Source organism: Chiloscyllium plagiosum, unplaced genomic scaffold (assembly GCF_037043375.1).
Source record: "Chiloscyllium plagiosum isolate Xiang-an unplaced genomic scaffold, Cpla_swu_hap1 HiC_scaffold_2, whole genome shotgun sequence".
In the NCBI taxonomy this organism is placed as follows: domain Eukaryota; kingdom Metazoa; phylum Chordata; class Chondrichthyes; order Orectolobiformes; family Hemiscylliidae; genus Chiloscyllium; species Chiloscyllium plagiosum.
The window spans coordinates 17,054,543-17,198,721 of record NW_028270140.1 but is presented as its reverse complement, the minus strand read 5'-3'; the positions used below and the strand labels follow the sequence as shown (position 1 = coordinate 17,198,721).

The 144,179-nt window shown below is 45.6% G+C and overlaps 1 protein-coding gene and 1 long non-coding RNA gene across 4 annotated transcripts; one reads left to right on the top strand and one right to left on the bottom strand.

The window, feature by feature from the left end:
* Window positions 1-49,206: 49,206 nt before the first annotated feature.
* On the bottom strand, window positions 49,207-60,195 carry LOC148151829 (uncharacterized). The gene is made up of 3 exons (XR_015759614.1): window positions 60,024-60,195; window positions 56,543-56,631; window positions 49,207-51,979 (listed from the first exon to the last, which is right to left on the bottom strand). It is a non-coding gene; the product is annotated as an uncharacterized LOC148151829 (long non-coding RNA).
* On the top strand, window positions 59,643-121,037 carry LOC122564897 (CXXC-type zinc finger protein 4-like). Of its 3 annotated transcripts, none has more exons than XM_087994979.1 (2): window positions 59,643-60,682; window positions 63,708-63,746. In XM_087994979.1, exons 1-2 carry the CDS (start codon window positions 60,068-60,070, stop codon window positions 63,729-63,731), a joined length of 639 nt encoding a protein of 212 aa, XP_087851105.1. In that variant the 5' UTR covers window positions 59,643-60,067; the 3' UTR covers window positions 63,732-63,746. The 3 variants fall into 3 exon arrangements, 2 of the variants coding, with proteins under 2 accessions (XP_087851105.1, XP_043576267.1); XM_043720332.2 differs by lacking the exon at window positions 63,708-63,746 and adding an exon at window positions 118,476-121,037 and having other exon boundaries at window positions 59,658-60,682; XR_015759613.1 differs by lacking the exons at window positions 59,643-60,682; window positions 63,708-63,746 and adding exons at window positions 88,806-88,878; window positions 118,476-121,037.
* Window positions 121,038-144,179: the final 23,142 nt, after the last annotated feature.

The window sequence follows — 144,179 nt, the reverse complement described above, 5'->3', positions numbered from 1 at the left end:
ACGTTCTCCCCGTGTCTGCGTGGGTTTCCTCCGGGGGCTCCGGTTTCCTCCCACAGTCCAAAGATGTGCAAGTCAGGTGAATTGGCCGTGCTAAATTGCCCGTAGTGTTAGGTAAAGGGATAAATGTAGCGGTATGGGTGGGTTACGCTTTGGCGGGTCGGTGTGGACTTGTTGGGCCGAAGGGCCTGTTTCCACACTGTAAGTAATCTAATCTAATCTAATCTACTATCCCATGAGAAACTGCTGACATGAATCATGATGATGCCTGATAATTCTCCTTTATGATACCAGTAGAACATTGCAGAATCTGCTTTCAGTCAAACACAATCTATTGTTAGCTGAATACATCTTACTGAAAGATATTACACTGAGTATCATTCATCTGGTTTGCTATCTGCTTCTGCACTGACTGCCTCTGACTGGTTTCAGATACACTGCTCTCTGAAAAGTACTACACTACAGAAATGCGGCTTTAATGTTGATGACCCATACTTCCATAAGTCTGCTGAAAAACATAAAAAGATTTTCAAGACTACTTTTCCAGCTGTGTGAAAGTTCACCCTAACATCTGTATCAGCCAGTCATTCTACAAAACTACTAGCAGCTTGTCTTGACTTATTCTTGTAAAGTCCCATCAGCAAAGACCTTTTCATTTTAAGAACAAATCCACCCATGAGGCAAATTTGACTGTCACTTATCTGGCCGTTTGGATAAAGCTCTAAGATTGGATAAACAAGTGAGACTGAAAAATGAACAAATGCAAGAGTGGTGATTGGATAATTGAGTGAATTGCGAGTGAGAGAAAGAGAGAGAACAGAACAACAGTGGTACAGAAGTCATGAGTAGACAAACATATTAGACTGAGAAGGAGAGTATGAGAGCAGTGAGCGGGTAAACAAATGAGATTGAGAGTGTGCAATGCAAGAGAGGTAAGTTCATAAACGAGTGTCCAACTGGCCCAAGCTTGCCAAAACTCAAACATTAGGTGTGATTCTGCAATTGGGCAACATTTTCTGAATAACTCTGAGTGTGTGGAGAATCACACTGATGGCCAATCAGGATAGTCTGCCAAGCTCTGCCTGTGAATCATACGTATATCAATACATACAAACATATTAACACACATTGTCGACAGAAAGGACATGGGTATATACTGTACATGTTTCAACTCAATTAACTGGATGAAAGCCATTGTCTGGTTCAGTTCTCAGGGCGATACCTTGACCAATCAAAATCAACTAGCCTCATTTAAATTAAAACAAAACGTGGCAATTTAAGTTCGGTCACAGCCGAAGCAATGCTTCGACCAATCAGCAATCTCGTCTCAAACAACAAAAATGTTGTCTAACCCTTTACATTCATTTTAATTGTTCCAATGAGTGCAGGATGAAAAGTTTCAACAAAACAAGTTCTTTTTCAGCAAGACTTTAACTTCTGTTCTACTGCACAGTTTAATGTATCAATGAGGAGCGGGTCTAGGCATATTCATTAAAATTCATCATTTAAAGAAAGTACTAGCTGGGAACAGAGAGGTTTGTCCCAAAAGCAGTGTAGAGCAACTGTGACCCATTATTCTCCATCCTTGAGCCATCAAGATACTTTGGTTGATTACATGTAGACGAAGTGTCTCCAGCTGCTTCAGTTGAAGTTCTTGACTTTGAAGTTCTGGGCAGTTGGACTCACTGTGGAGCATCGGGCAGGATGAGAGTTTCCTGGATCATCTGTTCCGGGAGGAAGCATCGCCTCTCCCAAGGCAGTGGGATGTAGGTGACCACCCACAGGATTAGGAGAGATAGATAGTGCAGGACTCCACAGGGTATGTGTCACACTCAAAGATATACAGGGTGGTCAGGACTGGCAGTTAAACCTCCATGGTTTTTCAACTTATCGAAAAGACAGAGAGGTGGGCAGAGGGGGTGGGGTTGCCTTGTTAGTTAAGAACAAAATTAAATCTATGGTATTGAATGACATAGCGTCGGATGATGTGGAGTCTGTGTGGGTGGAATTGAGGAACCACAAAGGCAAAAAAAAACATAATTGGAGTTGTGTATAGACCTCCTAACAGTGGTCAGGACCAGGGACGCAGCATGTACCGGGAAATAGAGAAGGCATGTCAGAAAGGCAAGGTTACATTGATCATGGGAGACTTCAATATGCAGGTGGACTGGGTAAATAATGTTGCTAGTGGATCTAAAGAAAGGGAATTCATGGAATGCTTACAGGATGGCTTTTTGGAACAGCTTGTCATGGAGCCCACAAGAGAGCAGGCTATTCTGGACCTAGTGCTTTGCAATGAACCAGACTCTATAAAAGATCTTAAAGTAAGGGAACCCTTAGGAAGTAGCGACCATAATATGGTAGAGTTCAGTCTGGAGTTTGAAAGGGAGAAGGCAAAATCGGATGTAATGGTGTTACAGTTGAATAAAGGTAATTATGAGGCATGAGAGAGGAACGGACTAAAATAGACTGGAAGCAGAGGCTAACCGGGAAGACAGTAGAGCAAAAATGGCAGGAGTTTGTAGGTATAATTGAGGACACTGTACAGTGGTTCATTCCCAAGAAAAGAAAGATTAACCGGGGAGGGATTAGACAACCTTGGCTGACAAAGGAAGTCAGGAAATGTATTAAAGAAAAAGAGAGATCCTATAAAGTGGCTAAGAACAGTGGGAAATCAGAAGATTGGGAAGGATACAAAAGCAAACAGAGGATAACAAAGAGTGTAATAAGAAATGAGAGGATCAAATATGAAGGTAGGCTAGCCAGTAATATTAGAAATAATAGTAAAAGTTTCTTTCAGTACATAAGAAACAAACGACAGGCAAAAGTAGACATTGGGCCACTTCAAACTGATGCAGGAAGCCTAGTGATGGGAGATAAGGAAATAGCAGGAGAACTTAACAAGTACTTTGCGTCAGTTTTCACAGTGGAAGACATGAGCAATATCCCAAAAGTTAAAGGGTGTCACGGGGCTGAGTTGAGTATGGTTGCCATTACAAAAGAGATAGTGCTAGAAAAGTTAAAAAGTCTTAAAATTGATAAATCTCCTGGCCCCGATGGGATACACCCTAGAGTTCTGAGAGAGGTGGCTGAGGAAATAGCAGAGGCATTGGTTGAGATCTTTCAAGAGTCACTGGAGTCAGGAAAGGTCCCGGATGATTGGAAGATGGCTGTTGTAACCCCCTTGTTCAAGAAAGGATCAAGGCAAAAGATGGAAAATTATAGGCCAATCAGCTTAACCTTGGATTCTAGAATTTTACCAACAACCATCATTAAGGATGAGATTTCTAAATTCTTGGAAGAGCAGAGTCTGATTAGAACAAGTCAACATGGATTTAGTAAAGGGAGGTCATGCCTGTTGGAATTTTTTGAAGAGGTAACAAGTAGGTTAGACCAGGGAAACCCAGTGGATGTGGTCTATCTAGACTTTCAAAAGGCCTTTGATAAGGTGCCACACAGGAGGCTGCTGAGCAAGGTGAGGGCCCATGGTGTTCGAGGTGAGCTGCTGGGATGGATTGAGGATTGGCTGTCTAACAGAAGGCAGAGAGTTGGGATAAAAGGTTCTTTTTCAGAATGGCAGCCGGTGACGAGCGGTGTCCCGCAGGGTTCGGTGCTGGGGCCACAGCTGTTCGCATTATATATTAATGATTTGGATGAGGGAACCGGGGGCATTCTAGCGAAGTTTGCCGATGATACAAAGTTAGGTGGACAGGCAGGTAGTACTGAGGAAGTGGGGAGGCTACAGAAGGATCTAGACAGGTTGGGAGAGTGGTCCAGGAAATGGCTGATGGAATTTAACGTGAGCAAGTGCGAGGTCTTGCACTTTGGCAAAAAGAATAAAAGCATAGACTACTTTCTAAATGGTGAGAAAATTAATAAAGCCAAAGCACAAAGGGATCTGGGAGTGCTAGTCGAGGATTCTCTAAAGGTAAACATGCAGGTTGAGTCCGTGATTAAGAAAGCGAATGCAATGTTGTCTCTTATCTCAAGAGGATTGGAATATAAAAGCAGAGATGTACTACTAAGACTTTATAAAGCTCTGGTTAGGCCCCATTTGGAGTACTGTGTCCAGTTTTGGTCCCCACACCTCAGGAAGGACATACTGGCACTGGAACGTGTCCAGCGGAGATTCACACGGATGATCCCTGGAATGACAGGTCTAACATATGAGGAACGGCTGAGGATACTGGGATTGTATTCGTTGGAGTTTAGAAGATTAAGGGGAGACTTAATAGAGACGTACAAAATAATACATGGCTTGGAAAAGGTGGATGCTAGGAAATTGTTTCCGTTAAACGAGGAGACTAGGACCCGTGGACACAGCCTTAGAATTAGAGGGGGTCATTTCAGAACAGAAATGCGGAGACATTTCTTCAGCCAGAGAGTGGTGGGCCTGTGGAATTCATTGCCACGGAGTGCAGTGGAAGCCGGGACGCTAAATGTCTTCAAGGCCGAGATTGATAGATTCTTGTTGTCTAGAGGAATTAAGGGCTACGGGGAGAACGCTGGTAAGTGGAGCTGAAATGCGCATCAGCCATGACTGAATGGCGGAGTGGACTCGATGGGCCGAATGGCCTTACTTCCACTCCTATGTCTTATGGTCTCATGGTCTTATATGCTCAGTATTAGAGACTTGGTATTAGATGCTCACTGTGTGGTGAACTGATGTGAGCTACAGGCATGAATGGGAAGATGGCGTACTTGCTATTACTGAGACATGGCTGAAAAGTGGAAGCTCAACAAAGAAGGATATCATTCTCACCCAAAATGTGACCTATGAGTCAAGAAAGCATTGGATAGGGAAGAAACCTTGTAGAACTGGTGATAACCTGTGTCTGTGAATCCGTTGCCTGATTAGGGAAACATTCAGAAAAGTGTGAGTAGATTCCTGTCCAAAGGAAAGAGGGATATTGTTACATCTTATATCATACACGGTGACATGTAATACAATCAAGCAGGGGCTACATGGCTTCATGAAGGAGAAACCATCCTTCCAAATTTATTAAAGTTCTCTGACGAGATACCAAAGCAAAATAGATAAAGGGAAAGCAGTGGATATAGATATTTGGATTTTCAGAAAGTGTTGATCAGGCGCCATATGCTAGGCTACTCAGTAAAATAACTCCACATGATGTTGGAGGTAGGATGTCAGCATGGATGGAGGATTGGCTAACTAATAGCAAGTTGTGATAAGGGAGGCATTTTCAGGATGGTAACCTATAACTTGTGGATTGCCATCACGATCAGTGCTGGGGGCATAATTATTTAGACCGTAAGACATGGGAGCAGAATGAGGCCAATTGGCCCATCAAGTATGCTCTGCCATTAGATTGTGGCCAATATGCTTCTCAACAGCAGTCTCCTGCCTTCTCTCCTTAACTCTTGATCCCTTTACCAATCAAGAACATATCTATCTCTCAATAATGGCCTCCACAGCCAACCGTGGCAATGAGTTCCACAGATTTATCACCTTCTTGCCAAAGAAATTCCTCCCTATCACTGTTCTAAAGGATTGTCCCTTCACTCTGAGGCTGAGGCTATGCCTTTGGGTCCTTATCTCTTCTACTAGTCATAGAGTCATAGAGCATGGAAACAGGCCCTTCAGCCCAAACTGGTTCATGCTGACCATGGTGCCGACTCAGCTAGTTCCAATTACCCATGTTTGGTCCATATCCCTCTAAGCCCTTCTCATCCATATACCTATCCAAATGTGTTTTAAATGTTGCTATTGTACCTGCCTCAACCACTATCTGGCAGCCCATTTCACATACGCACCACTCTGGGCGAAGAAGTTGCCCTCAGGTTCTTCTTAAATCTTTACCCTCTCACCTTAAACCTAAGCTCTCTAATTTTCAATTCCCCATCCCTGGGAAAAAGAAATTATATGTGTTCATCCTATCTATGTCCCTCATGATTTTGTCCACCTCATTAAGGTCACCCCTCATTTTCCTACATTTCAAGGAATAAAGCCCGAAAGGCTGACCTCTCCCTATAACTCAGGCCTACTAGTCCTGGCAACATCCTCGTAAATCTTCTATGCACTCTGTCCAGTTTAACTACGTCTTTCCTACAACAGGGTGGTCAAAACTGTGCTCAATACTCCAAGTGCGGCCTCACCAAGACTTGTACAGAACGTCCCAACTCCTATACTCAATGTCTCAACCAATGAAGGCCAGCATGCTAAATGCTTTCTTCACCACCCTGTCTACCTGTGCAGCCGCTTTCAAAGAACTATGTACTTGTACTCCTCCGAGACCTCTCAGTATTCTGTAAGTTTCAATCAGATTCCCCCTCATCCTTCTAAACCCCATCAAGTACAAACCCAGAATCCTCAACCATTCCTCATACAACAATCCCTTCATTCCCAAGATCATTCTTGTAAACTTCCTCTGGACCCCCTCCAATGCGAGCACGCCCTTACTTAGATACAGGGTGCGAAACTGCTCACAGTATTCCAAATCCATTCTGACCAGAGATTTATACAGCCATCCAACTCAACAGTACATCTCCGCTCTTGTACGCTGGACCTCTCAACATTGCATTTGCCTTCCTAACTGCCAACTGAACCTACATGTTAACCTTAACAGAAACCTGAACAAGGATTCCTAAGCCCCTTTGTGCTTTCAGCTTTCTGAAGCCTCTCCCTGTTTAGAAAATAGCCTACGCCTCTATACTTCCTGCCAAAGTGTATAACCTCACATTTTCCCACATTGCATTCTATCTGCCACTTCTTTGCCCACTCTCCTATCCTGCCCAAATCCTTCTGCAGCCTCCCCACTTCCTTAAGTCACTCCAGGGTATCTTTGTGTCATCTACAAACTTAGCAACATAGCCCCCAGTTACTTTGTCAACACTGACACTGCGGAATCCACTAGTCACCAGCTGTTATCCTGAAAAAGACCCCTTTATCCGTGCTCTGCCTTCTGCCAGTCAGCCAATCCTTTATCCATGTCAGTCCCTTTCCCCTAACACCACGGGCTCTTATTTAGCAGCCTCCAGTGCAACATCTTGTTAAAGACTTTCTGGAAATCTGCTGTATGTATTAATGGATGAAGAAAGTGAATGTACAATGTTATCAACAAGTTTACAGAAAACACAAGAACACGTGGGAAGGCAGGTTCTGAGGATGACACAAAGAGACTGCGGGGGGGGAATACAGACGTGTTGAGTGAGTAGATGAAGACTGGTCAAATGGAATGTAATACAGGAACATGTGAGACTATGTACTTTGGCAGGAAGAACGTAGGAGGTGAGAGTTATCTAAGTGGAGAAGGACTGAAGAAAGCTACAACACAGAGGAATTTGGGAGTCCTCTTGCATAAATTGCAAAAACATATCTAGCAGCCAAGTTCAGAAGGTAATCAGGAAGGTACGTAGGATGTGGGTCTTTATTTCAAAGAGAACCCAGTATAAAAGTAGGTACATTTTACTTACACTATATAAATTACTAGCCTGCCCAGAGCTGGAAATATAATAAACAGTTTGGGGTTCTTTATCTGGGGAAGGATATACTGATACTGGAGGTAGTTTGGAGAAGGTCCACTGAACTGAAACTGGAGATGGAGGTACGGCCTTATGAGGGCAGGTTGAGTAGATTGGGCCTGTACTCATTTGAATTTAGATGTACGAGCGGCAACCTTTTCATATGGCACTTGACAGAGTAGATGTGGAGAGATTGTTTGCCTTCTGGGAGAATCTAGGACCGGAAGGAATCATCTCAGAATAAAGGGTTACACACTTAAGGCACAGATGAGGAGGAATTTCTTCCAAGGACGGGTATTGAATCTATGGAATTCTTTACTGCAGAGGGATATTGAGGTTGGGTTGTTTAGTACATTCAGGGCTGAGTTACGTTTTTGATCAGTCAGGGAATCAAGCGTTAAGGGGGAAAAGCAGGCAAACCTGACACCATCCAGGACAAAGCAGCCCCTGCTTGATAGGCACCACATCCACAGGCAGCCACTCCCTCCACCACCCACGCTCAGTAGCAGCAGTGTGTACTACCTACAAGATGCACTGCAGACATTCACCAAAGATCCCCAGACAGCACCTTCCAAACCCACAACTACTGCCATTTAGAAGGGCAAGAGCAGCAGATACATGGAATACCTTCAAGTTACCCTCCAAGCCACTCACCACCCTGAGTTGGAAATATATCGCTATTCCTTCACTGTCGCTGGGTCAAAATCCTGGAATTCCCTCCCTAAGGGCACTGTGGGTCAATCCACAGCATGGACTGTAACAACTCAAGAAAGCAGCCCACCACCACCTTCTCGAGGGCAACTAGGGATGGGCAAACTAGTATATCCTTGACAGAGTAGATGTGGAGAGATTGTATATCCTTCCCCAGAGCTGCTTGGGATGAACGCTGCCAAACACCACTGCATCTCTCTGCAAACTTCCTTTGCACAGGCCCATTCCAGAAGGGGATGTGTGACAGTCTTAACCACTACCCCCATGCCTCTACCCCCCACCCGCTTCGAGGGCAGCGTGCACTGGTGCAGACCGACTGGGTGTACATGAAGGATCTCACAGGCAATGCCCTTCTCACCACCAGCCTAGCGATGTCCTGGTGATGAGGTGTTCTGCCAACTGACTTTGACAGACTGCTCAGGGATCCATCCTCTCCTTTTCCCACAGGGTCTCGAGGACACTACGTGCTGACCACTTCCTGATGGGCCTGTGATCAAAGGTGTTTTCCTTTGCCAACTTCTCCATGAAGGACAGGTGATACGGAACAGTCCAACTGCTTGGAGCGTTCTGCAGTAGTGAGGCCAGTCCCATTCTTCACAACACCAATGTCAATGGGCACCAAGGGCCTCTGCAACCTAGAGCTGAAGGAGGAAGTCTCCATGTTACACTATAGAGCAGAAATCCAAGAGTAACTCTCCCAAGCCTGTGAACTGCTCTGAGAAATCTTGAAAAAACTCCCAAACAGTGATGGAAAATCCAGCAGACAAACATGTTGAAGCTTTCAGCCAAGAGACTGTGTTAATGCTCTTACCAATATCAGGTGAACTTTAAAGGTCCAGTTCAGAGGTCCACATAGAGTGGCCAAGATGGCGAGAGACTGGTCACTACAATGATATATTCCTCCATATAATGGCCATCCATTTTCCAAATTCTATCAAACTTTGACTCATTGACATTTAATTTGGACCCAACCAGGACACATTCAGACCAACACAATTTGGACCCAACCAGGACAACCAGTACTTGCAACAAATCCGAAGCCTCCAGCAACAGACCTCCCTCCGGATCCTCCGCTCCACGCTCGCAGCCATGCGCCGCTACCGACACTCCCCTGCAGTCAGCCCTGCCCCAGCTCAGGACAACACTCTCCCAGACCTGTAAAGGATCTTTGCTGTTCTTCATCCTCAGAAGAATTCATACACTGAACAAATGTTTTTTCCTAGCCATATCGAACATCAAAGAAAGTAAGTATAAAAAACTTTCATGTACTCAGCCCCACACTCCGGATTTCTTGATCGTTTTTGAACCTTTTCGTGACCTCCGGAACTGCTCGGGCGCCATTGCCCACGCGGCCGCTGCAGCCACCACCGCCGCGGCAAACGGTGACGTCATTTCCGCCCCCACCGCCACACGGACAACAGCCATCACCGACCATGCAGCCTCCGCGATCGCCGCCCAGACAACCGCCTCCACGATCGCCAGGAAGACCGTCACCAACAGATACGCGGCCGCCGCGGGATCCATGGCCATCGAGACCAGCGCCATTTCTGCCCGGCGCGCCACTTCCGCCCCCGGAGCTGCCGTCGCCGCAGCAACCTCCGCTCCCAGTGACATCACTCACCTGCTCAAGGACCACGCCGCACGCTACGCCGCCCCCACGACCAACTCCGCCCCCACGACCATCTCCGCCCCCACGACCATCTCCGCCCCCACGACCAGCTCCAGCCCCACACCAGGTCCTAGCTCCCAGCCCTACCGTATTTTCACCATCCCTCCAGATCTCCCCCTCTCTGAGGATGAAAGATCAGTCCTCAGCAGAGGCCTCACCTTCATTCCCCTACGCTCCCGGATTAACGAGTTCAACACGCGGCGAGACATCGAACAATTCTTCTGCTGCCTTCGCCTCCGCGCCTCCTTCTTCAACCAGGATTCTCGCCCACCCTCTGACGACCCCTTCTCCTGCCTCCAACACACCCCATCCACCTGGACACCCCGTGCTGGCCTCTTACCCGCCCTCAATCTCTTCATAACCAATTGCCACCGCGACATTAACCGCCTCAACCTGTCCACCCCTCTCACCCACTCCAACCTCTCACCCTCACAACGCGCAGCCCTCCACTCCCTCCGCTCCAACCCCAACCTCACCATCAAACCAGCAGACAAGAGAGGTGCAGTGGTAGTTTTGCGCACCGATCTTTACACCACTGAAGTTAGACGCCAACTTGCAGACACCTCCTCCTACTGCCCCCTTGACCATGACCCCACCCCCCACCACCAAACCATCATCTCCCAGACCATCCATAACCTCATCACCTCAGGGGATCTCCCATCCACCGCCTCCAACCTCATAGTCCCACAACCCCGCACCGCCCGTTTCTACCTCCTGCCCAAAATCCACAAACCTGACTGCCCCGGCCGACTCATTGTCTCAGCCTGTTCCTGCCCCACCAAACTCATCTCTGCATACCTCGACACTGTCCTGTCCCCCTTAGTCCAAGAACTCCCCACCTACATTTGGGATACTACCCACGCCCTCCACCTCCTCCATGATTTTCACTTCTCCGGCCCCCAACGCCTTATCTTCACCATGGACATCCAGTCCCTGTACACCTCCATCTCCCATCACGAAGGCCTCAAAGCCCTCCGCTTCTTCCTTTCCCGCCGACCCAACCAGTACCCTTCCACTGACACCCTCCTTCGACTGACTGAACTGGTCCTCAATCTGAACAATTTCTCTTTCCAATCCTCCCACTTCCTCCAAACCAAAGGAGTAGCCATGGGCACACGCATGGGCCCCAGCTATGCCTGCCTCTTCGTAGGATATGTGGAACAGTCCATCTTCCGCAGCTACACTGGCACCACTCCCCACCTTTTCCTCCGCTACATCGATGATTGTATTGGTGCTACCTCGTGCTCCCACGAGGAGGTTAAACTGTTCATCCACTTTACTAACACCTTCCACCCTGACCTCAAATTTACCTGGACCGTCTCAGACTCCTCCCTCCCCTTCCTAGACCTCAGCATTTCTATCTCGGGCGACCGACTCAACACAGACATTTACTACAAACCGACTGACTCCCACAGCTACCTGGATTACACCTCCTCCCACCCTGTCCCCTGTAAAAATGCCATCCCATATTCCCAATTCCTTCGCTTCCGCTGCATCTGCTCCCAGGAGGACCAATTCCAATACCGTACAACCCAGATGGCCTCCTTCTTCAAAGACCGCAATTTCCCCTCCGACGTTGTCGCGATGCTCTCCACTGCATCTCCTCCACTTCCCGCACCTCTGCCCTTGAACCCCGCCCCTCCAATCGTCACCAGGACAGAACCCCACTGGTCCTCACCTTCCACCCCACCAACCTCCATATACATCGTATCATCCTCCGTCATTTCTGCCACCTCTAAACAGACCCCACCACCAGGGATATATTTCCCTCTCCACCCCTATCAGCATTCAGGAGAGACCACTCTCTTCCTGACTCCCTCATCAGGTCCACACCCCCCACCAACCCAACCTCCACTCCCGGCACCTTCCCCTGCAACTGCAAGAAGTGCAAAACTTGCGCCCACACCTCCTCCCTCACCTCCCTCCAATGCCCCAAGGGATCCTTCCATATCCGTCGCAAATTCACCTGCACCTCCACAGACATCATTTACTATATCCGCTGCACCTGATGTGGTCTCCTCTACATTGGGGAGACAGACCGTTGTGGAACGTTTCAGGGAACACCTCTGGGACACGCGCACCAACCAACCCAACTGCCCTGTGGCTGAACACTTTAACTCCCCTCCCACTCCACCAAGGACATGCAGGTCCTTGGCCTCCTCCATCGCCAGACCCTGGCCACACAACACTTGGAGGAAGAGCGCCTCATCTTCTGCCCAGGAACCCTCCAACCACACGGGATGAACGTAGATTTCTCCAGCTTCCTCATTTCCCCTCCCCCCACCTTATCTCAGGCCCAACCCCGGATTAAGCACCGCCCTCTTGACCTGCAATCTTCTTCCCGACCTCTCCGTCCCTACCCTCTCTTCGGCCTATCACCCTCCCCCTATCCACCTATCGTATTCCCAGCATCCCTCCCCCAAATTCCACCCCCCCTACCTTTTTATCTCAGCCCGCTTGGCACACCAGCCTCATTCCTGAAGGAGGGCTTATGCCCGAAACGTCGATTCTCCTGATCCTCGAATGCTGCCTGGCCTGCTGCGCTTTTCCAGCACCACACTTTTCAACTCTGGTCTCCAACATCTGCAGTCCTCACTTTCCCCCCATTGACATTTAACCCAATCATCCCTTTTTTGTAGATTTAATCCAAGAATTCTAACAGCAAGTCTGAACCTTCATCAGTATCCAACAGGCTCACACAATACTTCTAATTTAATTCTGGTGAGAAACACCAATATCAAGGTCATAACCCAATTCCCCTTTGGCATCACTGTTACCCATGTCCACTTATTCAAATAATTCAACAGGGAGAGTTCAACTTAGGTGCTCCAGCACAGTGCTGACACAGATAGTTGAGCTTAATGCCCTAATATCTCTGTAAAATTGTGGAGTTGTATGGGATCTACAGGAAACCATCCTAACAACTTCCCATTCCAGGCTGCCCATCCTCTTTCTCCCCAACACTCCAGATTTATAGAATCCCTAGAGTGTGGAAATAGGCCCTTCAGCCCAGCAAGTCCACACCGACCCTCCGAAGAGTATCCCACCCAGACCCCTATTACTCTACACTTACCCCTGACAAATGCATCTAACCTACACATCCCTGGACATTATGGGTAATTTAGCATGGCCAATCCAGCCAACCTACACATCTTTGGACCGTGGGAAGAAACTGGAGCACCCGTAGGAAACCCACGCAGACACGGGGAGAATGTGCAAACTCCACACAGACAGTTGCCTGAAGCTGGAATGGAACCCAGGTCCGTGGCAGCAGCGCTAAACACTGAGCCACCCCCACCACTCCCAGTGCTGCAAGAGCAGATCTCAACTACACTCCTCCCAAATTTGGATGAGGTCCTCATTACTATCATAAGCTGATTTTATAAATAAATGCTCTCAGCCTCCTAAATACCACACTATTCTCCGCATTTCTGTGCACCGTAGTGAGCAACATCTTTACTCAACTGAAGGATTCCTAAGGCAAAGATCGGGAACACAGGAATTTTCAAATGCAAGAGAACAGAGTATCAACGAATATTATTCCTGGTGAAGTGCACCACCTGGTGGCCGGTCAAAGAGTTGACAAAAAAAGTAAACTCAAATCACAACTGCTTCAGGAACTGAAGAAAATATTGGACCAGAATTTACTGTAGCTAGTGGGAAAAACATTGTTTATTTGTTATTATCTGTGAAGTTTCCATGGCTTACTGCACTTACAATTGTTCTTGCTAGGAGATAGAAATAGTGCGGTGACCTCTACTAAGCATCTGGGACCTGTGCCTGAGAAGAAAGCAACTATTTCCTTAAGTAGTCAGGTTAAAGATTTGCTCATGAGCAGAATGTCAATCAGACTATAGTGTTTAATGTCAGATTGGGTATGGTCAGTAAAATAGAGGGCGAAAAAATTAAATTGATAGAAAAAAATAAAAGCAATGGAAAGAAAAAGTTAAAGCCTGTTTGTTTTTTTTTTGTAACATGTCCAACAATTAAATTGGAAGAAATTAGACTCCACATTTGCTTAAGTTAATTCTCAGAAACTGCTTGACAGTAATTAGTAGCTACTACAGTTCGAAAGGGTAACGTGAAATGGACAAGTCCTAATGTTCTCCAGTGAGTTTAGTTCTTATCTACATTGCAAAGCATTAGAACAGTTCAACGCAGTTGACTGGGGAGTTAGACAGTAAGATGCCATTTTCAAACTGTTTATGGTAGAAGGCACAGCTTGCACAACATATCATATATTTTCACATTTGTGCTCATCTGAAGTTGTTGTCTGGTACCAGCATAAATGATGGTGAGTTTTGATAGCTCAGTTGTTCATTAAACTCTGGCCTGACAAATATTTGCTGCACTTGTCATTAGCAGCAGCATCAATGCTGGGGAGTAAAACGCTTTCTCAATTTCAGAAGTTGCTGTCAATGTCACAGGGAGGTTCAGTAACGTTCTTGGTGAGGTTTGAAATTAAATTGTCGGGGGATATGTGCAAACATATGGAAATAGGCGAGAGGAAAGTGGTATATGAAGTAATATTGTTGAACTATCGTATTGAATTGTTTTACAGGAGGGGGTAGCTCCATATTAGTTAGGAGTGGACCAGGAAAGACCATGAGGGATACAAATCCAGGATTACAATGTATGTACGTAAATGCACAAAGTGTGTTGAATGATGTTGGTGACCTACAAGCACAAATAGCCATTTGGGAATATGGTATACTTGCAATAACAGAAACAAGTCTTAAAAATGGTGTAAACTAATCATTAACATATAAGGATAGGGAGCATGCTTTGACTGGGACAACACACACATCTTAGGACAGGCAAAACAAAGACACGCAAGAGAATTCTTAGAGGCATGGCACTCTAACCAGAACTCCATCAATAAACACATCGACTTAGATCCCATCTACCTTCCCTTAAAAAAAACTGGAAATTACATCACCCACCTTAAGAAACCAAGACCTATAAATAGAGAGGTGGGACATACCACCAGCACTTCACCAGAGACTCTCACTGATGATGTTATCTAGTCATGGTGACGAAACATCTGAAAATCAACCTTCCAGCTCAGCGAGCTAACTTACATACTTAGGAGCATGCTTAACCAGTATGTGGCCTGTAAAAGCTGTGTACCAAGAATGCACTTCATAGTGTCATCAAGGTTTACAGCATGGAAACAGGCCCTTCAGCCCAACTTGTCCATGCCGCCCTGTTTTCACAATTTAAGCTAGTCCCATTTTCCTGCGTTTACTCCATATCCCTACATAGATATCCCATCCATGTACCTGTCTAAATGTTTCTTACATGATGAAACTGTACTCACTTTCACCACTACCTCTGGCAGCCTGGTCCAGACACTCACCACCTTCTGCGTGAAAAAAAATGCCTCTCTGGACTTTTTTGTCTCTTTCCCCTCTCACCTTAAACCTACATCCTCTAGTTTCAGACTCCCCTGCCATGGGGAAAAGCCACAAGCCATCTACCTTACCTCTGCCTCCCATGATTTTATAGACCTCTATAAGGTCACCCCTCAGTCTCTTACACTCCAGGGAAAGAAGTCCTAATCTCCCCTTATAACTCAAACCCTCCGATCCAGGTAGCATCCGAGTAAATCTTTTCAGAACTTTTTCTGGTTTAATAATATATTTTCTATAGTTGGGCAACGAAAACTTCATCTGGGAGAAAAGGATCCATAAGGAAAGGAATCCTGAATCTATTGCAATCAACTGAGAGTATAAGTGAGTAGAGGAGAGAAGTCAGTTTACTCCTCTAACCCACGCGCTTACAAATTTGGGATATCCCATTTAAAGCCGTAATAAATGGGTATCTTGGCTTTCTTGAGATTATACAGCCGCAGTATAAAAATGTCTACATTCAATGCCAGCATATTCCTAATGGAGTTATGGGACGTTGCTTTTGAGGATTTAAAAGTTCTGTCGCTTGAACAAATAAAAGATTTAGCTTGGTACTTCAGACTGGAATTTCACCCAAACACTGGGAAGCCTGAAGTTGTCCGAATGGTGGCCAATGGTTTCGGGGTGGAAGTTGGGAATGCTGAAACATCCAGTAGATTATCACTGGAGGGATTACAACCGGATCAGCAGAAGTGAGAATTTCAAAACAAAAAGAGAAAGAAAAGCAACAAGAGAGAGGAACGAGAGAGAGAGAGAGAGAGGAAATAGAGAGGGATGTGGGAAAGAGCAAGGAGAGAGTGTTTCAGGAAAAATAGCCAATAAGGGAATTTGAACTTCGGCAGTCCACGCTGAGGAATGAGGATCCCATTGTGGCCCTGAGGATTTGAAAGTAGAGGCAACTCAGTGTTCTCATTTACTTCCACAGATGTTTTGAAACTTGAAAGGGTTCAGAAAAGATTTACAAAGGTTAGAGGGTTTGAGCTACAGGGAGAGGCTGAACAGGCTGGGGCTGTTTTCCCTGGAGTGTCAGAAGCTGAGGAGTGACCTTATAGAGGTTTATAGAATCATGAGGGGCATGGATAGGGTAAATAGACAAAGTCTTTTCCCTGGGGTGGGGGAGTCCAGAACAGGAGGGCATAGGTTTAGGGTGAGAGGGAAAAGATATAAAAGAGACCTAAGGGGCAATTTTTTCACGCAGCGTGTGTGTGGAATGGGCTGCCAGAGGAAGTGGTGGAGGCTGGTACAATTGCAACATTTAAAAGGCATTTGGATGGGTATATGAATAGGAAGCATTTGGAGGGATATGGGCCGGGTGCTGGCAGGTGGGACTAGATTAGGTTGTGATTAGTTCCATTTTGTGTAGAATATGTAATGTGTGAATGAATACCACTGGATTTGAATTTTCATCTCCTGGTAATTTACAGTTTCTATTGTCTAAAAGATGGTGAATCAATAGTCATTGGTAGATGAAACAAAAAGGTATGTTTGAGGCGTGATGAGGAGGTGTAGTTGAGATTAACATATTGATTATGATAAAATTAATCATTGAGAGCCCGGTAAGAAAGCTGCCTTTTACTTTGTCATCTCCCTACCTTTTCTTCCTCACCCTCAATGTCTTTGCCTTTCTAGCAGTTGGGTCTTGCTCAGTATGCCCTCTCTTCTTCTATCCAGTTACGTTTACTTCCTAAAAGAAGCATTGCCAGCCTGCTCTTGATTAAAAATCAGGTCAACAGAATATTTACTACCAAGACTACCAGACCACTTCCTGCAGAGTCTTTAAAACCAAGTATATAAATAAACTCCAAAATACATACAATTGCACCAGTAACTCAAAACAAAATCAGCAACTGAACTATATTTAGGTTATATGTGACCTATATGTGGTTTACTGAAAGGATAGTAGTAAGTGGAGACTTCACTGAATGTTAAGTTCAGGTTAGGTTTAAGATGGGGCATTGGCTGGAAAGCAGAGTTGGAAATAGGCTGCACTCACATCAAATCAGCGTTGCACTCTCATTCATGTCAATATTTCGCTACTCTCCATGTTGTTTGTTGTCGTTTGGTATGCAAGGAGGGAATATCCTTCAGCTATTCATCACTAGGCTATTAATCCAGAGACCCATGTTACATTCTAGAGACCTGGGTTTGAATCTCACCATGACAGATGATAGAATGTGAGGGGAATAAAAATCTGAAATTTGGAAAACCCATCTGTCCTTGTGGGGAGGAAATCTGCCATCCTTACCTGGTCTGGCCTGCAAGTGACTCCAGATTCACAGTGATGTGATTGCCTCTTAATTGCCCTCTGGGTAATTAGGAATGGCCAATAAATGTTGGACTACCCAGCATTGCCCTTGTTGAGAAGGGTATTGCCTGTCACTGGCCATTCGAGTGTTTCCTTTCTTCCTGGTGGTGGAACATAAATAAAGATTTACACACTTTTTGTCCTTCACTGTGTCCTACACCTGCACACACACACAATATGGGTGCTGAGGAATAAATAAGCACTACTGCTGTTAGGTTGTAGTACTGGGGGTTTTTAGAAAAAAAATGCTGGGCTGCCAGCAAATGCCACATCCTATGAATGGATTTAAGAAATCCATTTTCCAAGATGGCACCCTATACCTTTCTTGTTATAAATGCGCACTTCATCATGCACCTCCTTTTCAAGTGTTAAGAGGCTGCATGGTGCCTTAATGTAGGTGCGCATCACTTCATTTAGCTCCAAGTAAATACAAAACACTTACATTTATACCGTGCCTTTCATAACATTGTAAAGCATTTTACAACCAATGCAGCCATTTAATACTGCCGTATATTGGGCATGGTGTAATCTGACCAGCAGCAATGAGATAACTGCAGGACCATCTGTTTTAAGTGGTGTTGCCTCAGGGATAAATATTGGCCATGACACTCAAGAAAACTTCCCTCTCCCCATTCCCTTTTTGGTGACATCCTGTAGGATCCGTTCCATCTCGCCATAAAGTCTTACTCCAACAAAGTATCCCGGCCACCTCCCTAAAACTGAAATGTCTGCTGGAATTTGATTTGAACTTTCGGGTTGAAAGTCAAGATTGTTGCTATTCAAGGGTGACATTAATATTTGCTGCTAAAACAGTTTGACAGGATTTTGTGACAATGGACTCACAACTCTGCGAACTATCGCTGCTATAGTGGTTTAGTTACGTTCAAGGTAAAAATATTTCTCAATAATTTTCTCAAAAATTTCCTGGGCTTTTATTTTTCTGAATTGCTGTGGTTTTGATACCAAAAATAAAAAAAAAGTTGTTACAAAAAGGCATAACACTCTTTAATGGTCCAATTAGAATACAACATTAACATACCAATTTTATCCATCGACTTTTGCACCATCCATAATAGTGGGAACTTCTTCCATTTTCAAATTTTAGCATCTCCTTGCTGTGATTGTCAAATTTTGTGCCAAATTTAGGAAAGGTTTATGACAGGATGTTGTGCCCATTTAATCTAGCTGAAACTTTATTAACGTTTAGTATCTTGGGACATAATTTAAACTGATTAGCTGAATTTGAATTTGTTTTTGTATCAGAGCAAAACAGGTCTTAGCTAGTTGTGTGACCAAATGTTGAATTGTTACCTTGTTGCGAACACTGTGCAGGCCAAAACTTTCAGCTCCCTTAAAAGGTACAGTACACCCACAATTTCACAACACAAACTGAAAGGCTTGCTAGACTATTTACTAAATATGTTTAATGATTTGAACTATTGAGCACAAAGCACCAGTCTGGGCCAATGGGTTACTGATCCAGTGACATTACAAATAACCTACCATCTCCCCCTCAGACTAAATAGGTTAGACAAATGACCTATTCAGTCTGAAGAGGATGAGGAAGGGAGTGTCAGTATTAACTGGGAGGGAATGAGGAAGGGAGTGTCAGTATTAACCGAGAGGGAATGAGGAAGGGAGTGTCAGTATTAACCGAGAGGGAATGAGGAAGGGGGTGTCAGTATTAACCGAGAGGGAATGAGGAAGGGGGTGTCAGTATTAACCGAGAGGGAATGAGGAAGGGAAAGTCAGTATTAACCGAGAGGGAATGAGGAAGGGAGTGTCAGTATTAACCGGGAGGGAATGAGGAAGGGAGTGTCAGTATTAACCGAGAGGGAATGAGGAAGGAGCTGTCAGGATTAACCGGGAGGGAATGAGGGAAGGGGGTGTCAGGACACTGACACACCCTTCCTCATTCCCTCCCGGTTAATGCTGACACCCCCTTCCTCATTCCCTCCCGGTTAATACTGACATTCCCTTCCTCGTTCCCTCCCGGTTAATCCTGACACTCCCTTCCTTGTTCACTCCCAGTAAATACTGACACTCCCTTCCTCATTCCCTCTCGGTTAATCCTGACACTCCATTCCTCATTCCCTTTCAGTTAATCCTGACATTCCCTTCCTCGTTCCCTCTCGTTTAATCCTGACACTCCCTTCCACATTCCCAACGATTTAATACTGACACTCCCTTCCTCGTTCTCTCCCGGTTAACACTGACACTCCCTTCCTCATTCCCAACCATTTAATACTGACACTCCCTTCCTCATTCCCTCCCGATTAGTACTGACACGCCCTTCCTCTAACCCTCCCGTTAAATACTGACACTCCCTTCCTCATTCCCTCCTGGCTAATACTGATACACCCTTCCTCATTCCTTCTCGGTTAATCCTGACACTCCCTTCCTCATTCCCATTCAGTTAATACTGACACTCCCTTCCTCATTCCCATTCAGTTAATCCTGACACTCCCTTCCTCATTCCGTCCCGGTTAATCCTGACACTCCCTTCCTCATTCCCTCACGGTTAATACTGACATTCCCTTCCTCATTCCCTCATGGTTAATCCCTCTCAGTTAATACTGACGCTCCCGTCCTCATTGCCTCCTGGTTAATACTGACATTCCCTTCCTCATTCCGTCCCGGTTAATCCTGACACTCCCTTCCTCATTCCCATTCAGTTAATACTGACACTCCCTTCCTCATTGCTTCCTGGTTAATACTGACACTCCCTTCCTCAATCCCTCCCGGTAATACTGACACTCCATTCCTCATTCCCTCCCAGTTAATATTGACACTCCCTTCCTCATTCCTTCCCGATTAGGACTCACATGCCCTTCCTCTAACCCTCCCGTTAAATACTGACACTCCCTTCCTCATTTCCTCCTGGCTAATACTGACACACACGTCCTCATTCCTTCTCGGTTAATACTGACATTTCCTTCCTCATTCCCACTCAGTTAATACTGACATTTCGTTCTTCATTCCGTCCCCTTTAATCCTGACACTCCTTTCCTCATTCCATCTCGGTTAATACTGACATTCCCTTCCTCATTCCCTCCCGGTTAATCCTGACACTCGCTTCCTCATTCCCTCTCAGTTAATAATGACACTCCCTTCATCATTCCCTCTCGTTTAATCCTGATACGCTCTTCCTCATTCCCTCCCAGTTAATCCTGACACGCCCTTCGTCATTCCCACTCGGTTAATCGTGACGCTCACTTCCTCATTCCATCCTGGTTATTCCGGACACTCACTTCCTCATTCCCTCCCACTAAATATTGACACTCCCTTCCACATTTCATCCCGATTAATCCTGACACTAACTTCCCCATTCCCTCCCAGTAAATACTGACACTCCCTTCCTCATTCCCTCTCGGTTAATCCTGACACTCCCTTCCTCATTCCCGCCCAGTTAATACTGAAACACCTTACTTTATGGAGAAAGTGAGGTCTGCAGCTGCTGGAGATCAGAGCTGAAAATGTGTTGCTGGAAAAGTGCAGCAGGTAAGGCAGCATCCAGGGAACAGGAGAATCGACGTTTCGGGCATAAGCCCTTCTTCAGGAATGGGGAGATGACCTGGGGGGTGCAGTGAGAGAGGAACTCACTGAAATCTTTGTAAAGGGAGGAAGAGAGCTTCTTCAAGGAAGGCATCCTTGTAAGAGGATTCGCAGTAGGTTGAAATCTTTGAGGAGAAAGTGAGGTCTGCAGATGCTGGAGATCAGAGCTGGAAATGTGTTGCTGGAAAAGCGCAGCAGGTCAGGCAGCATCCAGGGAACAGGAGAATCGACGTTTCGGGCATTAGCCCTTCTTCAGGAACCTGTTCCCTGGATGCTGCCTGACCTGCTGCGCTTTTCCAGCAACACATTTTCAGCACACCTTACCTTATTCCCTCTCGGTTAATCCTGACACTCCCTTCCTCATTCCCACTCAGTAAATACTGACATTCCCTTCCTCATTCCATCCCGGTTAATCCTGACACTCCCTTCCTCATTCCCTCTCGGTTAATACGGACATTCCCTTCCTCATTCCGTCCCGGTTAATACTGACACTCCCTTCCTCATTCCGTCCTCTTTAATCCTGACACTCCCTTTCTCATTCCCTCCTGGTTAATGCTGAATCTCCATTCCTCATTCCCTCCCGGTTACTACTGACGCTCCCTTCCTCATTCCAACTCAGTTAATACTAACACTCCCTTCCTCATTCCCTCCCGGTTACTACTGATGCTCCATATCTCATTCCCTCCTGGCTAATCCAGACACTCCCTTCCTCATTCCCTCCCGGTAATACTGACACTCCCTTCCTCATTGCCTCCCGGTTAACACTGACACTTCCTTCCTCATTCCCTGCTGGCTAATACCGACACACCCTTCCTCATTCCCTCTCGGTTAATCCAGACACTCCCTTCCTCATTCCGACCCGGTTAATCATGACACTCACTTCCTCATTCCCGCCCAGTTAATACGGACAAACCTTACCTCATTCCCTCCCGGTTAGTACAGACTCTCTCTTCCTCATTCCCTCCTAGCTAATACCGACACACTCTTCCTCATTCCCTCTCGGTTAATACTGACATTCCCTTCCTCATTTCCTCCCGGTTACTACTGATGTTCCATACCTCATTCCCTCCTGGTTAATACTGACACTCCATACCTCATTCCCTCCCAGTTAATACTGACACGCCCTTCCTCATTTCATCCCGATTAGCACTGACACGCCCTTCCTCTAACCCTCCTGTTAAATACTGTCACTTCCTTCCTCATTCCTTCCTGGCTAATACTGACACACTCTTCCTCATTCCCTCCCGGTTAACCCCTCTCAGTTAATACTGACACTCCCTACCTCATTCCCTTCCAGTTAATACTGACACTCCCTTCCCCATTCCCTCCCGGTTAATCCTGACATTCCATTCCTCATTCCCTTTCAGTTAATCTTGACACTCCCATCCTCGTTCCCTCCCGTTTAATCCTGACATTCCCTTCCTCGTTCCCTCTCGTTTAATCCTGACACTCTCTTCCTCATTCCCAACCATTTAATACTGACACTCCCTTCCTCATTCCCTCTCGGTTAACACTGACACTCCCTTCCTCATTTCCTCTCAATACTGACGATCCCTTACTCATTCCCTCCCGGTTAATACTGACACTCCCTTCCTCGTACCCTCCCGGTTAATACGGACATTCCCTTCCTCATTCCCTCCCGGTTAATACTGACACTCCTTTCCCCATTCTCTCCTGGTTAATATTGACACCCCGTTCCTAATTCGGTCTCGTGTAATACTGACACACCCTTCCTCATTCCCTCCCGGTTAATACCAACGCACCATTCCACTCAGTTAATACTGACATTCCCTTCCTCATTTCCTCCTGGTTAATACTGACACGCTCTTCCTCACTCCCTCCCAGTTAATCCTGACACGCCCTTCGTCATTCCCACTCGGTTAATCGTGACGCTCACTTCCTCATTCCATCCTGGTTATTCCTGACACTCACTTACTCATTCCCTCCCACTAAATATTGACACTCCCTTCCACATTCCATCCCGATTATTCCTGACACTCCCTTCCTCGTTCCCAACCATTTAATACTGACATTCCCTTCCTCATTCCCTCCGGTTAATACTGACACTCCCTTCCTCGTTCCCTCCCGGTTAATACTGACACTCCCTTCCTCATTCCCACTCAGTTAATCCTGTCACTCCCTTCCTCATTCCCTTCCGGTTAATGCTGACACACCTTACCTCATTCCCTCTCGGTTAATACTGACATTCCCTTCCTCACTCCCTCCCAGTTAATCCTGACACGCCCTTCGTCATTCCCACTCGGCTAATCGTGACGCTCACTTCCTCATTCCCTCCCGGTTAATCCTGACATTCCATTCCTCATTCCATTTCAGTTAATCTTGACACTCCCTTCCTCGTTCCCTCCCGGTTAATCCTGACACTCACTTCCTCGTTCACTCCCAGTAAATGCTGACACTGCCTTCCTCATTCCCAGTTAAGCCTGACACTCCCTTCCTTATTCCCTCCCAGTTAATCCTGACACTCCCTTCCTCATTCCCTCCCGGTTAATACTGACATTCTCTTCCTCATTCCCTCTCGGTTAACACTGACACTCCCTTCCTCATTTCCTCTCAATTAATACTGACATTCCCTTCCTCATTCCCTCCCGGTTAATACTGACATTCTCTTCCTCATTCCCTCTCGGTTAATACTGACATTCCCTTCCTCATTCCCACTCAGTTAATACTGACATTCTCTTCCTCATTCCGTCCCCTTTAATCCTGTCACTCCCTTCCTCATTCCCTCCCGGTTAATGCTGACACACCTTACCTCATTCCCTTTCGGTTAATACTGACATTCCCTTCCTCATTCCCTCTCGTTTAATCCTGACACTCCCTTCCTCATTCCCAACCATTTAATACTGATACTCCCTTCCTCATTCCCTCTCGGTTAACACTGACACTCCCTTCCTCATTTCCTCTCAATTAATACTGACAATCCCTTACTCATTCCCTCCCGGTTAATACTGACACTCCGTTCCTCGTTCCCTCTCGGTTAATACTGACACTCCCTTCCTCGTTCCCTCCCGGTTCATACTGACACTCCCTTCCCCATTCCCTCCTGGTTAATATTGACACCCCGTTCCTAATTCGGTCTCGTGTAATACTGACACTCCCATCCTCATTCCCTCCCAGTTAATACCAACGCACCATTCCACATCCCCTTCCAGTTAATACTGACACTCCCTTCCTCATTACCTCCTGATTAATGCTAACACTCCCTTCCTCATCCCCGCCCAGTTAAAACTGAAGCTCCCTTCCTCATTCCGTCCCAGTTAATACTGACGCACCCTTCCTCATTCCCGCCCAGTTTATATTGACACACCTTTCCTCATTCCCTCTCGGTTAATACTGACATTCCCTTCCTCATTCCGTCCCGGTTAATGCTGACACAGCTTACCTGATTCCCTCTCGGTTACTACTGACATTCCCTTCCTCATTCCATCCCGGTTAATACTGACACTCCTTTCCTCATTCCCGCCCAGTTAATACTGACACTCCCTTCCTCATTGCCTCCTGGTTAATACTGACACTCCATTCCTCATTTCCTCCCGGTTACTACTGGCACTCCCTTCCTCAATCCCTCCCGGTTAATACTGACGCTCCCTTCCTCATTCCCACTCAGTTAATACTGAAGCTCCCTTCCTCATTCCCTACCGGTTAATACTGACACTCCGTTCCTCATTCCTTCCCGGTTAATCCAGACACTCCCTTCCTCATTCCCGCCCTGTTAATACTGAAACACCTTACTTTATGGAGAAAGTGAGGTCTGCAGATGCTGGAGATCAGAGCTGAAAATGTGTTGCTGGAAAAGCGCAGCAGGTCAGGCAGCATCCAGGGAACAGGAGAATCGACGTTTCGGGCATAAGCCCTTCTTCAGGTTCCTGAAGAAGGGCATATGCCCGAAACGTCCATTCTCCTGTTCCCTGGATGCTGCCTGACCTGCTGCGCTTTTCCAGCAACACATTTTCAGCACACCTTACCTTATTCCCTCTCGGTTAATCCTGACACTCCCTTCCTCATTCCCACTCAGTAAATACTGACATTCCCTTCCTCATTCTGTCCCCTTTAATCCTGACACTCCCTTCCTCATTTCCTCCCGGTTAATACTGACATTCCCTTCCTCATTCCGTCCCGGTTAATCCTGACACTCCCTTCCTCATTCCCACTCAGTTAATCCTGACACTCCCTTCCTCATTCCCTCTCGGTTAATCCTGACACTCCCTTCCTCATTCCCTCCCGGTTAATGCTGACACACACTTCCTCATTCCCTCCCAGTTAATGCTGACACACACTTCCTCATTCCCTCTCGGTTAATGCTGACAATCCCTTCCTCATTCCGTCCCCTTTAATCCTGACACTCCCTTCCTCATTCCCTCCCAGTTAATGCTGACACACACTTCCTCATTCCCTCTCGGTTAATACTGACACTCCCTTCCTCATTCCCTCCCAGTTAATACTGACACTCGCTTCCTCATTCCCTCTCAGTTAATAATGACACTCCCTTCATCATTCCCTCTCGTTTAATCCTGACACGCTCTTCCTCATTCCCTCCCAGTTAATCCTGACACGTCCTTCGTCATTCCCACTCGGTTAATCGTGACGCTCACTTCCTCATTCCATCCTGGTTATTCCTGATACTCACTTACTCATTCCCTCCCACTAAATATTGACACTCCCTTCCTCATTCCGTCCCGGTTCATCCTGACACACCCTTCCTCATTCCCTCTCGGTTAATACGGACATTCCCTTCCTCGTTCCCTCCCGGTTAATCCTGACAATCCCTTCCTCGTAGACTCCCAGTAAATGCTGACACTGCCCTCCTCATTCCATCTCGTTTAAGCCTGACACTCCCTTCCTCATTCCCAACCATTTAATCCTGACACTCCCTTCCTCGTTCCCTCCCGGTTAACACTGACACTCCCTTACCCATTCCCTCCCGGTTAAACCAACGCACCATTCCTCATCCCCGCCCAGTTAATACTGACACTCCCTTCCTGATTCCCTCCTGGTTAATACTGACATTCCCTTCCTCATTCCGTCCCGGTTAATTCTGACACTCCCTTCCTCATTCCCACTCAGTTTATACTGACACTCCCTTCCTCATTCCCTCCTGGCTAATACTGACATTCCCTTCCTCATTTCCTCCTGGTTAATACTGACACTCCCTTCCTCATTCCCTCCCGGTTAATACTGACACTCCCTTCCTCATTCCCTCCCCTTGAAACCTGACTCTCCCTTCCTCATTCCCTCCCGGTTAATCCAGACTCTCCATTCCTCATTCCCTCCTGATTAATCCTGACTCTCCATTCCTCATTCCCTCCCAGTTAATACTGACACTCCCTTCCTCATTCCTTCCCGATTAGTACTGACACGGCCTTCCTCTAACCCTCCCGTTAAATACTGACACTTCCTTCCTCATTCCCTCCTGGCTAATACTGACACACCCTTCCTCATTCCTTCTCGGTGAATACTGACATTCCCTTCCTCATTCCGTCCCCTTTAATCCTGACACTCCCTCCCTAATTCCCTCCCGGTTAATCCTGACACTCCCTTCCGCAATCCCTCCCGGTTAATACTGACACTCGCTTCCTCATTCCCTTTCGTTTAATTCTGACTCGCTCTTCCTCATTCTCTCCCAGTTAATCCTGACAGGCCCTTCCTCATTCCCTCCCGGTTAATGCTGACACACCTTAACTCATTCCCTCTCAGTTAATACTGACATTCCCTTCCTCACTCCCTCCCAGTTAATCCTGACACGCCCTTCGTCATTCCCACTCGGTTAATCGTGACGCTCACTTCCCCATTCCATCTCAGTTAATCCTGACATTCCCTTCCGCGTTCCCTCTCGTTTAATCCTGACACTCCCTTCCTCATTCCCAACCATTTAATACTGACACTCCCTTCCTCATTCCCTCTCGGTTAACACTGACACTCCCTTCCTCATTTCCTCTCAATTAATACTGACGATCCCTTCCTCGTTCCCTCTCGGTTAATACTGACACTCCCTTCCCCATTCCCTCCCGGTTAATATTGACACCCCGTTCCTAATTCGGTCTCGTGTAATACTGACACACCCTTCCTCGTTCCCTACTAGTTAATACTGACATTCCCTTCCTCATCCCTGCCCAGTTAATACTGACATTCCCTTCCTCGTTCCCTACCGGTTAATACTGATACTCCCTTCCTCAATCCCTCCCAGTTAATACTGACACTCCCTTCCTCATTCCCTCCTGATTAATGCTGACACTCCCTTCCTCATTCCCTCCCAGTTAAAACTGAAGCTCCCTTCCTCGTTCCCTACCGGTTAATACTGACATTCCCTTCGTCATTCCTTCCCAGTTATTCCAGACACTCCCTTCCAGTTAATACTGACGCTCTCTTCCTCATTCCCGCCCAGTTAATACTGACACACCTTACCTCATTCCCTCTCGGTTAATGCTGACATTCCCTTCCTCATTCCGTCTCGGTTAATCCTGATACTCCCTTCCTCATTCCCTTCCGGTTAATACTGACATTCCATTCCTCTTTTCCTCCCGGTTAATACTGACACTCCCTTCCTCATGCCTTCCCGGTTAATCCAGACACTCCCTTCCTCATTCCCGCCCAGTTAATACTGACACACCTTACCTCATTCCCTCTCGGTTAATCCTGACACTCCCTTCCTCATTCCCTCTCAGTTACTACTGACATTCCTTTCCTCATTCCATCCCGGTTAATACTGATGCTCCCTTCCTCATTTCCTCCTGGTTAATCCAGACACTCCCTTCCTCATTCCCTCCCAGTTAATACTGATACTCCCTTCCTCATTCCACCTCAGTTAATCCAGACACTCCCTTCCTCATTCCCTCCTGGCTAATACTGATACTCCCTTCCTCATTCCTTCCCGATTAGGACTGACATGCCCTTCCTCTAACCCTCCCGTTAAATACTGACACTTCCTTCCTCATTCCCTCCCGGTTAATATTGACACTCCCTTCCTCATTCCCACTCGGTTAATACTGACATTTCCTTCCTCATTCTGGCCCCTTGAATCCGGACATTCCCTTCCTCTTTCCATCCCGGTTAATCATGACACTCCCTTCCTCATTCCCACTCAGTTAATACTGACATTCCCTTCCTCATTTCCTCCCGGTTAATACTGACACTCGCATCCTCATTCGCTCTCGTTTAATCCTGACACGCTCTTCCTCACTCCCTCCCAGTTAATCCTGACACGCCCTTCGTCATTCCCACTCGGTTAATCGTGTCGCTCACTTCCTCATTCCATCCTGGTTATTCCTGACACTCACTTACTCATTCCCTCCCACTAAATATTGACACTCCCTTCCACATTCCATCCCGATTATTCCTGACACTCCCTTCCTCGTTTCCTCCTGGTTAATCCTGACACTCCCTTCCTCGTTCCCAACCATTTAATACTGACACACCCTTCCTCATTCCCTCCCGGTTAATCCTGACACTCCCTTCCTCATTCCCCCTCGGTTAATACTGACATTCCCTTCCTCATTCCCACTCAGTTAATACTGACATTCCCTTCCTCATTCCGTCCCCTTTAATCCTGTCACTCCCTTCGTCATTCCCTCCCGGTTAATGCTGACACACCTTACCTCATTCCCTCTCGGTTAATCCTGACACTCCCATCCTCGTTCCCTCCCGGTTAATCCTGACACTCCCTTCCTCATTCCCACTCAGTTAATACTGACACTCCCATCGTTAGTCCCTCCTGGTTAATACAGACTCTCCCTTCCTCATTTCCTCCCGGTTCCTACTGACGCTCCATCCCTCATTCCTTCCCGATTAGTACTGACACGCCCTTCCTCTAATCCTCCCGTTAAATACTGACATTCCCTTCCTCATTCCGTCCCGGTTAATCCTGACACACCCTTCCTCATTCCACTCAGTTAATACTGACATTCCCTTCCTCATTCCCTCCCGGTTAATCCTGACACTCCCTTTCTCATTCCACTCAGTTAATACTGACATTCCCTTCCTCATTCCCTCCTGGTTAATCCTGACACTCCCTTCCTCATTCCCACTCAGTTAATACTGACATTCCCTTCCTCATTCCATCCCCTTTAATCCTGACACTCCCTTCCTTATTCTCACCCGGTTAACACTGACACACCCTTCCTCATTCTTTCTCGGTTAATGCTGACATTCACTTCCTCATTCCGTCCCGGTTAATCCTGACACTCCCTTCCTCATTCCCACTCAGTTAATCCTGACATTCCCTTCCTCATTCCCACCCGTTTAATCCTGACACTCCCTTCCTCGTTCACTCCCAGTTAATCCTGACACTCCCTTCCTCATTCACTCCCAGTAAATGCTGACACTCCCTTCCTCATTCCCTCTCGGTTAATCCTGACACTCCCTTCCTCATTCCCACTCAGTTAATCCTGACATTCCCTTCCTCGTTCCCAACCATTTAATACTGACACTCCCTTCCTCATTCCATCTCGGTTAACACTGACACTCCTTTCCTCATTTCCTCTCAATTAATACTGACGATCCCTTCCTCATTCCCTCCCCGTTAATACTGACACTCCCCGACTGCCTGCCCCTCTTCCGCGGTTACGTCAGAGCCCGGGTGTCCTTGGAGAAGGAGCACGCGGTGTCCACCAACACCCTGGAGTTGTTCAGGGAGAGGTGGGCGCCGCAGGGAGTGGAGTGCATCATTTCTCCCTCCAACTCTATTTTGATTTAGTCCCTACCCTCCCCTTCACTGTTTTTGATCACACAGCACTGCCCTTTGATGAGAAGGGCAGTGCTTGTCACTGGCCACCCGGGTGTTTTCCTATCTTCCTGGTGGTGGAAATTGAATAAAGATTCGTGCACCTTGTGTCTTTCACTGTGTCTCCCACCTGCACACACACACCATGGGTGCTGGGGAAAAAATAAGCACTACCGCACTTAGGTGGAAAAAAACAAAAAAAAAAAAAAAAAAAATACTGACACTCCCTCCCTCGTTCACTCCCGGTTCATACTGACATTCCCTTCTTCATTGCCTCTCGGTTAATACTGACACTCCCTTCCCCATTCCCTCCCGGTTAATATTGACACCCCGTTCCTAATTCCGTCTCGGGTAATACTGACACTCCCCTCCTCATTCCCTCCCGGTTAATACCAACGCACCATTCCTCATCCCCGCCCAGTTAATACTGACATTCCCTTCCTCATTGCCTCCTGGTTCATACTGACACTCCCTTCCTCATTCCTTCCTGATTAATGCTGACGCTCCTTTCCTCATTCCCTCCCAGTTAAAACTGAAGCTCCCTTCCTCGTTCCCTACCGGTTAATACTGACATTCCCTTCCTCATTCCTTCCCGGTGAATCCAGACACTCCCTTCCTCATTCTGTCCCAGTTAATCATGACACTCCCTTCCTCATTCCCGCCCAGTTAATACTGACATACCTTACCTCAATCCCTCTCGGTTAATCCTGACATTCCCTTCCTCATTCCGTTCCGGTTAATCCTGACACTCCCTTCCTCATTCCCACTCAGTTAGTACTGACACTCGCTTCCTCAATCCCTTCCTGTTAATCCTGACACTCCCTTCCTCATTCCCACTCAGTTAATACTGACATTCCCTTCCTCATTCCCTCCTGGTTAATACGGACACTCCCTTCCCCATTTCCGCCCGGTTACTACTGATGCTCCATACCTCATTTCCTCCCGGTTAATACAAACACTCCCTTCCTCAATCCCACCCGGTTAATACTGGCGCTCCCTTCCTCATTGCCAAATCAGTTAATCCAGACTCTCTATTCCTCATTCCCTCCCGGTTACTACTGGCGCTCCCTTCCTCATTCCCTCCTAGTTAAAACTGAAGCTCCCTTCCTCGTTCCCTACCGGTCAATACTGACACTCCCTTCCTCATTCCCTCCCGGTAATTCCTGACACTCCCTTCCTCATTCCCTCCCAGTTAATACTGATGCTCCCTTCCTCTTTCCTTCCCGGTTAATCCTGACACTCCTTATTCTCACCTGGTTAATACTGACATTCCCTCCCGGTTAATACTGACACTCCCTTCCTCATTCCCACTCAGTTAATACTGACATTCCCTTCCTCATTTCATTCCCTTTAATCCTGACACTCCCTTCCTCATTCCCTGCCGGTTAATGCTGACACTCCCTTCCTCATTCCCTCTCGGTTAATACTGACATTCCCTTCCTCATTCCCACCCGATTAATACTGACACTCCCTTCCTCATTCCCTCCCAGTTAATCCTGACACTCCCTTCCTCATTCCCTCCCGGTTAATACTGACACTCCCTTCCTCATTCCCACCCGGTTAATACTGACACTCCCTTCCTCATTCCCACCCGGTTAATACTGACACTCCCTTCCTCATTCCCTCCCGGTTAGTACAGACTCTCCCTTCCTCATTCCCTCCCGGTTAATACTGACACTCCCTTCCTCATTCCCTCCCGGTTAATCCTGACACTCCTCCTGGCTGATCCGGGGCTCCTTAGGAGAGGAATCCCGCACGAATACGGGTTTAGTTACATTTGGTCTTAACACATTCCGAGCATGTATCTCACTATCCAATTTCTGTGTTATCCATTGTTTTTTGTTTTTTTTTCTCTTTCTCATATTTGAATAATGTAAGAGACTTAAATATACACTCTGGTTAGTTGTAGGTTAGATTAGTAGTTAGTTGTGTTTTGGTTTTTTTTTCTTTTTCTTTTGTTAAATTTTGGCTGTTATATATTTAAGATTTAATTGTATATCAATGTTTGTACTTGAGAGTTTTATTTATTTTTGTAAACTTGTAAAAATGTTAAATTTCTAATAAAAATATCTATATAAAAAAAAATCCTGACACTCCTTTCCTTATTCCCTCCCGGTTAATACTGACACTCCCTTCCTCAGACCCTCCCGGTTAATCCTCACACACCCTTCCTCAATCCCTCCCGGTTAATACTGACACTCCCTTCCTCATTCCCTCCCGGTTAATCCTCACACACCCTTCCTCATTCCCTCCCGGTTAATCCTCACACACCCTTCCTCAATCCCTCCCGGTTAATACTGACACTCCCTTCCTCATTCCCTCCCGGTTAATCCTCACACACCCTTCCTCATTCCCTCCCAGTTAATCCTCACACACCCTTCCTCATTCCCTCCCGGTTAATACTGACACACCCTTCATCATTCCCTCTCGTTTAATACTGACACACCAGTCCTCAATTGCTCTTGGTTAATACTGACATTCCCTTCCTCATTCCGTCCCGGTTAATCCTGACACTCCCTTCCTCATTCCATCCCAGTTAATACTGACACTCCCTTCCTCATTCCATCCCGGTTAATACTGACACTCCCTTCCCTGTTCCCTCTTGGTTTATCCTGACATTCCCTTCCTCATTCCCTATCGGTTAAAACTGACACCCCCTTCCTCATTCCCTCCCAGTAATACTGACACTCCCTTCCTCATTCCCTCCCGGTTAATCCTCACACACCCTTCCTCAATCCCTCCCGGTTAATACTGACACTCCCTTCCTCATTCCCTCCCGGTTAATCCTCACACACCCTTCCTCATTCCCTCCCGGTTAATCCTCACACACCCTTCCTCAATCCCTCCCGGTTAATACTGACACTCCCTTCCTCATTCCCTCCCGGTTAATCCTCACACTCCCTTCCTCATTCCCTCCCGGTTAATCCTCACACACCCTTCCTCATTCCCTCCCGGTTAATCCTCACACACCCTTCCTCAATCCCTCCCGGTTAATACTGACATTCCCTTCCTCATTCCGTCCCGGTTAATCCTGACACTCCCTTCCTCATTCCATCCCAGTTAATACTGACACTCCCTTCCTCATTCCATCCCGGTTAATACTGACACTCCCTTCCCTGTTCCCTCTTGGTTTATCCTGACATTCCCTTCCTCATTCCCTATCGGTTAAAACTGACACCCCCTTCCTCATTCCCTCCCAGTAATACTGACACTCCCTTCCTCATTCCCTCCAGTAAATACTGACACCCCCTTCCTCATTCCCTCCCGGTTAACACTGACACCCCCTTCCTCATTCCCTCCCGGTTAACACTGACACCCCCTTCCTCATTCCCTCCCGGTTAACACTGACACCCCCTTCCTCATTCCCTCCCGGTAAACACTGACACTCCCTTCCTCATTCCCTCCCGGTTAATACTGACACTCCCTTCCTCATTCCCTCCCAGTTGATACTGACACTCCCTTCCTCATTCCCTCCCAGTTGATACTGACACTCCCTTCCCTGTTCCCTCTTGGTTTATCCTGACATTCCCTTCCTCATTCCCTATCGGTTAAAACTGACACCACCTTCCTCATTCCCTCCCAGTAATACTGACACTCCCTTCCTCATTCCCTCCATTAAATACTGACACCCCCTTCCTCATTCCCTCCCGGTTAACACTGACATTCCCTTCCTCATTCCCTCACGGTTAATACTGCCACCCCCTTCCTCATTCCCTCCCAGTTAACACTGACACTCCCTTCCTCATTCCCTCCTGGTTAACACTGACACTCCCTTCCTCATTCCCTCCTGGTTAACACTGACACCCCCTTCCTCATTCCCTCCCAGTTAACACTGACACTCCCTTCCTCATTCCCTCCTGGTTAACACTGACACCCCCTTCCTCATTCCCTCCCGGTTAACACTGACACCCCCTTCCTCATTCCCTCCTGGTTAATACTGACACTCCCTTCCTCATTCCCTCCCGGTTAACACTGACACTCCCTTCCTCATTCCCTCCCGGTTAACACTGACACTCCCTTCCTCATTTGGAAGCTGCTGTGAAAGGGCACTTACTAAATACAACCTGCAGATGGTTTGTGCTGCTGCCACAGTAAGAGAGTGATTGCTGAATGTGTTGGTTTGGGTTATCAAGCATACTGTTTCATCCTGGACGGTGTCAAATTTCTTACCCGCTATTGGAGCAACACTCACGTCGACAAATGGAGGGTCATCCCTTGCCCCCCTGGTGTATAGATGGCAGACAGGCTATGGGGAGTCAGGAGATGAGTTACTGGCCACACAATTCCCAGGCTCCAACCTGTTCCAGTATTTGTCTGGCTCATCCAGTTCAGCTTCTTATGATGATAAACCCCATGATGTACAATAGTGGGAGTGTTATAATTGTAAGGAGGAGTAGGCATAAAATAGGAAAAGGTAGGGAGAAACTCAACTGGACTCGTCGCTTAAGCACAGTGGCTACAAGAGCAAGGCAGAAACTTGGAATACTGCAGGGAGTAACTCACCTCCTGACTTCCCAAAGCCTCCCCACCAATTACAAGGCACAACTCAGGAGTGTGATAGAATACTCCCCACTTGCCTGGATGGGGGCAGCTCCAACAACATTCAAGAAGCTTGAAGAACATTCAAGAAGGACAAAGCAGCCCGCTTGACTGCCACCACATCCACTCCCTCCAGTATCCATGATCACTAGCAGCAATGCGTTCTATCTAAAAGATATACTGTGGAAATTGACCAAAGATCCTCAGACAGCACATTCCAAAATCACAACCACTTCTTATCTAGAAGGACAAGGGCAACAGATGCATGGCTTTTGGGGTTGCAAGACCCCAGGGCTGGGTTGCTAAGGGCAGATAGCAAAGAGTGAAGGGGTCAGTGATATTCCCTGGGCACAGAGGCATTCTTATCATTATTCAATCTGGCCTCAAAAATCAGTGTCTCGCACACAACCTCTCACTGTTTATGCCATTGTGTTGTTATGTGCAGCATAATATCCCAGACAATTTGATAATAACATCAGTTAATTGTTAATTCTTTATTTGAAGGTGTAGGTTGGGCTGCTGATTCCAACGCCCTGTGTGCACACCGAACTATGGAGGATACATCAGTGTTGGGCAGTTGGAGGCTAGTTATTCCTGGTGTTCATAAGCACCACTAACCACCACACCAGCCCCCAAACACTGGAGTGCCAGAAAATTGACTCCGATTTATCTCCGAGATCGATGATGGTCTGTATATAATAGGTCACCATTATAATGAGGGAAATCAACAAGGTTCTGGCATTATGCGTGCACTGATAAATAATCAAACCTCGAAGTAGCTGTCAGGGATGTCCTGCTCTATCCCAGCATGCACCATTGCAGTCTTTTTCATGAATTTACAGTTGAAACAAGTACAAAGTGTGCACTTTGGATTCTTGGTCACTCATTCCGCACCAAAGACAATTAAACAAGCTAGGACTGGTGCATGCAGGAGTAAGGAAGATTTTTAAGCATTTTAAGTAATAATTACTGAAAAATATTCTTTCTGGCTTTGAAAAAATAAAATTTTATGAATAGGATGTCTCACTCTCTCAGTATAAAATTGCTGTGTGAAATTTTACAATTTCAATCTTCATATTTACTTGCCTACCTTTCACTTTAGTTCCCTCTCCCTATTCTGAGTATCCCAATCGCTATTTTGCGACCTGCACATAATTTATATTTAATTTATATCTCCTCCATTATGCTACCTTGTTTACATTCCACTTTAGGCTAGAAATTCATATCAAATGAAGATACAAGAAAGTGATATTAAATTGGCCTCCCATTCGACACAAGGCTTGTCTTTCTATTGCAGCCAGAGAGTTGGTTTAGCTCAGTTGGCTGGATCATTGGTTTACAGAGCACTGTAATGCTAATAGTGTGGCTTCAACTCCCATTGCTGGTTTGAGGTTACTATAAAGGACTCTCCTTCTCAAACTCTTCCCTTGCCTAAGGTTTGGTGGCCTACAGGTTAAATCATCACCAGTCGCTTCCCTTCAATGGTCTGGTAAGACGCTGGTGACACAACAGTGGAATTAAATAGCAGATGCGGTGTAAAATGGGCTATCAATGTGCAATCCTTTCTGAGGCCTCAACTGAGGTGAATTTCTAGTACTGACATGTCTCAGTCAGAAGTCTTCAATCTGAGTGTTGAGAGTCCTTGCTGATTTGGTTCCTCCCAGCACAGATTCCCTGTAGAGGGTGCCACACTGAAGCATTCACACACACTATCAGTTTAAGATTTCACTAGAACAAGAAAATATCTGCGTGTAGCTATCAGTGAGGTGAGCTGCAAAATACATGCCATGGAAGTTATGACAGAGGAAAAACCATTTGGTGCAACCATTCCATGGATGTGCTTACCCTCCATGCTACCAATACATATCCTCAAATGTTTTCCCTCTCATATCCCTCAACTCCTTTTCCTTCATCTACCTACACGATCTCATTGGAACTGATAGGATTTGGAGGGGCTTGACAGAAGAGATGCTGAGAGGACATTTCCCCCTCATTGTGACAATCCAGACTTGGGGGAGGATCCAAGTTTAAAATTAAGAAGGTTCTCATTTAAGACACAGATCAGGAAGCAGTTCTTCTCTCAGATGGTCATTACTTTTTGGAATAATCTAACACAGGAATCGGTGGAGACTGACTCATTGAATGCATTCACATCCATCCAAGACAGATTTTTGATCTCAAAGAGAGTCTAGGGATATGGAGGGCAGAGAGAAAAAAAACATAATTCAGGACATTAACAGAACAGAACCCGGCTTATTGAATGTTGGTGTATGCTTCATACTCCTGTTTCTTATTAATTTACGATCTTATCCAGAATGATGACATTGTTTCTCTGACCAACCCAGGAAGTAAATTCAGCAACCTTACAGCTTGCAGTTTATTAAATTACTGGCTTGAATTGTTTGGACAGCAGCAATGAAATGCAAGTTGCCATTGCACGGAATGATTCTACCTACTGGATGCTGCTGGACATCTCTTCTGAGATTTTCCAATCCAGGCTGTCGGGGAGAACTCCATCGGGGTGGAGCAAAGACTAAGAAAAGGGAGGACTTAGCTCTTTTGAACAGTTCCAGCTGCCATATTCAGGTAAGTTTGAAGGTCCAGTCATTGGGTGTGGATTAGTGAATAGATGAGTGGCTGAATGAATGGGTGAGTGGCTGGACAGGTGATGTGAGTCGGCAGGTGAGACGCATGAAGTGGGCATGTGGATAAATGGGAAAAGGGCAAAAGGTAGGTGAGTGGGTGGTCAGTTGAAGGAGTGAGTAGATAGGTATTTGAGGTGTATTGATGGATGTCGTAGGTAGTTGGTTCAGGTAGGGGACAGATGTGTTATAATAATCAGGGAGCAATTAGGTTAGTTCAAACAGTTATTTGTTGATCAGTGGGGCTTCAGATCAAGAGGGTGTCTAATGCTCAGGAGGTCCACAGTCTGATCTCATGTAGTTGGGTTTGATGGGTCATTGCATCTCGTGTGCTGGCTAGTCAGTGATCAGGTAATAGGTGTCTCAAGTCAGGTTGGAGTCAGGGCTTGTTTGGACTGGAAGCTATTAAAGCAGTCAAAAGGCGTTTAGAATATTTTGAGCAGCTTTGGTCTCCTTATCGAGGGAAGCATGTGCTGGTGTTGGAGAGGTCCAGAGGATGTTTACAAGAATGATCCCAGGGATGAAGGTCTTGTCATATGAGAAGCAGTTGAGGACTCTATGTCTATACTTGAGGAAGTTTCGAAGAATGAGGGAGGATCTGTTTAAAACTTACAGAATACTGCGAGGCCTGGATAGAGTGGACATGGAGAAGATGTGATTAGGAGTGATTAGGATCCAACAGCACAGCCTCAAAATAAACAGACAACCCTAAAGAAATGAGATGATAAGGAATTTCTTCAGCCAGAGGATGGTTGATCTGTGGAACTCAATGCCACAGAATGCTGTGGAAACCAAGTCATTGATTGTCTTGAAGACAGAGATTCTTAATTAGGAAAGGGATAAAAAGTTATGGGGAAAAGGCAGGAGAATAAAGTTGAGAAATAAATAAGCCAGGAGAAAGTGAGGTCTGCAGATGCTGGAGATCAAAGTTGAAACTTTATTGCTGGAACAGCACAGCAGGTCAGGCAGCATCCAGGGAACAGGAGATTCGACGTTTCGGGCACAGGCCCTTCTTCAGGAATGGGAAACAAGATGGATTGTTCCACATACCCTACGAAGAGGCAGGCATAGCTGGGGCCCATGCGGGTGCCCATGGCTACTCCTTTTGTTTGGAGAAAGTGGGAGGATTGGAAAGAAAAGTTGTTCAGGGTGAGGACCAGTTCGGTCAGTCGAAGGAGAGTGTCGGTGGAAGGGTACTGGGTGGTACGGCGGGAAAGGAAGAAGCGGAGTGCTTTGAGTCCTTCGTGATGGGGAATGGAGGTGTACAGGGACTGGATGTCCATGGTGAAGATGAGGCGTTGGGGACCGGGGAAGCGGAAATCCTGGAGGAGGTGGAGGGCGTGGGTGGTGTCACGAACGTAGGTGGGGAGTTCTTGGACTAATGGGGACAGGACCGTGTCGAGGTATGCCGAGATGAGTTCGGTTGGGCAGGAGCAGGCTGAGACGATGGGTCGTCCGGGGCAGTCAGGTTTGTGGATTTTGGGCAGGAGGTAGAAACGGGCGGTGCGGGGTTGTGGGACTATGAGGTTGGAGGCGGTGGATGGGAGGTCCCCTGAGGTGATGAGGTTATGGACGGTCTGGGAGATGATGGTTTGGTGGTGGGGGGTGGGGTCATGGTCAAGGGGACGGTAGGAGGAGGTATCTGCGAGCTGGCGTTTGGCCTCAGCGGTGTAAAGGTCAGTGCGCCAAACTACTACTGCGCCTCCCTTGTCAGCTGGTTTGATGGTGAGGTTGGGGTTGGAACGGAGGGAGTGGAGGGCTGCGCGTTCCGAGGGTGAGAGGTTGGAGTGGGTGGGAGGAGTGTGGGAGTTCAGGTAGCGGTTAATATCGCGGCGGCAGTTTGCTATGAAGAGGTCGAGGGCAGGTAGGAGGCCAGCACGGGGTGTCCAGGTGGACGGGGTGTGTTGGAGGTGGGAGAAGGGGTCGTCAGAGGGTGGGCGAGAGTCTTGATTGAAGAAGAAGGCACGGAGGCGAAGGCAGCGGAAGAAATGTTCGGTGTCACTCCGTGTATTGAATTCATTGACCCGAGAACGTGTGGGAACGAAGGTGAGACCTCTGCTGAGGACTGATCTTTCATCCTCAGAGAGGGGCAAGTCTGGAGGGATGGTGAACACACGGCAGGGCGGGGAGCTAGGACCTGGTGTGGGGCTGGAGCTGGATGTGGGGGCGGGGTTAGGCCTGGGGGTGGGGACAGAGGTCGGCTTGGGGGCGGAGTTGGACATGGTGATGGAGACCGGCGGGGGGGCGGGGTTAGGCGCGGTGACGGAACTCGGCCGGGGGGCGGAGTTAGGCGCGGTGACGGAACGCGGCGTGGGGGCGGGGTTAGGCGCGGTGACGGAACTCGGCCGGGGGGCGGAGTTAGGCGTGGTGGCGGAACGCGGCGTGGGGGCGGGGTTAGGCGCGGTGACGGAACTCGGCCGGGGGGCGGAGTTAGGCGTGGTGGCGGAACGCGGCGTGGGGGCGGGGTTAGGCGCGGTGACGGAACGCGGCGGGGGGGCGGAGACACATGCGGCGGTGCGGTCCAAACGTAGATTGCTGACGTCACTGGGGGCGGAAGTAGCTGCGGCGACCACGCAGACAGAGTTCTTCCCCGTAGCCGCGGAGGTCGCCAATCTGTTGGTGATTGTCTTCATGACGATCGCAGAGCAGGTTGTCTGTGCGGCGATCCCGGAGGCAGTTGTTTGGGCCGCGATCATGAAGGTTGCGAGGTCGGTGGGGGCGGAAGTGACGTCATCGTCGGCGGCGTCTGCGGCTATTGCCGCGGGCGCTGTAGCGGCCGCGTGTGTAATGGCGCCGGACTGGTTTCGGAGGCCGATGGAAGTTTCTGGAACGGTTGAGGAATCCGGAGTTTGGGGGTAAGTGCATGAAAGTTTTTGGTACTTACTGCCTTTAATTTCCGAAATGGCTAGAAAGAACTGTTTGTTCAGTCTATGGATTCTTCTGTAAATGAAGAACAGTAGAGGTCCTTTGCAGGTCTGAGAGAGTGTTGTCCTGAGCTGGGGTAGGTCGAGTTGCAGGGAATGTAGGTACCGGCGCATGGCTGCAAGCGTGGAGCGGAGGATCCGGAGGGAGGTCCGTTGCTGGAGGCTGCGGATTTGTTGCAGGTACTGGTAGTCCTGGTTGGGTCCAAATTGTGTTGGTCGGAAGGTGAAGAAGGGCCTGAGGAAGGGCCTGTGCCCGAAACGTCGAATCTCCTGTTCCCTGGATGCTGCCTGACCTGCTGTGCTGTTCCAGCAATAAAGTTTCAACCAAAATAAATAAGCCATGATTGAATAGTGGAGCAGACCCAATTACCCTATTTCTACTCCTATATCTTCTGGTCTTAGGGGGGAAGCTAGTTGAATCAGGATAGGTGAGTGGTGTAGTCAGATGATTTTTGTGTAGTTGGTAGGTAGGAGTTGTGGAGGGATTTGGGGGCATTGTCAGTGGTCCAAGGTTATTCAGGTGTAGAGTGAAGGGGGAAATACTCAGGTGTTAGAGCGGTTTTCAAACTGTCTAACATTCTCCAGGTAACTATGAAGTTAATTTGCATTGATCTGTCCCACATCCATAAGTCTAGCTCAGAGGTGGAGACACTCCTGGACAGTCTTGTATAGCAGGATATTGTCCACTGGAAGTTAAAACCTCCGGATAATTTCCACTTAAGATGTGTCAGGACATCTGCAGAATCCTGACTTACAACTTCCATTCTCTGTCCAGTCTCTGACAACCCAGAAAGTGGATGATTTGGGCCATTAGGCTTTTGAACTCCTTCCTTAATTTAGAGTAAAATAAGAGTATCATATTGGCTTATTCAGAAAGCTTGAGGAATTTATTTGTTAGAGATTAATGGTCCCCAGATACTTTTGCTGGAAAGAAGACTCAAGTTTTTTGTCCTTGGAGACAGTGGTAGCAGTCTGTATGCTAACAGTGGATGGATTGGGGGCTTCCAAAGTCCTAGAAAACCATTGTGCTTTAAATTGGCCACTTGATTTCAAGATGGAAGCAAGTTGGCCTCTCAAAGTCTCTCTCAAGAGACAAGGCATTGATTTGCATTGCCATAGCGATGGGATTTAAAATGGGAAACTATTGCGATATCTGGTTCCAAGCTTTCCTAAAATGTTATGATATAGCACAGTTAGGTCAGTTCGCCAGAATACAGGGAGAGTAAACAGCTAGAGATTTAAAGTCTTTATAGTTCACTGTGTCAAACTGTTGCTGAAAACCTCTGCTCAGATTGAATGGACTGAAATCATAGGGAGTTAAAATGAGGCTGGAAGATTTGCCTAGCTTTACCTATAGGGAAAAGTTTCCAACAAAGCCATATAGGTGCTCTGAGGTTTTACACTTTGCCCATCAGTGCACCAACTCATTGACTTCCTACTTCTTCTGAAACTTCCAGATTCAGACGTCAATGCCTTGGAGGCGCGTGCAAAGATCAATTAGAGGCAGTATTGACTGTAAGCCATCAGCAGCAGCTGAATTTTATTTGATCATGATCTATCATCTTGTGACTCAGTATAACTCACGTTACAAAGGTAAAAGCAATGACTGCAGATGCTGGAAACCAGATTCTGGATCAATGGTGCTGGAAGAGCACAGCAATTCAGGCAGCATCCGAGGACAGGCAAAATCGACGTTTCGGGCAAAAGCCCTTCATCAGGAATAAAGGCAGAGAGCCTGAAGCGTGGAGAGATAAGCTAGAGGAGGGTGGGGGTGGGGAGAGAGTAGCATAGAGTACAATAGGTCAGTGGGGAAGGAGATGAAGGTGATAGGTCAGGGAGGAGAGGGTGGAGTGGATAGGTGGAAAAGGAGCTGGGCAGGTCGGACAAGTCCGGACAAGTCAGGGGATCGAGTTGCTGGAGGTTAGAAACTAGGATGAGGTGGGGGAAGGGGAAATGAGGAAACTGTTGAAATCCACATTGATGCCCTTGGGTTGAAGTGTTCCGAGGCGGAAGATGAGGCGTTCTTCCTCCAGGCGTCTGGTGGTGAGGGAGCGGCGGTGGAGGAGGCCCAGCACCTCCATATCCTCAGCAGAGTGGGAGGGGGAGTTGAAATGTTGAGCCACGGGGCGATTTGGTTGATTATTACCTTCAAGCCAGGGGATCACCTTTACTTCAGTGAAACTAAATCTGCACATCATACCAGGAGCAGCACCAGGAATGAGGTGCAACTTGGTGAAACTACAACTTAGGCAACTTGCATGCCAAGCTGAGTAAGCACTTGTAATAAACATAACTAAGGGATGCCAAAACCTATAGATCAGATCCAAGCTCAGTGGTCCTGCCACATCTTGTAATAAATGATAGTGGACAAACAACTCACTGGAGGAGGGGGTATCAAAAATATCCTTATTCTCAACAATAAGGGAGTCCAGTGCATCAGTACATCAGCTGTTTGTTAAGGTAGTAGTTGCTTCCTAAAACAACAAGCAATAGCGTATTCAGTCTGTTTGACACAGTAAACATAAAAATGTGAAATCCTATTGTCATAAAGATTTAACAGCAATCCAGGTATGTTCAATACATCGCATCGGTTAGTCCTAGAGTTATAAAGATGTACAGTATGGAAACAGATCCTTCGGTCCAACTCATCCATGCCGACCAGATATCCCAACCTAATCTAGTTCCATTTGCTAGCACTTGGCCCATATCCCTCTAAACCCTTCCTATTCATATACCCATCCAGATGCCTTTTAAATGTTGCAGTTGTACCAGCCTCCACCTCTTCCTCTGGCAGCTCATTCCATACATGTACCACCCTCTGCATGAAACTTGGCTGTTTGTGCTACATTCTCCTGAGAGTCCATCACCCCCTACACGTTCCAAAACAGCATACTTGTTTGAAATGGGGATAGCCAAAGAAGACTCCTGCACTACCTGCCCACCTCTCCTACCTTTCCTGGAGTAACCCATTTACCTGACTGCGGCTTTTTGCCCTTCCTATAACTGCCATCCATCACACCCCCTTGCTCTTGTAAATTCCTTATAGCCTGTAACTGTCGCTCCCACTGATCCATTCAATATGATAGGATTCGCAACCAAAGACACTTATTGCAGATATAATAGTGGGCGGCACGGTGGCACAGTGGTTAGCACTGCTGCCTCGCAGCGCCAGAGACCCGGGTTCAATTCCCGACTCAGGCGACTGACTGTGTGGAGTTTGCACGTTCTCCCCGTGTCAGCCTGGGTTTCCTCCGGGGGCTCCGGTTTCCTCCCACAGTCACAAAGATGTGCAAGTCAGGTGAATTGGCCATGCTAAAATTGCCCGTAGTGTTAGGTAAAGGGGTAAATGTAGCGGTATGGGTGGGTTACGCTTTGACGGGTCGGTGTGGACTTGTTGGGCCGAAGGGCCTGTTTCCACACTGTAAGTAATCTAATCTAATCTAATACTCAGTAACACGTAAACTCTCTCTAAAATCTCAAATCCGACTAGAAGAGCATATCACTCTACTAAGGGCCATTTTGCTCTTTCACAATCTATAGACACAGAAAATAGCACCATCTTATTACTCTAAAAAATGCTGCTCCAGGCTAACTTAATACTAATGGCTTATATTTTTAAAATTTAATCAAGAGACATATCTCAATAAAACATCTAATCAAGAAAGAACCCATTCTCCTGACTATTGTAGATGTACATCAAGGCTACATTTAAAATTATACACTTATCTGTCTCTTTGCAGTGACCGCTCCCAAACAGGTTCCTCCAAGATGAGTTGTGAATTTCACTGTTTATCAAGTTTTCCTGGACACATTCCGATATCCACGAATTCAAACAGCAAAGGCAGGCAGTAACTCCACAGATTCCCTGCTGTGTCAGTTTTCTTTCTCTCTCTCTCTCCTTCCCTAACCATGTGCTGCCTAATGTCTGTCCTTCTTCTCCCTTCTAAAACTCTGTTGTTTTGACTTTTTTTTTCCCCCAAGTTCCAAAACAATGCAACAGCATATAAAACAGCAATTGCTGCTCCTGGAATTCGAGGAAATCAACTCTAAAATACCTCAAGAATGGAGCAGCTCTTACAGCCACAATTTTTTCCTGTCCTTCATCTTGGACTACCCAGAATCCTTTGTATGACATTTTGATCTTTTACTATAAATTCTGTGTCCTATGATCCTGTCCCACTATCTCCTGACAAAGGAGAAGCACTCCGAATGCTTGTACTTCCAAATAAACCTGTTGGATTATAACCTGGAGTTGTGTGATTTCCCAATCTCCTTTCTCTCCCACATCCACTTTGCCCCTACCACACCACTTCCAACCCTCACCCACCACATGCCATCACCCTTCCTGCTTCCCGTCCTTCAGCCCCCTGGGGACCCCCAAATCCCCACCCCCAAGCCTTGCCACATACTCACTATTTTGTTCGCCACCCCCCCCCCACCCCAACCTCTCCCCAATGACCTCTAACTCTCTGACGCTGAATGGTCCATTCTCAGTAAAGGCCCTCTGCTGCTTCCTCTGCAACAGACCCATCTAATCCCCCTCCTCTGTCTCACTGAACTAGTCCTCACCCTTAATAACTTTTCTTTTAACTCCTCCCATTTCCTCCAAATCCAGGGAGTGGCCATGGGCACCTGGTTGGGTCCCAGCTACGCCTGCCTATTTGTCGGCTATGTCGAACAGTCCCTACACAGGTGCTGTGCCCCAACTCTTCCGCCGTTACATCGATGATTGCACCCAGGCTGAACTGGAGCAGTTCATCGACTGCCCACAACTTCCACCCCGTACTCAAATTCACTTTGTCCATCTCGGACACCTCCCTCCCCTTTCTTGACCTCTCCATTTCCATCTCTGGTGATAATCTCCAGACAGATATTTATTACAAACCCACACACTCTCATAACTACCTGGATTACACCTCCTCCCACCCAGTATCTTGCAAGAACTCCCAGTTCCCATTCTCCCAATTCTTCCGCCTCCGCCGCATCTGCTCGGATGAGGAGACATTCCACTCCCAAGCATCCCAGATATCCACCTATTTCGAACAATGTGCATATCCTCCCTCTATCATCCAGACAGCCCTCCATTGCACTACCTCCATTCCCCGTTCCACTGCTCTAAAGATGCCCCCTCCAAACGAAATAAAGACAGAGTACCCCTTCTCCTCACCTACCACCCCACCAGTCTCCACATCCAATGCATCATCCTTAAGCACTTCCGCCAACTCCAACTAGACCCCACCACCAAGAACATCTTCCCCTTCAAACCCCTCTCTGCCTTCCGCAAGGATTATTCTCTTCAAAAGTACTTGATTTGCACCACTCTCCCCACCAACCCCCCAAACCCTGGGTACCTGCCCCTGCAACTGGAAAAGGTGCAAAACCTGCCAGCACACCAATCCCCTCACCTCCATCCAGGGCCCCAAACAATCCTTCCAGGTGAGATAGAGGTTCACCTGCCTCTCTTCCAACCTAGTTTACTGTATCGGATGCTCCCAGTGTGGTCCTCTGTACACCAGGGAGACTGAACGTAAACCTAGGGATCATTTAGCCAAGCAGCTGTCAACTTGACCACTCCATCACCGCCCATTTTACTTCCCCTTCCCACTCCCTTTCCGACATGACCATCCTTGGCCTCCTCCATTGCCGCAATGAACCAAACCCCAGTTTGGAGGAACACCTAATCTTCCACCTGGGCAGCCTACAGCCTGGAGGACTTAATATTGAGTTCTCTAATTTCAAGTAACTTTCCTTCCTATCCCCAACTCCCTTCCCATCCCTGCCCCTCCCTTCCATTCCTTTCTGCCACCTACCGGATTCATCTTTCCCATTGGCCAACCAGGTCATACCCTCTACTTGACATCACTTACCCCACCTCACCTCCCCCCCATTTATCTGCAGCTCTCCTTACAACTATCCCCAGTCCTCAAGAAGGGTTACACCCAAAACGTGGACTTCACCAAAGCAAGCCTGGCTTGCTGTGTTCTTCCACTCTCCTGCTTGCCTACTTTGATCGTTAACTTTCTCATTCGTTCAGATATTGATCTCCATCAGGGTTGTACCACTGTACAAAAAGGTTTCTCATAAAATTTGTCATAAAACTCCTCCATTTAATCACTCTAGCTGCACAACTAGACTGGGGCTTCAGTCTTTGACCTGACCTGCCCATTGGTTTCTATCCTGCTCACAATGATGCCCAGTCCTCACTGGCTTGCCCATTGCTCATTATGGAGCTCACTATCCTGCTCAGTTCCCAGCTCATTGCCTATCCAGTTTGCCTTGCTCTGGCTGTGACGATTGACCGTCTGACATCCTAATGGGACACTCCACCCCTTTCTGGGAAACAGCCAATAGGCGCTCTCCAGGTCCCACTGAACCCGCACTTGGGCAGTGAGTGACCAATCAGAATCAGCGTGGAGGGAATGCGGCAATAGCCAATCAGGGACTGGCTTCGGAATGGAGCAAGAGAAAACCCGGAGCCAGGAGGCGACAATGGGAGTGGGATTTGGGATTGGAGCCGGGAGCGGGCTGTGGGAGAGGGATTGGAGCCGGGAGCGGGCAGTCGGAGTGGAGCGGACCCAGGAACGGGCAGTGGAAATGAAATTGGAGCCGGGAGCGGGCAGTGGGATTGGAGTCGGGAGCGAGCAGTGGGAGTGGGTTTGGAGCAGGGAGGGGAAATGGGAGTGGGATTGGGGCTGGGAGCGGGCAGTGGGAGTGGGATTGGAGCTGGGAACGGGCTGTGGGAGTGGGATTGGAGGTGGGAGCGGGCTGTGGGATTTGGGATTGGAGCCGGGAGCGGGCAGCGGGAGTGGGATTGGAGCTGGGAGCGGGCTGTGGGAGTGGGATTGGAGCAGGGAGCGGGCAGTGGGAGTGGAGCAGACCCGGGAACGGGCAGTGGGAGTGGGATTGGAGCCGGGAGCGGGCAGTGGGAGTGAGATTGGAGCCGGGAGCAGGCAGTGGGAGTGGGATTGGAGCCGGGAGCGAGATTGGGGCCGGGAGCGGGCAGTGGGAGTGGGATTGGAGCTGGGAGCAGGCAGTGGGAGTGGGATTGGAGCCGGGAGCGAGATTGGGGCCGGGAGCGGGCAGTGGGAGTGGGATTGGAGCTGGGAGCGGGCTATGGGATTGGCGCAGGGAGCTGTGAGTGGGATTGGGGCAGGGAGCGGGCAGTGGGGTTTGGGATTGGAGCCGGGAGCGAGATTGGGGCCGGGAGCGGGCAGTGGGAGTGGGATTGGAGCTGGGAGCGGGCTATGGGATTGGCGCAGGGAGCTGTGAGTGGGATTGGGGCAGGGAGCGGGCAGTGGGGTTTGGGATTGGAGCCGGGAGCGGGCAGTGGGACTGGGATTGGAGCAGGGAGCGGGAAATGGGAGTGGGATTGAGGCTGGGAGCGGGCAGTGAAAGTGGGAGTGGAGCAGGGAGCTGTGTGAGGTTGGAGCAGGGAACGGGAAGTGGGAGTGGGATTGGAGCCGGGAGCGGGCTGTGGGAGTGGGATTGGTACCGGGAGCGAGATTGGAGCCGGAAGCGGGCAGTGGGAGTGGGATTGGAGCAGGGAGCGGGCAGTAGGAGTGGGATTGGAGCAGGGAGCGGGCAGTGGGATTTGGGATTGGAGCAGGGAGCTGTGAGTGAGGTTGGAGCAGGGATTGGGAAGTGGGAGTGGGATTGGAGCCGGGAGCGGGGAGTGGGATTGGAGCAGGGAGCAGGCAGTGGGAGTGGGATTGGAGCCGGGAGCGGGCAGTGGGATTTGGGATTGGAGCAGGGAGCTGTGAGTGAGGTTGGAGCAGGGATTGGGAAGTGGGATTGGAGCCGGGAGCGGGGAGTGGGATTGGAGCAGGGAGCGGGCAGTGGGAGTGGGAGTGGATCAGGGAGCAGGCAGTGGGAGTGGGATTGGAGCAAGGAGCGGGCAGTGGGAGTGGGATTGGAGCCGGGAGCGGGCAGTGGGAGTGGGATTGGAGCAGGGAGCGGGCAGTGGGAGTGGGATTGGAGCTGGGAGCAGGCAGTGTGAGTGGGTTTGGAGCAGGGAGGGGGCAGTGGGAGTGGGATTGGAGCCGGGAGCGGGCAGTGTGAGTGGGTTTGGAGCAGGGAGCAGGCTGTGGGAGTGGGATTGGAGCCGGGAGCGGGCAGTGGGAGTGGGATTGGAGCAAGGAGCGGGCAGTGGGAGTGGGATTGGAGCAGGGAGCAGGCTGTGGGAGTGGGATTGGAGCCGGGAGTGGGCAGTTGGCTGCAGCTCTCGGAGTGCAGTCTCGGTGTTTGGGGAGGGGTCCGGGTGAGCAGAGGCTGTCTCTCTGAGCCGGTGCAGTCTAGTCTCCGAGAGGGTGATTGATATTCGGTACCGCCGGATCGCTAGCCGGCTGGTGCCAGTACCTCCCTGACCTTGGCTGCGGGCCGTGCAGTTTATAGGGTCCAGGCACCCCCCCCCCCCCCCCCCGCTCCTTTACTGACAGCATCTATCAGCCCTGAGGCAGCGTCTGTTCCTGGTTACAACACACTGACCTCATTTTAAAAAATGAGAAATGTTTCAGCTAATATACTATTAACTTGTATCTCCATCTCTCTGGTTTCTGATGACACGTGTAAAATGTTTGTCACCTTTTCCCAAAGTTTGTAATATGCGTTACTTTGTATTTGACTAAACGCCATCCGAAAGCCAGAACCAGCCCAACCGTCTAATTCCCCTCACCACAAAGTGCCCTTACTCTGTTGTTCGACTCTGACTTGCCTCCCTCGATATAATAACTCCCCATTATACACAATCCCTTCTCCCACGCTGAGTCCCAGCACCTGGGCTGGGGGGTACAGACAGTAAGTGGACTGACCATGTGGCCGTTCGAGTGCGTGTGACTTAATGCACAGCAAGATCCCAGTCCCCGGTTACCACCCCGTCATCACCCACGCAAAAACCTCACTGAGAAAGGCGCTTTTTTTCTCCCCCAACCCACATCCACAGTTTGGACAAAATAACAGGAGACACGGGGCACAGAAAGATCCCACAGTGTTGACAATGTTGGGTGCAGCTCCACGTGGCACCGAGTCCAAACCTACCTCCGGGACAGGAACAGCAGGACATTCACGGACAGGTTGGAAGGGAAAACAGCGAGGTCAGGGACAGAGAAAGGTGTGTGGACTGGGTCAGTTCAGGAGGAGGGTCAATAGATTCGAAACGCTAACTCTGCTTTCCCTCCACAGATGCTGCAAGACCTGCTGAGTTTCTCTAGTTATTTCTTTTTTTTGTTTCATAGGGTTTGTCGCTCCAGACATTCGCCCAGGAATACGCCAGAGGGCTGCACCGCTAGCCACCTACATCTGAATTTATTGGCATTTCTTTTGTAATTTTGGGAAACGTAGCAGCATAGTTGACACTCAGTAAGATCCCACAAACAACAAGATAAATTATTGTTTTAAAATTAAACATTGTTGGGAGCTAAATATTAGCGAGGAACTCAATTGCTGTTTGAACATTGCCTCAAATTGTTTCCTGTCCTTCAATGATTAGGAATTTTTTTAAATATTGATTCGAGAGGGTAAGCAGGGACCTCGGTTTCAAGATCCTATCTGTCTCTAGTGCTTTACCTAAAACATGACCATTCTGGCTGTAAAACACCCGCTGTTTCTGCACTGAAGATTTGTTTTAGGTTCAAGTCTTGGAGTGAGACTTGAACCTTGCAATTTTGAACAGTCCTGTCACTAAACCAAGGCCAACAGGGTTTACAAGAGCTTTCATTCGGGTGTCAAACGGCTGATTTCTGAGGAAGGGTCACTCTGATTTCTCTCCGTTGATGCTGCCAGACCTGTCGAGCTTTTCCAGCATTTTCTGATTTGATTAAACGGCTGTCCTAGTAGCTAGCCACAGACAGAACTAGGTGAGATATTGTAATCCTGTGGTTTGAACCAGCTTTCTAAAGAATCTATTTTCCCATAATCCACCCATCCTTAGACACAATTTAGTCTTCAATTCCTGATGGAGGGCTTTTGCCCGAAACGTCGATTCTCCGGCTCCTCGGATGCTGCACCACACTCTTGGCGACAATTGAGCGCGGCCAATCCACCTAACGTGTTAATCTTTGGGAACAAGCGGAGGGCCGAGCAGAGAGCCACCCAACCACGGAAACTCCATAAGTCATCATAAATTACAATTGAATCTGAGCACCGTGAGGCAGCACTGGACCAGCCTGATGTTCTTTTTACTTGTCCATCTGGTATCGTGGAGTCCTCTGTCTCATCTCCTTTTGGTAAAATACATTAGTCTTCCACCTTACAAAGACACGCGTTTTAAATCGTGCAATGACTGGTATTTGCATGTAATTTCAAACCATACAAAGTATCAAATGCAGGATACTCTGGCAGAAAGTTATTTGTGTAAAAACTGGATACTACATTCACGGCCTCCTCCCCTCCACTCTATGCTCACCCTCTTCCCTCCATCCGTACCATACGAGCAGCACGGTGGCTCACAGCACCAGGGACCCGGGTTCGGTTCCCGTTTCGGGCGACTGTCTCTGTGGATTTCCTTCGTAGGGTTGGTGTGGACATGTTGGGCCGAAGGGCCAGTTTCCACACTGTAGGGAATCCAACCTTCTCCCACCCAATTCCCGTATCTCCCATCTGCCATTCTATCCCTCTGTGTGTGACAAAAGTAATGCTTACTGCTTCATTAGTGTTTACATGGGATATGAACTCAGGTTGAAATATTGTTGCAACACTGGTTTTCCGTGGACCGTTGATGAGGGTGTTGAGGCTTATTTGGGGCAGCAGAAAGACGTGGGCTTCCTTCCCCACATCTGCCAAAACCATCACAACAGAGAACTTGGCAAGAAGATCACAGCGTCATTGTTTTGAAAGTCTTCCAAATTGGTATTTTAAGGTGCATTTCTGGTTTAGTAGTGTGAGAATGTAGCCAACTGGGGTAAATAAAGATTGCTGGACGCACAGTTTTGCTACTGAAAGTTCATCTGCATATACACGGGAGCAAAGGGAGACACCTAGAAGAGATTATGTCATGGAGAGCCTGGGAATGAGGCTGCACTCTACCTGATACAGTTATACAAGGTAATGAATATACTTACTCTGTCTCTGTGAGGAAGTCGAACTATGTATATAAGCTAGAATTAAAATGGCTTGCTTTTTTGCATATCACGCATATCAGTGGTTAGCACTGCTGCCTCACAGCACCAGGGTCCCAACTCCAGCCTCAGGCAACTGTCTGTGTGGAGTTTGCACATTCTCCTCCTGTCTGCGTGGGTTTCCTCCGGGTGCTCCGGTTTCCTCCCACATTCCAAAGACCTACAGGGTAGGTGAATTGGCCATGCTAAAAATATTGCCCATAGTATTAGGTGCATTAGTCAGAGGGAAGTGGATCTGGGTGGGTTGCTCTTTGGAGGGTGGGTGTGGACTTGTTGGGCCGAAGGGTCTGTTTCCACACTGTAGGGAATCTAATCTAATCTAATCTAATCTAAATAAACTATTTGAACTAATGTCTTCCTCTATTTGTAATATACCTCACAATACACCAGGTTATAAGGAGAAAGGCAGGACTGCAGATGCTGGAGATCAAAGTCGAGAGTGTGGTGTTGGAAAAGCACAGCAGGTCAGGCAGCATCCGAGGAGCAGAAGAATCAACATTTCGGGAAAAAGCTCTTTCCTGATGAAGGGCTTTCCCAGCACCACGCTCTCAACACCAGGTTGTAGTCCAACAGGTTTATTTGGATGTACAGTACTATAACCTGGCGTTAGGTGATTTTTTTTAAACTTGATCCACCCCAGTCCAACACCGCCACCTCCTCATCATCTAATATCCCTGTGTGATCTGAAGTGCTCTGTTACTTTCTCAATGACGATGACTAATACCGGAGATGTCCTGCACACAACGGAGAAACAAACACAAATTACTCGCAAAACCTCCGAAGCTTTTGTTAATGACTGTCCCCGATAATATATCAGCACCGGCCTGTGTGGGGACCTCAGCGTTGCGCCTCCTGCAGCAGAATCATCTCTGTGTCTGATTCGACGCCTGGGGTGGTTCCTGCAGAGAATTAGATGTCAGACGCTGCTTAATCGCACAGTGCAGAGCAGACACCTCTTCCCGCATAGTATTACCCAGCTGCGTGCTAGCACCTATCAATCCAGCCAGGCCAGCTCCCATCCCCGTGTGAAATGACTTACTGTCTTGATCACCAGCTTCATCAATGCTCCTGTGATCCCAAACCCCCAACAGAATCATGGAGTCACGGAGCCTGTGGTAATGCTGCACTCCTGCACAGCAGGGTCCAAGCCATCTCTCTGTAATTCCCTTATCCACATTCCTGAAGAAGGGCTTATGCCCGAAACGTCGATTCTCCTTCTCCTTTGATGCTGCCTGACCTGCTGCGCTTTTCCAGCAACACATTTTTAAGCTCTTACCCACAATCAATGCTTGGATTGCAATTCCCTGCCCCCCACCCGACCTTTTTCTTTTTTTCCCCTTCTTTTTTTCTTGGAAAAACAACAAAATCTGGGTGTCATTACAGGGACAAAACCAAAGTTCACTTGTCACAACTGCGGCAGGGCGGGGCACTTTGCCAGGGAATGTAGAGGCACCCAAAACAGAACAAAGGGAGGTTTGGAGGTACTTGCCAACATTGTGGAAAGAAGGGCCACTCTGAGGGCACCCATTGGGAAAAACATGACAAACCAAGAACTGCAATTTCTCAAAGGGAGACGGACTGACATTTTGCAGTCCCCATTGGCCCGGGTAATAAGGAGGGTATAGGATTTACGTGTCTGCAGTAGTCGGGGGCAGACAATGTGAGATGTTGGTGGACACTGGAGCCTTCATATCCATCACTGACCTACCCCTGCCCACAACCAACAAAATGATTCGTGTAAAGGGAATTAGTGGGCAAAAAATTCCTGCATACTTGAGCGAAACCACTTTGGTGGAAATGAATCACTTGTATGTACCAACGCAATTTTAAGGGTTTAAAAATAATGAAGGAACTATCGTGGGAAATGATTTGATGAAAGAGTATGAGGTATTAATAGATTGCGGGAAAGGCAAATTAATTTGGCCCCATCCTGATGGGAGAAAGGAGAAAATGGGAGCCTATGCAAGCCATTTGGGGATTGTCCAAGCTGCATCTGTGACTGGACGTGATTGGCAATTGGAGGACAATGGGTTTGGTGCCATTTGCACCTCCGTCCCAGGGGTATGGGCAGAAACTAAACTAGATATCCGGCTAATTAAAATCGACCTATAGTAGCAGAAAGTCTGGAGCATAAACCACACTGACAGTACCACATTAGATTGGAGGTAAGGAGGGCAGCTGTGAAAATTGTTGAAGGGTTAGTGGATAGGGGAATTCTCTGAGAATCCACAAGCACCATCAACTCCACCACCTGGCTAGTACAGGTGCGGGGGGAGGGTGGGGGGCTACTGATTCCCCATTGATTACACAGCTCTCAATAAGGTCACACTGAAGTTGCTCCCCATTGTGACCAGCCCATCCACAATCTGGAATGGGCTATTCCAGGCCCACAAAATCTTTTCTGTACTGGACATCATCAATGGATTCTGGTCTATCCTTCTTTAAAGACCACAATTTCCCCTCCCACGTGGTTCATGATGCCCTCCAGCGCATCTCATCCACGTCCTACACTCCTGCCCTTGAACCCCACCCCTCCAACCACAACAAGGACAGAACCCCTGTCCCTTACCTTTCACCCCACCAACCTCTGCATACATCATATCATCCTTCATATCATCATTTCCACCAGCTACAAACGGACTCCACCACCAGGGATATATTTCCCTTCCCACCCCTTTCCGCTTTCCGTAAAGACCATTCCCTCTGTGACTAGCTGATCAGGTCCACGCTCCCCAACAACTCACCTACCCCTCCCGGCATCTTCCCCTGCCACCGCGGGAATTCCAAAACCCTGCGCCCACACCTCCCCTCTCACCTCCATCTAAGGCTCCAAAAGAGCCTTTCACATCCATCAAAGCTTCACCTGCACTTCCACACGTGATTTACTGTATCCGTTGCCTCCAATGCGGTCTCCTCTACATTGGGGAGATTGGATGCCTACTCGCAGAGCTTCAGAGAACATCTCCGGGACACCCGCACCAATCAACCCCACCGCCCTGTGGCTGAATATTTCAACTCCCCCTCTCACTCTGCTGAGGACATGCAGGTCCTGGGCCTCCTCCACTGCCACTCCCTCACCATCCGACGCCTGGAGGAAGAATGTCTCATCTTCCGCCTTGGAACACTTCAACCCCAGGGCATCAATGAGGACTTCACCAGTTTCCTCATTTCCCCTCCCCCCACCTTATCCCAGATCCCACTTTCCAGCTCAGCACCGCCCTCATGACCTGTCCCATCTGTCAATCCTCCTTCCCACCTATTCGCTCCACCCTCCTCTCTGACCTGTCACCTGTAGACCCATCTCCATCACTTATTGCACTCTCAGCTACCTTCCCCCTCAGCCCCACCCCCTCCCATTTATCTCTCCACCCTGGAGGCTCCCAGCCTCATTGTTGGAGGGCGTGGACCTGACCAGCTAGTCACAGAGGGAATGGTCTTTACGGAAGGGCTTTTGCCCGAAATGTCGATCTTCCTGCTCCTCAGGTGCTTTTCCAGCAACACTTAAATCTTGATTCTGGTCTATCTCGCTCCATCGTGACTCCCAAGAAAAATTTGCATTTACCAGAGGGAATAAACAGTATACCTGGACCAGACTCACCCAAGGATTCCATAACAGCCTGACTATCTTTCACCAGGCAATGTGCGATATACTCAGGGAAATCAAACTGTCCCATGGCAGTATGTTACTCCAATACGTAGATGACATCATCCTGACCTTGGAGTCCAAAGTTGGCCACCGAGAGGGACTACACCTAGTCCTGAAACAATTTGGTCTTAAAGCAAGTCTGAAGAAAGCCCAGATAGGGAAAACTAAAGTCCTGTACCCGGGACATCTGATCTCCAAAGGCACACAAAAAAAGCGCCTGTAGATAGGAAGACCGCAATACAACAGATGCAACGACTCATGACAGTCCTTGGCGCGAGGAAAGTTTTGGGCTTATTTAATCTTGGCAGAAGTTTCGTCCCTGAGTTTGACAAATTAGCAGAACCAATACAAAGGCTGGTGAAAGGGGGGTAACGATCCACGGACCCCATGGACTGGGGGCCTGAAGCATACACAAAACTAAAAGTGTCATCCCCAGGGCTGGGATGACTGAGCTAGTAAAGACTTCCACATTTACTGTAATAATGAAAGAACATTCTACTCAGTGATAGTGACTTGAAGCCATGCAGACAAACAACGGCCTATAGGATACTACTCTACTGCGGAAGGACCTGTGGTAAGTGGGTTGCCCAGCTGTATAGCCACTTTAGACTGTGCCACATGGGCCATGAGGGTTAGTGAGCCAATAGTAATGACAGGGAGTGTTATTTTACATACCAGGCGCTCCCTGGTAGAAATGTTAAATATGGGGAAACTACGATCTGTCTCTAACATGAGAAGGGCAAAGTGGGAAGGGGTCCTTCTTCCACCCACCAAATCCACAACATTAGTAAGGAATACCCGGGAGGACACGGCGGAAGGAATATTAAGTGATGGTGAGCCACACGAATGTGGGAATGTAGATGATGACGTAGCGGAGAGTAGGATAAAAGGTGTATGGTTGGAGGCAACAGATGAAATCCTGTTTGTGGACGGATCTTGGAAATATGTAGACACATCGCCACGAACAGGATGGGTGGTAGTGAACGCAGGCCTATCAGTAGTCTGAGCAGGGAGAATAGCGGGAGGCTTATTGGCACAGGTGGCAGAGTTAGTGGCCCTGACCCAGGCCTTCACAGAGGTGATGGGAAGGAAGGTTAATATTTACACTGACAGTACATATGCATTTGGAATTGTATATGACTATATGGACGTTTGGGGAAGAAGGGGATTTGTCACAACGGGGGGGGGGGGGGGGGCACACCAATCGAATATGGACAAAGAAGAGAAACCTGATTGGAGGCCAGCGAGCTCCCATCGGCTGTGGTGCTTAAAGTAAAGGCCCACCAGAGGGAGCCAGACAAACAAGACCCCGAATGGCACATTTTGAAGGGAACCGAGCTGCAGATAAAGAGGACATCCAATCCTTGTCAGTTACATTCTTTGAGGATGGCCCCACCGTTAGTGTTACCCATCTGCACGCTGATACTCCTGAGGGAGAACGCGCTCGGTGGAAGGCACAAGGGGCCACACCGGACAGAAAAGGCCTTTGGAGATTAAACGACAAGGCCATGCCCCCCCCCCCCCCCCCCCAGTGCATTCAGCACACCCTAATGCAATTACACCATGGCCTGTCCCACGTGGGGCGAGATGTTATGATGACCAGTATCGGTAGGAATGGTGGCGGAAAGGCACGGGCATGATACTGTCACCGGTGTGGGACGTGTGCCCAATTCAACCCAGGCAGGCCCATTAAGATCAGGATGGGACACCAGCCATTCCCAAAGGGACCCTGGGAGCAAATACAGATAGATTGTACGGGACCACTTCCCCAATCCCACAGGAAGACATACTGCCTGGTAATTGTTGACCAACCTACCAGAGGGGTAGAAGCATATCTGACCCGGAATTGTTCAGCGAACACAGTGGCTAGGATTCTGGCTGATTCTGACCAAGGGACCCATTTCACTGGAAGAGTGATAAAAACCATATGTCAGCTGATGAGCATCAAACTAAAATTCCACATACCTTACCATCCCCAAAGTTCAGGAATGGTAGAGTGCATGATCAACGGCTAAAACTATGCAGGACTTGAGAAAAAGCTGGACAGAGGTCCTGCCTGCGGCTAAGAGCAACCACGTGCCACACAACTGGAATGACCCCATATGAACTGATGACCGGCAGAGCAATGCAACTGCCTGAGTTTATCACAACGGGAGGTTCCGACGTCGGCCCACTCCGAGATAGAATACGGCGCTATGTGCTGACTCTAAGTGCCCAGTTAAAGGACAAGGGCAAAACAGCAAGGGACAATCAGGAAAGACAAGATGAACAAAGGGAATTAGAGAATTGCCTTGAGGTTCCGCCAACAGGGAGCAAGGTGATGGTAAAGATCCTACCCAGGAAACTTGGGTTTGCCCCAACATGGAATGGCCCAATGAAGTTATCATCGGTAGAGACTTGCATAGATATGAGAGGGAAGGGCGTCTGGAAACATTGGTGCTAACTCAAAGAGTATGCAGACACCAACTGAGATTCTGAATGATATATTTGATTGACAGAACGACCCTCCACTAGACCTCCTGATCAGGAGTGCGGGAAGTTGCGCACAGGTGACAAAGCCTTTGGAGCATTGTTAAAATAGAGTAATAAGATATTGCTTTTTGGATAAATGCGATCCTGACCTTAGTAGTTACCAGTCTGGGAGCACTGAAGCCAAAGAGGGAGCTGCATGCTAACATTTACCTTTACATGTCCTACACACATGCCCAAACAGTCAACACCTCCAAATGCTGGGTTTGTACTCAAATACCCAGACATTCAAAGGAAGGTATCCCTCTCTGGCCAGTCCCCTTTAATGAGTCCGAAATGGCACAATGGTTGATAGATTGGGAAAATCAAAGCGAGGCCAAATGGACAGGATTACCAAAGTTACCATTAGTAAACTCCCAGAATAACAAAGAATGATAGGAACAGACCGGCGACTGCCTGAATCTGTTACTAAAATGGTACCACCCTGAGTATAACAAAACCTGGCCAAGCGGACAGGCGGTTGCATTCCCATGACCAAAAGGGAGACTGAAGACCGAAAGAAAAGAATTAATATTTACATCTTGTAACAATGTAATTAACACTTGGTAATGACTCAGAAAGACTCCATAGTTATCTGTAATAATGTTAGTCAGTCACAAAATGAGCATCAGACTTGTTATAACCTTGTGAATGGAAGTACAGCAAATCAACTCAAGGAGTACAAAGGCCAAGGAGGCACTTGTGGGAGAGCTTGGGAATACAAACCAGATCAAGGAGCACCAAGGTTATCAAGCTGCAACATCTGCTGATAACAGCGATCGGGAACAAAGGCGGTTTATTGCGAAATGTACCCCTAAGTTGTAGATTCATAAAATTGTATAAATAAACCAGCCCAAGCTGTATTGGATGAGAAATCCAGGCACCCCAGGGAGGACTTGACCTCTCCCAAAAGCTTTTGTCAAGTGGGCAGCACGATGACTCAGTGGGCAGCACTTCTTCCTCACAGCGCCACGGACCCGGGATCAATTCCCGCCTCGGGCGACTGTCTGTGTGAGGTTTGCACATTCTCCCCCGTGTCTGCATGGGTTTCCTCCCACAATCCAAAGGTGTGCAGGTCAGGCGAATTGGCCACGCTAAACTGCCTATAGTGTTAGGTGCATTAGTCAGGGGTAAATGTAGGAGAATGGGTCTGGGTGGGTTACTCTTTGAAGGGTTGGTGTGGACTTGTTGGGCTGAAGGGCCTACTTCCATACTGCAGGGAATCTAGTATAAATAAACTGTGTTTGGCCCACTATCAATCTGAGCGGGGTAATATTTTACTGACAACAGAATCCTGCAAGGAGCACTTCATCTGCTGTCTCTTCATTGCATGTTTATCATCTACAAGGCACAGGTCAGGACCAGGATGAAATACTCCCCATTTGCCTGGGTGGGTGCATCTCAACACTCAAGGACCTTGACACCATCCAGGACAAAGCAGCCTGTTTGATTGATACCCTGTCTACAAACATTCAGTTCCTCCACCATCTATACCAGCTGTGTGTACCATAGAAAACATGAACTGCAGGAACTCGCCAAATGCTTAGACAGTATCTTCCAAACCCATGGCCGCTTCCATCTAGGAGAAAATGGGCAGCAGATACTTGGGAACACGATTACCTTCAAGTTCCCCTCTCAACCACTCAACTCCCGTCTTGGAAATAGGTCGCTGTTCCTTCACTGAAAACCCCAGAACACTCTCCCTTAAAGGCGTTGTATCCCTACAGTGGTTTAAGAAGGCAACTCACCACCACCACCTTCTTGAAGGCAACCGGAAATGAGCAATAAATGCTGGCCCATCCAGGGATACCCACATCTCAAAAAAAAACTTGAGAAGCAGTGTGTCATTCTAACTGTTTGGAATTCAAACTTCTCCATAGTGAGCCCCTGTTCCAGTTCGGAACGGATGTCAAACGGTCTCTGAATCTCCATGTTGGGGGGGGGGGGGGTGCAACAATTGATTTAAAACTGCGTTTTCCAGTTTAAGCCCCTTCCCTCCTTGAATATGGACTGAGATGCAACCAGTGGATTACTTGGACTCAATTATCACAACCTAACCAGCCATTTCTCACTGTGTGTTTCCTGCGGATTTAACTGAATTGTAATTTAAGGTGATGGCTTTCAACTCGAAATTAATCCCAGACGAAATGGGCCTGGTCGGTAATGGTAGTTAAATCCTAAATCAAGCGACAGAGAACTGTAGCCATCAGCAAAAATGAAATAGCTGCAAAGCAATGGTTTCAGCTTCCCCAGTGTGTCTCTCTGGATTAAGAGCTGGAGTGGAGCTGGAATCTTCCTCCGCTGTGGTGCTTCCCCGTTTAAGCCAGAAAGCGCTCGGTCCTTGCACAACCAGATGTGAGCTCTGGGGCTTCACACTTGCTTGTGCTGGAGGTTGGAGGCTGTGCCACTGAATGGTTCGAGGTTTCCACCAAAGACCCCCTAAAACTTCGCCAGTTTGCCCACCACAGTCTCATCCTGAGCACCTTTGAGGAAAAAGGTGCTGAAACCCTAGTACTCCTGGATCAGAAAACTCACTGCAAAAAAAAATACCCTACAGTGACAACTCGGTCTGCCTTGAATTTTCCCCAGCCCTTGACCTGCCTCTCGGCGTGTTTAATTTTCCTCCTGGCTTCACAGGAGCAGTTTGCTTCTCAGCTCTCTCCCCTGTTAAAAAAAAGAAAATAACAAAGCAGAGGAGGTGGAAGAAATATGCATTTAAAACAAAAAGATGCACAGACGATGAGAGTGTGTGTGTGAGAGAGAGGGGGGCAGTGAAGAGGGAAACTTGCCCGAGATCTCGGTGTCTGCTGCTGTTTCAGAGAGACTGTGAGCGATGTCAGATGGAGGAGCCGGTGCCTGCATTGGGAAAGAGGAGGCGAGCGTGGTGCTGCTGGATGCTGAGCCCGAGGATGAGCGTTGCATCCGAGCCTTGAGAGAAGGGGAGGCGCCAGGCTCCGCCAGCAGCAGGCTGGGAGGGTCCCGCCGCAAGCCTGAGAGCGAGCGGCCCCGGGACAGGCGAGCGGCCGCGATGTGCACCCCGAGCAGCGGCCCCGCTCTGCAGAGCGAGCCGGCGCAGCGCCCCCCGGCCGGGCGAACCTCAGGCGAGAGGCTGCGGCTGGAGGACGCCGCTTTCCCCGCCCCCCTGGGAGCTCTCTCCCTGCCCCCCGGCATCATCATCATGACCGGCCCCCTGCACTCGCCCGCGGCTCTGGCGGCTGTCACCGCCAGCCTGCCCGACTGCACTCTGCTCGCCCCCCCGGGTCCCGGTGCGGCTCCGGGGCCAGCGCCGGCCAAGAGGAAGAGGAAACGGTGCGGGCTCTGCTCGCCCTGCAGGAGGCTCATCAACTGCGGAGAGTGCAGCAGCTGCCGGAACCGCAAAACCGGGCACCAGATCTGCAAGCTGCGGAAATGCGAGGAACTGAAGAAAAAACCAGGCTCTTCACCAGAGGTACATCACAACCGAGAGAGGGAAGGCCAGGGCAAACAGAGACAGCAAAGGGGCTGCACAAAACTCAGCAGGTCCGGCAGCATCTTTACAGAGAGAAACAGAGTTAACATTGCAGGTTATAAACACAAAGTGCTGGAGAAACTCTAGGTCCGGCAGCATCTTACAGAGGGAAACAGAGTTAACATTACAGGTTATAAACACAAAGTGCTGGAGAAACTCAGCAGGTCTGGTAACATCTGTACAGAAAGAGAGAAACAGAGTTAACATTACAGGTTACAAACGCAGAAAGTGCTGGAGAAACTCAGCAGGTCTGGCAGCGTCTGCCGGCAGAGAAACAAGAGTGATCGTTTCAAGTCCACTATGACTCTATCAGAACTCCAGCTGACCATCACATGGATGCTGCCAGACCTGCAGAGTTTCTCCAGCACTTTGTGTTTGTAACCTGTAATGTTAACTTTGCTTCTCTCTCTTGCCAAATGCTCATTACTTCCTCATTAACACTCAACGCTGGAGCCCCCCAAGGGTGTGTACTCAGCCCCCTACTGTACTCACTGTATACCCATGACTACATCGCCAGATACCAGACTAATGCCATTGACAAGTTGCGAAAGTGAGCTGGAGTTCTGATAGAGTCATAGTGGACTCGAATTAACCACTCTTGTTTCTCTGTCTGCAGATGCTGCCAGACCTGCTGAGTTTCTCCAGCATTTTGTGTTTATAACCTGTAATGTTAACTCTGTTCTTCTTTCTCACTAGATGCTGCCAGACCTGCTGAGTTTCTCCAGCATTTTGTGTTTATAACCCGTAATGTTAACTCTGTTCTTCTTTCTCACTAGATGCTGCCAGACCTGCCGAGTTTCTCCAGCATTTTGTGTTTATAACCTGTAATGTTAACTCTGTTCTTCTTTCTCACTAGATGTTGCCAGACGTGCCGAGTTTCTCCAGCATTTTGTGTTTATAACCTGTAATGTTAACTCTGTTCTTTCTCACTAGGTGCTGCCAGACCTGCTGAGTTTCTCCAGCATTTTGTGTTTATGACCTGTAATGTTAACTCTGTTCTTCTTTCTCACTAGATGCTGCCAGACCTGCCGAGTTTCTCCAGCATTTTGTGTTTATGACCTGTAATGTTAACTCTGTTCTTCTTTCTCACTAGATGCTGCCAGACCTGCCGAGTTTCTCTAGCGCTTCCTGTTCTTTTGGCTTGTTTCAGATCTCCAGCATCCACAGTTTTTTGTTGTATTTTAGATTGGGAAGGGGCTCATTCTTTACCATTTATTCACATCTTGTAGTTATTTGAATTGATCAGGGTGACACATGATGCATCAGTCCATGCAATCGAGAATCTAAACTGTTGCGTGTTCATTGTGCTTTTCCCAGGATGTGCTGTAATTGGAGAGCTGACTGAAACAACTCCGCCGAGTAACAATTTAATGGTACAGCGCTCTTCAAAGTGCCTTCTGACTTAACCCCAGGAGTCGACCTTTCAGTCTTTGGCAATTCATGTTTAAATTTGGTCTCTGCTTACTGGCATTGACCTAGTCACTGGAGTACAGGTGTGCACAGAAGACTAGGAAATGGTGGATATAACTAGACACCACACAACCAGCATTCTATCTGGACTCTGTCATATATTCAGTCTGGCTGAAGACAGGCAGTGCTGCATTGAGACTCTCGGTAAACATTCTTGATTACAGCCTACACACAGTGCTAACTTTTGTTGCTCACTAGATTGTCCCTTTAGCCGTGGAGATTTGGAAAGGTGCTGTTGTCTGTTTGGTAAATAAACACTGAATCTGAACACAGTAGCTTGTTAATATTGTTATGAAGATGGAAAAGTTTGAGAGGCCAAGAACTAGTTAAAGTAAAAATTAACAACTTTATTTCTTAAAGTATAACAAAGAATAATTAACTAAACTATTTACAACTCCTTCCTCTAACCTATCTTTTACCTTCCCCTTCCACAATACTAGTCTGATAAAACCCCTGATTAAGATTTACCAAAATTCAACTTTTCAAAAACCAGCCAGACGTAGAATCTTCTTTTCTTCTTAGGGATTTCTGCTTCACAGGTTACTGAATGATAAAGGTACCTTTAAGACAGCTATTCTTTGGTCAGTTTGCAGATGTCATTGGCTTGGCAGTTCTCCACCCAACTGTTCAATTTTCCCCATCTTACAATCTGATGCTTCAGGGGTATGTCATTGGCTTTTAAGATTGTCAATATACTCAATTCAACTTGATTGGAATTTGGTACTTTTTGGGGGCATAATTTAAACTGATAGGCCTAATTCAAATCTATATTGTTATTTCTAGGCAACAAGCTACCCTAGCTACTGGATGAAAAAGTTACATTACATCTTGTTCAGAACAATTGGTGCTTTCAGGTAGTTCTGCTAGCTTTTAACTTTCTTAAAGGTACAGTATACCCACATCTTCATAACAGTATCAGCAACAGCGGTTTAATGTGTAGGTGTGTTTAAGTTTGTCTGAGTCTCCATGGTACACACCAAGAGAAACAATCGACCATTCCTGGTCCATGGTTGGTGTTGACAGTATTGACTGTGAGAAAATGTGGCTAGTTCATACGTCAGCTGTAACCCATCCTATGGTGCAAGTGGTAAAGACTTGTGTATTGGAAGCAAGTTGATTTAGCATCTGATGGGGATACCATGGTCTAATTTACCAGCAGTTAGGGGTCCCTTCAATTCAATGACTGGAAAACTAGGACAATACGCTCACATCTTTCCGAAATATGTTGGCGGTGGACAATGTTTTTAGCTGCTGTCTGTATTCTTGCAAAATGTAGGCTGATTGCTTAACATTTGGGACTTATCTCCATATGTACTTTGTATGACTTCATGTATAGTGCTATCTTTCACTTAATAGTGAAATATTGAGGATGCTGGAAATCTGCAATAAGGACAAATGCTGGAGAAACTCAGTAGTTCTGGCATCACCTGTGAAGAGAGAAAAACAGTTAATTTTTCGAATCCAAAGACTCTTCTTCAAAATTGATGTGTTTCAGATCGTCTGCATTGGAGAACTTTGAATGCTGTTGGAGATGACAACTGGTAGTTTGGAAACAGTCATTTGTTCAGATTACTTTTATTATTGGGTCCTGTGGGATGTGTATCAAAGAATCTCATGCACATAGATGAACCATAAAGACAGGTTTCAGTGTTTGGCTTAGGATTTGCCCACCAATGAGGCAACAACCCCTTTCCAAATCACCAGGCCTTAAGACCCTGAGATATAGAAACAGAAATTAGGTCACTCAGCCCATCGATTCTGCTCCACCATTCTCCTATCTTCTCCCATAACCATTGATCCCTTACTAATCAAGAATCTCCTATCTCTTGTCATAAATAAGAATGTGGGTATCCATGTTACTACCTCTCGCATGTGAAGTGTGTGCTCCATCATTTAAGCTAATTCCCCCACCCCAACCTTCAGAATTCAGACAAGACCAGCTGGAAAAATACCAAAGTTAACATTGTACTCCTATTGAAAACAAGAAGGTGAAAATAGACAGACTGGTTAACGCATTAGTCTTGAGTCCTGGGTAGAATAATTAACTCAGTTATTAGTTGTGAGCTTGGTTCTTGTGCTATCGGTAATTATTAAGTAAACTACAGTCAACTTTGATTCAAACAGCAATATTCTGACAAATAATCTTTCTCAATGAGGCAATAGCCTATGGTAGGCTAATAATCCAAAGACCAAGGTAATGTTTTAGGTTCAAATCCTGACATGGCAGATGATGAAATTTGCACTCAATAAGCCTAAACAATGTCCATGAAGCCATTGCTAATTATTAGGAAAAACCCATCTGGCTCACCAATGTCCTTTTGGGAAGGAAACTGCCATTCTCACCTGGTCTAACTGACATATGACTCCAGACCCAGAGCAACATGGTTGGCACTTAACTGCATTCTGAGCAGTTAGGAGTGGGCAATAATGCTGGCCTATCCCTGAGACAGGCACATCACATAAATAAATGAAAAAAATAAACCTTTTTACAGAAGTGACAACATAAGTTGATGTTGATTAAACACAATAGCATGAAGTTCCTACACTTAGACGGTTGGTTTTGACACAGCTTCACATGAGAAGCTTTGGTCAAACTCAGAGCGCTGGAAATTCATCTTTGGAATGGATAGGACATTGGGTGAATGATGAGTAGATCTTAGAGGAGGTGGTTGGGGGAGTTCAGTATGGGTCATCTTGAGGTCAGTATTGCTGCCTTGTTAACTTGAACACCGATTCTAAGTTGGAACTGTAATTGTGGGTCAATGTGGACAGGCCTCTATATGGACACATTCAGTCCTACACAGTGGGAGAGCTAGTCACCTTTAACTGTGTAGTCTTATTAGAATACCTGAAACTCACTGTCATTTGAAGCAGGTGGTGTGGTCGGTGGTAGTGGATGTTCTCTGATTTCTCGATTTAAATTTAAAATTTTCAAATCACTCTTTGGGCTGACCTCAGACTGTGTCTGTTAATTCCTCTATCCTTCTAATTCCTCGTCTGCCTACTGGTCCCAGCACAGAACATTCACCCCTCATGTCCAATCTACAATTGCTGGCAGAATCTTCAGCTTTTTAGCCTTTGCAATGCCAGCTCCCCTGCCCACAGCCCCCTCCCCTAGCCATCATTCTCCATTTCATTCGGTGTCTCACCTTTTCTGTCAAATCTCAGTCATCATTGTTCATTCTCTCACCACGATTCCGAGTCTGTTACATTAACCTGTGTTACCTTTTTACTCATCCAAGCTTATTTAGCAGCTGCAATACAAAATCTTCACAATGCTGATCTTACCCCACACCCCCAATCTCCTCTCCCACGCTCTTAAAAACAAAGTTAAAAATCACACAACACCAGGTTATAGTCCAACAGGTTTAGTTGGAAGCACTAGCTTTTGGAGCGACGCTCCTTCATCAGGTGACTACCACCTGATGAAGGAGCGTCGCTCCGAAAGCTAGTGTGCTTCCAATTAAACCTGTTGGACTATAACCTCATGTTATGTGATTTTTAACTTTGTACACCCCAGTCCAACACCGGCATCTCCAAATTTTAAAAGCAAATACTTTATCCTCTTTTCTCCTGCCTCTCTTCGAGTGGGAAATTTCCAAGTTAGGAGTCAACCTGCGATGTAGTTGTGAAGTTGGAATGACATGTCCTTGAGTGTGCAGCAGGCCAATAACCTAATCCAAGGGCCAATTTTACAGAATTGTGCTCCTGGTGAAATGTCCCACCTGCTGGGGAGTGTGCATCAGTCAAATTGCAGACACGCTTTTCACCGGTCTGCTTCTATTAAAGTGGATGGATGAAGAATTTTTCTCTTCTGCGAGAATGTATGCTGTTGGTGGACCATTATAAAATCAGCCTCATATTATAGAATTTGCATTTGCAACATTATCACAATGCAGAACTGTAATATAAGACATGCATGTCAAACATGTGTCCACATGTAGCCTTTTGCCAATGTCAAGCCATACAGCATTCTTGATGCAAACATCTTTTATGTTTAATCTATTTCCTTCCATAAATTTGCCAAAAAATGTTCACAAATAGATATAACTGGCTAACTTTGAAAGCATAATTCAGCCAACTCATTGGACACTTGAGATTTTGTGATATATAAAGAACAAAGAACAAAGAAAATTCACAGCCCAGGAACAGGCCCTTCGGCCCTCCAAGCCTGAGCTGATCCAAATGTACTGTCTAAACCTGTTGGTCAATTCCTAAGCATCTGTATCACTCTGCTCCCCACCTATTCATGCATTTGTCCAGACACATCTTAAGTGAATATACCATGCCTGCCTCTACCACCTCTGCTGGCAACGTGTTGCAAACGCCCACCACCCTCTGTGTGAAGTACTTGCAGCGTGTATCCCCCTTAAACTTTTCACCTCTCACCTTGAAAGCGTGACCTCTCGTTATTGATTCCTTCACTCTGGGAAAAAGCTTGTCTTTATCCACCCTGGAGAAAGTGAGGACTGCAGGTCCTGGAGACCAGAGTTAAAAAATGTGGTGCTGGAAAAACACAGCAGGTCAGGCAGCATCCGAGGAGCAGGAGAATCGATGTTTCGGGCATAAGCCCTTCTATCCACCCTGTCTATACCCTTCATGATTTTGTAAACCTCAATCAGGTCCCCCTTCAATCTCCTTTTTTCTAATGAAAATACCCCTAACCTACTCAACCTTTCTTCATAGCTAGCATCTTCCATACCAGACAACATCCTCATAAACCTTCTCTGCACCCTCCCCAAAGTGTCCACATCCTTTTGTAATGTGGCGACCAGAACTGTACACAGTATTCTAAATGCGGCCGAACCAATGTCTTGTACAATTTTAACATGACTTGCCAGCTCTTTCACTCAATACCCCGTCCAATGTAGGCAAGCATACTATATGCCTTCTTGACCACTCTAGCCACCTGTGCAGCAACCTTCAGGATACAATGGACCTGCACTCCCAGATCTCTCTGCCCATCAACTTTTCCCAAGGCTCCTCCGTTCATTGTATAATTCGCTCTAGAATCGGTCTTGCCTAAATGCATTACCTCACATTTGTCTGGATTGAAAACCATCTGCCACTTTCCGCCCAACTCTCCAGTCTATCTATATCCTCCTGTATTCTCTGACAGTCCCCTATGCTTTCTGCTACTCCACCAATCTTCGTGTCATCTGCAAACTTGCTGATCATACCAACAGTGCCCTCTTCCAATTGCACCATTTGAGGTTTTGCCACTCTCTCACAACCAACTGCATCTTCTGCTTCAACTGAACTAGAGTTTCCAATGTAAACTAGCATCCATCAATCACTCTTTAACTTCTCTACCTGCCAATATGTTGCACAGTTTGAGCACAGATCATGTTATAGGGAAAAAAAACCTTTGATGAATGAGAGCGTCATGTAATAGAAAATAGTACCGATTGACAAATCTTCATTTCGCATACTGCACGGATGCTTGACTACTTTACTTTACAATTAAAGCCAACTCTAATGAATGCATTTTTTGAGGAAAGAATATCCTTAAATCAAGAGTCATATATCTTCAAATCTTTACAAACCAATTTTAAATTTTGTATTATTCCTATTACAGGAATATTTTTCAAATCTTTTGGCCCAGGAAGTTGACTGTGGATGTTCAATAGGACAAAGAAATATCACGAGCATTTTTTCTGTTTAGTGGAATGAACTCTCAGCTTTACATAATCAATGTGGTGTTGATTACTATCAACCGTGGCTCAATTGATAGCAGTCAAGAATGTGGTGCTGGGAAAGCACAGCAGGTCAGGCAGCATCCGGGGAGCAGGAAAATCGAGTATGTTGCTTTCTGTGTTCAGGTTTTGGTCTGGGACTTTGAACGCACAGCCTCAGAGATCAGGGTGCTATCAATTGAGCGGCTAGTCGAAAGTGAGGACTGCAGATGCTGGAGATCAAAGTTGAGAGTGTGCTGCTGAAAAGCACAGCAGGTCAGGCAGCATCTGAGGAACAGGAGAATTGATGTTTCAGGCAAAAGCCCTTCATCAGAACTGTCACATATATAATTAATGCTGTCCTGCTAAAGGGCTTTTGCCCGAAATGTCAATTTTCCTGCTCCACTGATACTGCCTGACCTGCTGTGTCTTTCCAGCAACACACTCTCGACTCTGATCTCCAGCATCTGCAGTCCTCACTTTCGACCAGCCGCTCAATTGATAGCACCCTGACCTCTGAGGCTGTGCATTCAAAGTCCCAGACCAAAACCTGAACACAGAAAGCAAGATACTCCAGTACAATATTGCTGTCTTGTTAGAGGTGGCGTTTATCAGATGAGACATTAAACTAAAGTCCCTTTTGCCCTCTCAGATGGAAGTAGAAGATCTTCTGCACTAAAGGAGAGCAGACCCTCCCTGGTCAATATTCCTCCTTCAGTTAAGATTTTAAGAATTGTGATGGTCATTATCACATTACTGTTTATGGGAACTCTGGGAAGAATTTTCTGGAGGTGACCAAGGTCTTATCATAGAATCTTGGAATCCCTATAATATGGAATCAGGCCATTTGGCCCAACAAGTCCACACCGACCCTTCGAAGAGTAACCCACCCAGACCCATTCCCCTACCCTATTGCTCTACATTTCCCCCTGACTAATGCATCTAAACTACAAATCCGTGAACACCATGGGCAATTTAGCATGGCCAGTCCACCTAACCTGCATACGTTTGGACTGTGGGAGGAAACCAGAGCACCCGGAAGAAATCTACGCAGACACGGAAAATGTGCAAACTCCACACAGACGGTCGCCCGAGGCTGGAATCGAACCCGGGTCCCTGGTGCTTGAGGAAGCAGAGCTAACCATTGAGCAACCATTGGAGACCCAGCAGGAGGTCTGATTTGCTTGCTTCCAACGGTGTCGTTTATACAGCTGAGGGGTCACTGGGTGTTTCCCAGTGATCAAGGAGCCTGGGAATGGATGTTATCCCTCCAGAGAGCTGCCAATCAATCAGGGACGAGCACCTCTTTTGTTGAGCTGCGCTGCTGGGGAAGTGGCTGCAGGAAAGATTCGAGTCCCAGATCTCTGCTCAATCCCTGGACTCGGCAGAGTAAACGTGGGCGGGGTTTCTTCTGGTGGGGGTCATGGGGCAGGGGGAGTTGAGTTGATGGGGTAGTAATAAGGGCAGGGGGAATGGCTCTCAGCACCATCCTATCTATTTGATAGACAGCGGCTTCTCAAGCATGGAGTCCTTATGAGCAAGGGACATTCCCCTCCATGGAATACCAACAGCAACCTGCAGTAGATTGCACGTCATGCCACTTGTGTAGTGACAGTCCCACTGCTGTTTTCATTTTTCCTACAATCAGCAATGGCTTCATGGGCATCAGTAGATTCTTAATTCCAGATTTTTAAAATCACAATCAAATTCCAACATCTGCTGTGATGGAGATTTGAACCCAGGTCCTCAGAACATTAATTTGAGTTTCTGCATTAATAGTCTAGCGATTATGCCACTAGGCCATTGCCTCCTGTCTGCTGCTGTTTTAATGTCAGCAGCAGAACTAGGGTGAGGTCCGTAATTCAATTTGAAGGCTTCAATTGAGAGCAGGGACGCAAAGCTGTCCCAGCGTGGGCCTGATTGGGTTGGAAGTGTGAATGAGTCAGGGTTCAAACCCATCACCATCCCACCTGATTAAATGTCCTTCCCAGCTCCAAACCTGCCACCAAGGAGACATAAAATGCCACCCTCTGTGTGTAAATTAGCTGCTCAGTTTCCTACTTTACAAAAGTGATGGCATTTCTAAAATCACTTCATTGGCTGTAAAGTACTTTGGGAGTGTACAAAAGGCACTGCAAAAAATGAAATTTATTTTTTTAAAAATAGGGCCAAATAATATTTGAGGATGTTTGGCTGTTTATCCTGTACCAATATTTTTCTCAAGCCTATAAATACAGAACATAGAATATTACAGCGCAGTACAGGCCCTTCGGCCCTCGATGTTACGCCAACCTGTCATACCAATCTGAAGCCCATCTAACCTACACTATTCCATGTACGCCCATATGCTTGTCCAATGACGACTTAAATGTACTTAAAGTTGGCGAATCTACTACCATTGCAGGCAAAGCATTCCATACCCTTACTACTTTCTGAGTAAAGAAACTACCTCTGACATCTGTCCTATATCTATCACCCCTCAACTAAAAGCTATGCCCCCTCATGCTCGCCGTCACCATACTTGGAAAAAGGCTCTCACTGTCCACCCTATCTAACCCTCTGATTATCTTGTATGTCTCTATTAAGTCACCTCTCAACCTTCTTCTCTCCAACGAAAACAGCCTCAAGTCCCTCAGCCTTTCCTCGTAAGACCTTTCCTCCCTACCAGGCAACATCCTAGTAAAATAATCCCAATCTCCTCATGGCCTATTAATATTCTTCTTTAACAAATTCCTACCTAAGTTTCTTCTTTGAAAATACATTTCCTTTTGGTTTGCTTTGTAATGGTTAAACCAGAAGATTGTGGGTGTAGAGGAGACATTGGGAGACGAGACGGAATAAACGGGCAAAGTTTGGAAAACTACTGATCAAAATTGAAAAACGGAAAGAAGAGAAAACACCTTGGGTAGAAAATGTTTTTCTCGTGTCTCATTTAATACTGAGAGGGACAGAAGTATTATGCAGGGGCATTCAAGTCTTGGTAGGACAGTTGGCATTTTTGCAGAGGGAAGAGCTACATTTTATGAATACAAGAAAACCTGTCCCCTTGGAAACCTTTCAGTGATCAAGATGTGAGTGTTGCACTTGTGGTCAAAGGAGGTAATGAAGTGATAAGTGATTTTGGATGGAGACTAGCAAAGTTGGAGCTGTCAAAGTTTAGAGATGATTGATGTTTTCCAGATGTGGACAAGAAAGGAAACAACCTGTTGGAAGGTTTGGAAGAAATTTCAGCCCCAATTTTCCGATGGCACGTGATAATTTCTGCAGTATAGGTGGGAGTTGTGCACTGGGGCTGTGCAGAATTCACAGTGAAACAGATTCCAAGGGAATCGCCAGGAATGATGGAAGATTTCAATGGGCAATTTATCTGCATCTGGAACCGTCTGAATGAATAGAATTAGTTGAGCATGGAATCAGATGCTTCGGTCCAACAATCCATGCTGACTATGATCCCAAACTAAACTAGTCTCACCTGCCTGTGCACCATATCCCTCCAAACATTTCCTATTCATGTATTTGTCTAAAATACATTTTAAATGTAACTGTACCTGCATTCACCACTTTCTCTGGAAGTTCGTTCTACACACGAACCACTCTTGGTGTTTAAAAAAAAAGAAAATTACCCCTTATGTCTTTTTAAATCTTTCTCCTCTCACCTTACAATATATTGCTTAGTCCTGAAATTCCCAGCCTAGGGTAAAGACAGCTGTTATTCACTTTATCTATGCCCCTCAAGATTTTATAAACCTCTATAAGGTCACCCTCAACCTCCTATACTCCAGGGAGAATATCCCAACCTATCCAGGCTCTCCTTATAACTGAAATAACCATTCCTGTCAACATCCGAGTAAATCTTTTTTGAACCCTCTCCAGCTTAATACTATCCTTCCTATAACTGGACGCAGTACTCCAGAAGAACAATGTCCCGTACAGCCTCAAGATATCTGTTTAAATTGGAAAATTCAGAGGTTCTGTTGCAGTTAGACACCCCCCCCCCCCCCCCCGCCGCTCCCCGAATTCCCACACCCTCCCCTCCCAGCTACTGTACTCTCCCACACATCTCAGCTGGAGTTGGGACAGCCCTTCCCACTTAGAAAAAAATTTCCCCTGGGATCTGACCAGATCCAACACCCTTACCCCTCCCAAACTAAGCTAAAGACTCAATCTATTATTTGGCACCCTACCTGCCTAGCAGCCTATCCTCACTCTTAACTTACAATCTTCCCCTTTCACATGAGCTGACAGAGTGGCTATCTGTGCTGGTGGATATTTAAATCACAGAACAGGTAGCTGCCGCTGTGAAAAGGGGGTTTGTAGTTTGACCTCCCCGGGATATCCTCCATTCTGAGGGACCTGGTAGATTTAAGGTATGTCCTGCAGTTCTGAAGGAGCCATGTTCGGAATTTTCTGCTCGAAATCCGGGCTGTTTCTCATTGGAAAAGGTAGGAGCAGTCTGACTGTGGTTTCCAATTCTTGGAAAATCTGACCCATTAATTTCCCATCCAGTTGGAAAGACTAGAGGTTAAGGTTGTAGCTGTTCAATGGGTACCTCTGTGATTGGATCTGTGAGGTGTACAATAAGCAGCAAAAAACTTGGATAGGTTTGTTGCTGTGTGGAGGAGACCACTGATGTGAAATTGATATAGAGTGGAGGAAGCAGATAGTGCCCTGGGTTCAAGATGACACAAAGATAATTTAACAGCACAGGTTTTAATACCAAATACAAGAAGAGAATATTACTTCAGAGAGAGGCTGGTCACACTTCTATTTTCTCACATATTATGATAGATTGTAACTTTCACTGCTGGAAGGAAAATGATCTTGTACGCTGTGTAAATTGGGATGTATAATGGATAATGTTTCACTGTTACCAGTTTTCCAAATGGCAGTTTGGGTTAAAATCTATCATAATGAGTCGCTGTTGTTGACCCTTAATAAATCTGATATGCCTGTCACCTGAATAGGACACCATACTGGGTCAAACTACTCTTGGACATCCCTACACCATTTTCAGCTGTTAATCGCAGAATAACGTTGTAGATTTCCAGCAGTAATTCACTTGCTCATGAGCAAAAGCTTCTGGATGCAAACCCTGAATGGGAAACCAATAAAAATTTCAATTTAAAAAAAAAAGCATTTACTACATGTGTGACCTCTCCTTTTCATTCAACTGTACATTTGGAAAGCAGAACTCCTGCATTTTACAACCTTGCAGTGTTCCACTTTACATTGTTGAAGTTTTGTTGAAGTATTGTTATCTTCTTTCTGTAGGAAACACAGATAATTTTCACACAGCAAACCCCTCAAAAAGTAATCAGATTTTGGTGACATTAAGAAGCGCTTGAACTCTTCGGTTGTACAACAGAATAATTTCCCGCTTATCTTTTGAAATTGTGCCTGAACAGGAAGAAGGTACTTTGATTTAATGTCTCACAAAATGCAGCTCTGACATCGTGGTGCTTTCTTGGTACGATAGTGACTGGTCAGCTTAAATTATGGCTAAAGTTTAAAGAGAGGGTTGAACCTGTGACCTACTGATTTAGAGTAAATCTGGTGTGTGACATTCCAATTTATGATGTAATTCCATTGTGATACAGTCTAAGGATGGACAGTAAAATATTCAAAGCAGCTGAGCTCATGTTTGTAACAGGTTCTCATTTTGTTTCTCATCAACCATCAACCTCACTAACTTCACCCTCTCAATGTGACTACACGTGTTTGTTTGCAGAATAGTTTTAGTAATTTTTGTTTAATTCCTGTACCAGTATTGCCTCCTTCTTACAAAACAAAACTAACCTCTTTGATAATGGTTTATCAAAGTGCAGCAGAGACCAGGAATGAATCAAGGCTAACGAGTTCAATGTGTAAATGGTGATTGGAGGGTCATATGATTTTATTTGCTGATTTTAGTCTCAAAAATAGAAACTGCTGAAAAAGCTCAGCAGATCTGGCAGCATTTGTGGAGAGAAATCAGAGTTCACGTTTTGGGTCCAGTGACCCTTCCTCCAGAACTGATTTTACTCAGTTTGGAATTAGTAATTTATGGTAGTTAGTCTATGATGGACTGTAAGAATAATGTCCCTCAGAAAGTGTCAGAAGGGGCAGCCATGTAGGAATAAACATCGTAGTGTCTGAGTTTTTTTTAGAATAAGTGTTAAAGATTCCATCTAAGCTCTCCCATTAAAATGATTGTGGCAGGCCCAAATTGGATAGAATTAAGTGGTTCTGTTCACATTCAGGAGATTAATTCTGTGCATTTGGGAACTGTGACATGTGCGTTGGCTGTGTGATATCATTTGCCTTTCTGGTCCTTGCCAGGCATTTTGAGTAATTGAGAGTTGGAAGCTGTAACTAATACAGAGGAGCTGGTTGGTGGGTTGAGTGGGGCTGAGAAAAAGGTATTGTGCAGATGTATTCCAAAGTACGGGCATGCAGGTCCTCGACACAAGATCAGCAAAAGCTGCAGAGACTGAGGAAACTGGTTGCCTGCCAGGTCCCGTTCCATCATTGAAAAGAAGGCTAATTCCTTTCCCTTACGGAAATCAGATAATTGGAAAAAATCTGGGCTGATTCCCTTTCCACCTGACTACCTGGGCATATAACAGCTCCAAAGATAGAGGTGTTGCTGATAAACAGCAGTGGCAGAGCTGGGGAGCAGAGCGTCTAGTATGGTGTGGTGGTGGGGGAGCTCAGCTGTCAGCTTTACAGATCCCTTGAAAGTTGGAAACAACTGAATATCCAGTGAGCTGAATACTGGAACAAGGAAAACAGATTCTTCCCAGTGATTTTAAACATAAAAAATATGAATTTATTTGAAATGGACTGAGTATATTATGTAAGAAACATAAAAAATTTAAACATAGGTCACTCTACCTTTGAATCTTCTGTGTCATTCAGTGAGATCTTAGTTAACCCACTGTTCTATCTGCTCGTTGTAACCCTAGGCTCCTTGTTAATCAAAAATCTGTCTGACTCAGCCTTGAATATGTTCAAAGTCCCAAATTCTACTGTACAGAATCCCTATAGTGTGAGACCAGACCATTCGGCCGATTGAGTCCACACTCACCCTCCGAAGAACGTCCCACCCAGATCCATCCTCTACCCTGTCCCTGTAACCCTGCATTCCCCGTAGCCTATCCACCTATCTTGTACATCTTTGGATTGTGGGAGAAACCCGGAGGAAACCCAGACAGACACAGGGAGAACGTGCAAACTTCACACAGACAGTCGGCAGAGGTTGGGATCAAACCTGGGCCCCTAGTGCTGTGAGATTCCATTGAGCCACAGCGCCACTTGTTGAGCTGAGAATTCGAAATACTAATAGTCCCAGGATAGGTATTCGTTTTCATCTGTTTTAAACAGGAAACTAAATACTTTGAAAATATCACTTATTTCTAGATTCCCTCATGATAGGAAGCATCTACCCTGTCAAAGCCTCTCAGGTTCCTCTATGCTTTGAAAAGATTATGTCTCACCCTTTTAAACTCCAAAATGTATAAGCACAATCTGGTAAACTTTCTTTCTCATAAGATAATTCTCTCATTTGGGAATGAGCTCAATGAACTTTCTCTGAACTGCTTCAAAAGCAAATAGCCAACAAAACTCAGTGCATTGTGTTTTGTTGTAACAAGACGTCCCTACTTTTATATTCCATCTCCCCAGTAATAAAGACCTAAATTCCATTTGCATTCCTGATTACTTGCTGTACCTGCATACTGATGTCTTGTGATTCATGTAGATCTCACTGCACCACAGCATTCTGTAGTCTCTCTCCTTTTAAATAATACTCAGCTTTTCTACTTTTTTTTTGCCAAATGGACAGTCTCACATTTTCCCATATTTTACTACATCTGCCAAATTTTTGCCTACTCACTTAGCCTATCGAGATTTCTTTGCATTGTCCTCACAACCTGCTCTCCTACCTACCTTCATATCGCCAACCACTAGACAGTGGTGAAAATTCAGTCTCATTATCCAAGGTGTTAATATAAATCATAAATAATTGGGGCCCTGGCATTGATTCCTGTGGCACTAGTTACAACTCACTGCCTTAAAATGACAAATTTATTCTGACTGTCTGTTTGGTCAGAAAATCAGTTCTCTATCCATGTTAATATCACCCCCAATACCATAAGCTCTTAATGTGTAGTAACCACTTATGTAGCAGTTTTTAGTGCTTGGACTTGAACTTTTTACAACTGATGTAAGTGAATTGGATAAAGGGACAAAACACATAGTTGATCAATTTACTGATGACTTGGAAACAGTTAGGAAAGTAAGTGTGAACACAACATGAGGTTACAAGGCAATATAGATAGATTAAGTGAGTGAACAAAGATCTGGCAAATGAAGTAAACTATGGGAAAATGTGAAATTGACCATTTTGGCAGGAAGAGTTTAAAAAAAAGTATACATTAATGGTGCGAGATGGCAGAGATAGAAAACCTAAGACTCCTAGTGCATCCTTGTAAAATATTAGCATGCAGGTACAGCAAGAAATTAGGAAAGCTAAATACAATGCTATCATTTATGAAGAAGAATTGATTACTAAAGTATAAGTTTATGCCACAGTTACATAGAACACTTGTGCAATCACATTTGGAGTATTGCGTACAGTACTGGTCATCTTATTTAGGAAAGATGTGAAGCAGTTCACGAAAAGGTTTACTGGCAAGATGTGTGGAAAGGAAAGGTAGACTTGGCTTGTAGCTGCTGGAGTTTAACTAATTAAAACAAAAAGGATCATTGGGGGGAGATTTCACAGAGTGATTGTGAAAAGGATGGACAAAATATCGAACTTGTGTTCACTGTTTCAGAGATGAGGATAAATTCTTTCTCAGAGTGTCAGGTGTCTGTGGAACTCTCTTCCCCAAAATGTGGTGAAGTCAGAGTGCTTGGATGGTTTTAAGGCAGAAGTAGATAGATCCTTGAGAAGAAAGAGAGTGAAGGGTTATCGGTGATAGATAGCAGGTTGGAGTAATCAGATTGTCTGTGATCTTTTTGAATGGGAGTATAGGCTTGAGAGCCCTGGTGGTCTACTGCTAGACCTGATTCACATGTTTGTATGTTTCCAAATGCTTGTTGGAAATTCTAAACTATTAGGTCTACTGGTTCCCCTTTATCCATCCTATTTTGTATATCCTCAAAGAATTCTAATAAATTGATCAACAATAGTGTCTCTTTCACAAAATCATGTTGACTTTGCTCATTGCAATACGTTTTCTAAATGTCTCCCCCCTACTTCTTCAATGATAGAATCTAGCATTTTCTAAATGACAAACATTTGGGTTATTGGCTTATATTTCTCTGCTTTCTGTCTCACTCCTTTCTTGAACTGAGGTGTTTTATTTACAACTTCCAAAGCCATTGGTACTTATTCTGAATACAGGGTTCTTTTGTTTGTTTGTGGCATGAGGGTGTCACTGGCTAGACCAGAATTTACTTCCCATTCTCGGTTGCCTTGTAGAAAGTGGTAGTGAACTATCATCTTGAACTGCTGCAGTCCTTGAGGTGCAGAGCCACCCTCAGTCATTAGGAAGGGACAGCAGCAGTGAAAGAACAACAATGTCGGATGCTCGGATGCTTGTGACTTGGAGAGGACTTTGCAGTCTGTGGCTTTACCATGCATCTACCATCCTTGTCCTTCTAAGTGGTGGAGGTCAGTAGTTCGAAAGGTGATACCGAATGTATCTTGGTGAGTTACTGCTTTGTAGATGGTAACTACACTGTTGTCACTGTGCATTGCATGGTGATAGAAGTCAGTCTTGAAGATGGGTGATATGGTGCCATTGAAGTGAGCTGCGTTGTCTTGGATGGGGTCAAGTTTCTTGAGTGTTGCTGGAGTTTCATCCAACCTGACAAGTGGAGAGTATTCCATTACACCTTGCAGATGGTGGGCTAGTTTTAAGGAAACCGCAGGTGACTTACATGCAGCTGAATTCCTGATTTCCGATCTATTCTTGTAGTAACAGTGATTAATTGGCTGGTTGGAGCAAAGGAAAATGGTTATGGTTGTTGGAGGTCAGCTATTTCAGTTCTAGTACATTTCTGCATGATTCCTCAGGCTAATTTCCTAGACGGACCACCTTCAGCTGCTTCATCAACGTCCTTCCCCCTATCACAAGGTCAGACGTGGTGTTGTTCACCAATGATTGCACGAAGTTGAGCGCCATTTGCAACTCCTCAGACATTGAGACAGTCCACGTTCAAATGCACAAAGACCTGGACCTGAACATAAAACAGATTTTTATTACTGCTTTATAATGTTGATGACTTTTACTGAACCCCTGCCCTCTTGATTTGTTGCAGTACCCCAAAAGTCATTGTGGCAATTTGTGCTTATAAGATTTCTAGGCAATCCATGTTTTGGAATGTTAGATTTGCGATTGGAGCATTATGGTTTTTGACCCTCTTACCCTTCTCCTTGAAGGTTAAGACTTCTCAATAGTATCTGTATTTTCTGTCTACTGTTCTCCCATCATTCTATGCCCATTGACCGTACCACTCAGTAAGTATTTGGTCTCTGGCAGGCTTGATGTCTCATTAGCCGACAAAGCTGTTTGCTCCCCACTCTTACTGAGCAGCTTTACTACCAGATACCTTATCCTTGTTACACCCTCACCCCACCCCAAGTAGCCTCCTAGTGCAACTAATTGAGAGAACTAAGTCCTGACTAGAAGTAAGTTGAGGTTTCCGGCTGTCAATTCATGGATCCTGCTGATCGAAAGGAGCCAATAATGCCCGGTTTTCCTGGAAAGTCTGGTTTCCAATTTGTGCCTAACAGAAGAGAAGATTAGATTCCCTACAGTGTGGAAACAAGCCCTTCGGCCCAACCAGTCCACACCGAGCCTCCGAAGAGCAACCCACCCAGTCCCATTTCCCTCTGACTAACGCACCTAACACTACAGGGAATTTAGCATGGCCAATTCACCTGAACTGCCCATCTTTGGACTGTGGGAGGAAACCCACACAGACACAGGGAGAATGTGCAAACTCCACACAGACAGTCGCCCAAGGCTGGAATCGAACCTGGGACCCTGGTGCTGTGAGGCAGCAGTGCTAACCACTGAGCCACCTTGCCACCCCGGTCAAAAACAATATACGGTATATTCTGACACCACTCTGGTGAAATGAAACAAACAAGAACTTCCTGCCTGTGCCAAGTATGCTCTTAGGAAATGTTTGATGTAGTGTGTGGAGAACTACAAGTTGGGTCTCTGCTTCTGTTTTCCAACACTAATACTGTTAATAATACATGGTGCATTAGTTCGACAGAATTGCTGTAAATGAAATAGCACACCACACTGATCTGACAGGAGCAAAAGAATATTGAATTTTCATAGCCTAAATGCAATTAGGAATGTTACATTTTGGATATTAATCTGGAAAGTGTTTGGCAAATGTTTTATTTTCTGGGTGTTTAGTCCTGATCCCATTAAAAATAATTGACCGAAGGAATGGGTAGAGAGCAGACCAAGCCCATTCAACCCAGTACATCAGTGCTGCCTCTCTGTAACAGTCACCAGCTAATCACACTCTCCTACCTTTACCTTGTAGCTCTGCATATTCTCTCTATACCGCTTCCGTTTGTAAGCCATGATTGACGTTGTCGCCTGAGCAATCTTAGGCAGTGCATTCCCGACGCTAACCACTTGCTGCATAATAAACCTTTTTTCTTCATGTCACCTGTGGTTCTTTTTCCTTTACCTTCTCTCTGCTTCGACACTTCCCTGGCTGGTTGACTGTTGCTTCACTTGCAGCAATGCATTTGGCATAATCCCATGTGACCGCTCCAAGTTTGGGGCTTCTGAGGTGGTGAAAGGTACTTTATAATTTCATGTCGTTCTTTCACGAGCCCAGTAGTAGGTTACTGCTCCTAATCCACAAAAACAATATATTTGCAATGGTTTTCGATAAGCAGGGGTCCTGTGCAGCTACTAGCTTATCACTAGGAAGTGAATTCAGCCCATATTCCACAGTCTGTTTCTAGCTAATTACTCGTAGGAAGAATAACCTAACACTGAATTGATATTGTGAGCTTGATAAACAAATTTTCAGTTTAAACGGACTGTATTCAACCAGTTTTATCTTTTAAAAACCTGTAAGCATTTACCACGTGAACAACAATAGGAGCTGAATTTCACATTTTCATCAAACACCAGCTTTTGTCCGAATTGATATGTTGCTTGGACTGGGGTAGATGTTCATCCTTGCTGCAATACAGGTGGATTGGCTGCCTATAGAAATTTCAATGGATGGATGGTTCACTCCCCCAGAATACCACTCATGCCAGTGAAGATAAAAATCTATCCTAATGTTTCCAATTGCTGTTGTTAACAACTAAGTTTTTGCTGGAGAGGTTTTGGGACAAAATCCTTATTATGATTGTACATTGGCTGTAGGTTTAACAAATATAGTCATGAATATCTATAAAAATAACAAGTTGCAGGTCTGTGTTGAGATTTGGCTTATTGACAGCACTTCCAACTCTGAGTCAGATGCTTGTAGGTTCAAGTCCTCTTCAGAGACTTGTGCAGATTGACACCTCTGTACAATACTGGAGGTGTTATGCATTTCAGAGGAATCATACTAAGACCTCATCAGGGCTCTCCATTACTACTTGAGAGGCCAATCTGTTGAAACATCCTCAACATTTATCTCCCAATGAACCCTTAAAATAGGTGCTCTGGCAAATTTATTTTATTACTGTTTACAGGACTGGGCTGTTCTGAAATTACCATAATTCCTACATTGCAACAATGATGACACTTTAAATGTAGTTCATTGGCTGTAAAACACTTTTGGAATGCCCTGTAGTTGTCAAAGGTGTCAGTGAAATTGCCAGTCTTTTTCTTTCAAATAGAAAGAAGCTGTTTTTCTTTTCAAAGAAACAACCTGCTAATTAAACCAAAGAAATAATCCATTTTATTTTCTTTGCGGATCAAAGGTATAATTTTAACTTTAGTAAATAAATCAACCCATTCAAGCATTTTTCTGAAATGCTAAAAAAAAACAAGGAGACGTAGGTTACCCATTGTTTTCCTCCAAGTGCTGTTTTCTCACACCTTCATTGGGCCGGCTATCCAATCAATTATGTGCTGAAGCTATTACTACTGCTTTCTGGCAAGAGTGCTGCTCATGGCCACACATTGTTCCCGTGATGGATGGAATAAAAGATTACACAGACAACAGTAAAAAATGATTCATTCGTCATTAGCCTGGATACCACAGAGAGACACCAGCATTGAATAAAAATGATTACACCAGCATTGAATAAAAATGATTAATCAAAGTCTTTTCCCCCCCTCACTTGACATGTAAGGCACCAGTGAAATTTGTGACACCCAAGTAAGAGCATTATCTCTGACAGGCAGCAAAGTGTATTTTGACCTGTTCCTTGATACAAAGTTGGCTGTATACCTGTATTGGAGACACACAATTCATCTGAACTCACAATCCTGAAACTTCCAATTATTGGTGAAATTCCACCGCATCGGTACTGTTCCACCAGCCAGTGTTCCTGTTACCTTATCCTGGGCAAGTTTATGGAATTTGACAAATTAAATCTTTTTGATGGTGCCTGTCGCAATTTCAGAAGTTATTGGGTTGCCTACTTTGGGCGGACAATCTTTGCAATACATTCTTTTCATGGCTGTCTTGCACACACTTTAAAAAAATTGTCAAATTTTTGACATTGCCTATAGTCATTACTTGTTAAGTGATGTTCTGTTTTATTCATTAATGGTTTGTGGGCATTGCTAAATGGACCAGCATTTATTGCCTGTCCCTACTTTAGAGGGTAGTTAAGAGTCAGCCACATTGCTGTGGGTCTGGAATATAGTCTGAGACAGGGTGTGCCGCATTATCCTGGTGTGTTGACTTGGAGCAGGGGATGTGTTAGATACTGAGCAACTGGAGGAAAGGGAGCAGTATTCCTGGGAGGAGATGGGTTCACTGGGGAGTAGGAGCTTTTCTTGTGCACGACAGATATTTTTGTTAATGTTTCAATTCCGGGTATGTATTCTAATTCTTGAGGGAATGTGTTCCTGTATTATAGTTTATAGGGATTAAAAAGCAACAGGCCTGGGAATTGTGGTAAGTGATTTTCCTGCTTCTGTTCATTGCGTGGGTAGCTGGTGGGCTAAGTTTGTGTTTGCTGCTATTTTCAGTCATAGCTGGAGGCATCCAGCAGTACTAATACTGTGCGTGTGAGGACTCCAAAATTGACCCAACACTACTGAAGAAAACCTGTACTTCTTAAAGAGAGAGGAATGTTGGGATGACAAAGTATTGTGAGCTATTCGAGAACTGAATCATTGTGGTAATATATGAAAGAATGGCTGAACAGGCAGAAGAGCTCTGTGTAGGAAACCTCCAAAAATTCATTCAGTAGAAAAGCAGCAACTAGCCTGGAAGTGGAATCATATGCACAGAAGATGGCCATCTAGCCATCCATCCCTTGATATTCAATGGTGTTATCATCATTGAATCCCCCACTGTCAACATCCTGGTGGTTACCATTGACCAAAAGCTTAACTGGACTCACCACATAAACACACTGGCTACAAGAGCAGGTCAGAGGCTAGGAATATGGCGGGGAGAAACTCACCTCCTGACTCCCCAAAGCCTGTCCATCACCTACAAGGCATAAATCATGAGTGTGATGGAATATTTCCCTCTTTCAGAAGTGGGGACAAAGCAACCCACTTGATTGCCACCACATCCAAAAGCATCCACTCCCTCCACCATCAACACTCAGTCGGAGCAGTGTGTACTATCTACAAGATGCACAGCAGAAATTCACCAAAGATCCTCATTCAGCACCTTCCAAAGCCACTACCACTTCCATTTGGATGGCCAAGGGCAGCAGATATATGGGAACACCACCACCCTCAAGGCTCCCCCCACCCCCCAAACAACTCACCATCCTGACTTGGAAATCTATTGCCGTCCCTTCACTGTTAAAATCCTCTCCCTAAGAACATTGTGGGTCAATCCACAGCATAGGGACTGCAGCGGTTCAAGAAGGCAGCTCATTATCACATTCTCAAAGGCAATAAATGCTGGCCAGCCTGTGACACCCATATCTCATTACTGGAAAAAAACACCCTATTGTGCCTGGAGTAACTCTTTGATAGGCCCATTCATTCTGTGGCAGAACCCTTCATGAACTCAGTTCTTTCTTTATAGCCCTGTGATTTTGTTCATAGCCCCGTGGTTTGAGCTTGTATCCACAACCCTTTCAGACTTTGCATTCCAGACTAACTCCTGGTGTGAAAAATGTTTCATGTCCCTCAAATTCTTTTGCTGAACATTTGGAATATGTGTAGCCTGGTTACTGACCAAGCAACCACTCTGGATTTCACTCTGTCGAAAATCTATGTTGATATTCCTCTTAATTTCCTCTGCTATAAAGAGACCAATCCCGGCTTCTCTTGTCTTTCTACAGAAGCAAGGTCCCTCAGCCCTGAAGATACTGGAGCAAATCTCTACTGCATTGTCTCCTAAACCTTAAAGTGTAGCACAAAGTTGAATATAATACACCATCTGTGTTTTATATGCCATTACTTAGTAAGTTGTTTTGAATAATTTCCTTGCTTTTGTGCGTTTTCCCTCTGTTAAGAAAACTGCAGATGATGGAAACCTGAAACACAAACATGAATTGCTGAAGAAACTCTGCAGATCTGGCAGCATCTGTGGAGGGAACGCAGAGACAACATTTCAAGTCCCTTATTCAGAATGGCTCTTTTTCAAAGATTCCACATAACTGTTTAACAGCCTTCTCAACTTCTCTTGCTGCCACTGCAGAATTAGGAATTTATATCCCTGCATATTTGTTCCTGCATTGCTTAGAAATAGCACCATTTGTAGCCATGGAGACTACAGCGCAGAGAAAGGTCCTTCGGCCCATTGCATACATGCTGGTCAAAAACAACTATCCAGTGAGTTAAACCACCGTATTCCAACACTTGGCCCTTGAATTTGGCACCGCAAGTTCACATCTAAATATTTCTTAAATGTTATGAAAGTTTCTGCCTCTACCACCCTTACAGTTGTTGAATGCCAAATTCCATTACCCTCTGGGTAAAACATTTTTCTTTACATCCCCTCTAAACCTACTGCCACTTAACCTAAATCTGTGCTCCCCAGCCATTGATCCCTCCACCAATGGGAGAAGTCTCTTCCTGTCCATCCTATCGACGCCCCTTTTAAATTTATACATCTCAAGCACATCCCTTCTAAATCTCCTCTGCTATAAGGAAATAACCCCGCCCTGTCCAATCTCTCTTCATTACTGAAACACTCCAGCTCAGGCAACATTCTGGTAAATCTCCTGTGCTTCTCCAGTGCTCTCACATCCCTCCTCTCATATGTATCCCAAAACTGCACATGATAGTCCAGCTGTTACCTATCCGATGTTTTATACAGTTCCAATATAACCTCCCTGCTCTTAAATTCTTGGTCTTGGCTAATAATAACAGTATTACCAAATGCCACCTTAACTACTTTATTGACCTATACTGATACTTTAAGGAACGAGGGGATATGTACAACAAAGTTCCTCTGATCCTAACACAAAAACAGAAATTTTTGAAGAGACTCAGCAGGTCTGGCAGCATCTGCGGGAAGACAGCAGAGTTCAAGTTTCAAGTCTGTTCATCATTCGTGCTCAGCTGACCCAAAACCATGCTAATCCCTACCTCTTCAAATGCAGTTTAATTCTATCCTTCAGAATTGCTTCCAATAGTTTCCCCATCACATGGTTAGACTGACAGGCCTGTAGTTTCCTGGTTTAACCCTTGCTCCCTTCTTGAGCAATGATACCACATTGGCTGTCCTCCAGTCTTTCTTCATTTTTCTTACCAAAACATATCACTTCACACTTCTGTGCTAAATTTCACTTGTCTTGTATCCATCAATTTCACCAATCTGTCTTTGTTGTACTGAAGTCTGTTATTAATCTCTTCATTGTCTACTGTATCTCTGAGTTTCATGCCTTCTGCAAACATAATGCCCTGTATGTTTGAGTCCAGGTTGTGAACGTTTTTCAAAATGTCCCAAGATCAATCCTTGGGGAACACCACTATATACTTTCTCACAGTTTAATAAACATATGATCATTGCTACATTCTAACCTCTGTCCCTTAGACCACTTTGTATCTCTCGTTTTTACAATCCCTTGGGCAATTACTTTGATTAGGTCATACCTAGCTAAATGCCTTTTGGAATTCCACATACCTATTAGCGCCATCATCAACCTTCATGTTTACATGGAATCATAGAAAGGTCATAGAACAGAAGGACATTGTTAGGTTCTCCAAAAGAACAAAGTAGCCACTTCCATTCCTTCACCTTGCCCGACAACTCTGCAAATTGTCTTTAATTTTCAGGTACTTCACCAATTGAAAACCACATTGGTGTCCACCATACTGCATCAGTGTATTCCATCTCCCAATGACCTAATACATTAAAATTTGTTTTCTCATGTCACCTTTGGTTCTTTAGGACCTTAAAGTCCAAGGCCTTGACTCTTACACCATTTGGAACAGTTAGTATCCATCTGCTTTGTCTAAAGGGTTTTGACTAGTTCCATCAGATCTCTTCTCAAACTTCTCCTAGGTGAGGAATCAAAACCTCTCCAATTTATTCACACAACTGAGGTTCCTTGTCCCTGGAATCTATTTTTGGTACATTGTTTCTGCACCCTCCTAAAAATCTTTTTATCTTTTTTAAAAGTACGTTATTCATAATTGGACAGTGTAATCTCACTGAGAGTAAACCAATGGCATGAAGGGAAGGAGGGAAACATCTGGAGGACTGGGGGCGTGGGAGAAGGGGAGGAGGGAAACATGGGCGGTGGGACCTCAGCAGTTACATTCTGAGTGAGAAGAACTATGGCCTCCATGAGACACCAGCAATTAAGGCCTTAAGTGGTTAACTAATGCCTATTTAAATACCTCATCCTATCACTGGCCTGATTACTTGGCTTCCTGTCAGGCAATAAAATGCTTAAGGATGGCATGCCTGTCAGATTCAGGGAGGCTTTCATCTGTCCCAGTTGAGGGGCAACTGGACCCACAGCTGGGTGGTGCCTGAACGCCACACCCTTGCCTCCAACTACTCAATGAACTTTCCCACTCGTGGGGGCAGTGGGTTAATTATTCCTGAATACACCCATCACATTGCTTAGCATACAGAGCACTAATTCAGTCTAATGTTTTCTAAAGGGCTATCGTAACTTCAATTCTTTTGTTGAATTAACCGTGCCAAGGCCAGTTCCTGTTACCAAGTCACCCCCTTATTTGCTTGTACACAGTACACTCAGCTCAGAATCAGTTCCCCAGAACTGGGGAGATTCTAAATCCCCTGTTTATTTTTTTTTTATTTTTTTTTATCCCCAGTTTATTTTTTTTATTCAAATTCCACCACCAGGAAGACAGGGCACTCCTGTTTTTTTCCCCCCCTGTTTATATTGATCAGCCAGGGCTTCCTGATTGGGGTTGTTAACCTGGGACAATCAAGGATCTCGTAGTCAATGAGATCCACCTGGTTCCAATCACCACATCTGTCCTGGTGATGTCATCACCACAAACCCCAGGAACCCCCATCCAGGACAAACATATAAATAGAAAGCAGGAGCGAACAGCTTCTAGCCAGGTAATGAAACGTCTGGATATCAAACCTACACCCTATTTCCTAGCCTGTCATATTACCTTTAATAACTTATGTACGTCTCTCCCAGCACTGCTCTTGAAAGTCCTTTTAATTACATATTGCCTCACTTCCCTATGAAAATGTATCACTTTACACTTCTATGGACAATGTTTCATCTACCTTTGGCTGCCCATTACAGGGCTATTCATCTCAAAGTCAATCACTCTCCTCTGACAGGTCACGATACTTCCAAGCTTTCTGTTCTCTGCAAATTTTGAAATTGTGCCATACACACTCAAGCTGAGTATGTTGACTTAGCTAAACATGCTTTTTACTAATCCATGCTGAGTTTAATTTATTTGGCCATGTTATTAATTAATTTAGTCTCAGATTATTGTCTGTAAAAGTTTCTCACCACTGACATTGGATTGATTGGCTGGTCGTTGGTGAGTTTACCCCTCTCCTGTTTTATCAACAGGAGGCAATATTTACAATCTGCTTGCCTGCAATTCACCATTGTATCCAAGGAGGATTAGACCAGAATCTCCACAATCTTTACCTTTCCTTCCCTCAGTACCCTTAGATGTGTCCCATCTTACCAATACGGGTATTGTATTTTATGGATTGACAACTTTCAGGTGCCTCCTCATTATCTGATTTTCTCCTGAATGATATTGGTGCCACATCCTCCTTTGATCACTATATTTGCTCACTCTCCAAGGTAAATCAGATGCAAAATACTGCTTAGTATCTCAGCCATACCCATCACCTCCAAATGATCTTTCTTCTTCCCTTGTTGGTTCGCCCTTTGACTACCATTTTAACTATTAGCCGTTTTAGTTACTTCATAATCCCTTTGAGGGTGGGAGTCCCTCATTTCTTTTGTCATGTTCAGCTGTGCACATTGACACAAACTCAGCAGGTCTCTGGAGCAAACGTTTCAGGTCCAGTATGACTCTTATTGCAAGTTGATGTTGGCTGGTTTGTGGAAATGCAGAATGCTTGTGGGTGGCTTCAGTTCATGCACAGCACACTTGAGTAACGTCATCAGCTCACCTCTGCATGCTATCAGTGGTTGTTTTGTGTGTGAGTGTATAAAGACTTTCACCACAAAGGTCCCGAGACACACTTATCAGAAGTGTACACATATTTTGGACTCCATTCTTGAGTCTCAACTGATTGCAGTGGGTCTACAAATTGAGCCACCACACAGCCCAGTGTGGTCCCTTATAGCAACTTCTATTTACTATCCAACTTAATTTTAATGTTTTATCAGTATCCAACCACTGCAATGATTCCATATCAGAGCAATGCTAGAATCATTCAGTGGGCCAAGCAGAAAGAGGAAAATGTTGCCATTCTGGGTAAAGCTCTTTGGCAGAACAAATGAATACCTGAGTCAAATTGAGGCTGACATAAAATGACAACATAGTTATAAGAGCGAAAGGAAAGGAGATTCAGCAGCCTCTTTCCTGTAATGCTTTCTACTTATGGTGAGTTAAACTGAAATATTACATTTTAATCCCCCTTTCCACAGATCTACTGACTGCTTTTGTGTGTTTTAGATTTACTGCATCCACGGCATTTATCCTCTGTGCCAAGTCATGCAGAGACTGGTGTGTCTGTTGTCCTATGTGTGTGGTACAAGCTGATAAGTTTGGTCCTATCATTGATTCACTCAGCTGCACTGTAACTATCCTGCCAGCAAACCTAACTGGGGAAAGGTGATGTGCATTAGCATTTTTGTCCTTCTAACGCTGAAGTCACTAAGTACCCAAGATAGAATCATAGATTTCCTACAGTGTGGAAGCAGGCCATTCAGCCCATTAGGTCTGCACTGAACCTTCGAAGTGCAGTCCATGCAGACCTACCTCCCTACCCTATCTCTGTAGCCCATATTTCCTATGGCTAATTCACCTAGCCTACACATCCCTGGACACTATGGGCAATTTGGCATGGCCAATCCACCCAACCTGACCGTCTTTGGACTGTGGGAGGAAACCCACGCAGACAATGGGAGAATGTACATACTCCATGCAGACAATTGCCCGAGGCTGGGACTGAATGCAGGTCCCTGGTGCTGTGAGGCAGCGGAGCTAACCACTGAGCCACCGTCCATGAATACATAACTATTCAGCTGAATTGAAATCTCAGATCTGAGAAATCCAGGAGTGGATTATTTAGACAAATAAAGAGTGAGAACAAGAGGTCAATGCGCAGTAAGACTTGCCACCTTTTGAATTCTGAGGAGGACATTTCGAAGTATAAGTACAGATGTGCCATTTGTTATTTTGAACCGTTGTGCATCGTTTCAGAGACTGAGCGAAGCAGATGTTGGTTAGTACCCTTTGCTATATTTAGGTGCTTGATGCAGTTGTTCTGTGAGCAATAGGGAATTTGAATGCAGCTAGGATTACATAGTGCAGGGCTGAGAAAGCTGCATCTTGCAATATGCCATCAGTGTATCAAGGGAGGCAAAGCAGCTTGATAGATGGATTGGCAGATGGCAAGGTGGGCGGAAAGTAAGGTGGATTCAGAACTGTGCGGCCTGTTTGCATATCCAGGTCTCATGCCAAATTTCTGGCATTAAGCTTTGATTTCAAACATTTATTTCCTGAATAAATAAGCATAGAGGAAAAAAAACTTTAAAAATAATCATACAGGTTAAATAAAAGGAACGATCACAGTTATTTTGTGCAAAATTGCAGAGATCTGGTGATTTGATTTTCAATGTGATGGTATTAAAGGTAAGTGCATTTTTGCATTTCTGTATTTGACAGACAGTAGCAACATACAGTTTCCTCTCAGTGAAATTAACAAACCACAGAGAAATGCATTTGTGTTTAAACACTGAACAGCATGAGAGAATATAAGTGACAAGGCATTAATTGCACTTTCAATGGCATTTTCTTTATCACAAAGAAGAAGGCAGAAGCCAATCGGACCATGGAAGATTTAGGTAAAAACACATTTAACACTTTGTCTGCCATTGGCGTGGAACAGGGCTGCTCATTATGGAGCACAGACAAATCCTTGGTCAAGGCATCTTCGGGACTGGTAATAGACTCTTTTTTTCTCAATGGATCTCACCATCCCTTCACTATTTCCCCTCCTTCCTCATCTGTTGTTGTAAATCTGAATTTAAATGCAGGCCTTTGTGGGGGAGTAGGTCCACGTAGAAATGTAAGAAGATGGATGGTCAGTCTATGGTGGAATCCATGATGCACGTTGGTTTGACCGCCTGCCTGTGGGATATTCTGGACCTGGCTGTTTCAGAGTGAGCTGAAAGAGTATAATTTGTACATTAATGGCCTGAAAATTGCTACAGCTTGCGAGCACTGACCTCCGCTGCCAAATTCCTGATATGCATTTGTGTTGCCCGGAGCTTTGTGCTGGAAGTGTGACATCCCGCAGTGTAACCTTTTGTGCTCCAGTTAAAGGAAAGCTGACGAGCTGCTAGCCTGCAGAGTGTTTCCAGCAGTTTTGCCAGGGAGGTGAGAAAGAAAGGAGTTCACAGTTTTGGAAGGTCATTTAATATTTGGCACAGTGCCAGGAAAAATCTTTGAAGTAGAAATCAAGATTGACACAGGAAAAATGTCCTTCTGTCATAGAAACTGACAAGAAATGACCAGCAATTGGCTTGTCTCATCTTTGTCTCATTGTCCAATTTTTTTATTAGTTGCATTCCAGCGAAATGCTCTGGGCTGTTTTTTCTACTTTAAGTACACTATGTGCATGCAAATAATGGTGATTGTGATAATGGCTCTTTGGAATTAGTTATGCTTCATGTCAGTGAAAGGCTACCAGTTAACTGCTGGATTAAGCTGATTTTTACAATAGAAATCGTTCATAGGATAAGGGTTAGGCCAGCATTTATTGCCTATCCGTAAATGCCCAGAGGGCCTATAGAATAAACTAGAATGCTGTGGGTCTGGAGTCACGTGTAAGCCAGAGCAGGTAGAGCATTAGTGATCCAGACGGACTTTTTACAACAATCAACAATGGTTTCATGGTCATTATTAGACTTTTAATTCCAGATTTTTATTTCAATTAAAATTACACCCTCTGGCTTGCAGATGTCAGCTTTAAGACACTCAGCACAATGTTCTGGGATGATGCGTTCTTCCAAATGGAAATCAATTTCTACTTTTATTTGCTTTGAGTGGTTTAAATTAGAATGACTCTCATATTAAAATGTTTACACCCTTCCTGCAGGTTTACGTGTTCTCATAAGCAGTATTTCAAAGCTTGCACTGCCCAGTTCGAGTCACATTTACAGCACAGCCTGAGACTGTTAACTGTGCCGTTCATTATCCATGGCTATGGTGTATGTGCCAGAGGCTTTCTGGTATGCCTCGGGCTCTTGGAACCAGGCCTATTTAGGAGAGACCAGTCTCTGCTAAAATTTGGATTACCGTTCTGGACAACCATATTCCTGGAGCTCTTATCATGTGACCTCCTGCCATTAATCATTGCGCTCTCTCAAACACTGAGCAACTTTTGTACTGCCCATTTCCAATTTTTATATCATTATTAAAGTATTCCAAAGAAGAACTGAGGGAAGAAGCATGGTTATGATTCAGCTCCTGGGTTGCTTGCAACAGTGTCCAGCAGATTTGTTCCTCCAAGTTCTCAAAGTAATCTTTAATGATTGACCATTCTGAATGCATTCTTTGGTAGACCTCTGTTAACCATCAGATACTTAAATGAATCTGATACAAAATCCAGAAATCCAAGTACAGAAGATTGTCATTGGCCTATCACGCCTTTGGCAGTATTAAATCTTTCAGTGGCATTATAGAAACACAGGTTGACCATCCTTATTCAGATAGTGTATCAAAGCCCTCTCAGTGCCCGGTGTAAACTGGAGTCTGATTTTCAGCAGGTGCACTATAATGGCAGTAAACACCCACCCATCCTTAAAGAAGGGAAAGAGATGCCTGGGGCATTTTTTGCTCCTAAACCTCATTTAAATGCCATTGGCTGACTTGTCACTAATTCTGGAATATCAGGAGAGACAGATTTTCAATCTATCACATCGGCAAATGTTCTGGCAGTGACATGCATGTGACCACCTGACTTCAGTAAGGGAGGAGATTTGACATTCAGACCAGAACTTTGGTTATCTGCCAAAGAGAATGTTTTCCTTCTGCATTTTAGGGTAGATTATCTGAAACCTCACCCACTTCCAGTATTCTCAGAGTATTAAAGGCATTTTGCCTGGAGAATTTTCCAGTGCATAATGCTAGGCGAAGATTCGGATAATCCATCATTCTGTGCAATACATTCATTATACCCACTTAGGTATTAAGGGTAGATTCCTAACTTTTCACAACACGGAGAATGCACCCTTCACTGTTATTAAACAAATGTACAATAGGCACAGGCAACAAAGCTAGCATACACACGCACACGTATGCTCATACACACATACACAAAGTTACTGAATGCTACTGTTATTCAGCTTTGCTAATCATTTTAACAAGTTAAAAGTTTGTGAGGTTGAATAAGCCATGACTGCTGTTTAACATTAGACACCCATCACCAGGCATTGCAGAAGTCAGTAACACATTCTTTTTAACATATGGTGGCTGCTGGGGAAATGTTTGAGAAACAGACACACTGCGATGGGGTCCTGAATATTACTATCCTGAGTAGTAGTTCCTCTTGACACTACTGACTGCCATAAGTTGTGCAGTGAAAGAGAACTATATCATCAAAATTGTCTGTGCAGCATTACTTGTCTGGTTCTGGTCGCATTCATCTGAGTCCTAGGTGGTGGGTTCAAGTCCCACTGTGAATTCAAGCACCTATCATCTTCTGACATTTCAGTGACCAAGGGAGTACTGTGCTTTTGGAAGTGTTACCTTTCAGATGAAACATTAATCTGTTGGCAATTCTGTCAGCTCAGGAAGAAATGAAACATCAATCTCTAAAAATGAACCCAAGACTTCTACTTACATTATGCCTGCATAATGGTTCAAAAGTGATCGATCTGTATAAATACTGGTGGGATTCCATAAGGACACAACAAGATGCCATATAAATGCAAGTTCTTTTCTTAAGCGCATTTTAAAAATCTCAGTACAGACTAAATGTTTAATTTTTTGCTTGAATGTATCAAAAAATCTCCTTTCTTAAAAAAAGAACTTGCATCAACATAGAAACTGACATCATTTCATACCCATTGCTTATCTGATACATAGCAGCATTTTATGAACTTACTGAACTGTTGGTTCTTGGTCAGATTGTAAATGTGCTACTTGCTGATAATTGCCTTGTCCTTTGTCAGCTCTGAATAATCACACGGTTCCATTGTGCTATCCAATCTCATTTACTGCTTCTTTTCCAGAGCCTTCATGGCTTTCCCTCTTCTTATTTTTGTGCCCTGTTCCAACTCCTCAATTCTTCAAGATCCCTACTCTCCTGTAATTCATATGCATCCTGACTTTAATCTGTTAGCTTTTGGGGCCATGCTTCTGTTCTTGAGAACAAGAATTCTGAAATTCCCTCCTTTAGATTTTTACCTGGTCTCCAAATTTGAGGAAAGACATTCTGGCTATTGAGGGAGTGCAGCGTAGGTTCACGAGGTCAATTCCTGGAATGGCGGGATTACCTTACACTGAAAGACTGAAGCGACTGGGCTTGTATACCCTTGAGTTTAGAAGACTGAGAGGGGATCTGATTGAGACGTATAAGATCATGAAAGGATTGGACACTCTGGCAGCAGGAAACATGTTTCCGCTGATGGGTGAGTGCCGAACCAGAGGACACAGCTTAAAAATACGGGGTAGACCATTTAGGACAGGGATGAGGAGAAACTTCTTCACCCAGAGAGTGGTGGCTGTGTGGAATGCTCTGCCCCAGAGGGCAGTGGAGGCCCAGTTTCTGGATTCATTTAAGAAAGAGTTGGATAGAGCTCTCAAAGATAGTGGAATCAACGGTTATGGAGATAAGGCAGGAACAGGATATTGATTAGGAATGATCAGCCATGATCATATTGAATGGTGGTGCAGGCTCGAAGGGCTAAATGGCCTACTCCTGCACCTACTGTCTATTGTCTATTGTCTACCTCATTACCACTTGTTCCTCCTCTTAAGTTACTTGTCAAAACCGAGCACTCACCTGCCTGAATATCTCCTTGCATGCAAGGTTACAGTTCTCCAATTTATACTCCAAGTGTGTGGGGCTGGCCAGGTTCATCCCCACCTCCAAGAATATTCATCACATCGAGCTAGAAAGAGCTTATGAAGAGATAACCAGGAAGCTTTTCACACAATCGCAGGGTTCCATAGTAGAGTCCTGCTTCACTACAAGTTGCTGACCAATCAAAGTTTGGCAGCTTCGGGATTCTTACGACCCTTAGTTCAGGTTTAGTTTTCAGGGATCCATTGGAAAGAAGCTAAACCTTTGCTTTCAACTTGCAGTGGTGGGTTGAAGGTATCAGAGGCAGCGGTGCACCTCAGAAAGGCTAGCATTCCCGGTGGACCATCCCACCCACCGTTTTGCTGCAGCACGGAGTGAGGTGCGTGCGGAAAAAGAGAAGTGGGAATGAATCTGCCCAGGGCCAGCTCTCCCAATTATTTGTCATACCTGCCACCTACAGGGAGAAGAAAATTACACCTTGGTAATAACTTGATAGTTTGAGGTAGTGGCCTCACCAATGTCCTGTATAGCCTCAACATGATGTCCCAACTCCTATATTCAGTGGTCTGAGCAATGAAGGCAAACATGCTAAACACCCTCTTAACTACCCTGTCTACCTGTGATGCAACTTCCAAAGAATTATTTACCTGAACCTCTAGGTCTCTCTGTTTGACAATGCTACCATTAACTGTATGAATCCTGCCCTTGTTCATCTTACCAAAAGTTTTATGTTATACTCCATCTGCCACTCCTCAGCCCATTGGCCCAATTGATTAAGATCCCTTACTAACCATTCCTCCTTATCCAAGTGACAAACAACAGTGGAACCAGCACCAGTCCCTGTGGAACACTGCTGGTCACTGGTGCAGTGGCTCAGTGGTTAGCACTGCTGCCTCACAGCGCCAGGGACCCAGGTTCGATTCCAGCCTTGGGCAACTGTCTGTGTGGAGTTTCCACATTCTCCCTGTGTCTGCGTGAGTTTCCTCTGGGTGCTCTGGTTTCCAAAGACCTGCAGGTCAGGTGCATTGGCCGTGCTAAATTGCCCATAGTGTTAGGTCCATTAGTCAGGGGTAAATGTAAGATATTAGGTTTGGGGAATTGGTCTGTGTGGGTTACTCTTCGGAGGGTCGGTGTGGACTTGTTGGGCTGAATGGCCTGTTTACATACTGTAGGGAATCTAATTAAAGGAGTTTATTGTGTGGAAACAGGCCCTTCAGCCCAACCTGTCTATTCCACCCAGTTTTCATAATTCATTTAATCCCATTTGCCTGTGTTTAGTCTGTATTCCTCCATACCCACCCAAATGTTTCTTAAATGATAAAATTGTACTTGCTTCCACCACTACCTCTAGTATCTTGTTCCAGAGACTCACCACCTTCTGAGTGGAAAAAAACCCTCCTCTTTGGACCCTTTTATATCTTTCCCCTCTCTGCTTCTAGTTTTAGACTCCCTTACCATGGGGAAAAGTTGTTGGTCAGCAACCTTATCTATGCCTCTCATGATTTTATAGACCTCTATAAGGTCCTAAAACAACCTTCCACCATCACACTCAATCTCCTACTGAAAAGTCAATTTGTATCCAATTGACAAGCTCTCCTTGAATCCCATGTGATCTAACTTTACTAATCAGGCTACCATGTGGAACTTTGTCAAAGGCTTTACTAATGTCCATGTAGACCATGTTTATCGCTCTGCCCTCATCAATCTTTTTGGTTTCATCCTCAAAAGACTCCATCAACTTTCTGAGACATGATTTTTGATGCTGACTACCCCAATCAGTTTTTTCCCCTCCAAATATGTGTATTTGTCAGAATTCTCTCGGACAACTTACCCACTATTGATGTCAGACTCACTGGCTTATGGTTCCCAGGCTTCTCCTTAAAGCCTTTCTTAAATAAAGGCACAACATTAGACACCCTCCAGTCCTCGGGCAACCCCCCTGGTGGCTATAGATGACACAAATTGCTAGGGACCCAGAAATCTCTTTGTTAATTCCCACAAGGTTTTGGGATACACTTGATCCGGTCCCAAAGATTTATCCACCTTTATGTTTTTTTTAGGACCTGCAGCATCTCCTCTTCTGTAATGTGGACTGTTTTCAAGACATCAATATTTATCTCCCTGGGTTCCCTAGCCTCCATGTCTTTCTCCACATCTTCATTTAGTATCTCTCTCATCTCCTGCCGTTCTATGCCTAGACAACATTGTTGGTCTTTAAGGGGGCTCTGTTTTCTCCCTAATTGCTCTTTTGCTCTTAATGTACTTGTAGATTCTCTTTGAACTATCCTGGACAATATCTGCCAAAGCTATCTCATATCTTCATTTAGCCTTCTTGATTTCTCTCTTAAGAATGTCCTGCACACTTTATACTGTTCAAGAGATTCACTTGATCCCAGTTGTCTATACATAACATATGCCTCCTTCTTATTTTTGACCAGAGCCTCAATATAATTATTCATCCATTGTTCCTTCTCTAACCCGCCTTATCTTTCACTCTAATATTAATTTACTGCCTCCCACTTGCCAGTGATCCCTTTACCTGCAAACAGTCAACTCCAATCAACTCTTAAAACTTTCTGTCTCATACCAATAAAATTTACCAGTTATGAACTTTATCTTTTATACAAGGCTTATCCTTTCCCTTAATTATTTTAACCCATATCTAATTATGATCACTGATCCCAAAATCCTCCCTCACTAACACTTCACTCATTTACCCTGTTTTATTTCCCAGGAGGTCAAGATTTGCTCCTTCTCTATTGGTACGTCTACATACTGATAATGAAAGTTTTCTTGAATGTACTTAATAAATTCTTCACCATCTAAGTCATTAACACTATGGCAGTGCCAGTCTATGTTTGGAAAGTTAAAATCCCTACTATTACAACTCTATTATTCTTACATGTTTCTGAGATCTCTTCACATGTTTAGTCCTCAATTTCCCATTGACTATTGGGGGGCCTACAGTACAATCCCATCAAGGTGATTATTCCCTTCTTATTTCTAAAGTTTACCCATATAACTTCACGGGACGATCCTGTAGAAATATATGCTTTCCTTAATCAAAATCAACATCCCCCCTCCTGCCTTGCTGTTTTTCCTGTAGCATCCAAAGCCTGGAACATTGAGCTGCCAGTCTTGCCCCTCCCTCAGCTATATTTCTATAATAGCTATGTCACCTCAGTCCCATGATCCCCATCCATGCCTCCCATTCATGAGCTTCACCTGTAAGACCCCTTGCTTTGAAATAAATGTTAAATTCTTCAGCATTCCTCATTACTCTTACCTGCCTTTTCCAATCAACTTGCTCGCATTAACCTCAGAACCATTTATTTCTCTATTCTCAAGAGATGCTCTTCAAGAAAATCACTTGATTCCTGCCTACTAGTTTAAAGGCTCTCGAATTGCACCAGCAATTCTCCCTGCCAGGTTATTGGTCCCCCTCCAGTTCAGGTGAAACCCTTGTGATGATGATGCTCCTTTAACAATGTTATGCTGTCCTTGGCTTTTTGTTTCAGAGAGGTCGTAGAAATAGCGATTCTGCAAAGTTTAGGTTGAAGGGTTTTGGGGCTAGTTTGATTATAGCTAGCAGATACTGCCTCAGGGAAAAGGCTTTCAGGTTTAAAAAAAAACACTTTCACATATGAAAGGGGAGTGGCCAGTTCTCCCAGCTCAGCTTTCTCTCTGGTTTGATTTGATTTCTTCAGCAGTTTGGCTGTTCACTGAAAACAGTCAGTCAGTTTAGAGGTTGCTGGTCTAAGACACAGCTACATGGAAGAAGGTGTTCCATGCTGAATCCCTCTGCCATCTCTCTCTCTCTCTCTCTCCCTCTCTCTCCTGTAAGACCCTGCGTTTGATTTTTCCTTTTGTGCCAAGGGGTGTTTATGTGGATTGTTGCAAGTATTGGGAACAGTATCATTAAGCTGGGATAATCTGCTGGGTTTGTGGATGGGTTACGTTATCCCGTATTCTGTTCTCTTTTGTTTGTGTTTCATTCAGTAATATTGCAAACAAGTTCTGTTTTGTTTGAAACTAAGTGGTTGGGCCAGCTGCATCTCTCCTGGAATATCCACTGTACACCTGCTTAAAGCAACTAGCAAAGTCAGGGTCTGCGCTACTTTCTTGAAATGTTTTGACAGGGTCTTGCCTGGTCCATAACAGCTGTTCCTTTTGTACAGGTCTCTTCTACCCCAGAAGAGATCCCAGTGATCCAAAATCTGAATCTCTGCCCTCTGCACCAGCTTCTATACCACTGTTTATCTACCCTATCTTTCTGTCCCTTCGTTCACTAGCACGTAGCACTTGGAACAATCCAACAATTACTAATTTTGAGGTTCTGCTCTTTAACCTCCTACCTAACTTCCTGTATTCACTCTGCAAAGGGTCAACCTTTTCCTTAACTATGTCATTGTTACCAATATGTAAGACAATTTCCAGCTTCTCACTCTCTCCTTTGACAATACGCTTTGAGGTGTCCTTAATCCTGGCACCAAGGAGCCAACACACCATCCTGAATTAGAGTCATAGAGTCATAGAGATGTACAGCATGGAAACAGACCCTTCGATCCAACCCGTCCATGCCGACCAGATATCCCAACCCAATCTAGACCCACCTGCCAGCACTCAGCCCATATCCCTCCAAACCCTTCCTATTCATATACCCATCCAAATGCCTCTTAAATGTTGCAATTGTACCAGCCTCCACCTGGCAGCTCATTCCATAAACATACCACCCTCTGCGTGAAAAAGTTGCCCCTTAGGTCTCTTTTATATCTTTCCCCTCTCACCCTAAACTTATGCCCTCTAGTTCTGGACTCCCCGACCCCAGGGAAAAGACTTTGTCTATTTATCCTATCCATGCCCTCATAATTTTGTAAACTTCTATAAGGTCACCCCTCAGCCTCCGATGCTCCAGGGAAAACAGCCCCAGCCTGTTCAGCCTCTCCCTGTAGCTCAGATCCTCCAACCCTGGCAACATCCTTGTAAATCTTTTCTGAACCCTTTCAAGTTTCACAACATCTTTCCGATAGGAAGGAGACCAGAATTGCATGCAATATTCCAACAGTGGGCCTAACCAATATCCTGTACAGCCACAACATGACCTCCCAACTCTTGTACTCAATACTCTGACCAATAAAGGAAAGCATACCAAACGCCTTCTTCACTATCCTATCTACCTGCGACTCCACTTTCAAGGAGCTATGAACCTGCCTTCCAAGGTCTCTTTGTTCAGCAACACTCCCTAGGACCTTACCATTAAGTGTATAAGTCCTGCTAAGATTTGCTTTCCCAAAATGCAGTACCTCGCATTTATCTGAATTAAACTCCATCTGCCACTTCTCAGCCCATTGGCCCATCTGGTCCAGATCCTGTTGTAATCTGAGGTAACCCTCTTCGCTCTCCACTACACCTCCAATTTTGGTGTCATCTGCAAACTTACTAACTGTACCTCTTATGCTCGCATCCAAATCATTTATGTAAATGATAAAAAGCAGAGGGCCCAGCACCAATCCTTGTGGCACTCCACTGGTCACAGGCCTGAAAAACAACCCTCCACCACCACCCTCTGTCTTCTACCTTTGAGCCAGTTCTGTGTCCAAATGGCTAGTTCTCCCTGTATTCCATGAGATCTAAGCTTGCTAATCAGTCTCCCATGGGGAACCTTGTCGAACGCCTTACTGAAGTCCATATAGATCGCATCTACTGCTCTGCCCTCATCAGTCTTCTTTGTTACTTCTTCAAAAAAGTCAATCAAGTTTGTGAGACATCTCAGTCACAGAATCTCTTGTCTGTGTCCCTGACAGAAGAGTTCCGTATAACAATTACTCGTTTGAACCTTTGAAACCCCGCAAGAGGTGGAAGACCTGTGCCCACACCTCACCCCCCTCTCTTCTGTCCAAGGCCCCAAAGGATCCTTCCACATCCAGCAGAGATTTCCCTGCACATCCAAGCACTTCATCTACTGTGTCCGTTGCTCTCGATGTGATCTCCTCTACATCGGGGAGACAGGACGCCAACCTGCGGAACGTTTCAGGGAACATCTCTGGGATTCGCGCACCAACAACCCCAGCAACCTGTGGCCGAACATTTCAACTCCGTCTCCAACTCCACCAAATGGCATGTAAGTCCTGGGCCCCCTCCACTGCCAAATCCAAGTTACCTGACGACTGGAGGAAGAATGCCTTATTTTCCGCCTTGGGACCCTTCAACCAGACGGCATCAACATTGACTTCACTAGTTTCCAAATCTCCCCACCTCCCAACTCCCGCCCTCCCCCATCTCATCCTAGATCCAACCCTCTTGAACTGTCCTACCTGTCCACCTTCCTTCCCACCTATCTGCTCCACCCTCCCCACTGACCTATCACAATCATCTCCCACCTGCGTCTACCTATTGCCTTCCCAGCTAATTTACCCCACCCTCCTATTTATGTCTTAGCTCTTGCCCCCAACATTCCTGATGCAGGGCTTATGCCCAAAACGTTGACTCTCTTGCTGCTTGAATGCTGCCTGACCTTCTGTACTTTTCTAGCACCACACTTTTCGACACAGAAGATTCATCCTTAGTGCCCAAGATCTGGCTGCACTTTTATTTTCCTCTGAGAGACTATTCCCCCACAAAACAGTGCCCCTATTTGAGACAGAAATAGCCACAGGAGATTCCTGCACTACATTCCTACTACATCCTGACAGTCACCCATCTCTCTGACTGAATCTGTGGTGTGACCACCCCTCTAAAGCTACTCACCATCACACTCTATCTCCTGTATGCTCCTCAGAGAGCAGAACCGCTTTTCTAACTGGTCCAAATGGTCTGGCCTGATATCTAATGGATCTAAACACACCTCCTGCAAACATTGTCTTCAGGGACAGTCAGCTGTTCCCTAATCTCCCACATCTGATAGGAGGAGCATACCACTCCACTGACTGTCATAATTGTTGTCCTCCCTTTACTGTCCATGTCTGCATTTCACTCACTTTGTGTTGCTGATATGTAGTGCAGGAAATGTTTCTCATTGCCTAAAGTTGTGGTCAGTCTATATTTCAACCTGATTCAATGCAGTGCCACTGAGATAAGATTAAGTTCCTTTGAAATCTTGAGGGAAGTATAAATTCCAAAGGAAACTTGCCTTTTACTGGAAATCCCTCCCGATCTACCAACTTTCACAAGCCCATTAACAGTGACACTATGCACAATGATGAGAGGAATTCCTCCTGTTACTCATTAATTCACCTTAATTCTGTATTTTAAACGATCAAAAAGAGGGGGAAGAAAAGATCACCAACATCCTCAAACCTATTTTATCCAGTTAATACTGTGTCTTTGCACACTATCCATCCACTCCAAAGAAAGTTGAAGCAATTTTGTTTAAATTGCAGGAAAAATCTGGAGAATTTCCTTTTGACTCCCGAAGGCAGTAGAGCAAAGTTCCTGAACTTAATTATTTACCCAAAAAGAGTTACCCAGAATTACTGAATTTTTCATTATTCTATCACACAGACCGAGAAAAGAATTTATAATTAATTGATAAATTGAGCCAACATTTACTCTTTATACTTCAGGAGTATATAAACGGTTTTGTGGAGTGTGCTGATAATTAGGTTGATAATTTAGTACGGGTAATTATGAGGTATAAGAAATGGTATGAAAGTGAGGAAAAGACATTGAAGGATGTGGACTAGCAAATGGACTTAGTGATTTAAGTACTACTGACCATGTAAGTAGGTGAAGTTATCCTTAAAGCAAACTGCATATTAAATTTATAAATAGAGCAAAAAAGTACAAGATTAAAAAGAAGATAGATTGGTTAGATTGCAGAGTGCAGCTGCAGAAAGGACATTAAAGCATAAACAGTGCACAGCATAAATGCTGGTTCTGAAGAGAGAATAGAAATACTGGAACTAGTAAAGGCTGTGGTGATTTAAGGCTATGAACAGTTTTAATAGAGTGAATAGGAAAAAATTATTATCTCTTTACGTGAAAGCAGTGTTGAGGATCATTAATGTTGTGAGAGTTAGGAAAGAGATTAAGGGAGATTTCTTTTTGTGGAGAACTGTTACCACATTAGTGAGCTCACCCTTAATGAGGTAAAGATGTGGTTGATACTGTCACTCTCTCAATGCCAATTGGCTGGCACCTTGCCAGGATACTTGCAAAAGAAATACCTAAGGGTAGAATCATATAGGGCCCTGAATAATGTAGTCCCTGATGAGATTTGTGGCAGAGTTGTGAGAGATGTTCAGTGAGGCCTTTCTCAACATTGAGAGCATGTTATGTCTTTTATGCATTGCTCCACAGTGCCATTTTGTCATTTGAAGGGGATTATAGCTTATTAAACTCCTTATCAATGACACACTTGTCTTATTAATGTTCAACTTCTTCAACTTTTAACAAAGGTGCTGAGTGAGCGAAATGTCAACCCTTGACATGGCAGGCTGAGCAGGTGCCTCTGCTCATTGCTGGTTGCCAGGAGCCTCCATGTTGCTCAGGGACAAACAGTACCAGTGGGATATGATGAGAGGAAGTGATGGCCTAGTGGTATTATCGTTGAACTGTTAAGCCTGAGATCCAGGTAATATTCTGGGGATGCGAGTTCAAATCCTGCCGTGGCAGATGGTGGAATTTGAATTCAATAAAAACCTGGAATTAAGAATCTAATGATGACCACGCAATCATTGTCAATTGTTTGCATAAGAACTGCCATCCTTACCTGGTCTGGTCTATATGTGACTCCAGACCCACAGCAATGTGTTGACTCTTAACTGTGTCCTGGGATGGATAATAAATGCTGCCTAGGCAGAGGTGCTTGTGATTGAATGAAAGAAAAACAATACATGGGCATTAGCCACACATACCCAACATCTGCCAAACTCCCATGATTCTCACACATCTCTGTGATCAACATGCAAGAAGCTCAGGAAGTGTAGACTTGTTCTGCAGAGTGCACCAGTAACTAGCAATGACAGGCTACCGCAAGCACACTTTGTGGGCAGGGTCAGGGACAGGTATCAGGCTGTATCTCAGGGCTGTTTGCGTGCTCTCTTAGTGCTCACTCACTTAGCCGCACCCTGCCTTGTCTTTTGGTGCAGTCACACCACCAGGCAGCCTGCCTCACTCGTCAGCAGTCCTCAGTCAAGGGATAGATATCTTGCAGGGTGCTATGTCAATCTCCTACCTGCACCGTGTGCCAGCAGCTTATGTGGCAAACACATAGCATGTGCAACAAGTATGCAACTATATCTCAAAGGCTTTTGAAAGCTGTCATCACTGAAGGTCATGGAAGCACCCGTCACTCGGGAGTCCCAACACAGCAAGTCAAGGGCAGCCTCCAATTCCATTCCAGGGGATTGGCCAGTCAAGGGGGTCCATGACTTTGTGATCATGGGAGGGGGTCACAGTCAGTTCTTTGGCTCTATTATAGTTCGTCTGTGGCTGGGTGGTCAGGCTAAGGCTAACACAGCCAGGGAGATGTGCAGCTTTTACTCAAAGCTCTGGGCACTTCTTATCCAGGGCTCTCTGGTTCAGTCTCCCAAGAGAATGGGCCACGGTCTGTCCATTGGGTCTGTCCAGAGAAACAAAAGGGATAAAGGGGAGGGAGAGATAAGGGGCAGCCATTTCCGTGTGAAGGAGACTCAGGAACCTAATAGGATGCAGGCTGGGGTAAGGGGGAATTGCAATTGTGAAGTTGGGGAGGATGGGGCAACTGCAATTGTCAGGGAGGGGTACCATACGTCTCAGGTGGGTATTCTTGAGATAGTCAATGTACAGTCAAGAATGATATTGAGGTATTTTGGCATTGGTTTATGGACGAACAGGTAGGTCATAGAAATGAATACAAAGTTCGTCTCTAGTCTTTGAGTGGAAAGTTGAAACAATTCTCTTGTCAGCATTTAGTTGAAATCTCCATTTTCTGAAGGAGGCTTGTGGACATAAATCATCAGTAACTGGTTCCTGAATATCCTGAAGTTCTTAAGCCTAGAAAACCAGGGCCAACTCATTAGCTTAAATGAAGAGCCATGACTTTGTGAGGGGGTGGTTGCTGCTATAAATGTTGAAGGGAGCCACTCAGAGGACTGATCCCTGTGGGAGCTGTTGTCAGTTATGAGTGACCAGCTGATTTGATCTCAAAGGTGCAGCCAGAACTGTCAGTTGCTGATAACTGAGTTGATTAGTTGTCAGATTTTCACACAGCAGATGACTTCTGACAGTGTCAGCAGCATAGCTCTATTGCACACTGTGCCATAATTGGCTGTCTTGCTGCTTTAGTCCTTCTGCAGCAATTTGCTCTACCTGTACTTGGTAGAGGAAAAGCCAGTGTTTCTTGTAACATTAGTTCATTGTAAATCTTACATTTCTGCAGATGCTGTGATTGTTCCATTTCAGGCCACAACTTGGAGAACGTGAAATAGCCAGTTAATGGTTTGCTGTCAAAATAGTGGCTAATTATTATTCGTTTTGAATAAATGTTATGGGAACTTCAGACCAGACACAGAAGCACATTTAAACTCACAAGTTGCTGCCCAAATTGTGTCACATCACAGAAGCTAAATCTTGCCAATTGCTTCATCATTGAGATTCATGGCGTAGCAAACGTCGCTGCAGTCATACAGAATGTCTGAACAGAATTCGTCAAATGGTTTACTTGGCCTGTTCAATCTATGCATCTTCTTAATGATGTTCTGAATATTCCTTCATGCATATCAATTGCACTGCCTGTGGTAATTAACTCTGTGGGAAATAATAAGCAGACCTGGGCAGGGAAGAATGGCAAGTACAAATCTGAGAGGAAAGCAACTGATAAAGTTCGAGCTAACAGAAGTAACAAAACTAAAGACACTATCTAAATGCAGGTAACACTCAGAACAGATGAACTGGTAGCCCAAATAGAAATAAATAAGTAAATATAAAACAGTTTGCTTGGAGATAATAAAGACAAGACAAATGGGGGACAAAATCAGAAATACCTAGAGAAACACAGCAGATCTGACAGCATCTGTGGAGAGAAAGCAGAGTCAGAACTCCAGGATCCAGACATTTGAGCGAATGGTACACAGGCCTCTTAACAGTAAGAGAGGGGGAGGGGTGCGGGGGGGAAGGGGTGGTAATCTGCATGTCGTCTGGAAAATCAGATGAGCAAAGATAACCTAGCTGAGGAGTTCACAGAATTTTTTTGGAATAGTTACTTGGAACTACAGCCAACCAGAGAGCAGACTATGTGGACCTGGTATTGTGCAACAACATAGGATTAATTAAGATTTTTTAGGGAAGCTGCCTCAGGTTAGCAGTGATATAGTATGATCTGAAAATTTGAGGGAAGCAAGGAGAGGGTCAAAGAGTAGTATTTTAAATTTAAATGAATGCAGTTATGATTGCTGAATGTTAACATGAACAAGCAAGTAAGGTTAAAGGATGGAGCATCAAAAAAGCCGGAGTGGACATTTAAGGGAATATTTCAGAGCACACAGAATCCAATGAGGGGAAAAGAATCCAAGGGAAAGATTCACCTTCTGTGGTTAACTTAAAAAAAAGTTAAATATAGTATTAAACTTAAAGAAAAGGCATTTATTATATAAATATGTATAGCAATTCAGAAGATTGGACATAGTTTATACATCAGCAAAAAATGACTAAAAAGTTATTAAGGATGGGAACACACAGTAAGTGTTTTTATAGATGTTTTAAAAAGTAAGGAATTAATGAAGAGGAAGTCCTGCAGAAAATGAGTTTGGTAAATTAATAATGGAAGATAAAGAAATAGTAAATGAATCAGACAGGTATTGTACATTGGTCTTCACTATAGAGGATAGAAGTGACGTACCAGAAATAGCTTTAATTCAGGAAACAGAAGGGAGGAAGAAACTCAAAATTATGATCAAACAGCAATTCATAGCTTACAGATAATGCCACAGACAACACCATCCCTGGTATGTCCTATTCCAATGACAGAACAAGCAGGAAGACAGCTAACGATCTGTATCCATGAACACCAACTAGCCACGAAACGACACAACCAGCTATCTTTAGTAGCCACACACGCAGATGACAAGCAACATGAGTTCAACTGGGACAACACTACTATTATAGGACAAGCCAAACAGCGAACAGCCGGGAATTCCTAGAGGAATGGCACTCATCCACAGATTCTATCAACAAACGCATCGACCTGGAACCAATATACTGGCCACTGCAGCGAACAGCTGGAACTGACAACAGGAAGCGGCAGAGACAAACCCCTATAAATGCCGGAGGAAACAACACAGAAGTGCTTCACAGGTGGCTCCCAAGCACTGTGGACGTCACTGAGACAGGGGACGAAATGTATGCAACACAAATTCCCAGCTCGGCAATCAGAACCACAACAACGAGCACCCGAGCTACAAATCTTCTCACAAACCTAGAACAAATCTACCAGAGAGGTTGGCACAGTGATATAACATTAGGAAGATGGTGCTGTCATCATTGAGTCCAGACTCCTGAAAGTGCCATGGCATCAGATCAAACAGGCATCCTGTCCAACCAGTCCATTCCAAACAATTGGCACGATGGGTTTGCACCTCAAACAATGTTGCGAGAAATGAAATCTAAAAATAGCCATGAGGAAAAATTGATGCTGGGTCAGTCCTCCTTTACAACAACAACATAGAAGAAAGAGTATAATATTAAGCTGTTCAATACATAGTGGCTTAATCATGCTCAGCTTTGAATTCAATTATTCTTCAATTTATAAGACCTCACCAGTGTGTTTGTCATTTGTCTGACTCATCGGTAATCATATTTTTTTTCTCCTCACTAACTCTTTTAAACCACTTATTCTCAGATCTATAATCCATGATTATTTTACATGAATCACTCTGCTCTAACATTGCACGAGGTGGAATGTGTGTGTTATTTTTCTACTCTGACTGTTTTCCTGATAATTGTCTGCATGTCTTTTGCTTTATTTATCTCACTCTCCCTCCTTGGGTGTTCCTTTCTCCTTAATATAAAACAAAGGGTACAATTCTAAAGGGGTTGCTGGAGCAGAGGTACCTGGTTATGTCCGTGCATAAATTGTTGGATGTGGCAGCATAAGTTACATACAAATGTGTAAATTAGTAAAAATGGTAGGCCATTTGTCCCTTCAAGTTTTCAATGAGGTCCTAGCTAATCGGTTTGTGTTCAGAATTCCACAATTTCATTTTATCCACAATACTTTTTGATTCGCTGTCTAACAATCTATCTAGTTCCACCTTAAAAATTTTCAATGACCCCGCCTTCACTGCTGCCGAGTTCCAAAATTGCATAAGTCCCATCACCTCTATACTAAAAGGGCGGCCTCTAATTTTAAACAGCATTCCCTAGTTTTGGACTCACTCACAAGAATAAACATCCTTTCCACATTCATCTTGTCACCGCCATTATAAACTTCAGTCAAATCGCCCCTCACTCTGCTGACCTCTAGTGAAAACAAGTCCAGCCTATCAAATCCAATCTTATGAGGAAATACGCTTATTCCACGTATTAATCCAGTAAAATCCTCTGAATCACTTGCAATGTATTTATATCCATCCTTAAATAAGGAGATCAAAACCGCATACTATTTTAGATGTGGTCTCACTAGTGTCCTGAAAAACTGAAACATCCTTACTTTTATGTTCATTTCCTCAGGCAATCTAACAACCCATTAGCCTCCTGATTGCATGCTATACCTGCATACGAATGTTTTGGCAACTTATGTATTAGAACACCTAAACATGTTGGAATTCTGTAGTTGTTCTCCATTTAAATAATAATTTTTTTTTATTCTTCCTGCCAAAGTGGAAACTTCACGTTTTTCCATATTATACTCCCTTTGGCAGATTTTTGACTACTCACCTCACTTGTCTATATCGGTCTGCATCTTTGTTATATCTTCTTCACAACATACTTTCCTACCTGTCTTTGTGTCTTCTGCATATTTAGTCAGTGTGCCTTTAATCATTTTATCTGAGTCATTGTTATAGATGATAAAAAGGTAAGGGGCCAACACAGACCCCTGCAGGACCATACTTGTCACATCCTGCCAATCTTGAAGACACCCATTTATTCATATTCCCTGCGTTCTGAGCCAGCCAATTCTTTATCCATACAAGTATGTTATCCACCTCATGAGTTCCTATATTGCACAGTAATCATTTATGCGGATCTTTTTCAAATGCCTCCTGGAAATCCAAGTACAGTATGTCGACAACCCCTCTTCATTTACAGAACAAGTTACTTGGTAAAAACAATGACTGCAGATGCTGGAAATCAGAGTCTAGATTAGACTGGAAAAGCACAGCAGTTCAGGCAGCATCCGAGGAGCAGTAAAATCGACGTTTCGGGCAAAAGCCCTTCATCAGAACAAGTTACTCATTCAATGATTTCCAAAAAAATTGGTGAAACAGGATTTCCCTTTCTCAAAGCCATGCTGACTCTGCCCTATTATCTTGAGCTTTTCCAATTGCCCAGTTATAACCTCCTTAATACTCAATTCAACCACTTCCCTCTGACATACATCAAGCTAACTGGTCTGTAATATGCTGTTTTCTATCTTCCTCCCTTGCTCGACCATTTCAGAGGGCAGCTGAGGATCAGCTATATGGCAGGGAATCTGGAGTAATTTCACCTAGGGGTAGGAAATAAATGCTAGCCAGCCAGCAACATGAGTGAATAAAATAAAAAAAATTCTTCTTGTATATTTCATCCTTCATTGTGGTTGCTGTTCAGAGACATATAGATTGCACTGACCAGAGACGTTTTTGCAAATACACTCATGGGATGTGGTGTTGCTGGCTAGGTTAGCATTTGTTGCTCTTGAGAAGGTGGTGGTGAGCTGCCTTCTTGACCCGCTGCAATTCATGTGTTGTAGGTAGACCCACAATACCCTTAGGGACAGAGTTCCAGGATTTTTACCCAATGACACTAGAGGAACAGCGATATACTTTCAAGTCAGGATGGTGAGTGGCTTGGAGGGGAACTTGCAGGGGGTGGTGTTCACATATATCTGCTGCCCTTGTTTTTCTATGGTTGTGGGTTTGGAAGATGCTGTCTCAGGATCTTTGGTGAATTTCTGCAGTGCATCTTGTAGATGATAAACACCGTAGCTACTGAACGTCAGTGGTGGATGAAATGCCAATCAAGTGCACTGCTTTGTCCAGGATGGCAGCAATTTCTTGGTTAAAAATCACACAACACCAGGTTATAGTCCAACAGGTTTAATTGGAAGGTTTAACCTGTTGGACTATAACCTGGTGTTGTGTGATTTTTAACTTTGTACACCCCAGTCCAACACCGGCATCTCCGAAGCAATTTCTTGAGTATTGTTGGAAATGTATTCCATCCCCTCCTGACTTGTGCCTTGTATATATTGTCAAGCTCAGGGGAATCAGGAGGTGACACTAGATTCTGACCTGCTCTTGTAGCCACTATACCTATTTGGCAAGTCCAATTGAGGTTTTTACTCAATGGTAACCCCCCAGGTTATCGATAGTGGAGTTTCAGTGAAGTTAAGACCACTGAATGCCAAGCGATGATGGTTAGATTCTCTCTTGTTGGAGTTCGTCATTGTCTGATATTTGTGTGGCACAAATGATACTTACCACCTTTCAGCTCAAGCCTGAATTTTGCCTGGATTTTGCAGCATTTGGATATGGACTGCTTCAGTATCTAAGGAGCCACAAATGATGTTAAACATATGCAACCATCTGTGAACATCCCCACTCTGAGTTTGTGAAAATGGGAAGGTCATTGGGGAAGTGGCTGAAGATGATCGTACCTAGGACACTATTCTGAGGAACTGCTGGAGAGATGCCTGGAGCTGAGGTGACTAACCTATCTTCCTTTGTGCCAGACTTGGACTCCAACCAGCACAGAGTTTGCCCCCCCGATTCCTATTGATTCCAGTTTTGCTAGGGCTCCTTGATGTCACACTTGGTTGAATGTGGCCTTGATGTCAAGGGCTGTTGCTCTCATCTCCTCTCTGGAATTCAGCTCTTTTGTCCACGTTAGAACCAAGGCTCTAATGAAGTCAGGAGCTGAGTGGCCATGGCGGAACCCAAACTGGGCATCACTGAGGAGATGCTGCTGAATGTCACAGTTAATTACTCCTTCCTTCACTTTATTGATGATCGAGAATGGGCTGATGGGGCAATAATTTGCCCAGTTGGAATTGTCCTGTTTTTTTGTGCACAGGACACATTTGGGCAAATTTCCACACTGTTGAGTGAATGCCAGTGTTATACTGGAACAACTTGGCTTGTGGCATGGCCTTTTCTGGAGCACAAATCCTCAGCACTATTGCAGGAATATTGTCAAGGCCTATACTCTTTGCAGTATCCAGTGCCACCAGCCCATTCCTTGATATCACATGACGTGAATCGAATTGGCAGAATCCTGGTACCTGTGATGCTAGGGAGCTCACGAGGATGCCGATATTGATCAGCCATTCGGCACTTCTGACTGAAGATTGCTATAGATGCTTGAGCCTTGTCTTTTGCACCGATGTATTGGGCTCCGCTTTCATTGAGGATGGGGATATTTGTGGAGCCTCCTTCTCCAGTGAGTTATTTAATTGACCACCACCATTCATGACTGGATGTGCCCAGGACTTCAGAACTTCGGTCTCATCCACTGTTTGAGGAATCATTTAGCTGCCTAAAACTTGCGAATAGCCCTGTTTGGTAGCTTCACCAGACTTAAGACCAAATGTTTAGATATGCTTGGTGCTGCCTCCCGTACTCTTCATTGAACCAGGGTTGATCCCCCGTCTTGATGGGAATGGTTGAATGGGGGATTGCTGGACTATAAGGTTACAGATTGTGCTGGAGTATAATTCTGCTGCGGTTGATGGGCCACAGCGCCTCATGGATGCCCATTCTGGAGTTGCTAGATCTGTTCGAAGTCTGTCCAGTTTAACATGGTGCCATACAACATGATGGAAGGTATTCTCAATGTGAAGGTGGGACTTCGTCTCCACAAGGAATGTGGTTACTCTTACCGATACTGTTATGGACACATGCATCTGCAGCTGGCAGATTGGTAAGGATGAGGTCAAGTATGTTTTGCCCTCTTGTTGGTTCCCTCACCACCTACTGCAGACCCAGTCTAGCAGTTATTTCTTTTAGGACCCAATCAGCTTGATCAGTAGTACAGCTGCTGAGCCACTCTTAGTGATGGGCATTGAAATCCCCAACCCCAGTGTACATTATTTTTAGGTAAAAACAAGGAAACCAGATTCTAGATTAGAGTGGTGCTGGAAAAGCACAGCAGTTCAGGCAGCATCCGAGGAGCAGGAAAATCGACGTTTCGGGCAAAAGCCAAGCCTCAATTCCTGATGAAGGGCTTTTGCCTGAAACATCGATTTTCCTGCTCCTCGGATGCTGCCTGAACTGCTGTGCTTTTCCAGCACCACTCTAGTCTAGAATACATTATTTTTACCCTTGCCACCCTCAGTGCTTCCTCCAAGTGTTGCTCAACATGAAGCATAGAGTCATCAGCCAAGGGAGGCTTTGAGGTCCGGAATCAATGGTCAGGACCCCAAGGACAATTCTCTCCTGACTGTATACCACTATGCCAACCCTTCTGCTAGGTCTATCTTGCTAGTGGAGCAGGGATGGTAAGGATGGTGTCAAAGACATTGCCCGTAAGGTATGATCCTGAGAGTAAGGCTATATCAGGCTGTTGCTTGACTAGTCAGTGACAACTCTCACAACTTTGGCACTCGCCCCCAGATATTGCAGGGTCTAAAGGGCTGTTTTTTCTGTTGCTGTTTCATGTGCCAGGGTTGATGCCAGGTGGTCCATCTTCATTCCATTTTTCCTTTCTAGCTGCTGATAGAGTCATAGAGATGTGCAGCATGGAAACAGACCCTCCGGTCCAACTCAGCATTACCAACCAAATATCCTAACCTAATCTAGTCCCACTTGTCAACTTTTGGTCCATATCCCTCTAAACCCTTCCTATTCATATACCCGTCCAGATGTCTTTTAAATGTTGTAATTGTACCAGTCTCCACCACATCCTCTGGCAGCTCATTCCATACATGTACCACCTTCTGCTTGAAAAGGTTGCCCCGAGGTCACTTTATATTTTCCCCCTCTCACCCTAAACCTATGCCGTCTAGTTCTGGATTCCCCCAACCCAGGGAAAAGGTCTTGTCTATTTATCCTATCCATGCCCCTCATGATTTTATAAACCTCTATAAGGTCACCCCTCAGCCTCCGACACTCCAGGGAAAACAGCTCCAGCCTATTCAGCTTTTCCCTTTAGCTCAAATCCTCCAACCATGGCAGCATCCTTGTAAATCTTTTCTGAACCCTTTCACATTTCACAACATCCTTCCTTTCAGAGGGAGACCAGAATTGCACACAGTATTTCAAAAGTAGCCAGAATTCCAATGTCCTGGACATTCGCAACATGACCTCCCAACTCCTGTACTAAATACTCTGACCAATAAAGGAAAGCAAACCAAACTGTGGCCGGCACTGCTGCCTCACAGCGCCAGAGACCCAGGTTCAATTCCCGACTCAGGTGACTGACTGTGTGGAATTTGCACATTCTCCCCGTGTCTGCGTGGGATTTCTCCGGGTGCTCCGGTTTCCTCCCACAGTCCAAAGATGTGCAGGTCAGGTGAATTGGCCATGCTAAATTGTCCGTAGTGTTAGGTAAAAGGGGTAAATGTCAGGGTATGGGTGGGTTGCGCTTCGGCGGGTCAATGTGGACTTGTTGGGCCGAAGGGCCTGTTTCCACACTGTAAGTAAACTAATCAAACGCCATCTTCACTAACCTATCTACCTGCGACTCTACTTTCAAGAGCTATGAATCTGCACTCCTTGTTCAGCAACACTCTGTAGAACCTTGCCATTAAATGTATAAGTTGTGTCCTGATTTGCCTTTCCAAAACGCAGCACCTTACATTTATCTAAATTAAACTCCATTGGCCACTCCTTGGCCCATCTGATCAAGATCCCATTGTACTCTGAGGTAACCTTCTTTGCTCTCCACTACACCTCCAATTTTAGTGTCTTTTGCAAACTTACTAATTATATCTGCCATGCTCGCATCCAAATTATTTATATAAATGACAAAAAGCTGTGGACCCAGCACTGATCTTTGTGGCACACCACTGGTCACAGGCCTCCAGTCTGAAAGGCAACCCTCCACCACCACCCTCTGTATTCTACATTCAAGCCAGATACATGTAAATTCTACCCTCAGGATTCCCTCCAACAACTTACCCACCACTAATGTTAGGCTCACCGGTGATGCATCTTCCCATTCCTAATTGTCTGGAGGGCAGTTAAGAGTCAACCAAATTGGCTGGAGTGGCTGGAGTCACGTATAGGCCAAACCAGATAAGGATGGCAGTTTCCTTCCCTGAAAGACATTAGTGAATCAATTTTTCCAACAATTGACAATGGTCATCATGAGACTCTTAATTCCAGACTTTTATTAAATTCAAATTATACCATCTGCCATGGTGGGATTCGAAAGCAGGGCTCCAGGACATTTGACTAAGAGTCCAGTGATAAGACCACTCGGCCATTGGCTCCCTTGATTGAGCCAAGCATTCTGCTTCTGTCTGTATATTCTGCAAATCATTAAAAAACATGAAACTGTTAATCCTACATTGAATAATGAATTAAAATGATTCTGGAGGGTAGGGGTAGGTAGTGGTAGCAGCGGTTTTGTAATTCACCAGACCAAGTACTCAATGTCTCATGGCCTATAATGTGGGTTTGAATCCCACAATGGAAGAAGGTGTAATTTGAGTTCAATAAATAAAAATCTGGAATTAAAAATTAGTCTAATGGACACTGTAATGCTTGTCATGAATACCGATTTTCCACTAATGTCTTGCTATTTGCTATCTGCTATCAGCTATCTGCTGTCTGCGTCTGGCCTATGTGTCTCCAGACCTATAGCGATGTGCTAGCTATGCCACCTACTTCAGTACTGGATGGGTAATAAATGCCAGGCTCTGGATCAGTGGTGCTGGAAGAGCACAGCAATTCAGGCAGCATCCGAGGACAGGCAAAATCGACGTTTCGGGCAAAAGCCCTTCATCAGGAATAAAGGCAGAGAGCCTGAAGCGTGGAGAGATAAGCTAGAGGAGGGTGGGGGTGGGGAGAGAGTGGCATAGAGTACAATAGGTCAGTGGGGAAGGAGATGAAGGTGATAGGTCAGGGAGGAGAGGGTGGAGTGGATAGGTGGAAAAGGAGCTGGGCAGGTCGGACAAGTCCGGACAGGTCAGGGGATCGAGTTGCTGGAGGTTAGAAGCTAGGATGAGGTGGGGGAAGGGGAAATGAGGAAACTGTTGAAATCCACATTGATGCCTGGGGTTGAAGTGTTCCGAGGCGGAAGATGAGGCGTTCTTCCTCCAGGCGTCTGGTGGTGAGGGAGCGGCGGTGGAGGAGGCCCAGCATCTCCATATCCTCGGCAGAGTGGGAGGGGGAGTTGAAATGTTGAGCCACTGGGCGATTTGGTTGATTGGTGCGGGTGTCTCGGAGATGTTCCCTAAAGCGCTCTGCTAGGAGGCGCCCAGTCTCCCCAATGTAGAGGAGACCGCATCGGGAGCAACGGATACAATAAATGATATTGGTGGATGTGCAGGTAAAACTTTGATGGATGTGGAAAGCTCCTTTGGGGCCTTGGATAGAGGTGAGGGAGGAGGTGTGGGCGCAGGTTTTACAGTTCCTGCGGTGGCAGGGGAAAGTGCCAGGATGGGAGGGTGGGTCGTAGGGGGCGTGGACATCCGGCCCTCACATCATTGCCGATGCCACACAACACAGCCACTTCCGGCCCTCACATCATTGCCGATGCCACACATGATGATGTCACTTCTGCCCCCATCATGGCCACTCCCACAGCCACTTCCGGCCCTCACATCATTGCCGATGCCACACAACCACTTCCGACCCCACCAGCGCCATTCTCCTGCATTCTGCTGACACGCCCCCCACAGACCCCACTGTCACTATCCCCACCCCCCCAGAACCCCGAGGGGAACATTACCCCTGCTCATGACTCTATCCCCATTCCCCCCACCATCACACCCACTCCAGGTACTGGCTCCGACCCCACTCCCAGCTCTACACCCACACCAGCTCCCAGCCCTGCCGAGTTTTCACCATCCCCCCAGACTTCCCCCTCACTGAGGACGAACGATCAGTCCTCAGCAAAGGACTCACCTTCGTCCCCCTCCGTCCACGCATCAATGAATTTAATACACGCCGTGACATCGAACAATTCTTCCGTCGCCTCCGCCTCCGAGCTTACTTTCATAATCAGGACTCCCGCCCACCTTCCGAGGACCCCTTCGCCCACCTCCAACACACTGCATCCACCTGGACACCCCGCGCTGGCCTATTACCTGCCCTCGACCTCTTCATTTCCAACTGCCGCCGGGACATTAACCGCCTCAACCTGTTGACCCCCCTCCCCCACTCCAACCTCTCACCCTCACAACGCGCAGCCCTCCAATCCCTCTGCTCCAATCCTGACCTCACCATCAAGCCAGCGGACAAAGGGGGCGCAGTGGTAGTCTGGCGCACTGACCTCTACATCGCTGAAGCCAAACGCCAACTCGAGGACACCTCTTCCTACCGCCCCCTTGACCATGACCCCACCCCCCATCACCAAACCATCATCTCCCAGACCATACAGAACCTCATCACCTCAGGAGATCTCCCACCCACAGCTTCCAACCTCATAGTCCGGGAACCCCGCACTGCCCGGTTCTACCTCCTTCCCAAGATCCACAAGCCTGACCACCCTGGCCGACCCATTGTCTCAGCATGCTCCTGCCCCACTGAACTCATCTCTACCTACCTCGACACTGTCCTATCCCCCCTAGTCCAGGAACTCCCCACATACATTCGAGACACCACCCATGCCCTCCACCTCCTCCAAGACTTCTGTTTCCCCGGCCCCCAACGCCTCATCTTCACCATGGATATCCAATCCCTCTACACCTCCATCCGCCATGACCAGGGCCTCCAAGCCCTCCGTTTTTTCCTCTCCAGACGTTCCCAACAGTACCCCTCCACCGACACTCTCATTCGTTTGGCCGAACTGGTCCTCACCCTTAACAATTTCTCCTTTGAATCCTCCCACTTCCTCTAGACCAAAGGGGTAGCCATGGGCACACGTATGGGCCCCAGCTATGCCTGTCTCTTTGTTGGCTACGTAGAGCAGTTGATCTTCCGTAATTACACCGGCACCACTCCCCACCTCTTCCTCCGCTACATTGATGATTGCATTGGCGCCACCTCGTGCTCCCGCGAGGAGGTTGAGCAATTCATCAACTTCACCAACACATTCCACCCTGACCTTAAATTTACCTGGACCATCTCTGACACCTCCCTCCCCTTCCTGGACCTCTCCATCTCCATCAGTGATGACCGACTTGACACTGACATCTTCTACAAACCCACCGACTCCCACAGCTACCTGGATTACACCTCTTCCCACCCTACCTCTTGCAAAAATGCCATCCCGTATTCCCAATTCCTCCGCCTCCACCGTATCTGCTCCCAGGAGGAGCGGTTCCACCATAGAACACACCAGATGGCCTCCTTCTTTAGAGACCGCAATTTCCCTTCCCACGTGGTTAAAGATGCCCTCCAACGCATCTCATCCACATCCCGCACCTCCGCCCTCAGACCCAACCCCTCCAACCGCAACAAGGACAGAACGCCCCTGGTGCTCACCTTCCACCCTACCAACCTTCGCATAAACCAAATCATCTGCCGACATTTCCGCCACCTCCAAACAGACCCCACCACCAGGGATATATTTCCCTCCCCACCCCTCTCCGCCTTCCGCAAAGACCGTTCCCTCCGTGACTACCTGGTCAGGTCCACGCCCCCCTACGACCCACCCTCCCATCCTGGCACTTTCCCCTGCCACCGCAGGAACTGTAAAACCTGCGCCCACACCTCCTCCCTCACCTCTATCCAAGGCCCCAAAGGAGCTTTCCACATCCATCAAAGTTTTACCTGCACATCCACCAATATCATTTATTGTATCCGTTGCTCCCGATGTGGTCTCCTCTACATTGGGGAGACTGGGCGCCTCCTAGCAGAGCGCTTTAGGGAACATCTCCGAGACACCCGCACCAATCAACCAAATCGCCCAGTGGCTCAACATTTCAACTCCCCCTCCCACTCTGCCGAGGATATGGAGATGCTGGGCCTCCTCCACCGCCGCTCCCTCACCACCAGACGCCTGGAGGAAGAACGCCTCATCTTCCGCCTCGGAACACTTCAACCCCAGGGCATCAATGTGGATTTCAACAGTTTCCTCATTTCCCCTTCCCCCACCTCATCCTAGCTTCTAACCTCCAGCAACTCGATCCCCTGACCTGTCCGGACTTGTCCGACCTGCCCAGCTCCTTTTCCACCTATCCACTCCACCCTCTCCTCCCTGACCTATCACCTTCATCTCCTTCCCCACTGACCTATTGTATTCTATGCCACTCTCTCCCCACCCCCACCCTCCTCTAGCTTATCTCTCCACGCTTCAGGCTCTCTGCCTTTATTCCTGATGAAGGGCTTTTGCCCGAAACGTCGATTTTGCCTGTCCTCGGATGCTGCCTGAATTGCTGTGCTCTTCCAGCACCACTGATCCAGAATCTGGTTTCCAGCATCTGCAGTCATTGTTTTTACCTAATAAATGCCAGGCCACATCTCATGAATGAATTAAAAGTTGTCAATCATTCTTTTAAGCATTGAACTCAGTGTGTGGTGCTCTTTCTTCCTGGTGGATGATAAAGTCAAAATGATCCCCAATTCGTTTTTCAACAACACAAGTCCCATATGGTAAGGGCACTGAAATGTAACCACTTTGTGTGGACCTGGACTCATGTGTGGCCACACGAGATAGGACTGCGGGCTCTCTTTTTGAAACTGCGTGAGTGAGCTCTTTATCTTTTTACGTAAACCCAGGTTTCAGGGTCATTTTCTGCTGCTGTTCCAATTTGATTTCAAAAATTGCCTTGATGGGATTTGAGCTCCCAGTCTGAAAGTTGCTCTAACTCCACCATAAGCCATGTAGTTAACACCAACCTCTTGTCTGGGTAACATTCATCAGCGTTGACTCAAGTACACATATAGCGTTAACCTGACTTCACAAACACTGCCTGATCAGTGACTTATGGCTTCTACTTTGGGCTTGAACATTGAAATGAGCCGAGTGGTTGCTTGAGAAGGTGCAGGGTTTGTGGAACACTGTGCGCATTTTCAGCAAGTGGAGCTGATTTCTGAATTAACATCCAGTACACTCCCTGTGTGTGACCATGGGTTTGACCAATCCCCCTTCACTTGTTTTGAACTGAATTCTGAGGAAGTGTCACTCAACCTGAAATGTTAACTCTGATTGCTCTCCACGGATGCTGCCAGACCTGCTGAGCTTTTCCAGCAATTTCTGTTTTTGCCTCTTCCACCAGTTTTAGTTTGATTTGGAGATGCCGATGTTGGGCCGGGGTGGACAAAGTTAAAAGTCACACAACACCAGGTTATAGTCCAACAGTTTTAATTGGAAGCACCAGCTTTCGGAGCACTGCTCCTTCTTCATTTAGTCTGGGCTCTGGGAAGCTGTAAAATCCTGCCATGGTACAGGAGTAATCGGTCTGATAGTTACTGTGGAATTGGTGACATTGGTGTAAGGAGTGTTCACATCGTGGCCTGTCGGTTTGTGGACGTTCCAATTTCTTGACTACTCGTCGAGAAAAAGAATTTATTTTCCACTTCTCATGATTAATCAAACTTTTCTTTCCTTTCCTTTCATAGAGGGTAATCGTCCCCGGTGGAGGGGAAGCTTTCAGGTGGTTCTTCTGAGAGAAACCGAGGAACTCCTCACAGTCTCATGAAACACGATTTGCCTCACGAGTGGAGAACCAGTTCTACATGTGTTCCCGATACAAGGCACAAGTTTTATGCCAATGGTTCCTATTTGTTATTATAGTGGACATGGTAGTTTTTAAGCATCTTTGGTTTTATGTGAAAACTACGTGCTGGTATTATTAGGGATGAATTGTACAAAAATGCAACTTGTATTGTGCGATGGAGAGAACTGGACAATCATTATAATATGTTACACATTTGTGGCCAGTGTTCATTTAAAAAAAAAACTTGTCTTAAAAGATGGGGATTTAGCAATGACCTGCAGTGCAGTTGTGTCGATGATGAGCATGATTTGTAAGCTTGTGAAGGATATAACTATTTTGCTGTGTGTCAATTCTTTTACTCCTGGGTTTCAACAACGTTTGGATTTTCTTTGCATATTCCCAGTTGTTGCTCGTCCAACCTATTATCAGCTTCTTCTTCATACTAACTGGTTGAAGAAGCTAACAAGGGTATTATAATGCTATTTGGATTTCAAAGGTTGTGGACCTTTTGCATAATACATGAACAGTAAAGACCACTCTGTTTAGTATAGAAAGATCCACGGTCGGGTTAATAGAGGAAGCTACTGTTTGTAAAGAAATCCCCTGATCTCAAAGCCTACATTTGACAGATTCTTTTTCACTTTCTTTTGTTTAAGAAATTATATTTTGGTGATCTTAAAGGGCAATTGGGCTTTTTAGAATCTGCCATTGTAAGCTCTTTGATGCAATCAGGAACTAGTAACTGATTTCTGAGGCACTTAGGTGCGGATGTCAGCAAAAGCTTTTCCTTCTGCTTGGAAGAAAATGTGTGTCACCAGTTACTAGGGCCACTTCCAACATGCAAATGATAGCACCATAAGTAAGATGGAATACTCCTCTCTTTATGATGAGAGCACTGTTATTGTTGTTTAATCTCTCAGTTCCATGTAAAGAGGGATATGGGGGAATCCAGTGGGTTACTGTCTTCACTCTTCTGCTCTGAAATCCAGGATTCTGATCCATCTTCAAAGACCAGAGCAGATCCTTTCTCCCACATTGTCAACAACAAAATTCAATATGCAATATGTTTGAACAGTCTCAACATGCTCACTTCCCATGTAAGAGAAGCATTACCCATTAGTAGAGACTTAGAAGGAATGTCACATAAAGAAACCATTGGGGAGGTTGGTGGAAGGAAGAACAATTTTCAGCCAATTTATTTGGGGTGGTTCAATGGTTAGCACTGCTGCCTCACAGCAGTAGGGTCCCAGATTCGATTCCATCCTCAGGTGACCATCTGTGTGGAGTTTGCACATTCTCCCTGTGTCTGCATGGATTATGTCCGAGTGCTCCGGTTTCTTCCCACAGTCCAAAGATGTGCAGAAACAAAGACAGAAGTTGCTGGAATAGCTCAGCAGGCCTGGCAGCAGCTGTGAAGAGAAATCAGGAGTTAACGTTTCGGGTCCGGTGATCCTTTCTCAGATGTGTAAGTTAGGTGGATTGGCCACGCTAAGTTGCCCGTTATGTTGTGTGGGCTAGGTGGATTAGACATGGGAAATGCAGGGATAGGGTGGTGGGGTGGGTCTGGATGGGATGCTGTTCAGAGGGTTCGTGGACCTCGATAGGCCGAATGGTCTGCTTCCACATTGTGGGGAATCTGTGATTCAAGCCTGATGTCCTGATTTTGGGTTTTCAGCACTTACTTGACATGGAGTCAAGGAAAGTTCAGGTTGCAGTTGTTTCTTGTACAGCTCCACTCCACCCCCTCACCCCCCCCCCCCCCCAACCAGTTTGATACTTCAGGTGACAGTTATCACTTATCCCTCACTTTTAATGAGTACTTGACATATTCACCAAACTCAGAAACAACTTTGCTTTTCCTGCAGCCTTCCCTGAATCGGGGGAACTGTTTTGAATTTAAGCAAAATCAAAATAACCTTCACAGTTTTGTTGGTGCAATCTGCTTGATTTAAATCAAAGTTTTGTACGGATAAATTCCAGTTTTTATTCAATCTGTCAGTTGCTTACAAACAGATAGGAGTTGAGGTTCTGGTCAAAAGGTGAAATGAAGCTGAAATCTGAATTGTAATGGTTGGTGCTGGAGGGTCAACATCCTGAAATGTTGCATCTCTAAAGGGTGCTCTGTAAATGATGCTGCTCTGTATTTTAGCTTCTCCTGCTTTTAATTATTCCGTCTGTTTATGTCTCGGCCACTGGGCACCTTTGCAATAACAGCCTGCAGATGTACGTTTGTGGCCCGAGTTGCATGCTATGTTGGTACTTCTCAATCTTTTTTTTTTGCCTTTGACAACGTTATAGTTGAAACCAGTCGTTACTAAATGTGGATTTGTAGCCTGTCACTGGTCCATCCAGGCTGCATCCGGATGTCTGTGTGGTTTTGTTTTATCAATCTAAAACTATTTTTGTAACTGATTTTGTGAGTAGTTTAACATGCACCTGAATAAAGTGTGTTACTATGATCAGCTCAAAAGATTCAATCCATTTCTTTTTTGATGGTAACAAGTTAACAAGTATTTACATGATGCCTTCTTTGTGGACCTCAGGACGTTCCTTCCCAGCCAATGCAGCATGTTTGAAGTTTAGTGACAAGTGTAATGTAGGGAAATATAGCAGCCAGTTTCTGTGCAGTAAGATCTCATAGCTTTCAATGTGGTAATAACCAGATAGCCCGATGGGACACCTAGGATGATCTCCCTTGATCTTCTTTGAACTGCGCTGTGGGATCTTTTATGTTCAGTTGAAAGTTTTAATGTCTCAGTTGAGACTTTGCCCAGGCTGTGCACCCTTAATACGCCATTGAAGTGTCAGCCTTGATACAGTGCTTACAACTCTCCTTGACCTTTGGACACTGAGACAAGAGCCAAGGGTATGTATGTTTTATTTTTAATTTGTTCATAGGATAAGGGGGCAGCTGACTAGGCCAGCATTTATTGCCCATCCTAGGGAACTGTTAAGAATCTGGAGTCACATGTAGGCCAGACCAGGTAAGGACAGCAGTTTCCTTCCCTGAAGGACATTAGTGAACCAGATGGGTTTTTCTGACCGTTGGCATTGGTTCATAGGTCATCATTTAGACTGATTCCAGATTTTTAAAAAATGAATTCAGATGCCATGGCGGGATTTGAACCTGGGTCTCTGGATTAACAGTCTAGAGATAAGACGACTATGCCATTACCTCTCCCCATGACAACATGGGAATAGGATGAGGATGGAGGTTTGATTATGAGATTTATCTGTTTATTCAAGGGATGAAAGGGCAGTTGTACAGTCACAAGGTGGGAATTCCTGCTCTGTATTAATCAGTAACGCACAAAATTAATTGCTCAGGTCAATAGAAGGTTGGAGTGTAATACAGTACTATGCACTTAGAGCTTCCATTCTACACCCATTGTACCTTCCACTGGTGGTACTGTACATGCAGAGCATAAAGTTAGTATTCCATGATGTATCCATGATGTGGAGGAGCTGGTGTTGGACTGGGGTGTACAAAGTTAAAAATCACACAGCACTATGTTAGAGTCCAACTGGTTTATTTGGAAGCGCTAGATTTTGGAGCGCTGCTCCTTCATCACAACCACCTCCTGAAGGAGTGGCACTCCGAAAGCTTGTACTTCCAAATAAACCTGTTGGACTATAACCTGGTGTTGTGTGATTTTTAACAATGATCTATCCAGAGCTCCATACACTCAGCACTGTGCACAAATGCACTATATAGCCATTGGACCATGAAAACATTTTTTTGCACACCATCTTGTGCAGCCACTGGCAGTGTACCTGCAGTGCTGTTCAGAATGTACATCTGCTGCATTGTGTGCCCTCTACATTGTATGCATCATTAGCAACTTATCCTATATACCCACTCAACTGTGTATCCTCTACACTGTATATTCACTGCACTGCAGTAGACTGCTCGCACCTCAGAAGGGAAGACAGGTGAAAAAAAAGCTTGCCCCACAACCACAACATGCCAGAGGTGGGTTAGATGTTTAAAAGTGGGTAATCCAGCTCTCAGTGGGAAACAGGAGCTGCTAGCCAATCTGATTGGCCATCACTCCTGGCAGCATCAGAGCTGAGTATTGTACACTGCTCAGGCTGCAGGAAAGAGCCCAAAGTGGAACATGGCTTTGCCAAGAAGGTAAATCCTGAGGTTTCAGCGTGAGGAAGCTGCCACGGCATGGAGAGGGTGAGCAGTGGGTAGTGCCTGCTTCTCTGAGATAAACAGTGCAATCTAAAAGGAGGAGGTGACATCTTGGCTGGAGGTGGGTTTGGGGTGCCCTTGAGCCATAGAATCCCTACAGTGTGGGAGCGGGCCATTGAGTCCACACTGACCCTCTGAAGAGCATCCCATCCAGACCTACCCTATAACCCTGCATGTCCCATGGCTAATCCAATTAGCCTACGTAGCCCTGGATTACTATGGGAAATTCAGCATAGCCAATCCACCAAGCCTGCACAAATTTAAACTGTGGGAGGAAACCAGAGTACCCAAAGGAAAGCCACACAGACCTGGAGAACTTGCAAACTCCACATAGACAGTCGCCCAAGGTGGAACGGAATGTAGGTCCCTGACACTGTGGGGCAGCAGTGCCAACCACTGAGGCACCATGCTGCTGAAAGATTCCAGCTGCTTACGTAGGCCTCCATAAAAAGCCCTGCCAACTCTCACCTGTAATTTGGTGTGGTCAAAATATTATTTGGGTTAATGGGCTTGTCAACAAGCCTAAATAACCTGAATTATTAATTTAGATATGGCAGACAGGTTAATTAAGTTCGCTAGAATGCTGGTTTCTAATGCACAGTGATGTCAATAGCGTGGATTCAATTCCTGCACTGGCTAAGGTCTCCTTCTGAACCTCTCCCCTCATCTGAAGCATGGTGAATAAATCACCAACAGTTCTGTCTCCGTCTCTGTGTCTGTCTCTGTCTCTGTTTTTGTCTGTCTGTCTGTCTCTCTCGCCAGTGAGACAACAACCTTGTGATCCTCTGAGACAGCGATGACTTTACCTTTACCCATCTATACTTCCATCGATGTAGCTGGAAGAGCTAAACCCACATCAGTACAAAAGACAAAGGTGGGCTGCTGCTTACCTGGTATCTCAGAATAAACTCCAAACTCTTGAACTAATTTCCTCCATTTTTGTCTCTCTTATTAATTTAGTCTCAATGTTTTAGGCAATTACTAAATAACCATGCTCAGAAGGACTTGTAGTGTTGATTTTTGTTCCTGGAATGGTCTGCTGTGTAATCTATTCAGACCACAACCTTTGTTTGCACTGTTCCATCTGTTGAAACTGCTATTACAAGAACTTTCTCTTGCACCACTGAAGGCTCTTCCTCTGCTTATTTGACTGTTTTCCAACACAAGAGTCACTTTTAAACCCATCATCAATACAAATAGTCCATTCATTCCATTTCCTCACTCCATTCTGCTAGTCCATGGACTTTGCCTTTTACTCATGTTCCCGAATCTTCAATAGATATTTAAACTTGCCAGTAGCTTTTCTTGCATGTTCTACAGTTGTTACATCCCTTGTTTGCTAGACCTCTCTTCATATCAGCTGAGCACTCACTCGGAACGATGTGATAGTTTTTCCACGATCTGGTTCTGGTTTCCTGGGATCTTTTATCACATAAATGTTTGAGGTTTAAGGTGCCTTGTTTATTTTTATTTACAATTTATATTAAGGACTGGATGAGGAAAGTGAATGTACTATAGCCAAATTTGTGAATGATATAAAAATACGGGAAGAGGATGACACCAAAGAGTTTGTGCAGGGATATGGACAGGTTAAGTGAGTGGACAAAAACTTGGCAGATCAAATATAATGTGGGGAAAATGAGAGGTTATGAACTTGGGCAGCAAGAATAGAGGAGCTGAAGATTATTTAAATGCAGAAAGCTACAGCATAGAGGGATCTGGGAGTCTTTGTGTATAAATCATAAAAGTTAACGTACAAATTGAGCAGGAAATAAGACCAAAAGGGCAGTTTAGACCGATACTCTCGAGTTTAGAAGAGTGAGACGGGAGCTAATTAATGTAAGGTGCTGACTGGGATTGACAAAGTAGACATGCGGCAATCTAGAATGAAAGGTCATAGTTTTATGGTAAGATGTAACAGATTTAAAACGGACATGTTGAGAAATTGCATCTCTCAAAGGGTCATGAATCTATGGAATTCACTGCCCTAGAGTGCAGTGGGTGCCAGGACATTTAGTAAATTTAAGGAGGGGATAGATTTTTAATTCGTAATTGGTAGAAGGGTTATGGAGATTGAGCAGAAAAATGGAATTGAGCCTGAGGTAAGATCTATCAAACAGCAGAACAGGCTCGAGGGATGAATTGCCATCTTCTGTTCCAAGTTCTTATTTCTTATCTAAGGAAAGATAACCTGGCAGTGGAGGCAGTCCGGAGAAGGATTATTAGGCTGATTTTGGGCCTGGGGGAAGAGTCCTATGTGGAAAGGTTGAGTAGGTTGGGCCCGTACTCATTGGAATTTAGAAGATTGAGAGGCGACCTTATTAAAACATACAAGATTCTAATGGGGATGTGCCAGGAACAATGCCAAAAGGATGTTTCCCCTTGTGGGAGAGTTTAGGACCAGAGGGCAAAATCTGAGAGTTAGGGGTCACCTTTTTAAGCCAGAGATGAGGTGATCTTTCTTCTCCTAGAGGATAGGAAATTTGTGGAATTCTTTACCACAGAGGGCTGTCGCTGGGTCATTAGTTACATTTAAGGCTTTATACAGCCTTTTGATCTGACAGGGAATCAAGGGTTATGGGGAATGGGCAGGGAAATGGACGTGAGGATCATCACATCAGCCATGATCTCATTGATAGGCTCGATGGATGGAATGGCCTGTTTCTGCTGCTCTGTTTTGTGGTCTATCAGCTGCTGTGAGTTTGAGGCTTTTTAATTAATTCCAATTACTCGTGAAGAATAAACCTTAACAGTTTGATTACCACAATTGATAAGTACAGACTTACAATAAGAATCTATTGCCTTACCAGGTCCAAACTATTTCCAATGGCGCTTTAATTTTACAAAACCAAATCTGAGTAAAATCATGTCTATTGATGTCTTCTGAGATGTTATATGGTACCTCAGAACTCTGACACTTCAGGCCTGGTGAAAACCCATCTCCCTGCATGTAAAGCATTCAAATGTTCAGATAAAACTGAACTAATTGTCACATCTTCTACAACAGGAGCTCCATTGTACAGCACAGAAGATAATTTGGGATTTTTAGGGCCCAAATCCTGCTATAATTCTTTGCACGAACTTCCCACAATGGGATAGTTGTCAACTTGCATTCTGATTAATTAGCTAAAATTTCATTGATCACTGCATTGATTCCTTTCTCAAAGTTCAGAGCTGAAAGGACCTGCAGATATGGTTTGCATTTCCATAAAGTTCATATTTTCACAAACAAACTCAGCTTTGGCAAATGCACCTCTTTTATCAGTCAGAAACTTTGCAAGTGTGGCAAGACCAATCTCGAGTCAACAAGTAAGGTTGCAAAATTAATTAGAACTAAAGTCTTTATCTGAATGCACAAAGCATTCAAAACAAAACAGATGAACTGAGGGCATGAATAGAAATAATTAAGTTTGATCTGAGAGCCACTGCAGAGACACATTGGAGGACAATATGGATAGACATTTGAATATTAACGGGTGCTTGATATTTAGAAATGGCAGGACGGTAGAAAAGGGATGTCTCTTTTAATTAATGTTATGACAGAGAGATAACAAGGGTATAGTAACAATCTGGGTTAAAATGAGAAATGATAAAGGCAACAAATCACCATGTCTCCTGGACTATAAAGGAAGAAATAGTGGGAACTTTTGGGAAAGGTATAGTAATGATCATGGGTGATTACAATCTGCATTTTGATTAAACAAGTCAATTGGACAGAGCTAATCTTGATGGACAGTTCAGGATAGTACTTTCTACAGCAAACTAGAAAGCAAGGTATTTGAGCTGTGTTGTATAACAAGATAGGAATAATTAATAACATCATAGTGAAGTTGCTTCTAGGTACCAGTAGTCGTAGTATGATTAAATTTTACATTCAGTTTGAAGGAGAAAAGAGTGTCCAAGGCTTAATTTATTTTAACTTAAATAAGGGCCATTTTGAGGATCTGAAAGTGGAGCCAATTGAAGTCATTGCAGCTGTACAGGACATGGGTTAGGCCACTGTTGGAATATTGCATGCAATTCTGGTCTCCTTCCTATCGGAAAGATGTTGTGAAACTTGAAAGGGTTCAGAAAAGATTTACAAGGATGTTGCCAGGGTTGGAGGATTTGAGAGGCTGAACAGGCCGGGGCTGTTTTCCCTGGAGCGTTGGAGGCTGAGGGGTGACCTTATAGAGGTTTACAAAATTATGAGGGGCATAGATAGGATAAATAGACAAAGTCTTTTCCCTGGGGTCGGGGAGTCCAGAACTAGAGGGCATAGGTTTAGGGTAAGAGGGGAAAGGTATGAAAGAGACCTAAGGGGCAACTTTTTCCACACAGAGGGTGGTACGTGCATGGAACGAGCTGCCAGAGGAAGTGGTGGAGGCTGGTACATGAATAGGAAGGGTTTGGAGGGATATGGGCCAGGTGCTGGCAGGTGGGACTAGATTGGGTAGGGATATCTGGTCGGCATGGGCGGGTTGGACTGAAGGGTCTGTTTCCATGCTGTACATCTCTATGACTCTATAATTGTAAGTGAATTAGTAAGTTAGATTAAGGGATGTGGATGACATTTAAGGAAACATTTGAGAATATACAGAATAGATACATTCCAATAAGAAAGAAAAAAAATTGTAGAGGTGGACACACAATTTGTGGTCCACTAACAAGTTAAAGCTATAATTTAAAGTCAAAGTTAAAGAAAAAGCTCATAATTATGCACAGCTGGGTGGCAGGTCAGAAGCTTGGACTGAATATAAAGAATAGCTAAAGGTGACTAAAAGATTAATAAGGAGGAAAACATTAGGATATGAGAAAAAACTCATGTCACAATTCACTGGGAATATTCTGGAAACCAAGCCCGAACCCCCCCACACCCCCAGAGTCATCCCAAATGTGAAAAGATTTCATGAGATTAGCCAAAGTCCCCAATATACCTGACGGACAAATCCAGGTGAAAAGATACACTCATCAGGTTTGCGTGCTTATTAAGAAAACAACGATAGATTGTAAACAGATTGATTGGAACTGTCAGAGAAATACCCAATTGAACAGAGACCACCCAAGTATGGATCAGGTGAAAATGACAAGCTGTTTATTACAAGCTATATCACTGGAAGAGATATTGACTAGGCTGACACAGAACTGACTGTCTGTACAGGTAGACTAAGGGTTCTCTCCCTTGAGCAGTGGGCCCAGGTAGTTTTATAGGGGTACAGTAATGTGGTGTGAATTAGAGTACAATCAAGAGTAAAACACAATCAATGGGAGGACCATCAGACATCCAGTAGCAGCAATCAGTCAGTGATTGAGTTAGGAGATTGTGATCCTCAGTGAGAGTAGGTGTTAATTAGATTAGATTACATTACAGTGTGGAAACAGGCCCTTCGGCCCAACATGTCCACACCGACCCGCCGAAGCACAACCCACCCATACCCCTACATTTACCCCTTACCTAACACTACGGGCAATTTAGCATGGCCAATTCACCTGACCTGCACATCTTTCGACTGTGGGAGGAAACCGGAGCACCCGGAGGAAACCCACGCAGACACGGGGAGAATGTGCAAACTCCACACAGTCAGTCGCCTGAGGCGGGAATTGAACCCGGGTCTCAGGCGCTGTGAGGCAGCAGTGCTAACCACTGTGCCACCGTGCCGCCCACTTATCCTGTTTCTTATGTTTCTTATCCTGGCATCGATGGGTTTCCATTGTGGTTAGTCCGCAAGCAAGGTACCTTGGTGCCTTTCAGTCTGAGCAACCCTTTGTCCAGTATGTGCGTGGAGGGAGGCTGCCCTTAGGGCTTCAGGAGCGGTTGTGCTTACTGAGGGCTAGGAAGTCTATTGTCGGGCTGTCTTGGGAAGTGGCTTGAGTCATCTCCTGTTTGCTGCCTAGTGTCTTAGTTAGCCTGTTTGGTCAAGGCTGGGGCACTCTGGGTAGTTTCTGTTGTGGCTTAGGCAGACATGGTTCCTTACGTTCTTTGTGGCCATGCTGTGGGTGGACAGGGAAGCAGATTTTCTCCCGCAGTAACTGATGGCAGGAAACAGAAACATGAATCATGGACTGACAACTCTCTACAACATAACTCTACTGCATAAGAAATTCCCACACACATACAAACAGGCACAAAAAGAGACAATTCAAGTCACAAATGTTATGGGTGGGAAAGAAACAAATGGAAGGCAGTCCATGTTATGAGCATCAATGAGAGGTTTTCCATTAGTTTCCTTCTGGTTGATTTTGACTGTTGAAGAGAACGTAAGGTTGTGGGCACACTAATTTTCAATCTTTCATTCACTAGTTGAATATTCATCATTTCTGCCTCTTTCCTCTTTCTTTCTCAGAAGGTAATTTGCCAACAGATAGAGAATAGTTACCTTCTTGGAACGTTCTTTTACTGCTTCACTCACAGAAGGGAAATGTTTTCTCTTCCACAGGCTGGATGTTTATGTTGTATTGTGCAATTAGAGAGTCATAGAATTATACAGCGTGGAAACAGACCCGTTTGATTAGATTCCCTGTAGGGTGGAAACAAGCCCTTCGGCCCAACTAGTCCACACTGACCCTTTGAGAAGTAACCCACCCAGACCCATTTCCCTGACTAATGCACCTAACTCTACAGGCAATTTAGCATGGCCAATTCACCTGACCTGCACATCTGTGGACTGTGGGAGGAAACCCACACAGACATGGGGGGAATGTGCAAACTCCACACTGTCACCCGCGGCTGGAATTGAACCTGGGTCCCTGGTGCTGTGAGGCAGCAGTGTGAACCATTGAGCCACCATGTTGATCCAAAAGACATTAAAAACTGACCTAGTCCCATTTGTCTGCATTTGGCCCTTAATGTCTTAGATCTTTCCTATCTAAGTACCTGTCCAAATGTCTTTTTAAGGTCATTACTGTATCTGCACTTACCACTACCTCTGGCAGTGAAAAGGTTGCCCTCAGGTCCCTTGTAAAGCTTTCTCTTCTCACGTTGAACCTATGCCCTTTAGTTTTGGACTCCCTGGGGAAAACACACAGACTGTTCACCCTATTCATGCCCCTCATGATTTTATAAACCTCTATAAGGTCACCCCTCAACCTATCTAGCCTATCCAGGCTCTCCTTTTAATTCAAACCCTCCAGTCTCGGTAATATCCTTGTAAATCTTTTATGCACCCTTCCCTTTTTAAGAAATTCCCACACACATACAAGAATAGCAAGCTTTCCAGAATTTTGCCACCTGAGTGGATTACATGGTCTCAGATGAGGTGGGGAGTGTCTGAGTTGCACAAATTAGCATAAATGTATAAAGCTTGCTGGAGGAAGACATTTGCTGTATAGCATTCATTGAGAAAAAGAAACATGAGATTTGCCAATCAGAGGACAGAAGAGAACAGCTAGAAACAGAACATCCCCCAATGGGTTGGAACGTTAAGTGATGTCAAAGTTTACATTTATTTTGATAGGGTTTTTTTATTAGATTAGATTAGATTCCCTACAGTGTGGAAACAGGCCCTTGGGCCCAACCAGTCCACACCGACCCTCCGAAGAGTAACCCACGCAGACCCATTTCCCTCTGACTAATGCACCTAACACTACAGGCAATTTAGCATGGCCAATTCACCTGACCTGCACATCTTTGGATTGTGGGCGGAAACCCACACAGACACGGGGAGAATGTGCAAAATTCACGCAAGGCTGGAATTGAACCTGGGACCCTGGAGCTGTGAGGCAGCAGTGCTAACCACTGAGCCACCATGCCACCCCATGGTACTGTTTATCTTGTTGCTGTTTAAACCAAGCATTAATACTGTCATCCGTATCTTGAGATACTTATCACACTATCCCAAACTTCCTTTCTTCCCTGAAGTCATTAATATGTTGTCATGTCCCACATCAATTATTACACAGCTATCAAATTGAACCTCTCCAACAAGGTGTTCAGATTATATATACACACTATTATAGCAGCTTCAAACCCAGCTTCAAGATCCCAGCAACTGTTACTGAAAAACTAAAAACTGAAAATCCTGAACCCACCCATTCAGGCTGCTGATATTGGTCCAACTGTAAAAAAAACCCAAGGTCTCACAAGTTGTTTACTTTATTGGATTAAAATAGGCTGTTCGCCACCTCTGACATAAAACTTCTCTTCAAAAAAAAGGACAAAATACATCTCATAAAGACATAGTATCATTACAGGACCTACAATCGTCTTGTCTCGCTAAACAATCAGACTCTGTTCCTTCAATTCTGACCCTTTTTTGCATGCTCTTTCTCTTGGCTCCACTCATGATAGTTATTCCCTCCCTAAACTTCTCTACTTCACTCTCCTCCTTTGAATCTAACTCTTAAACCATGTCGTTGTCAGCCCTCTTAACAGTTCCTTCGATTGACTTGTTATTAATTTATTTCTGATAATGCATGTGTGAAATGCTTGGATCTTTTTATTTCCATCTTTTGTCTTTAAATGAGAAGTTCTAGATAGTCTAGAAACTGAACAAATAGGATTCAAACTAAAGGGCAACAATACAATCAAATGTGAATAATGACAACATTTTTATGAATTTGAACTCAGACATCCATCCATCCATCCATCATCGATTGATCCATTCATTCATTCCCTGGCTACTCCCCTGTTCAGATGGGCTTAGCTTCTAGCTGACAAACCACCTTTCCAAGGCACAATATTTTACGTATTAGTCTGGACGGTGAATGTTAATGGGCGAGTTGGGCAGAGAAACCTTTGCAGTTCATTCGCTCTTCACCCAATATCCTCACATTTAGAATAAAAGAAAGAACTGCGGATTCTGGAAATCTGAAACTCGGCAGGTCTGGCAGCATCTGTGGAGAGTAGGGCAGAGCTAACATTTCAAGTCCAGTCACCCTTCATCAGAAGTGTTCTGAAATGTTAACTCTGTTTCTCTCTGCATAGATGCTGCCAGACCTGCTGAGATACTCACATCTAGATTGAATTATACTGGTCAGCAATTGAGAGGGGAAGTTATGACTGAGTGCCCTCACCGTTCACTCACAGGCACTGATATTACTGCCACTCTGACTGAGATCAACCCAGTGACTTTTGAGCTTGTCATTTATTTGGCTCCGTTGGATAAGATTTTTTGAGTAATCCAAGGCACCTTCTTTCATCATTTTTGTTTAAATTACCGTGAGCTTATTTATACTTGAACATTAATTATATAGATGTGATAGTTATTATATTTATCTTGAAAAATTGAGCCTCTTGTTTGATTGGCAGTGAGTTGGCATTCACTGATAAGGAATGGGTACATAGACCCATCAATAATTCTCAACTGTGTGCTTCTTCATATTGATTCTTGACACGAAACTGCAGTGAAACCCCCTGGGAATGATTTAATTTAGCAGGGTTCAGTATGAGGAGTTCAGGGAGTGAATAAAGATTAGCTTTGGACCTCTCCAGCATCAAAGGTACAAGCACATTTCAACACAGTTAATGCTTGCATGTAAAGAGGGCAGAGAGAAAAAGGGAGAGAAACAGGCAGTGAAAGAGACAGAAGGAGAGAGAGACAGACTCGGAGTGACACAGAGAAAGATAGTATGACAGAGAGAGGCAGAGAGTGATCCAAAGACGTAAAGAGACACAGACTGAGGCCAACAGGCAGACAGACAGCAAAGTGAGTAAACCAAAGAGAATAAGAAATGCAGAGAAATAAACTGTGGTGCAGGGAGACAGCCAGTGATTGAGATGTTGACAGAGACAGGCAGACGTGGAGACTCTGAAAGAATACAGAGGGACACAAACAAAAGGATGAGACAAAAAGAGTCACAGATTGTGATGAGTTAGATAAGTATAGGTGAAGAATACCACTGAGAACCTGTTGGACAATAACCTGGTGTTGTGTGATTTTTAACTTTGTACACCCCAGTCCAACACCGGCATCTCCGAATCACTGAGAATGAAAGATGTTGAGAGTGAAAGGGTCAATCACAGTCCTCTGCAAAATCTATCCCTATTGTTATTGTAGACTATAGATTGCTACTTTCTTTTCCCACTTGGTTTGTATATTCAATATTAATTTTGTTTCAGCAATCTACAGTCAAATATTTAGCTACAAATTGTCTCAGGTTTTGTCGTAGAATTTTTTTTAACTTTTGGGAAATGGTAATGAAGGTCAAATTGAACTAACTTTGATCTAAAGCTGTAAATTTGATCAAGGATATGGCAAAAAGAGAGCAAAACAGAAATGCATCACAAATCTATCAGCTCCTGGAAAAGTATAAGTTCAACATGCCATGTAAAAACCTTAGTTGAAAAATGTGTTGCTGGGAAAGCGCAGCAGGTCAGGCAGCAGCCAAGGAGCAGGAGAATCGACGTTTCGGGCATGAGCCCTTCTTCAGGAATGAGGAAGGTGTGCCAAGCAGGCTAAGATAAAAGGTAGGGAGAAGGGACTTGGGAGAGGGGCATTGGAAATGCGATAGGTGGAAGGACGCCAAGGTGAGGGTGATAGGCCGGAGGGGGTGGTGGGGGCAGAGAGGTCAGGAAGAAGATAGCAGGTCAAGAAGGCGGTGCTGAGTCCGAGGGTAGGGACTAAGATAAGGTGGGGGGAGGGGAAATGAAGGAGTTGGAGAAATCTGCATTCATCCCTTGTAGTTGGAGGGTTCCTAGGCGGAAAATGAGGCGCTCTTCCTCCAGGCGTCATGATGCCATGGTCTGGCGATGGAGGAGGCCAAGAACCTGCATGTTCTTGGTGGAGTGGGAGGGGGAGTTAAAGTGTTCAGCCACGGGGCGGTTGGGTTGGTTGGTACGGGTGTCCCAGAGGTTTTCTCTGAAATGTTCCGCAAGTAGGCGGCCTGTCTCCCCAATGTAGAGGAGGTCACATCGGGTGCAGCGGATGTAGTAAATGATGTGTGTGGAGATGCAGGTGAATTTGTGGCGGTTATGGAAGGATCCCTTGGGGCCTTGGGGGGAAGGTGTGGGCGCAAGTTTTGCATTTCTTGCGGTTGCAGGGGAAGGTGCCGGGAGTGGAGGTTGGGTTGGTGGGGGGTGTGGACCTGATGAGGGAGTGGCGGAGGGAGTGGTCTTTCTGGAACGCTGATCGGGGAGGGGAGGGAAATATATCCTTGGTGGTGGGGTCTGTTTGGAGGTGGCGGAAATGACGGAGGATGATACGATGTATATGGAGGTTGGTGGGGTGGTAGGTGAGGACCAGTGGGGTTCTGTCCTGGTGGCGATTGGAGGGGCGGGGCTCAAGGGCAGAGGTGCGGGAAGTGGAGGAGATGCGGTGGTGAGCATCGTCAACCACATCTGAGGGGACATTGTAGTCTTTGAAGAAGGAGGCCATCTGGGTTGTACGGTATTGGAATTGGTCCTCCTGGGAGCAGATGCGATGGAGGCGAAGGTATTGGGAATATGGGATGGCGTTTTTACAGGGGGCAGGGTGGGAAGAGGTGTAGTCCAGGTAGCTGTGGGAGTCGGTCGGTTTATAGTAAATGACCGTGTTGAGTCGGTCACCTGAGATAGAAATGGAGAGATCTAGGAAGGGGAGGGAGGAATTGCCGTCGCCGCATCCACTTCCACCCCACAGCCACCAGGAACAACACCGTTTCTGTCGTCGCCGCAGCCACTTCCGTCCCCGGAGTTGCCATCACCGCATCTACCTCCGCCCCCAGTGACGTCACTCACCTGCACAACGACCACGCCGTATGCATCTCTGCCCCCGCGCTGATCTCAACTCCCACGCCTAACCCCACCCCCACACCTAACCCCGCCACACACCGATCTCCGCCCCCACGCCTAACCCTGCCCCCACGCCTAACCCTGCCCCCACGCCCAACCCTGCCCCACGCCCAACTCCGCTGCCATGTCCAACTCCGCCCCCATGCCTAACTCCACCCACACGCCTAACCCCACCCCCACACCTAACCCCGCCACACACCGATCTCCGCCCCCACGCCTAACCCTGCCCCCACGCCTAACCCTGCCCCCACGCCCAACCCTGCCCCAAGCCCAACTCCGCTGCCATGTCCAACTCCGCCCCCATGCCTAACTCCATCCCTACACCTAACCCCGCCCCCCACTCCCAGCTCCAGCTCCACACCAGGTCCTAGCTCCCATCCCTCCAGATCTCCCCCTCTCTGAGGATGAAAGATCAGTCCTCAGCAGAGGCCTCAACCTCATTCCCCTACGCTCCCGGATTAACGAGTTCAACACGTGGTGAGACATCGAACAATTCTTCTGCTGCCTTCGCCTCCATGCCTACTTCTTCAACCAGGATTCTCGCCCACCCTCTGACGACCCCTTCTCCTGCCTCCAACACACCCCATCCACCTGGACACCCCGTGCTGGCCTCTTACCCGCCCTCGATCTCTTCATAGCCAACTGCCGCCGCGACATTAATCGCCTCAACCTGTCCACCCCTCTCACCCACTCCAACCTCTCACCCTCGCAACGTGCAGCCCTCCAATCCCTCTGCTCCAACCCCAACCTCACTATCAAACCGGCAGACAAGGGAGGTGCGGTGGTAGTTTGGCGCACCGAACTTTACATTGCTGAGGCTAAACGCCAGCTTGCAGACACCTCCTCCTACTGCCCCCTTGACCATGACCCCACCTCCCACCACCAAACCATCATCTCCCAGACCATCCATAACCTCATCACCTCAGGGGATCTCCCATCCACTGCCTCCAACCTCATAGTCCCACAACCCCGCACCGCCCGTTTCCACCTCCTGCCCAAAATCCACAAACCTGACTGCCCCGGCCGACCCATTGTCACAGCCTGCTCCTGCCCCACCGAACTCAGCTCTGCATACCTCGACACGGGGGTCCTGTCCCCCTTAGTCCAAGAACTCCCCACCTATGTTCGGGACACCACCCACGCCCTCCACCTCCTCCATAATTTTCGCTGACCCGGCCCCCAACGCCTTATCTTCACCATGGACATCCAGTCCCTATACACCTCCATCCCCCATCACGAAGGCCTCAAAGCCCTCCGCTTCTTCCTTTCCCGCCGAACCAACCAGTAGCCTTCCACTGACACCCTCCTTCGACTGACTGAACTGGTCCTCAATCTGAACAACTTCTCTTTCCAATCCTCCCACTTCCTCCAAACCAAAGGAGTAGCCATGGGCACCCGCATGGGCCCCAGCTATGCCTGCCTCTTCGACGGATATGTGGAAAAGTCCATCTTCCGCAGCTACACTGGCACCACCCCCCACCTTTTCCTCCGCTACATCGATGACTGTATCAGTGCTACCTCGTGCTCCCACAAGGAGGTTGAACACTTCATCCACTTTACTAACACCTTCCGGCCTGACCTCAAATTTACCTGGACCGTCTCAGACTCCTCCCTCCCCTTCCTAGACCTCTCCATTTCTATCTTGGGCGAGCGACTCAACACGGACATTTACTATAAACCGACCGACTCCCACAGCTACCTGAATTACACCTCCTCCCACCTGCCCCCTGTAAAAACGCCATCCCATATTTCCAATTCCTTCGCCTCCGCCGCATCTGCTCCCAGGAGGACCAATTCCAACACCGAACATCCCAGATGGCCTCCTTCTTCAAAGACCGCAATTTCCCCCCAGACGTGATTGACGATGCTCTCCACCGCATCTCCTCCACTTCCCTCTCCTCCGCCCTTGAAACGCGCCCCTCCAATCGCCACCAGGACAGAACCCCACTGGTCCTCACCTACCACCCCACCAACATCCAGATACATCGTATCATCCTTCGTCATTTCCGCCACCTCCAAACAGACCCCACCACCAAGGATATATTTCCCTCCCCTCCCCTATCAGCGTTCCAGAAAGACCACTCCCTCCGCGACTCCCTCATCAGGTCCACACCCCCCACTAACCCAACCTCCACTCCTGGCACCTTCCCCTGCAACTGCAAGAAATGCAAAACTTGCGCCCACACCTTCCCCCTCACTTCCCTCCAAGGCCCCAAGCGATCCTTCCATACCCGTCACAAATTCACCTGCACCTCCACACACATCATCTACATCAGATAAGAGTCAACCACATTGCTGTGGGTCTGGAGTCACATGCAGTCCAGACAAGGTAAAAATGTCAGTTCCTACTCTAAAGGACATTAGTAAGCCAGATTGTTTTTTTTCCCCAAATATTGACAATGGATTTACAGTCTTCATTAGATGACCGTAAATCTAATTCTAGATTTTTATTGGATTCATATTCTCGCATCTGCCATGGCATGATTTGAACCCAAGTCCTTGGAACATTACTTGGGTATCTGGATTAATAGTTCAGTAATAATAGCACTGGGCCATCAATGTGAGTGTTATGGGGAAAAGGCAGCAGATTGCTACCAAGTTAAAATACTCAGAGAGCTGGAGCAGACACAGTGGGTCGAATTCTCCTTCTGTACAGTAATAATTTTGTGACTCTGTTTGCCTGTCATTACATTGGGCCCCAGCATGATGCCATTGGTGTTTGGATCTGACGATATTGAAGTTTGGAGCCAATGTCATTCCATGCAATTTTAGCACCCCAACCTCGAGCACACCACCCCTCCCGAACTCCCCAACCCTCATTTCCATAGCTGTTTCTGCATTGCAAAATCCCACAGTGTAAACGAACACAATATTAATGTTACAGATGATAGTCTGCAATCAGTTGTTGTCCAGGATAATAGTCGAGAGTGTCATGCTGGAAAAGCACAGTAGGTCAGGCAGCATCCGAGAAGCAGGAGAATCGACGTTTCGAGCATAAGCCTCCTGATGAAGGGCTTATGCCTGAAACATCGATTCTCCTGCTCCTCGGATGCTGCCTGACCTGCTGTGCTTTTCCAGCACCACAGTCTCGACTCTGATCTCCAGCATCTGCAGTCCTTACTTTCTACCTGTCCAGGATGATAGCCCACGTCCGATAGTTGCACTGTTCAGACCTCCTTGTTGTCACTGCCAATTTAAATTATGAAAGGGACTAATCGCTGGGCAGTTGAAATTATCCCTAGCAGATGATAGACCATTTTAACATACTATTGAGATCCTGAGATTTTCATGGGACCCTGATTACCATTTTAGGAGTGAACTGGAGCATGTCTATGCACGCTTCATGCAGTTAACAAGTGATGAGTAAATGAAAACCTGCACCAAGGTAAATCTGAAATTACTTTTTTGGAGCCAGATAAAACATAGGAATTTACTTCTGTGATCCCTCTCTTCCCCTCCCCAAAAATAATCTAGATTGCTGCCAGACCAGATCTCCCCATCCCTACAATCACAAAATCACTGCCTCCAACTCAGGAGATTATTTACCTCCATCAGAGAGGGCAGGATGAATAACAGTAAAAAGTTGCATGTCTCATCCCAATGCCAGCAAATCGAATAGAGTCGCACTCCCTCGGTATTGTACATAGGTGCGAGTAGTGACTCTTTGTGGACGGCAGGTGAAGGAAGATTGGGAAGATCTCCTGCTCAGATTATTTAGGGAGATCTTGGATTTGCATTTTACCTGAGAAAGCACACCTGAAACAATGCAGTAATAAAACAGCGGCTGAGGTTATGAGGGCAAGACCTGGTTCAGTACTTGAACCTCCAATAATTGAACTCAGAGAGATGGACCATATCATTAAACTGAGCTAACACCCGTTGGAAACTTCATGCTGCAAGCTGGAATTGAAATCATCAGATTTGCCATTATACGCAGTAAAGAAATTAATAATGTCAAAGAAAATCAAAACTAATTTTAAAAAAAGGATATTTACAATGGCTACAATTTCCTTCATAGCAGAATTATCTCCACCATAGCAGTGTTTTTTCTTGTATGTTTAAAGGAAGGGTGATTGAATATTTTTCATAGCGTGTTTCACTCTTGCCCTGTTTTGTTCTGAGGAAATGGGCTCCGGTAAGAAGCGATTGATGTCTTTTATAATTTAAAGTCCTGTTAAATCAGCATGGCGAATTGTAACCCACTTGCTGAGCAGAAAACCAGACAGCCAGCAATTAAAATCTGCCAAGTCACTGCCACACCCTGACAGCCGGAGATGCCCAGCAGTTCTGACTGGCATCCTGAGTGTAGCAAGTGGTGATGACGTCTGCTTATAGCCAGTGGGATTTTTCTAGCGTGTACATGATATAATCCCACCCATTGCATTTTCTACCAAGCGGCCTCAACGGTAGAAATGACAGAACATTTCTCATCAGGCCCAACCCAGTGCCGTCCAGTTTACGACAGGCCCCAAAAATGTGTGTTTAAAATTTGCTTTACTTTTCGTGTTGGAGCCCATAAAAATGTCAGGTTGCTCCTGTCCAGTCCCAACTGCAGCGTGCCCCCATGGACCAGCAACCAAACACAGTATTTACATTGCCATTAAATCGCGTGCATTTCTGCCATTTTCTGCTGGGAATTGTATGAGAAGTCCACTAATGGTATTGAAATGTGAGTAAAATACCCCAAGCTTCTCTTTAACAGAAGCAAATATAAGATGTGTTATCACTGGTGTCCTGACAAGTATTTAACCCTCAACTGACATCAGATGTGCTGGTTAATGGCGCATTCTTGTGTATAGGAGCTTACTGTACACAAGAAGCTCCTATACACAGTTTGTCTACATTACAACTTTTCAGAAAGCACTTTTTAGATTAGATTCCCTAAAGGGAAACAGGCCCTTCAGCCCAACCAGTCCACACCGACCCTCCAAAGATTAACCCACCCAGACCCAGACTAATGCACCTAACACTATGGGCAATTTAACACGGCCAATTCACCTGACCTGCACATCTTTGGACTGTGGGAGGAAACCAGAGCACCCAGAGGAAGCCCACGCAGACACAGCGAGAATGTGCAAACTCCACACAGAGAGTCGCCTGAGATTGGAATTGAACCTGGGATTCTGGTGCTGTGAGGCAGCAGTGCTAACCACTGAGCCACGGTGCCACCCCTGAAGGAGTTGAGCTTCAATTCAGCACTAAAACAGTTTGACATGTTAGGAACCATTTAAATACAAGTCCTTCTGTTCCTTCAGGTTACTTTTGAACATAACAGCAAAGTAGATATTCAGTGAAAACTGACCCATGATTAAAATTCGGAGCTACCTTTCTATTTTAATGATGGAAAAAAAGCGAACAAATGCACAACTTCAACAGAAGAGACATAGGCCTCAGTATTAAGAGGAGGGTGGAGGGAGTGTGGAGACACTCATAACAAACAATGAATCCAGCAAGGTCAGCACCACAGAGACCTGTTGAAATGATTCCCAAACTAGAGGCTGACAATATTTGAAACATCAATTCAACCTCTGCCTGCCTATTGTCCATGGCCTAATTTAGGTCTGTCTTGCTAGAGTCCCACTGTCTGGGTGTGTGGGATAAGTGTTAAAATCAGGGCCTTAATGTCAAGACAGATAATGAGCAAAGGCAGGGTTACTGATGCATGAAAAATATGAGCTAATCATAAGCGAGGGTGTACCATTTATTCAGCCTTTCCAAGTCAGGTTTGGAGAGACATATCTGTTCCAAGCGCACTTCTAGATAAAAGCAGAGTGCTCAATCGTACTTAATTATATGGAGGCTGTCTTTCTCAGCTATGGGTACTAATGAATAGGTCAGCATTCTGCTTACAAACGGTCAGACTCAAGTAGCTGCAGTGAATTGGTAGAAGCTGATTCACATGCTCCAGAGCTGTTTAATGTGTAGCTGGCTTGTGATGTGACAGGAATTCCAAATCTGAAACTGAGGAGAGATTTGACCTCAATTCAGCTGGTTGCACATTACCAGCCCTGGTTGCTACACTAAACCGCTTGACTGCCTCCAACCAGGGAGGGATCAGAGAAAATGGGTTTGTCAGAATGTGCAACCTTATATCAAAGGAATTTGAGAGAGGGTGAGGCTTGTCTGTGCTCAGCTTAAAGCATGTAAAACAACATACAGAGACCACAAGTGTCAACTATGGCCCGTTCTATATTATCTGTTAGAAAGGAGACACCAAGGATGAAAACTGCTGATTCTATCTAAACTTAGCTTTTTTAAAAATATGTACCTTTCATTTTCTGCAGCTGTTTATGTGCTATTCTAAATTGAAATTTTAGTTCTCTGAACATGATCAATTGCTCCTATTGTTACAATTATGAAACAGTTATATCCTGGGTTTCTATCTTTAATTTGAGGTAAAATGAATAATTTCATTCAACCTATTCCGAAGTCTAGAGTGTGGTGCTGGAAAAGCACAGGAGGTCAGGCAGCATCCGAGGAGCAGGAGAATTGATATTTCGGGCATAAGCTTTTCGTTAGGAATGACATCGATGCTGCCTGACCTGCTGTGCTTTTCCAGCACCACACTCTCGACTCTGATCTTCACCATCTGCAGTCCTCACTTTCTCCTATTCTTGAAGTCTGTCTGGCAACAGGCTTGGGTGTTAAAGATTGAAGGAAATCATGCAAAGCGTTCACACTGAGAGAGAATGGCAGCAGCAATTACGTTTACATCACTGGATTGCTAGTCTTGAAAGTTCTAAGCTGGTGTTGAGGATATTAGGTTGTGCTTTAAAACGTACATTTAATTCCAAGGTCGTTTAGAGAGCTAATCAGCATTTTTACCTGGATACAAAGCCCATGAGATTCATCTCACCGTACATGTGGGCATTGAGAGGGTAAAAATCTAAAATAGCTTTGAAAATTCAGAGACAAGGTTAGTCTGCCAGGGTTTAGGTGTGGAAGAGCTGCTAGAAAAAAATACAAAAACATGCAGGGTTCCAGGGAAAGACAGTAGGACCAGTTGGATAATTCTCTCAAAGAATGAGCTGTATTGTCCTCTTCTTTGATAGAACATAGAACATAGAAAAGTACAGCACAGAACAGGCCCTTTGACTCATGACGTTGTGCCAAGACTTAATCCTAATATAAAATATAGTAACTTAACCTACGCACCCCTCAACTCACTGCTATCCAGGTACATGTCCAGCAGTCGCTTAAATGTCCCCAATGACTCTGCTTCCACCACCTCAACTGGCAATGCATTCCACGCATTCACAACTCTCCGCATAAAGAACCTACCTCTGATGTCTCCTTTATACCTTCCTCCTAATATCTTCAAACTATGACTTCTCATACCAGTCAATCCTGCCCTGGGGAAAAGTCTCTGGCTATTGACTCTATTTATTCCTCTCATTATTTTGTACACCTCGATCAGATGTGAGATTCCATGAAAATTGCCCTTCCCTGACAGTTTTGATTTGGACATTGCAAACAATTTTCCACCAGTAACACTGGGTGGAATCCTACCAGTCCTACGGAGAGGGCTTTGGAAATGGGGTGTGGGTGGGGGGGGCAGAGCAGTAAGGGGAAGTGTACACATTGGTTTGACTCCATGATGTGTCCCTGCCTTCCAAAAACCTTTCCTGGAGGCAATTTTCTTCCCACAGCAGCGGCCTGCCTGGTAACAATGGGATTGCAATCAAAGAACTTCCCATGACAACGTTTCCTATGTTTGGGTAAAGTTGGAATCTTGCGTGCCAATGAGAAATACAACTGAAGTTCATCCAACCTGTTCTCATACTGTAGTGTCTTAAACTCCAACACCGTTTTGAGTTATAACCTCGCAAAAGCTATCGTCCCTGATGCACTGCTTCCAAAATTGTACACAACATTTCTAATGGTGTCTGGGAAAGGCCAGTACAAATAAACAACTTATTCTGATTGCTGGATAAAGGATAATTTTACAATGGCCTTTTTGTTAATTTTTTAATACCGGTACACTGTTTTAGTAATTTACGTACCTGGACAAGCTTTGTTTGGTCCTCCATAGCTCCCACAGCATCAGCATTATAAAGTGTTCTGAACAGACGTTTTTGGGTTCAGAATGGATGACCGTACATTTCCCTACATTGGACTCCATCTGCTGAAACCAAACCTGTGGATTCAGTCTGTATCTGTCAGTAGTTACATAGAGTCTTAGAGTCAGAGATATGCAACATGGAAACAGACCCTTTGGTCCAACTCGACCATGCCTACCAGATATCCTAAATTAATCTGGTCCCATTTGTCAGCATTTGGCCCATATTCCTCCAAACCCTTCCTATTCATATACCCATCCAGATGCCTTTTGTAATTGTGCCTGCCTCCAGCAGTCCCTCTCGCAACTCACTTGCGCCCACTCAAATGATCATTTCTCCTAATTTAACCTCATCTGCTAATTTGGCAAATAATTCTCTAATTCTTCAAGCGAGTTCTTAATATGTATTACAGGCTTCTGTAGACTGCTACATGAATATACCTCCTCTCCATCTCTTCCCTCAAACTATACCTTTCATTCTTAGATTAGATTAGATTACCTACAGTGTGGAAACAGGCCCTTCGGCCCAACCAGTCCACACTGACCCTCCGAAGAGTAAGTCACCCAGACCCATTTCCCTAATGCACCTAACACTATGGGCAATTTAACATGGCCAATTCACCTGATCTGCACATATTTGGACTGTGGTAGGAAACCGGAGCACCCAAAGGAAACCCACACAGACACGGGGAGAATGTGCAAACTCCACACAGACAGTTGCCCGAGGCTGGAATCGAACCTGGGACCCTGGTGCTGTGAGGCAGCAGTGCTAAACACTGAGCCACCGTGCACTTTCATTTTTGATTATATTCATTTCTGTTGAACCTTGTCATATGGCTACTGGAAATTTACAGAGGCATGATCCTACCTAACATTATGTCCCAATCACAACATCCCAGCTATAAGACTCCAGACTTAATTCTAGCCAAGCTGGTCCAGTATAGTTCCAACACTGGCATCCATGCAACAATATGGAAAATGGTCCAGATATGACCAATCCACAAAAGTCAGGTCAAATCCCACTTAGGCAATTACTGCTGCATGAATTTCCTCTCAACCAACATCAAAGCGATGAAAACTGTTGTCAATATTGCAGCACAAAGGGACATGGGGAGGTGGGGGGTGGGGCCTTATACAGGAAACACAGAATGCTAGCACACTGGTGCAGCAGGTAATCAGGAAGGCTGATGGAACTTTGACCACTATTTCAAGAGTGTTGGACTATAACAGTAGGGAAGTCTTACTGCAACTGTACAAAGTACTAGTGAGACCACATCTAGAGTATTGTGAGAAATGTTGGCCCTCTTATTCAAGGAAAGATATTATTTCATTGGAAGCAGTTCAGAGATGTTTCACTTGGATGATCCCTGGCATAGAGGGATTGTCTTATGTGCAATGGTTAAGCAAATTGGGAATGAGAGGTGATTTTATAGAAACATATAGAATTCTTAAGGGGCCCCACAGGGTAAGAGGATGTTTCCCCTCATGGGAGAGTCTAGGACCAGATGGCATAGTCGAAGATTAAAAGGGTGCCTATTTACAACTAAGATGACGGGGAATTTCTTCTCTCAGAGGGTTGTGTGTCTTTGGAACTCCTTCCCACAAACAGCTGTGGGGACAGAGTTGTTGTGTGTATTTAAGGCTGAGATAGATAGATTCTTGA

Bases quoted from the DNA above. Each gene is read 5' to 3' on its own strand.
- LOC122564897 (XM_043720332.2), top strand. From the start codon at position 60,068: ATGTCAGATGGAGGAGCCGGTGCCTGCATTGGGAAAGAGGAGGCGAGC. The intron at 60,683-118,475 runs GTACATCACAAC...TTCCTTTCATAG, and splicing joins AACCAGGCTCTTCACCAGAG to AGGGTAATCGTCCCCGGTGG.